This window comes from Cimex lectularius, unplaced genomic scaffold (genome assembly GCF_000648675.2).
Source record: "Cimex lectularius strain Harlan isolate CLEC.00 unplaced genomic scaffold, Clec_2.1 scaffold92, whole genome shotgun sequence".
NCBI classification, from domain to species: Eukaryota; Metazoa; Arthropoda; class Insecta; order Hemiptera; family Cimicidae; genus Cimex; species Cimex lectularius.
The window spans coordinates 965,745-1,109,923 of NW_019942502.1; the positions used below are offsets into that span (position 1 = coordinate 965,745).

At 34.3% G+C, this 144,179-nt stretch overlaps 2 protein-coding genes and 1 non-coding gene across 5 annotated transcripts; 1 reads left to right on the plus strand and 2 right to left on the minus strand.

Annotated features, from left to right (window-relative positions):
• Nucleotides 1-8,122: 8,122 nt before the first annotated feature.
• Nucleotides 8,123-66,466, plus strand: LOC106670111 (leucine-rich repeat-containing G-protein coupled receptor 4-like). 3 transcript variants are annotated; one of them, XM_014400182.2, is made up of 4 exons: nt 37,485-37,598; nt 45,660-45,793; nt 54,391-54,803; nt 64,428-66,466. In XM_014400182.2, the coding sequence occupies exons 3-4, from the start codon at nt 54,418-54,420 to the stop codon at nt 66,223-66,225; spliced, it is 2,184 nt and encodes a 727-aa protein (XP_014255668.1). In that variant the 5' UTR covers nt 37,485-37,598; nt 45,660-45,793; nt 54,391-54,417; the 3' UTR covers nt 66,226-66,466. The 3 variants fall into 3 exon arrangements, with proteins under 3 accessions (XP_014255652.1, XP_014255668.1, XP_014255660.1); XM_014400166.2 differs by lacking the exons at nt 37,485-37,598; nt 45,660-45,793 and adding an exon at nt 8,123-8,226; XM_014400174.2 differs by lacking the exon at nt 45,660-45,793.
• On the minus strand, nt 50,509-50,582 carry Trnai-aau. Its single transcript has one exon. It is a non-coding gene; the product is annotated as a tRNA-Ile (tRNA).
• Nucleotides 66,467-97,288: 30,822 nt separating the features above from the next.
• Nucleotides 97,289-134,198, minus strand: LOC106666835. Its single transcript, XM_014394316.2, has 5 exons — nt 134,132-134,198; nt 106,116-106,246; nt 97,829-98,002; nt 97,555-97,642; nt 97,289-97,500 (listed from the first exon to the last, which is right to left on the minus strand). Exons 2-5 carry the CDS (start codon nt 106,243-106,245, stop codon nt 97,413-97,415), a joined length of 480 nt encoding a protein of 159 aa, XP_014249802.1. The 5' UTR covers nt 106,246; nt 134,132-134,198; the 3' UTR covers nt 97,289-97,412.
• Between the last annotated feature and the right edge of the window lie 9,981 nt (nt 134,199-144,179).

Below are 144,179 nucleotides of genomic sequence, written 5' to 3' on the forward strand. Positions count from 1 at the left end.
ACGTGGTTTTTATACAGGTTAATTTATTTCACATTTTTAATTTCTACGTTTCGGGATATTTTTTCTTCTTCTGCCCATCATCAGGATACCCTAGCAGTCTCGCCTGTCATCCCGCTGAGTTTTTTCGGTAAGGAAGCTATCCAATTGTGTCTGTCAAAGGGCATTATGCAATGAAAATTAAAGTGAGAACTTAAAATAACTCTATCCCGGCCAACAGGCCAAAGTAGAGTTACTTTCTTTTATACCAAAAAATATGAAATAAATTCACCTGTATAAAAACCACCTGTCTCTTAGACTAACCCTATTTTCAAGAAAATCCTTTTTTTTTTAAAAAGAATTATATGTTGCCCATTCTACATAACAATTATAACCTCCATCTGGTTATCCTTTCACATAAAGCCAACATTTACAAAAAATATCATTATGTATATTTTTTTATCTTTTTTATTTTCCTAAAAAGGCTTTTCTTTAATATAGGGTTAGACCAAGAGACACATGGTTTTTATACAGTTTAATTTATTTCACATTTTTTCATCTACGCTTCGGGCGGTTTTTTCTTTTTCTGCCCATCAGTCTCGCCTGTCATCCCATTGCGTTTTTTCTGTAAGGAAGCTGTCCAATTCTCTCTTGTCAAAGGGCATTTACAATGAAAATTAAAGTGAAAACTTAAAAACACTCTATCCCGGTGAGTAGACCAGAGAAGAGTTATTTTCTTTTTTTTCACAAAAAAATGTGAAATAAATTAACCTCTATAAAAACTACCTGTCTCTTGGATTAACCCTATTTTCCAGAAAATCCTTTAAAAAAAAAGAATTATATGTTGCCCATTCTACATAACAATTATAACCTCCATGTAGATATCCTTTCACATAAAGCCAACATTTACAAAAAATATCATTATGTATTTTTTTTACCTTTTTTATTTTCCTAAAATTATTTTTCTTTAATGTAGGGTTAGACCAAGAGACACGTGGTTTTTATACAATTAATTTATTTCACATTTTTAATTTCTACGTTTCGAGATATTTTCCTTTTTCTGCCCTTCATCAAGATACCATAGCAGTCTCGCCTGTCATCCCATTGAGGTTTTTTTTTGTAAAGAAACTATTCAATTGTCTCTTACCAACGGGCATTATAAAAAGAAAGTATAAACTGTCTCTGCCCCGGCCAACAGGGCAAAGAAGAGTGAAAAAAGAAAGCCACTTTTTATAATGCCCTTTGAGAAGAGACAATTGGGTAGCTTCCTTACAGAAAAAATGCAATGGGATGACAGGCGAGACTGCTAGGGTCGCCTGATGATGGGCAGAAAAAGAAAAAACCGCCCGAAACGAGAAAGAAAAATATGTGGAATATATTAACCCAAAAACCACGTGTTCTTAACTTAAATTATTTCTATTAACGAATGAACTGGCTCTAAAACAGCTTTATATATCAATAGATTTATAATTTTACGAAGCATAAGAAAATAATATGCAAGATTGTATTCAATGAGGTTAAATATATTAAAAGTTTTGGGTTTGCTTGAAAATTTTCGTTCTGGCTATTATTTAGCATTTGTTTATCTTGATGTTTATCAGAGTCCATTATGTTTACTGGTGTAATTGACCAAATTATTCTTTCAATTAATTATTTCTTTTATGTAAGGCTTTGGTTGAGATGAAAAAGTTAATGTCACGAGCGGGATTCGAACCTACGACCATCGGCTCAATACGCCACTGCTCTAACTACTTGAGTTATCATGACACGATATTGAACCGTAGGTCGTGGGTTCGAATCCCGCTCGTGACACTAAATTTTTCATCTCATTACATAAAAAGAACTATTTTTTCAGAGTATTGAGAAATCGACTTTGACAAGTAAGTTAATAAGAATAATTTTTGTGATTGAAACTTTGACAATCAAAGATAAATAAATTGTTCAATTAATAAATAAAGCTCACACGTAGTAAAGAACTAGTTCAAAGTCCATTAAAGTTGTGCGACAGGCAAAAAAGTCCATTCCCGCCTCCCCTATAATCCGAAAAAGGGCCTTTAAATTGAGACGGCAAAGCGATTTGCGGAAATAAGTTGCCGGGGAGTGGCCGGGGAATTGAAACCGGGGAAGGGATGACAATTTCAGGTCAGAGGATCGTCTGTGTCCGTGTCCCGTGCTAGTGTGTGTTTGTGCTACATAAAAACAAAGTGTCCTCAACTTCCGTCCAGAGGGGCTCCTCCTTTGTCCGGCCGTGTCCATTTCCGGCGGGGAAGTAAATTGTCGAGGAAATGCGAGACCATTCCCACGCGAGAGAGTTCTTGACAGAAGAGTCTCGTATGTAATGAATCCTAGAAACTGTATTATGCAACTTTTCCCCACCCGACGGCAGATTCGATCTCGGAGTTTTCCGAAAGTTACAATGTTTCAAATATGTCTGACAACCAAAAACATCGAAAACATATCTGTCCATTTCAAACTCGGAAAATGTTATTTCCCTGAACTTTCAACAAAAAACCGTATGAAACACAGATTTAGTGTGATAAAAATTGATATGATTTTCATTAAAATATAGCAATTTTTATTAAAAAAATAAGTAAAGAAATAACAGATGAGTTAATAATTAGTGATTTGTGCGTGAGTGTGTGTCCGTTAAATAGCCCAAGTCGTACCATCCACGATTCCTCAACTGAAGATTTTTATTGCTCTACCACACTACGGAACCGTCTTTCTCGATACCTAGTGAACTTTTCTTGATCCTGTTAGGTAAGGGTAAGCTCTACTAAAATAGCCATCAGAATTCGTGAGAATAGACTCTAGATTATCAGCATCAGGTGATCACTGGAGAGGCATCGATTTGAAAGGCAGCATGAACTTCGTGGGCTGTTCCTTTCATAGATGAGTGCCAGTTTAATCATCATATGACTGGTACCGTGAATGGAGAAGGAATAAAAAAGTTGCCATCGTGTGCCAGTCACATCATTTTCGAAGATAGTTATGATATGGGGTGGAATCAACATCATTGAATCACAATAGAACTTTACCTGCCCTTATCGACGTTTCGACCTTTAGTCAGGTCATCTTCAGAGCCTCGGTGAATTACAAAATATATGGTGATTTGAAAAAAAAAAATATAACACAGATAGATATAAATATAAACGTGTTTTTTTAACTTTTAGGTTGTTTAATTTTATTTTTTATTATACAGTCAAGAATGAGGTAGTTTAGACAAACACCTTTTTCATTTTTTGTCGGCATTTCGACTTTCTGTCGGGTCATCTTCAGGGCCTGGGTGAATTAGAAAACATATATTGACTTGAAAAAAATGCAACACAGATGTAAATATTAACGTGTTTTTTATTATTTTTATTGACAGGTTAATTTAATTTTTTATTTTTGAGGAGCAGTCAAGAATGAGGTAGTTTAAACAAACACCTTTTTCATTTTTTGTCGACGTTTCGACCTTTATTCAGGTCATCTTCAGGGCCTGGGTGAATTAGAAAACATATGTTGATTTCAAAAAAATGCAACACAGATGTAAATGTAAACGTGTTTTTTTTCTAATTTTTTGTGACAGGTTGTTTAATTTTATTTTTTATTGTTGAGGAGCAGTCAAGAATGAGGTAGTTTAGACAAACACTTTTTTCATTTTTTGTCGACGTTTCGACCTTTATTCAGGTCATCTTCAGGGCCTGGGTGAATTAGAAAACATATGTTGATTTCAAAAAAATGCAACACAGATGTAAATGTAAACGTGTTTTTTTTCTAATTTTTTGTGACAGGTTGTTTAATTTTATTTTTTATTGTTGAGGAGCAGTCAAGAATGAGGTAGTTTAGACAAACACCTTTTTCATTTTTTGTCGGCATTTCGACCTTCTATCGGGTTATCTTCAGGGCCTGCCTGAATTACAAAATATATGTTGATTTGAAAAAATGCAACACAGATGTAAATATAAACGTGTTTTTTTTCTAATTTTTAGTGACAGGTTGTTAAATTTTATTTTTTATTCTTGAGGAGCGGTCAAGAATGAGGTAGTTTAGACAAACATCTTTTTCATTTTTTGTCGACGTTTCGACCTTTATTCAGGTCATCTTCAGGGCCTGGGTGAATTACAAAATATATGTTGATTTGAAAAAATGCAATACAGATGTAAAAATATACGTGTTTTTTTTTCTAATTTTTAGTGACAGGTTGTTTAATTTTATTTTTTATTGTTGAGGAGCACTGTGTGAATCTCTGTAAATTTTTTTATTATCTGTATAAATAAAATATACATCTCGTAATTTAAGGTTATTTACATATTTACATTACACGCTCTATAGTCTTGAGGGTAGTTGCCAACCATTGTTGGTCTCCCAGTTTTCATCGTTTAGTATTTGTGTTTTGTGGAAATCGAAGTTCTGTTGTTTTTCAAAATTGTGTGTGGACAATGCTGTGCGATCTATTTTTGGAGTCATAATGTTTTTTTTTCTGTTTTTCCAGTTATTGCTATGAAATTCCAATGTATATAGCTGGAAATTTCATACAATTAATTTTATAAATTACAACGGATTTGAGGGCCGTTGGTGTTGGGTCTTTGACTCTGGAAAAAAGTGTCTCTACTGTTTTGTGGTTTTTAAAAGCTAATTCAATGTGTTCTGAGGAGAGAAATTTAATTAATTTGTGTGACAATGTTTGGCTGGATTTGTATATTGGTTTGTCTTTGTGTGATTAGGTTAATAATGTGTAACTGTGGAGGATGTTGTTTTGATTAGTTTTGGGTTATAAAGGTTTATGATTGTGTAGATTGTTTTTAGGGTTATTCAGATATCGTGAGATGCGGTCGGGTGTGATGTAGGTTTCAGAAAAACATTTTCTTTATCGTGCCAACGTTTCGATCTTTTATTGAGATCATCTTCAGGGCTCAAAGTGTTTGTCTTCTGTGTAATTGTGCCATCCTTGCGTGTCGTGTTGAGAGAGCCAGTGAGATTTTTTTTTGACTTTTGGATTGCATAGTCTACATCAGTAATTAATTTACCTGTTGGTAAATCTGTTTTATTGTAAGGAATGGACCAAGTGATAGGAAGTTTTGGATTTCTGGAAGAATGCTAGTTCTTGTTAGGTTAGGTCGTGTCACTAATCTCTACACGTTTTTAGGGTAGTTATTTTTCTGTAAGATTTGTTAGTATGTTTGTATATTTTTTAGGTGAAAGGATACATGACTCCTCTCGAATCCAACAAGTTAGTAACAACAATCGTTTAAAATCTGAATATCCCTTTTTAGAGACAATAAAAACAATGTGTGGTGTTTAATGACCGTTAGTCAATGATTATTCGGAGATCGTGAGATTCGGTCTGGTGTGACGTAGGCTTTTGAAAAACGTTTTCTTTATCGTGCCAACGTTTCGATCTTTATTGAGATCATCTTCAGAGCCTGGGATTTATAAACATTGTTTAAATTTTACAAATGCATACAGGATATGGAAAAAAATGAATTTATACAATACTGGAATTTCAGATTCAATCAAAGTATTTGTACTTACTCAAAGTGTTTGTTTTCTGTGTAGTTGTTTCATTCTTGTGTGTCGTGTTGAGAGTGACAGTGAGATGTTGTGTTTTTTTTAATTTTTTTTTTGACTTGTGGATTGCATAGTCTACATCAGTAATTAATTTACCTGTTGATAAATCTGTTTTATTGTAAAGAATGGAATGTTTGGGACCAAGTGATAGGAAGTTTTGGATTTCTGGAAGAATGCTAGTTCTTGTTAGGTTTAGAAACCAATTGTTTGTGTTATCAGGTGTTAGTTTGTTGATTAATTTGTTAAGTTTTATGGCGTGTTTGTTTTTAATTTGGTCAAAGTGGAAACTGTATGCTTTTTGATGGTTGATGATCAAATCTTTTTGATGGTTGTAGAATTTTTTTAAAGTATCAATATCTCACTGGCACTCTCAACACGACAGACAAGAATGACACATCGACACAGAAAACAAACACTTTGAGTGAGTACAAATATTTGATTGAATCTAAAATTTCTACCATTGTATAATATTTTTTCTCCACTCCTACATGATTTGTAAAATTTAAACAATGTTTATAAATCCTAGGCCCTGATGATGACTTCAATGAAGATCGAAACGTTGGCACGATAAAAAAAAATATTTTACTAAAACCTACGTCACAGCAGACCGCATCTCACGATATCCAAATAATATAAAAAATCTTTAGGTTTCAATAATAAAATATATATATCAATAAAATATATAAGGATAAAAATAAGGATGAGATCAACAAACACCTCTCATGCATTTTATTTTATATTTCCGATTTTAAATATTTATGTACGCCAAGTTCATTACGGTGGCGTGGCGGATGCCTGACCGGCAATCCAAAAAAAAGTTTATTATGTATAGCGTATAGTCTACATTTGTGTAAAATTTCCTGTAAATCTGTGAAATACAATGGACGCAATCAGAGAAAAATTCTAAAGGAAAAACTTGTTTTGTTTTTTCAAAAAAATTTATTCAGGCGTTTTTAGACGCAAAAAACGAAATCAAATTTCATTTTTATTAAAAAGAAAAAATATATGTTTACCTACTTTGCTAATTCCCTCGATCACAACGTCAAAATCGTAGAAGTTTGGCCATTTTCCTGGTCTAAATTCTTTGCTCCCTTCAAGTGTCAATTCATAACCATAGAATAGTCTGTGTGTTATTTTTGGAATCAATTCCTTTTTACAAATTATTCAGCTGTGAATTAGTGAGTGTGTTCTTAATCATTTTTGATTTATTAATGGATCAAATGCCGAGTCAATATTTCAGTCATCGGTAAACATTGACCCTAATAACCGAATTTATCTTCGGAAAAGAAAAAAGAACCTTTCACATACAAAAAAAAGGGGGAAAGTATTTCGGAAGATTATGCTAAACAGCACGTGGCCTTGAACGCTGCCTTGACGAACTCCGGCAAGGTCAGACGGATGGAAAAGAACTTTTTCGATTATGCCAGTAAAGTCTATTGTTAAACTTGTTCAATTATTTAAAACTGAGCCTAGTTACTAAATACATATTAAATTTTTTGCATCTTCGAAATTTTATTGTATAATAAAGAACATTATTAAAGAAAAGCTAAATGATGAAGCAAATCTGAGAGAAAACATTCAGTTTCTTCGATCATTTAAGAAATATCTCTTCATCAGAACTTTAAAATTTGATTAATTAATTTAAAGGTTAAAGAAATATTCATCATTATCCACAGTTTCGGTAATTATAAATAACCTTTTTAAATGATTAATTAAGCTTTCAAAATACTGATTGAAGAGGAAATATTCCTTGAAAGCTCAATGAACGAACTGTGTAATTTGTTTCTAATTGGTTTTTGAATTAATAATTTATTGAAGGCTGATTTGTTATTATAAGGGAGGTAAAGTTTTAACCTTATGTACTTACATACAAATTGATTTATTTTTTAATTAAAAATTAATTAATTTTTTTAATACTAGCATTTACAACCAGAGAGGAAAATCTGAAAGCAAGATCCTACACTACTGAGCCTGTAGGAAGGCTAGGTTGATTAACAACCTGAAATTAGCTAGAGATTCGTAAAATTAGAGGAGAACAAAGGCTTTGTGGCCACTTCTTTTATCCCTATCACTTTAGTTATAAAACTAGCAACGTATAAACCGTGAGATTTTTTTAAAATTGTAATACGTTTTTCTTTTAAAATATGTTTTATTTATAACAAACATGAACAGAGTAAGAATGAATTTTTGTTTGTCATAGATTCAGAATTATGGAGCTGTCTCGCCAGAAAGAGAAACGCTTCTTGACGTCGTGTTATAAAATTTTAAGAAGACAGCCCGCCAAACGGTACACCGAAAGGGGAAAAAAGGAAAAGAAACCGATGGAGAAAGACATGAAATATTGATACCACCCCCGTCTACGTTTCGGCAGGGGGTTAAACGCCCCGGGAGCAAATGTATCTTCCGATAAGGCCATTTGTTAATAACGAGGTTCACGCGAAATGAACCGGAATCTACAAAGGGTATCCATATGGATCCTTACACGGCCAGTGAGGACGTATCCAACCTTGGGATGGACAGTAAATCACAGGTTGATTGTCTGGAATGATTGACCTAGATGTGTGGGAGTGGGGCTTCGCGCTCCTTCATCACTTTCGCTAGTTGATAATGTGCCTTCTTTCAAACACCAACAAATGACACTCGCTCTTCAAACCGGACCAAACGGATTTTTCTACAATCTCGTCTATTATTTTTACTGTGAGTTTAACTATTTTCTAATTTATCTGTATATAATGTGCCAAATCCACCATGAAAATCATTCTGGAAGCTCATGTACAATTATTATTAAAAGCAATTCATCCAAAAATAATTTTAAAATAATAATCTTCAATGAGATTCTTCAAAAATATTGTTGCCAACATTACCTTTTTTGAAGGAAAAAGAGTTTGGTACAGGCCTTTTCTTCTAAGAATAAAAACAAAATCTTTTCATTTACAAAAAATCTTTAACATCAAACAACTTTATTGACATTTTAGACTAAATAATGATCTAAAATATATTAAATAAAGTTCAAATTGAAGTAATTTAACCACCAAAACAGCAACAAATATAAAAAAAAAACTATCGAAAAATTACATCAATATTAAAATGTAATTACTTGACAATTAATTGATTAAAATTGAAATTTTTGCCAATATAATTTTGTCTACTGTTTAAAAACAGTTAATTAAACGAAAAATCAGAAAAAATATATCTAATAAAATGTTAAGTAGAAAGTTTTAAAATTTGAAGGTTATTGGATGATACAACAAAGGGACGACCAGGTTGGTATGTCACCAAAAAATTTTCGTGATTCTTGTGAATTTTACTACTGGTTTCGCGAAAAAAATTGAATGTTGAAATTTTACGTTTGTTCAAATATTTTTTTTAGCCGTTCTACTGTTTAAATCAACTATATTTAAAATAATAATTAAATAAACAAAACCCATCATTTCAAGATTTTAAATTTATTTTATTTATTGCTTTCAATGCAAATAAAATGAAAAATTGAGCAGATAGTGCAGTGTGTTTTTTAGTATTTTTATTTCGCAGTTTTACTTGTTTAAATCAACTAAACGAAAATATAATTTTACAGAATGTTTTATGTAGATTGCAATAAAAATATAATAAAAGCTGTCAAAGTTTATCAATAACCAAAACATTTCTAAAAACAAAATATTTTTCAAGTAAAAAAGCTCCTATTTTTTTTTTCATGAAATTAACATTAAATTTCGTTTTAGGACATGTATAGGTCCCTAAATATAAATTTTTGTTTGAATTTAAATTTACTGATATTTTGAAACAAAAGTTTCCGTCTTTTCATATTTTTATTTCGCCCTTCTATTGTTTAAATAAACTGTACGAATACGCCATTTTACATAATTTTTTATATTGCAATAAAAATATAGTAAAACTTGTCAAAGTTTATCAATAACCAAAACATTTCTAAAAATCAAATATTTTTCAAGTAAACTAACTCACAATTTTTTTCGTGAAACTAATATGAAATTTCGTGTTTGGACCTGTATAGGTCCCTAAATATAAATTTCTGTTTGAATTTAAATTTATTGATATTTTGAACCATAAAAGTTTTCCGTCTTTTCATTTTTTTTATTTCGCCTTTCTCCTTGTTTAAATAAACTATACTACATTTTACATAATTTTTTTGTGTAGATTGCAATAAAAATATAGTAAAAGCTTTCAAAGTTTATCACTAACCAAAAAATTTCCAAAAACCAAATACTTTTTAAGTAAAAAAGGTCATTTTTTTCTGTCAAACCAATCTGAAATTTCGTTTTAGCACTTTTAGAGACTCCTAAATAAACATTTTAGTTAAAATGTAAACCTATCAATTTTTTTTCAATTTCAAAGATTCTAACGTCAAACAGATTATTTGAAAGAAAAGGAATGTAGCTTTTAATAAACTATACTACATTTTACATAATTTTTTTGTGTAGATTGCAATAAAAATATAGTAAAAGCTGTCAAAGTTTATAAATAATCAAAACACTTCTAAAAACAAAATATTTTTCAAGTAAAAAAGCTCATAATTTTTTTTCGTGAAACTAACATTAAATTTCGTTTTAGGACCAGTATAGGTCCCTAATTATAAATTTTTGTTTGAATTTAAATTTATTGATATTTTGAACCATAAAAGTTTTCCGTTTTTTAAAAATATTTTTATTTAGCCGTTCTACTGTTTAAATCAATTAATAATTTAATTCAATAATCAAACCTATAATTTCGAGATTTTAAATTTATTTTATTTATTGCTTTCAGTTCAAATAAAAAGAAAAATTGAGCAGATAGTGTAGCGAATTTTTTAGTATTTTTATTTCGCCGTTTTACTTGTTTAAATCAACTATACAAAAATATCGTTTTACAGAATTTTTTTATGTAGATTGCAATAAAAATATAGTAAAACTTGTCAAAATTTATAAATAACCAAAACATTTCTAAAAATCAAATATTTTTCAAGTAAACTAACTCACAATTTTTCTCGTGAAACTAATATGAAATTTCGTGTTTGGACTTAAATATATCCCTAAATATAAATTTTTGTTTGAATTTAAATTTATTAATATTTTGAATCAAAAGTTTTCCGTTTTTTCTTATTTTTTATTTCGCATTTCTCCTTGTTTAAATATACTATACTACATTTTACATAATTTTTTATGTAGATTGCAATAAAAATATAGTAAAAGCTTTCAAAGTTTATCGTTAACCAAAAAATTTCCAAAAACCAAATACTTTTTAAGTAAAAAAGGTCATTTTTTTCTGTCAAACCAATCTGAAATTTCGTTTTCGCACTTTTAGAGACTTCTAAATAAAAATTTTAGTTAAAATGTAAACCTATCAATTTTTTTTCAATTTCAAAGATTCTAACGTCAAACAGATTATTTGAAAGAAGAGGAATGTAGCTTTTAATGATGTATGTACCATTAAAATAATTAAAACATTTCTACAAGAATTTACACAAAATAGGAAAATTATTTCTCCGTAATTAACCTCGTTTTTTTAAATAAATAATAGTCAGATTTTAATGTTTGATACAGTTATAAAATGCACTTGCCAATTTATTTAAAACGAATTATCAACTAAGAAAATTCGTGAAACTAATATGAAATTTTGTTTTAGCACCTTTAAAGACCTTTATATATAAATATATATTTGCATTTAAATTTATTGATATTTTGAACCATAAAAGTTTTTCCTTTTTTATTACATTTATTTCGCAGTTCTACTTGTTTAAATCAACTAAAGGAATATATCATGTTATAGAATTTTTACGTAGATTGCCATTAAAATATAGTAAAACTTATCAAAGTTTTTACCAACCAAAAAAATCTAAAAACCAAATATTGCATGTAAACTATGTCATAACATTTTTTCGTGAAACTAATACAAAATTTCGTTCCATTATCTCTAGAGATCCCTAAATATAAATTTTTGTTTGAATTTGGATTTATTCATTTTTTTGTCCCATAAAATTTTTCCTATTGTTGATAAATTGATAAAGTGATTGTTATCTAAATTTGAGATTTAAACAGCTTTAATTCAAAAACGGCTAATAGGATTTTAACCATTTGAAAGAAGAAGGACGTACCTTTTTACCTACATAGGTACCATTAAAATATATAAAATATTTATATAAGAAAATACACACAATAGAAAAATTATTTCTCAGAAATTAACCTACTTTTTTTTAATAAATGATAGACCGATTTTAATGTATGATACAGGTATAAAATTAACAATTCTTTTAAACGAATTATCAACCATGAAAATCGGTTCACTGTGTTTTGATAAAAATAAAGTTGGAACTTGCACTAGGAATGTCAGGCAGAAAGGTCGTCGTTGTCAGTCAAAAAATTAATTTACTCAAATTTCCCCGAAAGTCGGTATGTAAGGTTATTATAACGCTAGAATCACAATAATGAGGTCAATCCATTTTTCTGACCTATTTTGCTGACAGAATATTTGTTAAAATATGAAAAAAAACACAGTATTTCGGTCATTTATCTTTTTAAATCATAACAAATTAGATTATTCTGCGAATATTTTATTGGAATATGTTAACCAACAATGAAATTAATGTAAAAAAAAATAATTTTTTTAAATCTCTAAATAAAGATTCCATCCATCCAACTCTTCACTAATGTAAATTCCCGCATTCTAGCACCCTACATCAGAGTACTTGATATTACTCGGGGTAATTGGGAATAAGTCCCACATTCGTGCTAATTAATTACATTCACAAATTCATGCACACTACCCCAGAGTATTCGATATTCCTTGGGGCAAATAGGGGTAAGCCTCACATTCGCGCTAATAAATTACATTCACAAATTCATACACACTACCCTAAAGTACTCGACATTCTTTGGGGCAAAACGGGGTAAGCCCCACATTCGCGCTAATAAATTACATTCACAAATTCATACACACTACCCCAGAGTATTCGATATTCCTTGGGACAAGTAGGGGTAGGCCTCACATTCGAGTTAATAAATTCATTCACACACCAGACTTTGTCCACATTGCTCCAGAGTAATTTCAAAAAGTTAAATTTCAGTTTTACCACCAAAAATATTAAATTTTTTGTATCAATAATGCTCCTATTTTCAAAAGGCTTTGCATTTAAAAAATACAGATTATTGATTAAAATAAAAAATAAAATGTGCTAATTCATATTGATGTGTTGTGGTAGGAGAATTTATGATGATCATTACAAGGTGATCATTACAAGGTGATCATTACAAGGTTCATATTTAACCGATTGAAACGTAAAACTACCGTAAATTTCCACCATTAAAAGCTTTCCTTTCAGTTTGGAACGATACCCGTGAATAAAACCTGGCCGAGGCAGGGGTTTTGTTTTGTTTTAAAAGTTTCTTCCGCGTCCCGGCCCCGAAGATAATGCCGACAAGTTAAATAGCTCGGAGTTAAACAAATATTTTCCACCGTGTCCCTTTCCAGAGAATGCTAAGGATTAACAGCTGTTTGATTTGGCCTTTAGGGCGGGCGAGGACAAACTTTTCGTGTTCCAGTTATCATCAGTCTTATCTCAATCCGTTCTTTTTTTTCCTCCGTTCTCCGGTAGGCGTATTAACACCATTAGTCACACGTTTCATTTCGGACCGAAAATTTTTTAATAAATGAAAATTCACACTACTTTAAAGGTGTTAACGAAATAACCTTTTACTTTTTTCTATCTAATTTTAATAGAATAATCATTAATATAGAATAAAGAAAACATGTTTCTTGTTCTTTCCTTCTGCCAAACTTGTTCATTTTCTTTTTCTAAAAACACAACAAAAAAAGTAAAATTCTACTAGAACAGTTACAAATTATAAGTTAGCTAAAGAAACACACACTTTCTTTTTCAAGCCCAAGCCACGATCATCGTGTATTTACAAATTTAAAATAATATTTATTTAGAAATTGTGAGATGCGGTCTGGTGTGATATAGGTTTCAGAAAAACAATTTCTTTATCTTGCCAACGTTTCGATCTTTATTGAGATCATCTTCAGGGCCTTGTGTTGTCTGCATTTCAGCAAAAAAAGTTCTCTTTTTTTTTGCTGAAATGCAGACAACACAAGTACCTGAAGATGATCTCAATAAAGATCGAAACGTTGGCAAGATAAAGAAATTGTTTTTCTGAAACCTACATCACACCAGACCACATCTCACGATTTCTAAATAAAAATCGATTAACGGTCACTAATCACCACACATTTAAAATAATAATTAAATAATCAAAACCTATAATTTCAAGATTTTAAATTTATTTTATTTATTGCTTTCAGTTCAAATTAAAAAAAAAGCAGATAGTGTAGTGTGTTTTTAAGTATTTGATCGTTTTACAGACTTTTTATATTATATATATTGCAATAAATATATATAATAATAGTACAATAGTATATTGCAATAAAAGTATAGTAAAAGTCGTCAAAGCTTATCAATAACCAAATACTTTTCAACTAAACTAGCTCATAAATTTTTTCTCGTGAAACTAATATGAAATTTCGTGTTTGGACTTGTATAGATCCCTAAATATAAATTTTTGTTTGAATTTAAACTTTCCTCTTCCTCTACCCCTCCCTCTCATTCACCCTCTCTCTAACTCTCTCTCTCTCTCTCTCTCACACACTCTCACCATCTCTCACTCCCTCTCCTCTCCTTCGTCCTTTCTCAAACCCTCTCACTTTCTCCCTCACTCTTCTTCTTTCACACTCCCTCTCCTCTCCTCTTCATTGACCCCTCCCTTCCATTCACCCTCTCTCTCTGGCCCTTTTCTCTCTCTCTCTCTCNCTCTCTCTCTCTCTCTCTCTCTCTCTCTCTCTCTCTCTCTCTCAATCTCACCCTCTCTCACTCCCTCACTCTTCTTCTTTCACACTCCCTCTCTTCTCCTCTTCATCGACCCCTCCCTCTCCTTCGTCCTTTCTCAAACCCTCTCACACTCTCTCTCTCTCCCTCTCCCTCTCTCCTCGCCCCTCTCTCACTCCCCCTCTCCTTCTCTCTCACTCCCTCTCCTCTCCTCTTCCCCTACCCCTCCCTCTTATTCACCCTCTCTCTCTCTCTGGCTCTCTCTCTCTCTCTCTCTCTCTCTCTCTCACTCCCTCTCCTCTCCTCTTCCTCTACCCCTCCCTTCCATTCACCCTCTCTCTCTCTGGCCCTTTTCTCTCTCTCTCTCTCTCACTCTCTCTCTCTCTCACTCTCTCTCTCTCTCTCTCTTTCTCTTTGTCTTTCTCTCTCCTCTCTCTCTCATGTGTTAATTTATTCTGCATTCTTCAATTTACTTTTAGGAATGATCAAAAAGTTTTTTGTTTTAACGAACGAATCCAAGTTGAATATTAAAACTGTATTATTATAAAAGTCAACCGAAGAATAAAAACGTTGTTAGAAATAGTATCAACAGAAGGGTAATATTATAACAAGCGAAAGTAGGTGTATTATCGAAAACTTTCGAGAGAAAGGCTACCTGCGAATTAATTGTTACCAAGGGGGTAGCAATTTGTTTCACTTTTAAATTATATCCGAGGGTTGAATGCGACACGATCCCTATGAATTATTTCAGTTTGAAAGTTTACTGCACACACGTAATTTTTCCGATATGAGGGAATTAAATTTTCCCAAAAGGGGATTTAAGGTTAAACAAAAGAACCTATAAAACCGATTCAAGATTAAATTCCATTCACCGGCAGCCATAGGACATGCGCTTCTATTTATTCTCGATCGGAGCCGGATTAAGGAAAGACAATGCGAGGAGAGTTAAGCTCCAGGAAAGCCCCTTTTAATATTAACTGCATAAAAAAGATAAAATAACCAGAAAAAAGGGAGAGATGTTGACATTTTAAATAGATTTTTTTATAAATCAATCTCATTTCTTTTATAGATTAACTGTCGATGTCAATAATTGTATATATTATTTTGTAAAAACTTTCAAATCAATCGGATTTTTAAAATATCCTTTATTCCTCGCTATTGGCGCAATATCGGCCTTCGTTTATAAAATCGTTTGAGAAACAATAGAAACTTAGCCAATCAAGTATTACATCGTTTTTATAAGGATCGTTACCATGTAACGTTTTAATTATCGACATCCTTGAGTGAAAACGGCATCCTTGAGCGTGAGGATTTATCCTGTCATCACGGGCCGAGAGTGAACAAAGGACCTTGGTGTCTTCAACGGCCTTTACGGATCGGGAGGATCTTCCGATATTCCGGTGAAAACTAATTATTTGCCAGTAATAATATGCAATTAGCGCATATTTATTTTTTCGTTTCCTCCTATCAAGGTTTGCAAAATTTATAAATTACCCAAATTCGTAAAATTTTTGTATAAAAACTAAATATGATTATTTAAATTTAAGACTTATATTTCAATATATCTTGATCGCAATGGACATGTTAAATTCTAAATGACAAAACTTTTGCATGTTAAAGATACTTCATAGTATATTTTGTTTTATCGCCTGGGTAATGAATAGGGATTTGTAATTTATTCTTATTATTATTTACAAATCGTGAGATGCGGTCTGGTGTGATGTAGGTTTCAGAAAAACATTTTCTTTATCTGCCAACGTTTCGATCTTTATTGAGATCATCTTCAGGGCCTGGGGTTTACAAACATTGTTTACATTTAACAAATACATTTTGGATATGGAAAAGTGAATTTATACAATGTTGTTAAATGTAAACAATATTTGTAAATCCCAGGCCCTGGAGATGATCTCAATAAAGATCGAAACGTTGGCACGATAAAGAAAATGTTTTTCTGAAACCTACATCACACCANAATTTATACAATGCAAAATATATTTTATATTCAAACAAAGTATTTCTACTCACTCAAAGTGTTTGTCTTCTGTGTAATTGTGCCATTCTTGCGTGTCGTGTGAGAGTTGTCGTGTGTTAAAACAGCAAAATCTCACTGGCACTGTATTTTGCATTGTATAAATTTACTTTTCCACATCCTAAATGTATTTGTTAAATTGCTTGTAAATTCCAGGCCCTGTAGATGATCTCAATAAAAGATCGAAACGTTGGCACGATAAAGAAAATGTTTTTCTGAAACCTACGTCACACCCGACCGCATCTCACGATATCTGAGTAACTCGATTAACGGTCACTAATCTCAACACATTAATGATATTGGCGTAGCTGTGACTGAGTTTACATATATCTGTTCTGTAATTGATGCTGTGTTTATCTCTCTTGATATAAACCATTTCTAAGAAATTACGTTTATATTTGTTTTGTTCTGTATGTGATATTTTTGGATTTATGAAGTCAAAATTGTGTTGGTGTTCAAAGTGGTGGGCAGCGAGTGCTGTAGGATTTTGCTTGGGTTTTTTGCAATCATAGATATGTTCTCTCTTGTTCAGATATTGGGATATAAGACCGATGTAAGTAGCCGGACAATTTTAACAGTTGATCTTGTAGATTACGTCAGATTTATTTGTTATTGGTGTGGGATCTTTAATTTTGGAAAAAAGTGTTTGAATTGTTTTATAATTTTTGAAAGTTATTTTGAGGTTATCGGTCAAGAGAAACGTGATAGGCCTTGGATAGATGGTATGGATGTTTGTATTCGATAGATTATTAGTAATAGTGGATGGTGTTAGTGTTGAGTTGTAATTGTTGATTACTTTGTTAATTGTGTGTTTAGGGTAGAGGATCTGTTTGTATATCTTTATGTTTTTGTGGTGGAAGGATTCATGGCTTAAGGTAATCATTCTGTGAAGTAACCCTTTGGCCGTGTTTATTATTGTATGAAGAGGATGGTGAGACGTAAAGTTGAGGTTGCGATCTGTATTTCTTGGTTTTTGATACCAATCTGTGATTAATGTGCCATCTGGTTGTTTTATTACTAGTGTATCTAAAAATGGTATTTTTTTGTTGTTTTCGATTTCATGTGTAAATTGTTGGCGTGGGTGAAAGCTTTTAAATGTATCTAATGTAGTTTGAATTTGATCTGTGGGAACAGCTGTCAATATATCATCTACGTATTTAGTGAGGAAGGGTTATGTGAAATTAAGTTGTGGTATGATTGTATTTAGTAGATGTGTCATGATTATGACTGCCAGTATCGGGCCTAGTTTGCTCTTAATAATGCTTTAGAATCTAGAATCTGGTAGAAAGCGACGCTACCCGATGCTACCCGACGAAACCGAACCCCCGTGCACATCTGCCCGATGCTATGCAACGCTACCCTACTCTACGCTCTGCGATCCCCACCGTCCAGATTTTCGTCGGGTCGCATCGAGTACAGTCGAAGACAAAAGAACCGGACACTCATATTTTTATTCAAACTACATGTATTATTGTCGTTATATTAATTACAACAAACTTATTTTAATATAAACAATTAACCAAGAATAAAAATTAATTAGTTTTTTTTTAATTATTTTAATGGTTTGGTAGAAAATTGATCAAAATAACGGAATATCATTTTTTGATATAATGAATTGAACTAACAATTTATTACATGGTTTTGCTCAAAATAATGCATTAAGAACAAAAGATGCGTTGCGATTGCGATATTGATTTGTGATACACGCTGTGTGACTACGTGGCGTGCGCTTGACGTCGCATTGATGTGCACACTTTACCAAAACGAGACAAGGTGTCGGGTAGCATCGGATAGCGTCGCATAGCGTTGCATCGGGTGTGTTCTCAGCTTAAGGCTTTCTACCAAATTCTAAAGCATTATTAAGAGCTTCATACTTTAAACCTTTTTCATTCTATGATTATAGAGGCATCCCAATTTGCTGGTGACATCGATGACTCATCACACAAAAATATTGCGAACTTCTGGTTTTAGATGATGTCTTTCGATGATTAAATTGATGATTAACTTGTTGTTTTATTGTTTGGTATATGTAAGCTTGACCGTGAGCACTTACTTATGGAGACGTTTCATCTTTAATTTTTTATTCGTGAACCATTTTTTCGTCTTACAAAAGCTGAAGTTTTAAAAGTTCCAAAGTCCCGTTTCAATAAGAATAGGGAGACTTTTAGGGACTTCTTAGCATCCTCGTCACAAAATTCCGACATATTTTATCTAAATATGGAAACTATTCCAACTTTGTAATAATACTTGTCAAACTTAAAATTGCGCGATTTTCGGATCGTTTGAGAGAAAAAAAAGAAAACTTTTTTAAAAGGATTGTTGATCAATTGATCACAAGCGAACCGTGTGAATATCTCCTCCCCCAAATGGGGGAACAACAACAAACATCGCCCTTTGTAAATTTCATAATGCGTGTCGATCAATTCAAGTCTATGTGAAAACGAGTTCACAGTCACTGCGTTTAATTATTTCCTCCCAATATTTTGACGTTGTTTCCAATCCTTTTCCCCCTTCTATGTGCGATGAATGCCTTGTTTATTTTTTAAACGTTTATTAAATACACACACGTCGTCCTCGACGTTATATTGATATAGTTGTACTACAGAGCTGAAATTATTATAACATTTTTTTGGTAAATCTCTAAAAGAAATGTTTCTAAATGGCATTTAATTAATACTGAAGCATAAAGTAAAATTATATTAGGATAATCCATATAGTTACATTTTCTCGTGCAACGTAAGTCAGCAATAACAGAAAACACAAAGAAATAATTTATAGTCGCTAATTTCCATCTTTTCCTACTTATAAATGTTCCGTGAGTAGTAAAAACTAGATCGATCAGGATTATATAAAGTGCGCATGGGTGTAAGGCAGGACTATATGTCCGTTGCTGAAAAGGTCTGACTCGAAAGATACAGGTCAGCTGCGGAGAAAAGAAAGGCTACACACTGGCGGAACGGCTACTGTTCTCCCTATACATCAATTGTTTAAAAATGGCAAAAGGAGGGAAAACTCATAAGGTGGGGTTGAGATGGGGAGTTGATGTCCGAGTGGATCGAGGTCACGATAGCTCAGGTGGTAGAGCAGCGGCGTATCTAGCCGAAGGTCGTGGGTTCGAATCCCTCTCGTGCCATTAACTTTTTTTCATCTCAACTAAAAACCTTAATTAATTGTAAAGTATTAATTGGTCAAGCGGACCACGAAATTAGTGAATATAATACGATAGTTACATTTTCTCGTGCAACATAAGTCAGGAGTAAGAGAAAACACAAAAAAAAAGAATTTATAATCGATAATTTCCATCTTTTCCTACTTATAAATTTTCCGTGAGTTGTAAAAACTAGATCGATCAGGATTATATAAAGTGCGAACGGGTGTAAGGCAGGGCTATAAGTCCGTTGTTGAAAACTCGAAAGATACAGGTCAGGTGTGGAGTAAAGAAAGGCTACACACTGAGTCCCCTACTGTTCTCCCTATACATCAATGACTTAGATCAAGAGTTGCAACCTGGAGTCAAGATTGAAGACACTAGTAATAATTTATGCGTCAAAAATGTTAAAAATTAATTTTTCAAAGATCATTAAATCGTGGGTGCTTAATGTTACATGTGAAGCTGTTATAGCATAAAAATAAATTGCTTACTTAATTTTACCTATTTTCTTTTGCATTTCAGTTTTTTGAATTTGGTATTTTTATAAAGCATTTTCGACGGTTATTTAATGTTATAAACCAATTATCTATATTTTTTAATCTTCACTATTACAAAAAATTCCGCTAATATTATTTCAACAAAAATTCAAATTTTCATGAATATAGTCTTTACATAGAGTATCTCAAGGGTTCTTTTTTAGTGCGTGCAATCTTCTTGGTCTTCGCCAGCCCTTAATTATTTTCCTGTCCTCGCGTTTTATTCTTGCTAATTTCTTTTCATTTTCTCCAAGTTATTGATGTTTTACGATATAACGAAAATCTACTCCCGACTCTCTCGTTAGTTTATCCACACTGTACATCACGGCCTTGTTAATTATGGATAAACTATCACAAATAACAAACACACATTATAATAAATAAACATAATAGTTTCATTCACACTACCCCCAAAGTACTCGATATTCCTCGGGGTAGTCGAGGTAACCCACATAACCCCTCCATTCACGCAAATAAATACATTCGTTCCAGTAAATGACACATGTTGCACACACAAAGGTACGGATTTACATAAAATTAAAAATATTTCTGGCCCTGATATATTCGATCAGTCGGACCTACCTCCAGACCCCCAGGTCATTCGGGATGGCGTATTTCTTAGTGTTTTAGATTTAGTTCTTTGCAATATGATATTATGTGTTCAATCTTGATAAGTTCTTCATACCACGGGTAGCCACGTCATCTCATCCCATTTGCATGCACTGAGCCACTAGACCTGTGACGTTTTACTTCCTAGGCCCAGTCTCCTCATGCCAGGGACTAGCTCTTTTGTTTCGTCCGTTCCAGCGGATTATCCATTCATTTTTATAGGATTAAGAATCGTTCTATGTACATCCGCTAGACGTGGGCGGGGTCGTGTGGCTTGTGCTACTGGTAACCCGTCAGTCATATTGTGAATTTTGGAACTGATAGGTTAATCTCATAAAATCATATGTATTTTCGGAAGGGGATTTTATCCATTATATGCAATATACTAATTAACCTGTAAAAGGGTTGTTTTAGACATTGGAATCATAGAAATTTAACAATAAAAAATCATCTACACTTATAAATGAATAGTAAAATTTTAAAATATACCAAGTGGTTTTTTTTTTTTTTCAAGCTTCGCCTTGTATATAACGCGATAATAACCGAGAAATTTGAATTAAAAGGAATCTCCATGCCGTGGAAAAATACCAATTTCAATTTTCTCAAAGGAACCACTCGAAACGGGTATTATCCAAGCTGCAACTTCAATCAAAGAAGAAAAAACAAAACAATTTATTATATTCCATCAGGATGGGAGAGTGTATCAAGAAAAAATATGATTTTAACGAATAATTTAACGGTACTTATTTATATTGCGGTTATATAAAAACCTGTTCAAAAAATACATAAAAAATAAATTTTCATTTTTTTGGACATACCAAGTGAAGATGGCGAGTCGAAACACGTGTGACGAACAAAACAGTCAGAATGGGCAGACCAAAATAATCAGAACACGACTACACATGACTACGCACGACAATTTTAACTTTGCCCTTTATTCAATTAATTAATATTTTTATGTAAGGTAATGGTTGAAGTTAAAAAGTTAGTTTCTCGAGTGGGATTCGAACATTCGGCTGCTCTAACTTTTGAAGTCACTGATGAGGTCATGTTAACTCAAGTGGTTCGGCGTATTGAGCCGAAGGTCGTGGGTTCGAATCCCGCTCGTGACACTAACATTTTCATAGAAATGATCAATGATGGAGTGAGTGTGGGGTTCAATCCTTTTTAAAAAGATAGTTCCTACTCACAGTAAGTTGTTTTGTAACGATCCGGATTTCGAGCCTTTTAGCTCATCATCAGGTTGAAGGACTTCAACCACGTCTATTGACATGAATTGCCAAAGTGAACCCGCTGATACCTCCACCAACGCGACGTTCCAATTAGCAGCTGATTTTTTTTTATGGCGCTCAATTTGAACATGCGAAACGCGGAAATTATAACACATATAAATAATAGTAAATACTTATTATTATTAAATTACTGTAAAAATAATAACAATTAAAATAATTAGTTTAATTATTTGGATGTTTGATATTATTTATGTACATATTTAAAATGGGAGGTAGATCAAAATCTGTTATATTATTAATGCATTTATCACCATGTTCAATTTTACATTTTTTTAATTTCAAATTTCTCAAACCAATCTAGTTCTTTCCCTTTGTTGATACTATGTAACACTCTTGTATTTAAAATTAAATTATTAAATAAATCTTTAAAAAAATAAATAAATCTTTTTAAAAAGGATCTAACATTTTCATTTCAACCAAGACCTTACATAAAAAGATTAATTAATTGAAAGAAGTTATTTGGTCAATCAGACCACGAAATATAATGGATTTGCCCTTTATGTTCAAAAACTTTCAGACCATTTATCCTCTCATGAAACTTTAGCTTTTAATACGATTTGATCCCAAAACAGAATATATTTAAAATACATATGCAACCAGATCTCTCGTATTTTCAATTATTGATAAGACTATATGGAAACTAATTTCAGCCCCCTGGGGACTTTAGCTAAATTGCACTCGGTTAGATCCCTTATACAATATAATATTACGACAATGTTTACATGCACGGCACGTATCAAACGGAATACACGTAAGTGTGGAAATTGAACGTACCGCCTATAATCTTTTCTGATCACGCCCTCAAAGAAAATAATTGAATACAATTATTCATAGAAAATTAAAAAGCTTTTATTGAAACGAACCAATAGGGATTAATTAATCTGTTATGCAACTCTATGCACGATCGTGAACAAACAATGGAAATGTTCGTTCAATTTATGACTTTTTTTACTTGAATGTCTTGTATCAAATTGCACCTTTTACTTTTATGCAAATTATTTTTATTTCATACATGTCGGACTTGCAGATTTGTAATCGTACAATTAGTTGTTTAAATATTAGTAGTTATTTTTCAATTAATTAATATTTACGTAAGGTATTGGTTGAGATAAAAAGTCAGTGTCACGAGAGGATTCGAACCCACGACACTCGGCTTGCTACCACCTGAGATATCGTGACTTCTCCACTCGGACACTAATTTCCCCCCTCAACCCCACCTTTCGAATTTTCCCTCTTTTTTGCCATTTTTCAATTTTAATTAGTAATTATTCTACTACGATAAAAAAAAAATCCGCTGGATTAAATAGCTGTTTCTAAACTTCTAAATCCTGAATTTTTGAATATTTTAAATTTATATTTTATTTAGACGGCATAAATTAAGCTCAGCTAAGTTGAAGAGATACCTGCAGCGTATATTGAAGAAAGAAGTGGGCCAAGGGTGTTCCTCTGGGGAACACCCGCCCTGAGGCGTACATAAAGAGAAAAGTGTCAGCTTCTATTTAAATACTCAATTAATTATACACAATTTTTTCGAAATGAAAAATTTGTATCACAGGCGGGATTCGAACCCACGACTTTCGGCTCAATACACTGCTGATCTACCACTTGAGCTACCGTGACTTCGATCGCCCATGCCAATTAAAAATTTCGTATTAATCTAGAATCACACCTGTGAATCGTATACAGTCCCGCTAATCTAGTACAATCGTTAATAAAAAGTGTTTCTATATGAAGCCGCGATTTGCCTACAATTAGAATAAAATCGGGGAGTCGAGATGAGAAGTTTGTGACATGGGCGATCGATGTCACGGAGCTCAAGTGGTAGAGCAGCGGCGTATTGAGCCGAAAGTCGTGGGTTCGAATCCCGCCTGTGACACAAATTTTTCATTTCGAAAAAATTGTGTATAATTAATTGAGAAAAGTGTCAGTTCCGATTGGCCCAAATCTCTTCTGTGGAATAAACAAGAGCCATAATAAAGAACTGAAATCTCGGGTGCACAAAAATATTGAGGAACCTAGGATGAGGCAAGTAAAAATACTACTAGAAAACCAATAGGAAAAAGACGAAATCCTATTCATAGAAATGAATAAAAACATAACAGGTTTTTTTTTAATTAGACTATTAACCAGAGACGGCAAAACATATACAATGCGAAAGTAATATCAAGGAAAAGTCTATGATTTTTAAAAGAGCCTTGAGCAATGAAACCTTGAATAGCCTGAGAAGAAAGAACAAGAAAACCAGTAGTCCGTCAGTTCTGCTCAATTTGTATAATGTTGTGATTCGTTTATTTCTAAAGTTATTAAAGCTGGAGGAAATTTCTGAGATTTTGTAGTTTTCTTTCCGTGAGAAAGGGGAGAATTATGCTCACGAAGCGCATATTGAAAAAAGAAGTAGGTTAAAGATGCGTAAAGATAATTGGCAGTTCCTTGACAAATTGATTTAAGACAGGCATTTTTTTTCAATCTTAAAAAAACAACATTTTTTATTTCTATTTCTGATATTCTATTAAAAATAAGTGGATCAAAGATGTTTCTCTGAGGAACACCTGCCCTGAGATTACACCAGGTGAATATTGCCAGTTCCCTGTATTTAAAAATGAGATAATACAAAAGTGCCTCACGGGAAGATTCCAAATATTAGTGGAAGTTTATACCTTTGAAATTCAAATGGTTTAACATACTATATTTGTTGGCTTAATTAAGTTTAGACGGTATAAATTACGCTCAGAAATGTTGGAAGGATGTCTGAAGCGTATATCGAAAAAATAAATGAACCAGGGATATTTCTGTGAGTAACATCTGCCTTGAAGGGTACAAAAGGTGGAAAGTGTCAGTTCCAATTGGCCCAAATACCTTCTCTGGCAGAAAGGAGATCTACAATAAAAAAAACTGGTATCTTGGAATATTGGAGAACACAGAAAAACAAAAACAAAGAAAAATTACACTAGCAAAAATAAAGAGTAAATAAAATCCCTCTAACAGATTTTTTTTAGAGGATATGCTCCAGTAAAATAATATTCTTTAAAAATGACACTATCAGAAATCAAAGAAGCCTTCAACTGCTTTCCAATACCAAGAAAAAGACTATGGTATATAAGAAAGTCATCTTTGAGCAAGGGAGACCTTCACTACAGCTGAAAACAATTCTGTACTTTATTAAAGAAAACGAAAATCTTCCAAAAAAAAAAAAAACCAGTAGTCGAGAAGTGATCCTTCAACGATAAGTTCGGTTTAATATGTATAGTCGACACATTGTTTTAACAGGTTGCTACCTAGATTGATTGAGAATGTATCTTGAAACCTGAACTGCATTCCTGTTCGCAAATTTTGCTTCCTAAATAAAATTTCCCAAATTCAAATCTGTCGTTACCTCCTTCAAAAAAGCTTGAATGGCGCTCAGGAAGGTCATATGAATATGTGAAGTGTATATTGAAAAAAGAAGAAGGCCAAGGTTGCTCCCCTGAGGAACACTCGTCCTGAGACAAAACGTGAAAATGGTCAGTTTCAGACAATTTTGGCTGTATGTTTTGATATTTAAAAAGGGGAAAGTTTTTATTTATTTTTCCTTTTGAATTTTTTTGGTTTCTTTGCAGTTTTCTTTCTGTCCCAGGGTCGATTATAAAAAGGTTTGAAATTCGATTGCTTAAACATCCTATAGTTGTTAATATTGGCTAGAAGAGAGGTGATTAAATAGGAAATTGTGGTGATTTATCCAATGTAAATTTTGTGGAAATAGGAGCGTGAGCGGTTATTTCACAGTATCGGTGTCAGTGATTAACCGCACGATTTGAGACCGAGTAAATGGAATCTGCGTTTAATCACGATTTTATCGACTCCGCCTTTTATTAAAGCTAAGGAAGTAGACCTCCTAATAAGGTTATTAAGAGTCGGAAAAACCTAACGGTAGGGAAAAAAATGCCGGTACAAGGGAGAAAACACACGATCCGCGCGGCTTTACTGCCTTGCGTGCGTTGTGATGGGAGACCATTCATTATGAAATGTTTCCGCAATATCTCTACTGGCAGACGATACGCTCTCCCCCTTGCATTGTCCCTCATTAAGAATTCATCAGTCAATTACGATGTAAAAAGATCGGATCAGCAGGTTTTGTAACATGTCGGGCGAGCTTGACGCTTATTTATCCTCTTTCGGAACATGGGGGGTGCTAAACAATCCCATTTTTCTAAACGTTCCCATAAAACAGCATGAAAATGTACAAAATCAATCAATCAATTTTTTCTCGATAAATCGTGTTTATTTTGGCACATTTCGAGTATAAAATTGCTGTTTTCTTTTACCATTATTATACACTGACTTGATAAAGACCAGGACAGAAAGGTAGCCAACCCTAGTATTTTACCTATAATAATTGTAAGTTTTCTTAACATAAATAACTTTTTCAGGTAAATTTTAATTGGATCTTGTTACATAATTACCACTAAAATTATAATCCCTGCAAATAATCGTAAATATTGGCCTTCAGATAGGACCAAAAGATAGCACGCCTAGGTTGTAAACAAAAATTACAAATCTAATTTTGTATCGATTTATGAAAGCTCAGCTTGTTCAGTCGCAATAATATTAAGAATTCTTTCAATTAATTAAACGATATGTAAAGTATTAGTTGAAATGAAAAAGCTAGTGTCACTAGCGGGATTCGAACACACGACCTTCGGCTTAATACGCCGCTGCTCAAACCACTTGAGCTATCGTGACTTCATCATTGAATACATAAGCCACGATAGCTCACATGGTTGGAGCAGCGGCGTATTGAGCCGAAGGTCGTGGGTTCGAATCCCGCTCGTGACACTAAATTTTTAACTTCAACAAATACCTTACATAAAAAGATTAATTTATTGAATAAAGGGCAAAGTCAAATTGTAGTTCGTAGTCGTGTTCTGATTATTTTGGTCTGCTTATTCGGACTGTTTTGTTCTGTCACACGTGTTTCGACAATTAATTTTTTTGTGTCCGAGTAGTTCGAAGTCACGATAGCTCAATTAGTTAGAGCTGCGGCGTATTAATCCGAAGGTCGTGGGTTCGAATCCCGCTCGTGACACTTACTTTTTCATTTCAACCAATACCCTACATAAAGATTAATTTACTGAAAAAAGTTATTTGGTCAATCGAATCACGAAATATAATGGATATAATATTAAGAATGAAAATCGCAAATATCAAGAAACATAGGACAGGGTAGGAAATAATTTCTACCTTTGTCAATAATCCAGAAGACTAAGGAAGGAAGAAAATACCACGAAGGCCGTCTGTCTTAAACCAGCCTGGAAAAACGATCGATTTTGAGGATCGCGACATATTCTTACTTGACAGCTTGGCGAACCGGTTATTAAGCTTGAATATGAACCAACATAAAAAATGTACAGAGAGTCATAAGCAATGCCACTCACATCCATAGGAGGAAATTGAAACCACGGCTAAATAAAGTTCATAAGGAACGCCATAAACAGTCCGGCTGTGTGGCTGGACTTCTATGGAAGAAGGAATAGATAAAAATCGTATTTCCACATAGAAAAAATTAACCTAGACGGTCCTGGTTGGGCACATTATTTCCACGACCAACTGATAGAAGGACCTTTCGAAAAGGTTTGTAGGAGGAAGTGTGATCGTATGAGGTGTCATCAGTACAATAATAAAGCAGATTTTTTTCTCTTAGAATGAACAGTATCCAATATATAGAAGTAATAGAAAATTAAAGAACAACATTTATTTATTTAGAAATCGTGAGATGCGGTCTGGTGTGATGTAGGCTTCAAAAAAACATTTTCTTTATCGTGCCAACGTTTCGATCTTTATTGAGATCATCTTCAGGGCCTGGGATTTACAAACATTATTTACATATTACAATTACATTTTGGATGTAGAAAAGTAAATTTATACAATGCAAAATATATTTTTATATATTCAATTAAAGTATTTCTACTCACTCAAAGTGTTTGTCTTCTGTGTAATTGTGCCATTCTTGCGTGTCGTGTCGAGAGTGCCAGTGAGATTTTGCTATTTTGTGTTTATATACGTTGGATTTTGAAGGGGTGGGGAAGGATGTCGGTATAGAAAAGATTTTTGTATAAGGCGTCGGCTTCTTTGTGGTGAAAGGGCCGACGAAGGGAAAAATGTGTTGGTAATGGTTCGGCCAGATTATCCTTTCAGGATTATATAGAAAGGGATAATTTTTAGGTAAATAGGAAAAGGAAAGCTAAATTGTTGGGAAATTAGACTATGTGAAAAATATTTGATGTGCGGAATGTAATGTGATGATATTGGTATGTTATCTGTATTGAATTTGATTAATGATATTGGCGTAGCTGCGACTGAGTTTACATGTATCTGTTCTGTAATTGATGCTGTGTTTATCTCGGTTGATATAAACCATTTCTAAGAAATTACGTTTATGTTTGTTTTGTTCTGTGTGTAAAACTTTTGGATTTTTGAAGTCGAAATTGTGTTGGTGTTCAAGATGGTGGGTAGCGAGTGCTGTAGGATTTTGCTTAGGTTTTTTGCAATCGTAGATATGTTGCTTTACTCTCTTGTCCAGATATTGGGATGTAGGACCGATGTAAGTTGCCGGACAGTTTATACAGTTGATCTTGTAGATCACGTCAGATTTATTTGTTGTTGGTGTGGGATCTTTAATTTTGGAAAAAAGTGTTTGAATTGTTTTATAATTTTTGAAAGCTATTTTGAAGTTATCGGACAAGAGAAATGTGTTTAATTTGTGTGATAGGCCTTGGATAAATGGTATGGAAATGTATGTTGGTTTGTTTGTATTCGATAGATTTAATGTAGTATTATTAGTTATAGTGGATGGTGTTAGTGTTGAGTTGTAATTGTTGATTATTCTGTTAATTATGTGTTTAGGGTAGAGATTGTTATGGAGGACCTGTTTGTATATCTTTATGTTTTTGTGGAGGAAGGATTCATGGCTTAGGTAATCATTCTGTGCAGTAGCCCTTTGGCCGTGTTTATTAGGGTATGAAGGAGATGGTGAGATGTAAAGTTGAGGTAGCGATCTGTGTTTCTTGGTTTTTGATACCAATCTGTGATTAATGTGCCATCTGATTGTTTTATTACAAGTGTATCTAAAAAAAAATTTTTTCGATTTCATGTGTAAATTGTAGGCGTGGTTAAAGCTATTAAATGTATCTAATATAGTTTGAATTTGATTAATCAACAACGTACTTACAGACAATATCAAGTGAATAATTTGTATTCCAATGCTATCCATACAGCGAAATTGATGGCTTTTTACAAAAAGAAAAAAATCAAGTTTTGGAATGACCAGCTAGGTCTGCAGACTTTAATATGAAAATGCCTGAGGACATTGTCAGGACTGCGGACACTTCGAGAACTCAGAAGATATGATATTCATGATAAAAAAGAAATTATCTCAAGATGTTCATTGCCTTTACCATCTTCCAAATCGAAGCTAACTAGGTTTGACAAAGGTGGAACTTATACTAGAAATTAAAATTACTTTATCAGTACTTTTAAGTATTTATAAATTTTATTTATGATTTAATAAAAAACATTCTGAACATATTTTTTGTCTCATCACAAAATTATTATTTAGTGTTTTTCAAATGAGTAAAGCCAGGAACACACTACCCGGTGCTACGCCATGCGACGCTACCCGATGCTACCCGACGCCTTGCCACGTTTTGGTGGGGTGTGCACATCTATCCGACGCAAGCACACGTCGCGTACAGTCCACAGCGTGTATCACAATAATCACTATCACAATCGTAACGCATCTTTTGTTTTTAATGCATTATTTTGAGCAAAACCTTGTAATAAAATGTTAGTTAAATTTTATAAGCACAACCATCTAATCAATTGTTTGTTAAACTTAATTGTTTTAAATAAAGTTACTCCTAACCATCATAATTAAACAATGTTTATAAAAACTTATGCATTTTTTATCTCGTTTAATTTGATTTACATTAAAATAACATGTTGTAATTAATATAACGACAAAATTATATGTACTTAGTTTGAAATAAACTACAAAAAATATGAGTGTCTTGTTCTGATGCTACCCGACATTACAAAATGGTGTAATTTTACGAGCAAAACTATGAAATAAATTGTTAATTAAATTTTATGAGCAAAACCGTGCAATAAAGTGTTCCAATTTAAGTATATGTACCGCCGAAGCGAGTACAATAAATTGTTAGTTAAATTCATTATATCAAAAAATCGTATTCCGGTCGGTGTTTTGATTAATTTTCTAATTTTTTAAAATAAAAACTAATTAATTTTTAATTACAGTTAATTTGGTTTATATTAAAATAAGTATGTTGTAATTAATATAACGACAATAATACATGTAGTTTGAATAAAAATATGAGTGTCCGGTTCTTTTGTCTTCGACTGTACTCGATGCGACCCGACGAAAATCTGGACAGTGGGGATCGCAGAGCGTCGGGTAGGTTAGCGTGGCATAGCATCGGGTAGATGTGCACGGGGGTAATGCAACCTTATGGAAAATCGGAGTTTGGATTTGCGTCGGGTAGCATCGGGTAGCGTCGCATGGCGTAGCATCGGGTAAGTGTGTTTCTGCCTTAATGCTTTACTGGCAGGTAATCAACAAAATACAATCAAAATGAAACAATAAGTTATTTATGATTTTTTTTTAAACTAATGAAACCAATAAAATTTAACAAATACCCAAAATATTAAGGCGGGCTATATTTTTTGTCCCGGACCTTATTCGAAAAACACCTGATATTTGGCATATCAAGTTTAAAGTTTAAAAAAAAAGGAAAAGTTATTTCAAAACTGTACTGGTTAATTCAATTCCGTATTAAGAACTCTGCCTTTAATATTTATTTCTCCTGGCTGCAGCATCATTTTCCCCAGGGTCAGCAGTATTGCTTCGTTATCATGTTTATTGACGTTTGGTTTACGGGAAGAATCAGCATGTCTAGCTTATTTTCTAAAGAAGTTTGAAAGCAGACACTTCTATAGAAAAGTGAACAAATATTGTTCAACAATTGCGTTATAATTTATAATACTCAAAGCTTACTTTCAAAAATAAGAATAAAAATATTTCGTGTGTTTAATATTTTTAAAATATTTATCCAGACTTTTTTTTACAGAAATAAACTTATACACAGACAAGACATGTGTGCACAATGCTATAAATAAAACATAGAGATAATGTAACATGCAAAATACACTGTATGACGTAACTAACTGGTGAATAATAATAGTTTCAAAATCTCAGAGTCCAAAGCTTTTGCTGTCTTATTCGCAAAAAGAAAAGCCACATCGCTTCCCTTTCTAAATATAAATATAAAAACTCAGTTTTCAAATTACAGTTATTTAGGGCACATCTGCGAGAAAACAACTTCTTAAATTGGTTAACAAGCTTTCTTATTAATTAACTAAGGTTTTGGTTGAGATAAAAAAGTCAGTGTCACAAGCGGGATTCGAACCCACGACCTTCGGCTAAATACGCCGCTGCTCTACCACTTGAGCTATCGTGACTTCGATCCACTCGTACACCAACTTCCCATCTCAACCCCACCTTTTTGAATTTTCCCTCCTTTTTGTCAATCAACACAAATATCGTGTAACCTATTTGATTCTGGGCGACAAATGAAAAATGGCAAAAAGGAGGGAAAATTCAAAAAGGTGGAGTTGAGATGAGAAGTTAGTGTCCGAGTGGATCGAAGTCACGATAGCTCAAGTGGTAGAGCAACGGCGTATTTAGCCGAAGGTCGTGGGTTCGAATCCCGTTTATGACACTGACTTTTCTATCTCAACCAAAACCTTAAATAATTGCAAAGAATTTATTTTGTCAAGCGGACCACGAAACCTAATAAAATTTCTTATTAATATCCTCTTATTTTGAGCCTACCTGAGGAGTCTCGCAGGGGTCTTCTATTAGACCTCTTCTTTTATATATTAACGATATGATATCAGCTTTGAATGATGTCAAATTTCTACTTTAAGCAGACGATCTAAAAAATGTAGAATAATTGAAAGTTTTGATGATGCCTATCTGCTACAGTTAAACATTGATAAACTCGTTTCATTTTATGTTATCTTAAATTGAAAATTGCCATTTGTCGTGTATTGAGGTATTTCAATGGCAATAAAAAAGTTAGTTTTTTGTACAATTGATGGTACATTGGGTCAATAGTGATCTTCTATCCTTTTGACACTTCTCTTTTATTTTTAAATCATATTGCTGTCCTTAAATAAAATCATAAAAATATTAGGTTTTATTTGCAAAAGTACTTATGAATTTAGTAATATTTCATTAAGAAAGAAGAATTAAAATTAGCATATACAATTTGATAAGTTTATGACTGTTTCTACTGCATCGTAAATGTTGATCTAATTTTGTTTTTGTACTATTTTAGTTACCTACGTTTTATTTATCAATATTCTCATATCTGTTTTTTTGCTAATTTTTTTATATGTGATGCATATTTGTATTTAATAAGCATTATTTGTCTAGCTATGACAATAAAACTGTTGAAAATAAATTAAAATTTAAACTGGTCATCTCATTTAAAAGCGTTGAAAGACTGGTGCAATAAATCCGGAAATGTTCTTAGAACATCGTGGGGTGCTGACTGGGTATTTTAATCCTAAGCATGCTTAGGCCATATAAGGACACCGTTCAAAATTAGATTACGGCAGCAATGTTTCGGCTGAGCTTCTCAAAACTATCTTGTTATGCTAAACATGACGTCATGCAGGCATAAGATTAGCAAGCCGTCTTCAAGTCCGGTAAATGGCGTTTATGTTAATACAGGCGGATTACCACCGGCATATCGCAGAAAACAACTGGACGTTCTTAGTCACAATTCTATCTATGCTCTCGCATCCGGTAAATATGTTATTTCCAACAAATGGCTAATTTCCCTGCAATACTAAAATTACCCAAGAAAACATTTTCAAATAACTGTCTCCAACAACCTTAAATTTTAAGTGAAAAAAAGACTTAAAAAAATACTAGACAAAACTGTAATTTGCTCTCCTCTTAAGCTCTTCCATAACCCAATACACTAGGACTTACAAAACTTAAAAAACAAACAATATATATTTCCTATAAACCCCAGTCCAAATCTCAACTGTAAAGAAGTACATAAATTCAGGTTTTGGTTTTGTTTTTTTTCGACTTAGGTCCACTAAATTGCTTACAAACTTCAGAATTACTGACTGTAGAAAATTTTGGTATGTGCCACCTGAAGGAACATTAAATTTTCTGTAAGAAAACTTTTTTACATTGCAGAATATATTAAAAAAAATGAATTTTTACAATGCTAGACAATTTTAGAGTACAAATACTTTGATTGAATCTAAAATTTTCTAGCATTGTGTAAATTCATTTTTTCTTGAATCTATAATTTTCTAGTATTGTATAAATTCATTTTTTTAATCCAGCATTTTCTAGCGTTGTATAAATTCATTTTTTCTTGAATCTATAATTTTCTAGCATTGTATAAATTCATTTTTTTAATCTAAAATTTTCTAGCATTGTATAAATTCATTTTTTCTTGAATCGATAATTTTCTAGCATTGTATAAATTCATTTTTTTGTCTAAAATTTTCTAGCATTGCATAAATTCATTTTTTCTTGAATCTATAATTTTCTAGTATTGTATAAATTCATTTTTTTATCTAAAATTTTCTAGCATTGTATAAATTCATAATTTTTTTCCACATCCTACATGTATTTGTAAAATTCAAACAATATTTATAAATCCCAGGCCCTGAAGATGATCTCAATAAAGATCGAAACGTTGGCACAAGAAAGAAAATATTTTTAAAATTTTTTTTATAGCGTTACTGGTTCAAGAGAAATTCAGCCGGGCCATCTAAAACGGACACCCTGTTTCGATACCCAGACAAATGAATTGTAGCAAAGACAATCAATAACCACGTTTTACAAGAAGGACCGATTTGACTACATTGAACTAAGAAATGAGGAAAATCCTATAAACCAGAAGACTGCACTGCTAGGGGAACAAAAAAAACCTTGACTTCCTATTATCCATATTCATCATCATCTATTTAGTAGTTTATCATTCAACCCTCCCTTGCTCTAAGGCGTTCTGCTGAATATTAAATCATCCGTATAATCCTTGCCCCAACCCCTGATATTCAAGTTTTTAATATAATAAAATTCTAAATTACACTTTTTGAAGATTAATCAGTTAATAAATGGTTACCGATGATAATGAATTGAATATTATTTGCAAAGTACCCTAAAAAACTTGATTAAAACAAGTCGATCCGTCCAAATCTGTATTATTAAAATCGTAATAAATTCCCCTCGTTAATAAATCCCCCGGAAAAAAGTTCTATGAATCTCTAATTTAATAACACTATGAAAAATGTGTAGTTAAACGTCAATATTATTGTACAATATAGATTGCACAATAATTTGACGGTTGCCCCTTAACGTTCAATAATATTGTACAAAATTTTGTTTGTGCAATGAACTTTTAAAACTTGAAGGCGATATTGAAATTTGTGCAATATTTTGATACTTTACAAACTGATTGATATTGCACAATAATGCCAACAGACGGTGCAATATTTTCCAGGTTGTACAGTATATTTTGAACTTTTCGTCAATCATGCAATGTATTGCACAAACTTTCAATATCGTCTACACACGATCAATTAAATTGCACAACCCAAAATATTGTGCAATAATATTGATCGTTTATGGGCCGCTTTAGCCAATGATTATTTGGAGAGCGTGAGGTGCGATATGGTGTGACGTAGGTTTTAGAAAAATATTTTCTTTATAGTGGCAACGTTTCGATCTTTATTGAGCCCTGAAGATGATCTCAATAAAGATCGAAACGTTGACATGAAAAGAAAATGTTTTTCTAAAACCTACGTCACACCAGACCGCACCTCACGATCTCCAAATGATTATGAGAAATCACGCTTTCACGAGAAAAGTGACACAACTCAACAAAGATAATTTTATACGAAAGACAAATGGAAGTTTACTTTTTTTCACTTATATATTAAGTAGAGGCCGTCTACGGCTGTCTGCAATAAAAACTGTCAGGATTAATTCTATCAATTCCAAGTCTTTCGTTTTTCCAAGATTTAAACGAAAGCACAAAACTTTAAAAATCCGGCTGTACTACCCTTAAAAACAACCGCTTTTTGAGTTGTGACACTTTTCTTGCATATATTGGCTCTCAGTAATTTAAGTTTGTCTGCTCTGATGGTAATGGTGGTCAATGAATGACCGTAAGGATATTAATTTTTTTATGATTATAACAAACATACAAAGCTAACAAACGAGCTTAAATATCGAAGTAGTAAGTTTTGCTAAGACTATTTTTTATCCAAATGTGCTCTCCTCCTGGAATCAGGGCTAATTAGTTATGGCATCTCACGTTCTCCAAATAATCATTATTATAAACGTTACTACATGTGGAGCCCTGAGGAAGACCTCAATAAAGATTGAAAGATTGGCATAAGTTACAAAATTTACTTTTTTTTGATGACCGCATCCCTGATCTCTTTACTACTTACTAGTATTAAAGATAATGTAATTAAAACATAAAATAATGTAAAAGATAAAAAACATCATTGTTAAAAAAATTATGAAAAAACAATATTATAAATTAGAATAACGATGTTTATCTTATATTTCGACCTCAACAGTTAATATTATGATTTTTCCTTCTTGAAGGTGGGATAATAAGTCATCTCAAAAAACCACATTCAGTTTTTATCCACAACGTCTCGGATTTATGTCACTCCTTCCTCAGGTGAGTTAACGCCTGTACACAGTGTAAGTAGTGAAGAAACAATGATAACCATGTTGATATAAAAATGTAAAAAAAATATTTGTTCTGTGTACAGGCTTTAACTCACCTGAGGAAGGATTAAAATAAATCCGAAACGTTGGGGATAAAAACTGGTTGTGGTTTTTTGAGATGACCTATTATCCCACCTTCAAGAAGGAAAAATCATAAGATAAATTAGAATGTTATTAAAATAAAAGAAATGAAACTAAAATAATTCACGAACACTCTAGATCAAGCTATGGTGAAGAAAAAGCAAATAAATGTCTTATTACATGAATATTTTGCTTTTTTCTCAATTAATGGAAGAGAGATAAAATTCCAACAGATGTTTTTTAATATAGCTATAGATGCCATGGACATTTTTTTTCAACAAGTTACATAATTTCCTCCAAGATTTAGAATGAACGTAAAATAAAAATATTTTGACTAAAACTATTTTTCAGGAAGAAAATAAGTTTTCTCAAAACTGGAAAATTGGATTCTCAACCTTGTTACACTCACCGATTCATTTGTAGAATTTATTTAACAATTGTTTTTCATAATCCATTATATTTAGTGGTCTATTGACCAAATTACTTATTTCAATTAATTAATCTTTTTATGTAAGGTTTTGGTCGAAATGAAAAAGATAGTGTCACGAGCGGGATTCGAACCCAAGACCTTTGCCTCAATACGCCGCTACTCTACCACTTGAGCTATCGTGATTTCGATCCACACACCTTTAAAGATGGGAAGTTAGTGTCTGAGTGGGTCGAAATCTCGATAGTTCAAGTGGTAGAGTAGCGGCGGATCTAGCGGAGGGTCGTGAGTTCGAATCCCGCTCGTGACACTGACTTTTTTATCTCAACTAAAAACCTTAATTAATTGAAAGATATTAATTGGTCAAGCGGACCACGAAAACTAGTGAGTTTTTCATAATGTGAAAATTTGACTCCGGTACAGCATACTTTACAACAAGAAAAAACTGACGTAACTCGAAATTTTCCACTTTTCCTGATAAACACTTACACCGCTGCTTTAAAGCCCGACACAGAACTAAGATATGCCACTTTTCGTGAAAGACAGTACTTTCCCGCCAATTGAAGTGAAGCAAAGAATCCACCTAAAGTTGTGTCATTTTTTCTGCAGCATCACACTAACCAATACTTCAAAAAAACTAAATAATCCGATTTTTATGATTTTTTTTAAATTGTGTCACTCTTTTTGTAGGCGTGTGATACATTTTGGAACTCCTCTCCTCTAAAACAAAATTATCAAAATGTAAGAGAGTAGTTGAAATTAAATGAATCTTCCTACGAGAAGATAAATTTGTAGTAAGCGAGTGCATGAAATATTGGGAAGATTATAACAAAGTTCCGACGTGAGAATTATTTGAATATGGAAAATCTTCCGACAACACGGAAAAATGGGGAAATAAAAATAAAATCTATCACGAAAACATGAAATCTAAACTTTCCTCCTCCGAACTTTTCCAATTTCTAGAAATTGTGCGCTGAATAAAATATTTAAGTTTTTTACATTTTTATTTTTTAACAATGAAATATTTATCTTCTGGGAAAAATCGTATTGAAAAGTGTTTTTCTATATACGTGAAAAATATTCGATACTCCGATCAGAATCAAGAGAATTGTTATATAACTTACATTTCTGAAGGACCTTGAAATCCCCCTCTCATTTGAGAAGAGTCCTGACATGAGAATGGTCTTAAATGTATTTGTTGTCGTGTCGGATAAGCAGGACGTCTACGTTTTGTCGTACAAAAATCAAAATTCAACCTGGATCGACGAACCTACAATAAACCAAAAGCGAACAAATTAACTACGGTACGTGTAACGTCTACATAAACATTTGTTTGCAATTATGTACAACAAAAATTCATAATGACCCAAAAATGATGAGATGATCATGCAGTTTGTCTCGCCTGAAAATATTCAATATGCTTCAATATAATTTTTTTTGTCAAACAAACAATTTACTTTATTATCTTTTCATTTATATTTATTTTTTATATATTCTTACCTTGAATTGTGTACATCAAAATATATTTTTTATGTTTTATTATCAGTTAATTTAAATAAATTGTGAATTTTCCTGAGGTCTGCAGAGTGATCGACCTGTAGCATGGATAGTTTCTGTTCATTTGGATCTGCCTATCCTTGGTGAATCGTTCTGTGAGTTGAATTGACACTTCTCGCCATCTTCAATGAAGAGATTGTATCAATCCTATTCACATTTCGTACGTTAGGGAAGTTGAAATTTTTCCCCTTATGCATCAAGACGGGTGTTCCTCAGAGAAACATTCTTGGCACACTACTTTTGTCAATATAAGTTTCAGTTGCATTACACTAGAATAATCTTAATGTTCGATTAATTATATCAACGAAAAATGTAATTTATGTTGGCAAGATCAGATTTTAACTAAATCCTAACTTTTTATCTAAAGGCTAGTTTAAGATGGAAAAGTTAGTGTCACGAGCGGGATTCGAACCCACGGCGTTCGGCAAATACATAACTTTTTCTTTTACTAACTAACTTTTTCATCTCAACCAAGACTTTAGATAAAAAGAATAATTAATTTAAATAACTAGATAGGTCAATTATGACGGGTCAACGTATAAGGATTAAATCCAAACAATTTTTTATCAGAAGTCGACCTTTTGTTTTGCTCTATCAAATAAGTTTTTACTTATTGCCATCTTCAGTAATGGGATTGTATCAACTAAATTTACATTTCATTTCATACTCCAGAGAAATTACATTTTTCACCTTTTGCATATAGGTGATTGTTCCTCAGGGAAACTTCCTGGGCCCACATCTTTTTCCAATATAAGTTTCAGTCGTATTACACTTGAATAATCCTTCTTAATGTTCGTTTCCTGATATCAACACTAAAACAAAAAAATTAATTTATGTTGGCATGATCAGATTTTTACTAAATCCTACCTTTTTATCTAAAGGCTAGTTTAAGATGAAAAAGTTAGTGTCACGAGCGGGATTCGAACCCACGTCCTTCGGCAAATACATAACTTTTTCTTTTACTAACTTTTCCATCTCAACCAACACTTTAGATAAAAGTATCTTCAGTGATGGGATTGTATCAACCCTATTCACATTTCACGTTCGTACATTAGGGAACTGGCAATTTTTCATCTTATGCAACAAGATGGGTGTACCTCTGAGAAACAGCCTTGGCCCACTCCATTTTCCAATATAACCTTCAGTCGTATTTCACGTTTGACTTATATCCAACCATTTTTTATCAGACGTCGCCCTTCAAGTTTGCAGACATCGAATCCCCACACAAGACTTACGAGGCAACAACTTGAGTCAATTTGGACATACGAATTAAACTGTGGGGTTTTGCCTATCCAATATTCAGCGTCAAACCTTCCAGTTAAAAGTCCCCAAACCAATCGTCAAAACTCCTTACTACGTCACTACACTCAACGCCTTCATTTTGTGAACGAACTGATCCGTTCCAGATTTCAAAAGGCAGTCCAACCACTCGATCTATTCCACTGCTCGAGCTCTCTGCAGTCATTACAATCTCGATATCACGTCGCTTTAATCGACAATGACCTCTAGACCTCCTTGCCCCTTAAACCCTCACTCTGAGTGCCAACATTTCTAATGGCATATGTATTCTGGGAGCAGAACTGGCATAGTGTAGTGCTTTGACCGTGTAAAAAACTGTGATCACATTTTTAATATGTACTAATAAGTATGGGACCCAAATAATTCTTTTTTTTTAATTCTCGGCTATTAGAGCCTACTTGCACAAACGCTCTTAACACTTACCTAATATTTTTGAACCTAGTAGCACAAAAAAATGATTCGTTGAAATAGGTGAACAAGTGACTTCTTTTTTTTCTTTTCTTTGAAGAATATTCATTCTTCAAAATTGTGATAGAACTTATTTGCTCTTTTATAAATAAGACTATTATATAAAATCAATCCTACAAATTTAAGGTTTTTCGAAATATTCTGTTATATCATTAAATTAATTAATCATTTTATGTAAGGTCTTGGTCGAAACGAAAAGTTAGTGGCACGAGCAGGATTTGAGCCCACGACCTTCGGATGAATAAGCCGCTGCTCTAACCAGCTATCGGGACCTCGATCCACTCGGACATGAGGTTCCCGAGAACTCTTCGTCACAAGACAAGAGGATCTTTAACGTCCGGACCTGGCCTATTCGGCCTTATCGGACGTTTTGATTCTCGAGATGAGAGCTGACGCACCTCCGCATACGACGGAATGGTGTTACCGCCGCAGCATTGGTGTAGAGGCGCCCCAGCCCCTAAGGGCCAAGACAACCTCGCTCTCCGCTTGTCCATTCCGAATGGTTGGGCCCGCATTGCGCATCGGGTCGTATGCCGCGCGCAAAGGGCTAACAAGCCAAAATACATCAGCCTGTTCTCCCGCGCACTTCCTAGATAGAGAAGCGACTCTATCTCCCAGAGTATTGGGGCTTCCCCCCATAGCGCAGAAACTATCGGATCCGCCCCGGCAGCGGTTTTGTTTTAAGTGGAATTGCTAACCACACCCTAGATGAGCACCGCCTACTGTAAAAACCTCCTGTCGAGCTCAGCCTACACCTTCCATGAGCACTCGGGGGACGCCATAGGCTCAGCTTAGGTGGTCCGATCCTTCGCTTCCCCAAGGCTACCACGCCGGTTGTACGCACAACAATGCAAAGCATACTCGAGTCAGAGAAACCGATTCACTACCCGTTTCCGTTCGCTTACTCACGTATTCGAGGGACTATTCAGCATAATCATCGCGTCCTCAACTCCTATACGCTGTCGTCCGGTCCACCGCCTCCCGTTCGGCCGGGGGTAATAACGCTGGCCCTACGCAAGCTTCACGAAGATCACAAATAGAAGACAGCCTCTGTCTAAGTTCCCGCCAGGGGCGTCACCACGTACCACCACAAATCCATTCCCAGCGCAACTAGGGCTGAATTTGGAATTGTTTAGTTACCCCGTGGTACAGATAGCCATACCCCCTCCTCCGTCTATGCAGACAGGATCTGGTGTACTGGCCCTCGTGTGGCTCTGCTAAGGCACCCGCCGCCCATGCCGACCCTAGGCCGACACGAATACAGCTTGTGTTTTAGAGAGGTTGCCACGCCCTCTGGGCTACACCTTTATTTTGTGCCCGGATACCCCCCTTGCAACCAAGGGTTGGGAGGTTTCACAGGATAGAATGAAGGAACCCGGATTGAGAAAAGGGCGACCTCTTTTTTGCCACTATTCAAGCCAAAGGTCGTGGGTTCGAATCCCGCTCGTGACACTAATTCATTTTAACCGAGACCTTACATAAAAAGAATAATTAATTGAAAGAAATAATTTGGTCACTCAGACCACTAAATAAATGGATTCTGTTATATTTTATGTTCATTAATATTTCCACTTTTTTTTATAAAGGAAACATTAAACCCGTTTAAAAACGAAGTTCTATTCAAACTGTCCTTGTTGTTTCTATGGGCTTTCATCACGCCGAGTTGACTCAAGTGATAGGGCACGAAGAAACTGTCATGTAATAAAGTCGAGCGATTACAGGCGGCTTCTTCGTTTATGAAGACATAACAAACTATTTTAATTAATGAAGGAGGTATGCGCTATAGTTGGGGAACAGGGAAATGCAAGTATGCGAGGCATCTGCTTTACATAACAATATCAAGTCAGCCCTCGACGCGTGTAGAGTACACATAAATGAACGTCTGTCTTAATGTTTTCGCCGAAAGATACTTTTACTATGAGTCATTGGATTTATTAAAGGATCATTCGATTAAGGCGCTTATCTTCGGAGGTTTTATATATTTGCTGTCATCAGGGTCGTTTCTTAATCTTGTAAACAAACAGATTTTCTGTTTCAATTTGATAAATTGCCAAATCTGACTATGGGTGATATATCAAAATAAACGTTTTCACATTAAAACGTTGGATAAAATCAATTATATTTAGTGGTCTACTGACCAAATTACGTCTTTCAATCAATTAATCTTTTTACGTAAGGTTTTGGTCGAATGAAAAAGTTAGTGTCACGAGCGGGATTCGAACCCACGACCTTCGTCTCAATGCGCCGTTGCTCTAACTAATTGAGCTATCGTGGCTTCGTTCAACTCGGACACAATAGAAAAAGTCAAAAAGGAGAGAAAATTCGAAAGGTTGTAGGTTGAGATGGGGAGTTGGTGTCCAAGTGGATCGAAGTGACGATAGCTCAAGTAGTTAGAGCAGCTGATGAGCCGAAGGTCGTTGGTTCGAATCCCGCTCATGACACTAACTTTTTCATTTCGACCAAAGCCTTACATAAAAAGATTAGTGCTTGGATAAAATATTGATCGTTTTTCAAATGGCAAGTAACTACATAATGTTTCCTAAAATAAATAAACTATATAAAATATAAAAACTTGTATTAAGAACAAACAACAAATGTCGAAAACGATATCGCTAGTGAACTTCATAAAACCCTCAGCGAAACTCACTGAATTTGGACACTTCTGAATGACATTTTACACATAATGACAATTAAGCAGTACACTCCAACGAGTCCAAATTTTAGGAAAAAGCCACTAGGATCCAGGTTTAAAATACCTACCCAATCCTAACCAGCAGAATTTGAGCCATGACATAAAATTACAACAATATACCTGGACAGTATGCTTCCCGATTTACTCATCGTCAACAAGACAAGAGGATCTTTAACGTCCGCACCTNGTCGCCGTGGTTCCACATAGAGTGGGCCATGACTCCCAGGGTGGGTGAGGCGACGTGGCCGTTCAAAAGCCGGATTAGTCGGCCGTATCCCAGCCAGTCGCCTCGGGGGGTTGAATCCGCATCCGCATTGACAGTAATTTTTATATTAGCTTATCTGATTCCTCTCATTTCTGTATGGTTTCCTGACCTCATCCTAAAATTTAATACCTTTTCATTTGTAAATATTGTTTACATATTCTTATCTTGACTTGTGTTCATCAATAGTGTTTATGCTTTCTTGTCTGGTAATTTAAATAAATTGTGAAATTTCTTTCTGAGGTCTGAAGATGGGCCTTAGCTAGGGTCGTTTCTTGTCATTTTTATCTGCCTATCTCTCGGTCCATTGGTCTGTCACATGAGGTTCTACTACTCGCCGTCTTCAGTGATGAGTTTGTATCAACTCACTTGATGCTTCAGATGTAGTACACTTGATTAATCCTTCTTAATTTCCTTTCCATAAGATCGACTAATCGACCTTCAAGTCTGCAGAACGATGGACTTATAGCTAAGATCGTTCCTGCTAATTTTGGTCTGCCTATGCACGCAGGCATGCTGTCTACCAAATTAGTTTCGACTTATTGCCATCTACAGTGGATGAATTGTGTTTGTACTATCTACGTTTTACGTTTAAATTGAACTGAATGAAAAAAACACGATATCTCATAATAGAATTGATCACCTTTTGATTTCTAAGGATTATTTGTATTGGATCATCTTGAGGTCATTACAGGTGAATAAAGAACATCACTATTGGGTTTCACCAAGCTTTCGGCGAATGTTCCGCCATCATCAGGGCCTAATTTATTATTTAAAAAAATTTACATGAACAGAGTTACATAACACATTTTATATAAATACATTACAAAAATACAAATACGTACTTAACCCAGTTGTTAGGAAAATTCAATTTATTTCACATGTTTGTTGTTTTTTTGAAGTGAAGGTGAAAAATGAATCTATATACTAAAAAAAAAACCGTCTTGCTTAAAGGCTAGTGACCCTCATCGGTCATCCTTTGGTTTCACTTTTTCATAAGTTAACCCTAAATCTCAGGTACATGTATTTCTCTATCATAGATACGTTATTTATATACAACTTTTTTAACTGTTATTTAACTTAAAATTATAATTTAACTATATAAGACTATGTACAAGGATTTGAAGAAAATTGAGAACACACCTCGGACGGTTATAACATGGTAAGGGACCTATCCCTGTTATCAATCCCGGTATGATTGGACACAACAACGTCACTTTGCGCTTTATTTCGATTCATGAACAGTTGTAGGATTCCCGAATATGCCATGATGGAGCCCAGTCGATCCATTTGTAAATTACAAGTGTTTTTCGTAACATGAACAAAAGTAGTCGTTTTTCCAAGTTCATCTCTCTGCCCAGGATCTCAGGGGAGTCCAACTTGAAGAAATGACCACTTTCCGTCGCATGTGTTGCCAATCCCGTGGTTTTCTTACTATTTATACAATCCAGTCTATGTTAGTTCATTCTTATTTCTACTTTTTGTTTTGTTTGCCCAACATACTGGATATGGCAACCCGCACATGACACCTTGTAAATCACATTGGACTGTGATCTTATTGGTTCCTTCGCCTTTAGGTTTGAATGCAAACATCTAAGGTTATTGTTAAATTTATACGTGATACCAAGTTTCCCCATCTTATTTTTTTTTGCCTCATGATCTTGCATATTAGCCATGGTACAAATTCTTGTGTGTTCAAACTGGGTGTTATCGGGAAAAAAGGGCCAGAGGCGACGGTGGGAATCGAACCCACGACCGCGGCGTGAGAGTCTCTCATGCTAACCACTCGGCTACCGCGGTCCCTCCCCCATCTTATCTTTAAACAATTTGTTGATTTTCGGGGATACATTAGGAACATATGTGATTGATCTAAATGAAATTGGTTTATCGCTTTCCTCCATCATGACATTGGGGGTAATGTTATCCATTAGAGCAGTACTCTGACCATATTTTTCTTTAAATTCATTTATGAGCCTACTTGCCAGTGCCAACGGGTAGTGGTTTGTTTTTAGCATTTTTTGGACCTTGGCTACATTTTATTCCAGATATTTTGTGTCGCTCAAGCCCAAGGCTCGGTTTATCAAATTTCTGGCACAGTTCACCTTTAGAGAGAAAGAATGGGAAGAGTTGAAATCCAGGAACCTATCATTGCTAGTGGGCTTTCTGTACCAATTGGTCTCTAATCTGTAATCATTTCTTTCAATGACCAAATCCAAGTATGGAAGTTTACCATTGTTTTTCTCCTCCACTGTAAACTTTAGGGCGCCATGGTAGGAGTTTAACAGTCTAAGCATTTCTTGAACATAACCTCTTGGTATAATGCTTAAAAAGTAATCAACATATTTTAATAATAATTTAATTTCAAACGGCAATTGTAACAGAACCCACTCCAAAAGGTCGGCCATAACCAGGTCGGCCAGGACAGGAGACAACACTCCACCCATGGCTACCCCATCCTTTTGTTTGTAAATCTCATCCTCGAACTTAAAGTATCCATTCATTGCTGTAAATTCCAACGTTTCCATAAACAGTTCTATGGAAAGCTTGGTGAAACACAATAGTGATGTTCTTTATTCACCTGTAATGACCTCAAGAAGATCCAATACAACATCAGTTTAAACTACGTAGGTCGATCAACGTCAACTAGGATTATTTGTATGTTCTTTGAATTGTGTTCATTAGGACGTATTTTTATGTTTTATCGTTAGGTATTTAAAAAATTGGTAAATTTCTTTCTGGCACTTGCAGAGCCATAGGTCTGTTGCTTGGATCGTTTCTGGACATTTTGGTTTGCCTAGCCTCGATGTTTCGGTCTGTCACATAAGTTTCGACTTGTCGCCATCTTCAGTGTTGGGAGTGAATTAACCCTACTTTTCCTACATCAGTGTTTTTCAGAGAAGTATTATTTCAGTGCTAGAAATATCGACCATTTTTTCACTCATGAACACTCTGTAGAAGAGTCTTGAAGTCTTGAAGAAAAAAGCAAATTCAGTTGTTACTGCCAAGCTTTCGACCCATTTAAAGGTCATCATCAGGGCAAAACAATCTTAAATGTCTACAGATTGACATATTTAAATTTTTTTACAGGCGATCTCAAATCTCCCTGAAGACCCCGGCTCCAACAATTCCGAGGACTGTTACAATGATCACTGTGACCTTAACCTACCCAGAGTGTTCGAGAAGTATCCTTGGCCCACTTCTGTTTTCAATACACACTTCAGGCACTTGTTTAATATTTCTCAATGTTCTTTCCATAAAATCAACAGTGAAACGAAAAATATAATTTATATTGGCATGAATAGATGGGTTAAACAGATGCCCAGGTGGTCATCGTTTCTCGACAGCTAGGTTATTTCAGCCCCAACGCACCCTAGCTAGCTTAAAACTAACTAACTTCTACGATACAGTCGCACAAATAAATACATTCACACCTAAGCACATTGGTCCGTGAAGTACTCGATATTGCTCCATCGTCCTTGCTGTTAATTATTGTTAATCATAACGAAACGTGGCAAAATCATTATTTTTTATTTTAAAACAAACAAACCTTAAAATGCTAAGACCTACAAAAATTTAATTTATTATTTATAATTGTTAATTTTTGTTAAATTCTTGTCGAGGATGTTTTACTTTTTTATTTAAATTGGTTATATTTTGATATTTTTCACTCACCCAAATTGTGTTACTACAAATAACTTCATTCTTTCAGTGCGATTCTTTCATTTAGAATATTCGAATATAGGGCGTAACAAAAAAACTACAAGTCATATCTCAGACAAAACGGAAAAATTTTAACTTAAAAAAATATACACAATATTTTTATGGGTAATGTAAATGTAAAAAAGCTATGTCACTATAAAAACGAAACAATACCATTACACGTTTTGGAAATGGTTGAAATAAAATGTAGTTTGTCTTGAAGTCGTTAACCCAAAATATTTCCTCTTATCAGAAAATCTTTTAAATCTTGTAAACAAACCAGCATTATCAGCATGATGATAAATGCTGTATTTCAAACTGTAGTTTAAAAAAAAAGATAATAACAGCAGGCTATATAAAAAAAATTATAATAAATTTTGTTGTTTATTACAAAAAAAAATTGATTAAATATAAGTATAGGAAAAGCCTGAAAAACGTATATTTTCAAGCAGGTAGTCCACACTATTATAATCGAAAAACAATTCAACAAAAAATCCAAGCTGATCCAGAAATTTTCCAAGGAAAGGAATACTTACCTCATATTGGCCAAGAGGGATTTAAATTAGACGGAAAGATTGAATAATGGCGCGACGCGTCACTTCCTTCTCAGCTGGGGTACGCATGCACTGCCACGAAAATTAATTAAAATTTGAACGCATCACACATCAACCCTTTGGTCTCAAGGTGTTAACGGGTAATTAGAGATTCCTTCTGTCTTATCAAGTGTAATTAAAGCGGATGTCAAACGGTATTATCAAATCCAAGGGGGATTTATTTTTTATTTGTATACTTGACAAACAGTGAAGTAGGTTCTTTGTTAGGTATAAAGGAAAAAAGTAACAATATGTATACTTACAAAGCAAAGTTTCGTTTTCCAATTAAAATTAATCTTGCATAGCCACCTCAAATATAAATTCATATACGTATATGAATTTATAATTTCGGTCATTTTCATGGTAAGTAACAACGTGAGGCAATGAAGGTTTGGAACACACCGATTTAAAAGAAATATTTTGGTGGATTTTTTTTCGATGCTTAAAATGTATAATCAATATTTTTAATTTAAAACAAAAATTCTAGGAACCTTGAGTCCAATGGCAAGCACGTTCTGACAGATGTACATATTTTTCATTTTTATTTTATATCTATTATTTTTCAACACAATACCACAAAAATCACTGAAATAAATTACCCACGTCTGTACCATCTTCTTGAAAAAAAAAACAAAAAAACATTTTAAATTAGAAAAAATATCCATTTTCAATTAAATGATTACAAATGTAAAACTCTATTTTATAAAAAGTTTCTTGACTTCTAGAACCTAATAGCAAGAACGTTCGGACACGTTGTCTCAAATTTTTCGACATAGTACCTCCAAAAAATTATTATTGATGTAGCTGATCCTACATTCGTAGCATCCTTTGTAAAAGGAATTTTGAAATTCAGAAAAATGCATTTTTTTAGTTTTAATTGAAACAGGTGCACCATATATTCCTAAAAATTTCAATTTTTAAACATTCTATAAATATTACATTACTGGAAAACGGTTTTAAAGTTTTTTAAGCATATCAATATGAATAGATAGTTTAATAATCGCTGCTTATGAATATGAATCCTCGTTCAATTAAGAACCAACAGATACTTTATTTTGTCAGAGTAAAAAAACACTTTTGGTTATGTACAATCCATAGTCGATTTTTATTTAATTATTTGTTATACTTTTTCTTTTAATTTCCTGAAATTTGTCATCGGTTCTTTCTTAATTGTATATTAATAATTAACTTTTTAAAACTTTTTTTTTCAGTTTCAAAATTTTACTTAATATATAAAAATAAAATTATTACATCTTTGTAAAAGTTTTGTAGAAATTAAAAAAAATATTCCTCTGAAATATTCATAAATATATTAAATAATACATAGCCTTTTACTGTTAATTATATGAAATTTGTCATCGGTTCTTTCTTAATTGTATATTAATAATTTAATTTGTCTAAACTTTTTTTCAGTTTCAAACTTTTACTTATTGTTAAGTTGCAAAATGTATCGGTATTTTTTCATATCAACTATTTTAAATATCGCAAAAATGAAAATAAAATTATTATATCTGAGTAAAAGTATTGTCAAATTTAAAAAAGATTATGCCACCGACATATTAATAATTATATTAATTAGTATATTGTATTTTTAATTGTAATTTTCTGAAATTCGTCATAAGATTCTTATTTAATTGTATCTTAATAATTAATTTTTTCAACGTATTTTTCAGTTTCGAAATTTTACTTATTGTTTGTTTCAAAACGTATCGGTATTTTTCATATCAAACATCATATCATCATATTTATCATATCATCATATTCTTTCTTATCTGTTTAGTAGAAAATAATTTTTTGAATTTTTTTTTCAGTTTCAAAATTTTACTTATTGTTAGTTGCAAAATGTATCGGTATTTTTCAAATTAACTATTTTAATTATCGCAAATTTGAAAATAATTTTTTTAATCTGTCTACAACAAATAATATAAACATTTTGTAAAATTAAATAAAAATAAAAATTATTCCTCCGAAATATTAATTAATACATTGTCTTTTTCTTTTAATTACCTGCCATTTGTCCTCAGATGTTTTCTTAATTTTATATTAATGATTTTTTAACGTATTTTTCAGTTTCAAAATTTTATTTATTGTTAGTTGGAAATTGTATCGGGACTTTTTTCATATTAACTATTTTAATTATCGCAAATTTGAAAATAAAATTATTAGACCTGTGTAAAAGTCTCGTAAAATTGAAAAAAATATTACTCTGAAATATTAATAATTATATTGATTAATATATTGCATATTTTTCTTTTAATTATCTGACATTTTTCATCAGGTTCTTTCTTAATTGAATATTAATAATTAATTTTTTTAAAGTATTTTTCAATTTCAAAATTTTACTTATTGTTAGCTGCAAAATGTATCGGTATTTTTCATATAAACTATTTTAATTATCGCAAAATTTGAAAATAAAATTAGTATATCTATGTAAAAGTCTTTTAAAATTAAAAAAAAATATTCCTCTAAAATATTCTTAATTACATTAATCGATATATTGTATATTTTTTCTTTTATCTACCTGAAATTTGTCATCAGGTTCTTTCTTAACGATTAATTTTTAACGTATTTTTCAGTTTCAAATTTTAATTATTGTTAGTTGCAAAATGTATGGGAATGTTTTCATATTAACTATGTTAATTATCGCAAAATTGAAAATAAAATTATTAGAACTGTGTAAACATCTTGTTAAATTTAAAAAAATTATTACTCTGAAATATTAATAATTATATTCATTAATACATTGTATATTTTTTAATTTCCTGACATTTGTCATCAGGTTCTTTCTTAATTGAATATTAATGATTATTTTTTTAACGTATTTTTCAGTTTCAAAATTTTTCTTACTGTTGGTAGCAAAACGAATCGTTATTATTTCATATCAAATATTTTAATTATCGCAAAATTTGAAAATAAAATTATTGTATTATATGTAATTGTATATTAATAATTAACTTTTTTAAACTTTTTTTTCAGTTTCAAAATAAAATTATTACATCTTTGTAAAAGTTTTGTAGAAATTAAAAAAATATTCCTCTGAAATATTCATAAGTATATTAATTAATGCATTGCCTTCTTTTTTGATTATATGAAATTTGTCATCGGTTCTTTCTTAATTGTATATTAATAATTTACTTTTTAACTTTTTTCAGTTTCAAAATTTAACTTATTGTTAGTTGCAAAATTGGTATTTTTTCATATCAACTACTTTTAAAAATAAAATTATTACATCTTTGTAAAAGTTTTGTAGAAATTAAAAAATATTCCTCTGAAATAATAATAAACATATTAATTAATACGTTGTTTTTTTCTTTTAATTTTATGAAATTTGTCATCAGGTTTTTTCTTAATTGTATATTAACAATTAATTTTTCAAACTTTTTTTTTCAGTTTCCAAATTTTACTTATTGTTACATGCAAAATGAATCGGTATTTTAATGATCGCAAAATTGAAAATAAAATTATTATATCTGTGTAAAAGGATTGTAAATTTTTAAAAAAATTATTCCACAGAAATATTTATAAGTTTGTTAATTAATATATTCCCATGATCTTATCTCACACATTTTGGATCCTGATCTTTCTAGTTTATCAAATTATTAAAATTACATATAAAAACTTATATAATGAAAAAATAAAATATTTGGCCCATGAGGGGATCGAACCCGCGACCTTCGCGTTATTAGCACGACGCTCTAACCAACTCAGCTAATGGGCCAAGATGTCCAAGGGTTTGAAATAAGCCACAGACAGGTTAATTCCAAGGAAAGAAGATATTAATATTTTGTGTGTAAATATATAAAATTTGTATAATTTATTTAATTATAAATAATTTGTTTTATTTGTAGGCATAGAATATACCTGCAAGTTAATGGTTTTTAAGGGTTATCTTGCAGCTGAGATTCAATTTTAATCAAGATCAGAAATTTTGTGAAGATTTTTTTTGAACTTTTTTTATGATATGAAGTCCGACGTTAATATCGCGTACTAGTTAAGAATTCTGAAAATCCAATTACAGTTTTCCCGTTACCCCCTAGTGTGAACTCTTCGGTAGGAAGCTCTTGATAACCAAAGTTTCCAATCGGCTCTTCATTACACTTTTTAATTAACTCCATCGTAACAAGCCGCCTTCGGAAATTGAAAAGAAATTTATAAACAGATATTCTATGGCGGTGCTTTTTTTTGCTTTTTTTCCGAAAGCCCCTTACCTAATAAAGTAATCCCAACTTGGTATCCCGTCGGGACATTGCTACAATAACACGATAAGGAGAAAATAAGAAGGCCTTCCCTTAGGTCCTCTTTGGAGCACGACCTCCTGTCAACTACCTCCCTAATACTCAACAGGATCCACTTGGATAATAAAGTAATTTTCAGGGAATGAGGTTACCGTGCTTCCCGGAGTTTCGTCTCCTATCACCATGTTTTGTAAATCTAAATGGACCTGTCACTAAAGGAAACTCTCTTGCTTTTTATTCATGGATTTCTTTTTGAGACAGGGCAGGAACACAGAGAAAATTACATTGTATAAAGAAAGTCAAATTGTTCTGAACTGAGGAAGCGAATTACCATTTAAGTTTCTTAAAACTAACAAGAATAATCATTAAACCCTTTATTAACAAAATTGCTAGCCTGAGGAACCAAGTTAAAATTACTATTTTGCAATTATTTTTTTTTATTATTATGCTAATAAAACAAGTCTGCATTTCAACTGCAACTTTGATAGCTGAGAAGTAAAAATTCTTTATTTAACATGGGGTTCCTTCTTTCACGGACAGATTTTTCTTAAATGGGGTATACATGCTTAGCGTTAAATAATAATAACAATAAAAGGGGCCGACACATTAATAGCTTACGTTTTTCTGTGTGTTTTTCCTTTTTTCTGGTCTTTCACGCATATTTTTCAACGTGCAGCCGTTTGAGGTGATCTATTACTTAATTTCTTCTTGTACATGAAACCTAAGTTGATCCTAAAATACAAGCCTCTGATTTGTACCTTAGGTTATCAACTACAGAATAAAACATAGAGAACATATATATATATATATCAAACATAAAAGTTTGGTCACATTTTCTCCACTGGTACTCCATATTCCTCGGAGCGGGGGTTGAGCCTACTCCATTCTCGCTAACAAATGATTTTTAATATACAGATATTACACACTCACTTAAAAGTACTCGAGATTTCACGGAGCGGAGTTGAACCTACTCCATTCTCGCAAACAAATGACTTTTAATATACAGACGTCACACACTCACTTCAGAGTACTCGACATTCCTCGGAGCGGGGTTGAACCTATTCCATTTTCGCTAATAAATGACTTTATTATACAGACGCCACACATTCACCTAAGAGTACTCCAGATTACTCGGAGCGGGGTTGAACCCACTCCATTCTCGCTAATAAATGACTTTTAATATACAGACGCCACACATTCACCTAAGAGTACTCCAGATTTCTCGGAGCGGGGTTGAACCTCCTCCATACTCGCTAATACATGATTTTATATACAAACGTCACACACTCACCTAAGAGTACACGAGATTTCTCGGAGCGGCGTTAAACCCACTCCATTCTCGCTAATAAATTACATTTAATATACACACTTCACACACTCACCTCAGAGTTCTCGAGATTTTGTCGGAGCGGGGTTGAACCTACTCCGTTTTCGCTAATAAATGACTTTTAATATGCAGAATTCACACATTCACCTCAGAGTACTCGATATTCCTCGGAGCGGGGTTGAACCTCTTCCATTCTCGCTAATAAATGACTTTTATTATCTAGACATCACACACACTCACCTCAGAGTTTTCGATATTCCTAGGAGCGGGGTTGAACCTCCTCCATTCTCGCTAATAAATGACTTTTTATATACAGACGTCACTCACTCACTTCAGAGTACTCGGTATTCCTCGGAGCGGGGTTGACCCTACTCCATTCTCGATAATAAATGACTTTTAATGTACGAACGTCACCACTCACCTCAGATTACTCGTTATTCCTTGGAGCACGATTGAACCTACTACATTCTCGCTAATAAATGACTCTTAATATACAGACGTCACACACTTTTAATATACAGACGTCATACATTCACCTAAGAGAACTCGAGATTCCTCGGAGCGGGGTTGAACTTTCTCCATTCTCGCTAATAAATTACTTTTATTATCTAGACATCACACACTCACCTCAGAGTTTTCAATATTCCTAGGAGCGGGGTTGAACCTCCTCCATTCTCGCTAATAAATGACTTTTTATGTACAGACGTCACACTCACTTCAGAGTACTTGGTATTCCTCGGAGCGGGGTTGACCCTACTCCATTCCCGATAATAAATGACTTTTAATATACGAACGGCACCACTCACCTCAGATTACTCCTTATTCCTTGGAGCAGGGTTCAACCTACTACATTCTCGCTAATAAATGTCTTTTAATATACAGACGTCACACACTTTTAATATACAGACGTCATACATTCATCTAAGAGTACACGAAATTCCTCGGAGTGGGGTTGGACCTACTCCGTTTTCGCTAATAAATGATCTTTATTATCCAGACATGCCACACTTACCTCAGAGTACTCGACATATATATAAATTGGTAATATCTAGCATTTATTTCATAACCTATGTATTTTATACATATGAAGATATTTTCATTGTTTAACCTTTATCAATACACTTAATTTTTTAAAAATCTTTGTTGTTTTTGTCTTTATAATACAAAATATTGATTGACTTCCGGCAGGTGGTTTTTTTTTTTTCAATTCCGTTTGAGCATACAAATAAATATATATACTTAGTAAAAATGTTTATTGTTATTACTGTTATAAGCATTTAAAGCATAACTGTGTCATTCGTAAATAAATTAAAACCGGAGATATAAAACAAAACGAGGTGATTTTATTTATTTTTCTCACTTAGAATGACATACCGTCTAAACATAGTTGACATAGGCTGAATGTCCATGTTTCCAACGGTTTTTTGCATTTGGAAAACCCAGAAAACTTATAAATTTTTAAGTGGGACGGGACATCGAAGACAAAAAAAAATAAACCCTCAGTTAATCCAGCCGAAAAATGGCTTTATTTATCATGAAAATTCGTATTTATTGTTTTTTCAGGATGCTTAAAACGTATCTAAAATTTTTTAAACCTACCTTACTCAAATCGTCTTTTCATTATTGTAACTTTTTGTTTGTTTAATCTCATTTAATACAAATCGATTGAACTTCGATATACATGCAAAATATATGTGAAAAACCCTATTTTATGTGTATTATATTTTAAATAAATTCTCGGCTCATTTTAATGAAACTGAAAAAAAAATGTTTTATACGTTTATATGAATTTGTTTGCCCATTTAAGTATATTTCAGTTTTCTTGTACTTGCAAAGTTAATAAATTTTGAAGAAATCTGACCAATAAAAATGTTAAAACATTGCATATATTTAATTTGTCTTGGTTTGACCAATATTCGTCAATTTTGCTTACTGTAATCTGATGATCAAACGTTATGTTGCAGATATGAGATAATAAAGCGATATATCAGATGGGACATATCAGAAATGGGAGGTGGCTATTGTTCTTATTCTTCGGGACGTTCGTTTCTGGACTCCTGCCGGACCTGGAGTGTCCGGAAGACTGCGACTGTCATTACTTCAGAGTCAACTGGGTCACCGACTGCTCCGACTTGGGTCTGAATTCCGTGCCGACCCTCGAGGAAGGGCTCAGCCTTAAGGTCTACATATTGAACCTCAACGGAAACAACTTGACATCCGTTGGCAACTTTCCGGAAGGCGTAACTCTGAGGAGTGTCACCATCGCGGACAACAGTCTCACGACGGTCGGGAGGAATGATTTCGAACGTTTGGCCTACCTGCTGGACCTGGACCTCTCTGGAAACCAAATTACAACTATCGATCCAGACGCATTCATGTAAGTTATTGTACTGGTTTCCCCTGATAAGGGCAACATATTAAATGATGTCATCCCATAATGTGCAATCGTAACCTGCTTTACATTACCCCAGCCTGCAAAATATCTACGTTACTAACGAGATAATATTCAGCTTTATACATTGTAGGTAAAAATCTTTGAAAACGTAATATTATAATATTACGTATTACCCCAACCATATTTTTTGCCTTCCAACCTATGCCTATATGTCGTACATAGTTAAAGTTATAATAAAACCAAAAATTTGACGTTTCATTTATTAAAACTAAAATTTATTTATATAAGAACATGGCACATAGAAATCTATTGTTAATTAATCAAATAATTGTTCAATTCATGGCTTTGATTTTTTTTTTATTGAACTAAGTACTACACGATTTACGACTTATGTTCGCATGTTTTTCCTTGTGAAAGCCAACTGGTGGGATCTTCGAATTTTAATTTAAAAATATTCCACTCCTGGGGGTTTACGACTTAAAAAATTTTACATGTGGATATGCACCATAGGTCGAATTAGAGTTGGTTTAAAGGTGTGAAGTCAATACTAGAGGGTGCATGTTGTAAAAGGTCAAAAAATATTTTCATCCGAGCGATTCATTAGATTTTTACTGATAAAAGTAGTCCATTCCATGGTTTAACGACTTACAATGTAACGGAACAAAATTTATTTATGGAAGTGGCAGAAATAATTAAGGAAAATAAATTAATAGATCAGGCCATATGACGCTAAGCACGGAGTGCAAAACATGATAAAAGAAAGATGGCAGCGACCGGAGATGGCCCACAGAGAACCTGAGCAGGAGACGAGGGATCGTCCTCACCAGATTGAGGATTGGCCATACGCGGTTGACACACGGGCACCGGCTTTTGGGCCAGAGCCCGCGCAGGTGCCCCTTATGCAGAGAAAGGTTACTCTATGTGTCCCACTTAATTGAGGCGTGTTGTGCCTTGGCTCCATAAAGAGAGCGTGTAGCATGCCGCCGGATTTAAGAATAGTCCTCCGTCACGGTAGCGATTTTCAGGTTCCGCTTTTTAGTTGAATGGGTTTTTTTTTATTGGATATAGCTGGCAAAATATGTTTTTTGTATGAGTGAGTGTATTTATTAGAGTGAATGGGGAGGGGCTGGTAGTTAAATAGCATCCCCTTCTCCCGGCTTTACTCACTATCCAATGGGTAGATCGGAAGACAAAAGGTTAGAATTTCGAAGGAAATCTTGAGATTCGAACCCAGAAACTTCATGGCAGGTATTTGCGATCTTGTCGCTCTATGATCATAACCCCTTCTGTCTCCTTAATATAATTTTAAACTATAATTAAAAATCCCAAATGTTTTGTAGTCTGGATGTATGAGATAAGAAAGATACTTGACAAAACAAAAAGGTAATTTAATCCAGTAAGCATTTGGATTCTTACTTTTCAATTAATTTTCTTCCGTCACCTCAAAGAATCAGAAAGTTAAAACCTCCAATCGCTTAACTAATAATTAGAAAGTAAGATGAAATTGTGTTTAATGGCATTATATTGGTATGACCGACGGAGAGAGACCAAAGTCAATCCTGGGCTTCGAACTTTGATCATCATATCCGATTTTTACTACCTGTGGGGCACAAGACCAACTCGGACATCTACGTAGTGCCTCTTGGGAAACCGTCGATGTTGCCGGCACCCCTCAAGGGCCAGCGCATCGACGCAGGGTAAAAGGGGATATGGCCACCCTAATCCTACAACCGACAAGGGTATAAGCTGGGGTCTTTGGGATGAACCCCAAGATCGAACTGTTGGTAAACCTACGCTACTATGCTACAGTTTTCCAGTCTGAAATCATAACAATTGAACAATGTGCCAGAGAAATAAAAAGGCTAGAAATACATTCCAGGAAGATAGCCATTTTCTCTGAAAGCCAGGCAGCTCTCAGGGCCTTAGCCTCATGCGAGGCGAAGGCAAAGAGTGTTTGGAAATGCATGGAGGCCCTGACGGAAGTCAGCGACATTAATGACATGACAGTGGCATGGGTCCCTGGACATTGAGGGCATAGAGGCAACGAAAAGGTTGACATGTTGGCCAAAAAGAGAGCCAACATGGACTCTATGAGCCCAGAACCCTACTGCGGCCTAGCAGCCTGCCACAAAAGAGAATACATCATAAAATGGATCCTTAATGAGTTCAAAAACCGGTGGAAAAACACCACAGGTATGACGCACGCGAAGAGATTCATAGAAGGACCATCGCAAAACTTACAAAAGAATTACTGGAAGGCAACCGCAACCAGGATTCTGTTTGGGCTCCTGACGGGGCAGATGTTCCCATCTTCACTCATGCGCGTTGAGACCCATGAGGATCTTTAACGTCCGGACTTCTCAGACGCCTGTTCTCGAAAGAATACCAGGAAGAATTTACATGCATGGACTTGTCACATCCCTTGGCTAGCGAGGTAGTGCAATACTAACCGAGTTCAGAGGTGCCCTAAAGAGGGCACATCCGTACATGTGTTTTGTGGTTTCCAGCACAGCCTTTTAACCATGACTTTCACTACCCCCGGAGAGATAGAGAAGGCACTCTATCTCCAGCTCTGGTTGGCCACTACCCTCCAGCTAAGGTACGATTTGTTTACAAACTACGACCGCCACGAGTCCAACCTCAATTAGTGGATCCGCTTAGATACTCCACCCCCGTGGTTCAGTATTATTTTTAAGGTGGGACTGATCGCCCCCAGGACTCCCTACTGATGCATCCGTTGCCTGAGAGGTGCGGATTCAATAATCCAGGAAGCTTCTGCCAAAGCAGAGGGAGGAGGGGAAGAAAAGAGGAAAGAATAAGGAAGGATAGGGAATTTTGCCTCCATCACTGGTTACACCTAGGCACCGGGCTGATGGCAGGACTTGTCTAGGACCATAGGGAATGTTACCCTATGAGATGCGATGCACTCGGACATGATGTTCCCGAGAACTCTTCGTCACAAGACAAGAGGATCTTTAACGTCCGCACCTGGCCTATTCGGCCTTATCGGACGTTTTGATTGATTTTGATGATCGCCTACCCGGGAGGTTATACGAACTCCCTAGTGATGCACTCGTTGCCTGATGGGTACGGGTTCAGTAACCCAGGAATCCTCTGCCAAACCAGAGGGGGGAGAGGGAGGGAAAAGGAAAGGGGCAGGAAGAGTAAGGAAGGTAATAGGGATAATGCCTCCATCATTGGTTACCCCCAGGCAACAGGGTTGATGGTCGGACTTCGCCTGGGCTCACAGGGAAGGACAAATCCTGACGGGGCGCTGCCACATAAGAAAGCACATGCACCGGACAGGAGTACAGACAGAAGAAACACTGTGCAGACACTACCAGGAAAAGGAGGAGACGCAGAACACATTTTATTTTTCTGTGAAGGTCTATGTAGGTGCAGGTTCTTGCAACTAAGATAAGAAAAACTACAAGCAAGATCCTACACCAAGGAACCTCTGGCAAAGATGTGGCGGCTGGTTAATAGCCTTAAGCTGGCCAGTGAGTTATAATTTACTGAGGAGCACAATAGTTCTATGTAGGTCGAGGTGATGCCTTGTGGCCGCCTCTCTTATCCCTATCCCTACTATCTTCCGCCTGAATATTTTAAACTATAGACTCATACAAAATTAATGTATTTTCGTCTGTGTATAATAAGAACGAAAGTTACGGTTACTTCAAACAGACTGATGAGCTGGTTGAACTACAGTAATCAAGTGTGCGTTTTTGGTATTAATTATCATTCTCCGATTATTCTAATTTAATAAAATTGTTGTCAGAAGTAAGCTTGGGTTGTTATTATTCATGTGGTTCTTTGCATGCATGCTGTAGGTGCTATCAGTACGGTTTATGTTTTCTTGCTAGGAGTTTCGTTTTTGCTAGAATAAATTGTACGTTTACCGGATGTAATTTGTTTTTAGAAATCAAATCAAGATTATCTGTGCTGGAACGGGAGATAAAAGCTGCGATTGGGTTATTAAACCCCGCCGGGGAATGTTACCAAACCCATAGGGGGCACGTAGGACTGGATTTAATTTGGGTTTGGATATCGCAGAGTCGCCTTGTCGCCACAGCTGTGCCCCCAGCTTAGGTTAATTAAGGGAGGGCCAGGTTATATGCTGATGCACTCCAAGTGGCACAATTTACCACCACGGCTCACATTTTAATCAAAGCTGATTTTCGCCCCGGCCTCGCGGAAGTGCCGGCTGAGATTGTGACAACTCTACACACGCTCTGATTAGCACAGTGGGATTTTTCAGGCGGAAAATTCCCAACCGACTGCCACGAACAATACAAATTTTCCCAGGCTGGAGCCCCTTACAGATTAAATGCCCGAAAGTTAAAATCATAATTATACTTTGGAGCTTAAGTCAAGAAGCCCAAGATGATTATTTAAATCACTGTTTAGTGCAATCAATTGATCTTTTGTCATAATTTCCTTACCTTAAATTTATTCTGTATTAAACGATTAATTTTGTAACACTGGCTAACGATTATTATACATACCAAACAAGCAACATTTCAAATATTCTCCCTGGTAAGAAAGATTTTAAAAAACTCCATTGTGGTTGATATAAAAAGGAACCGGTCTATAAGAATATTACAAATGGATACGATAAAATAAACACAATAAATAAGAATATCAATTTAAAGAGAGGGGCCATTTAAAGCGTTGATCCGTTTAGCTGCAGGATATGGTCGACACTCTCTGCAAATCGCCGGCTATCATTGGATTTATGACTTTGAGAAAGTGATCCAGCGGCCGGGGGTTATTTGAGAGAAGAGGCCCTATCGGACAACACTTAAGAAGGGAATTTCTTGCCCAATATAAACACAATGTAATCTCAGTTGAAGCAAGAATTGGTTAGGGGAAAACCGCCTTCCGACTCGGCCCACTTATGTAAATGCAGTTACTGGAGTGTGGATCAAATTTTTTGAGAAATCGCCCTTTAGGGTCCCACCCTTAAAACGTTTCCGGTGTTAAAGGGTGGCTTTCAAAGTATTCCAGGATTTATTTGATGTACGTCATAACGTTCTTCTTACATATATACAGGCTGAGTGCAACTTTCTTCAATATTATTATTCTTCATAAAATAAATCATAAATTTACGCAAACAATTTTTAAAAAATTTAATCTAAAACTTTTGACTAAGAAGTATACTTTTAAAGCATTGGTTAAAATGAGAACCTGGCTTTTCTTTATACATCTTAAAATACTACCTGAACTCACAATAAATACAATAAATAGTCTCCGAACTAAAGTGTCCCTTAGTTTTTTTTGTGTTTTTATCTACGCTAAGGTTAACTATCTAAAGGTCTCTGTACTTCCATTTGAACTCTATTTTTCACCTTTTATAAAGAAAATTTCATGAACCATTTAGTGAGTGGGAGTTTAGGTGGCCCTGAAAAGGTGGTTTCGTAGCGCCGAGACGATGGATCGAGGCCGAGAGGTGTGCGTGGTGGTCTGTGACCTAGTAAACGGTTGGCTGAAGTCCGGGGGGCACGAGTAGGTTGACTCCGCAGTGGCTGAAGGGACTAGTTGCAACAATTAGCCGAGTACAGCAGTTGGCGTTTTTAGCCAAGTCGGATGTGTAGAGAAGGCGAGAATCAGGCTAATACTGCGGGTATCCTTGCTGTCGTCGTGGTCGATGTCGATGACGTTATTCCGTTAGTGATTTTTAAGAGCTCGTTGAGGAGACGAGTCTAATTTCAGTGGGGCAGTGGCGCTGCTTATATTCGGAAGGGCTCTACTCTCATTGGCTGCAGAGAGGAGGGCGAGAACATTCCATAAGCGGTAGTGGCATCTAGCGGTAACTATATGTGGCCACCAGAAACCATAAAAAATAATGCTTAGACAGTATCACTTAACTATGTATGTAATTCATTATAGTTCGTGGTCCGATTGACCGAATAACGTTTTTCAATTAATTAATCTTAATATGTGGCCACCAGAAACCACAAAAAAAATAAAGCTTAGACAATTAATCTTTATATAAGGCATTGGTTGAGATGAAAATGGCAAAAAGGAGGGAAGATTCGAAAGGTGGGGTTGAGATGAGAGGTTAGTGTCCAAGTGGATCGAAGTCACGATCAGTCAAGTGGTAGAGTAGCGGCGTATTTAGCCGAAGGTCGTGGGTTCGAATCCCGCTCGTGACTTTTTTATCTCAACCAATGCCTTATATAAAGATTATGTATGCAATGTATTTATAAAAATTATTAATTTGTTCTAATTTCGGTCTCAGACTATTGATTTTTATTCGCCTCGCTTCCTTACATTTCAGGTAAAAATTAAGAAACTGATTATCAAACTACCACATACAAGACAAAATTCTGGCAAAAAAGCCACGCCAGGTGAGTAAATCTACGAATTAAACCACGCCATTTGATTATACGTTGGAACTGAACTAAGCCCAGTGAATAAAGCCACAACTGACGAATAAAATCCACACCTGGGGCAAAACCTGTCAAATAAGCCGCGCGCAGCGAGAAAACTCTATGAGTTGAACCACACCCCATAGCAGAAGTCTTATAAATAAGCCCCCGCTGTAAGTAAATTAAACAATTTCATGCAAAGCAAATGAAGTACGCTAGCTTAACAACGCTCAATGTGTAAAGCTACGCCCGAAAAGTCAAATCAACTAACTAAACCACGCCTTTAACAAAATTCTGTCAAATAAGCCACGCCCACGGAAATAACTCTTAAACCACGCCCTTTGTCTAAGGTCTGTAAATGAAGTCACCCCAGTGAGTAAAGTCGACAATGTCATGCTAACAAATAAAGTCCACAACTAAACCACACACTCGAGTAAATTTAATAATTACACCGTGCGTGTGAAAAAAGATCAACCAACAAGCCATCCCCGTAAAATCTACGAATTAACCGGCTCCCGGGAGAAAGTTTGTAAAATGAAACACGATGAAACATAACTAAAACGTTTGGCGAGAAAAATGATCAACAAAATAAGCACGACGAGTAAAATAAAGCACTCTAATGGGAAAATAGTGGGAAAAGTCGATGAACTAAGCCACGCCCAGTGACGAAATGTTCTCTAATTTTAAGCCACGCCTATCGTATTAAGTACCACCATAGTGGCTAAAGTCAATACACCAAGCATTTTATATCAAAATTCAACAACTGAACCACGATTAAAGCAAACATTCAAAACACACCTTTTGACTATAGTCTACGAACTAAACCTTGCTAAGTGACTATAATTTGTTTATTTCTAAAAACTGTAACTAAATCAAGCTCAATGATTAAATTCTGTCTAATTCCGAATCACGCCCTGCATACAAAGTGTAAGGCAATGAAATGTTAAAATGATTAACTCTGTTTAATTTCAAATTACCTCTTGTTAACTATAACTGAACCCTTTTTTAGCTTTAAATTAACACTTTTTAATTTCAAATTAGCTCTTATTAGCTTCAAATTATTATTTTACTTCAGATTAACCCTTTTCAGCGTCAAATAACCTCTTTTAATTCCCAATTTACCCTCTTTAATTTCTCATTAACCCTTTTTTTAAAACATTAAAAAACTTTGGAGATGGTATGAAATACAATAATGTGAAGTTAAATTTCATTTTATATTTGTATATTTCCTACTTTTTTTTTAATCTAAAATAATTAGGCTTTTAGATAACCATTTGAAAATAATCACAATTAAAATTGAAAAGTTATAATATTAAAAACAAAAAAAATGATCGTTTGATTAATTCGATATTTTGTAAAATAGAAAATAATTATTTTATAGACAAATTTTTATATTTTAAAAATTCGCAAATTTATAGAGAAAAGAATATAGAATTATTTGCTTTTATATTTACTTTTATATAACTTTTAATTTTAATGTGTTAGTTTACATAAGAACTCATTTTATAATTTTTTTAATTCTCAAATCAAAAGCAATATCTTTTATTTATATATTTATTTTTATATAATTTTTAACTTTAATTGTAATTCATTTTTATGTGGTCTTCTAAACGACCAATTATTTTTATATTTACAAAAATCACAAATATTTTGAAATTTTACTTTACATTCTTATTAATTTCATACCATCTAAAAAATTTAATGCCTTTGTTATTTATTCTAATTTAAAAAGGATAATTTGAAATTAAAAAAAGTTAATTTGCTACTAAAACGGGTTTAATTATAGGTTTTTTTTTTTTTTTTTTTTTTTTTTTTTTTTTTTTNAATCGGACCATGGACAATATGAACTTTTTTGTTCATTTTAGGGTGAAGAATCTACTGGAGAAGTTTGTAGCACGAGTAGCAATTCACCCTGTATATGTGTGGTGTTTAGTGACCGTTAATCGATATTTATTTAGAAATCGTGAGATGCGGTCTGGTGTGATGTAGGTTTCAGAAAAACATTTTCTTCATCGTGCCAACGTTTCGATCTTCATTGAGATCATCTTCAGGGCTCAAAGTGTTTGTTTTTGTTATGCCATTCTTGTGTGTCGTATTGAGAGTGCAGACACCCAAGAATGGCACAATTACACAGAAGACAAACACTTTGAGCTCTGATGATGATCTCAATAAAGATCGAAACGTTGGCACGATAAAGAAAATGTTATGTAGTCGTATTTTAACCCAACACGACAAGCACAGTTGGCGTTCCACAAGGAAATATCCTAGGGCCAATCCTTTTCACCATATACAATGCTAACATACCTACACATCAAGTAGTAGAGTAGCAATTCACCCTGTATATCCTTTTTTTCCTTTCCTATTTTGTCTTTAGCGCTTTTTGATTAAAAATAATGAGTTCCGGTCAACATTTTTTTGCCTTTTTGAAAATTCGTTTTACATGATCCATCTGGAGAAAAAACCCGAAAATGAAGTTGCACTAGCTAAAACAAAAACTTCCATTGAAAAACCACATGTACGTAATTTCAGCGCAAATACTCCTTTTTCAGTTTGATACCTCACCTGAAAAATCACGTTTTTCACGCATAAACTCAAATTGATAGGAACCGATTTTGATAATTAATTTTTAGACTTAATGAACGATGAAGCTTTTGAAGAATTTGAAGAAATTTTTAAATAATGTACAGTTTAGAAGAAAAAAAAGACAATTTTTTAGAAACTTCAAATTCTTATGTAATTAAAATTTTATTAACTGTAACTATCTCAAACATCAACAACAAAATTTGAGTCAAATTGTTCCAACAATAGTGGATAAAGGGCGTCGGTAGCCGCAACGGTTTAGGCGTTGACCCGGCGCTCATCACTGTATGATAAAGGTCCCGGGTTCGAATCCAGCGGCCCTGCATTCGAACACGATATACTTACAAATGGGCTTTTTTTTCAAAAACACCGGCACCCGGAGGGTTTATATGACCATGACCTCTGACCTGAAAAAACCTGACCTCTGACCTCTCTGGAAAAAAAAAAGTGGATAAAAGCGTACCAATTTTGAGCGGTTTTTCCAATATGGATAAGATGGGCTTATCTCCATTTTTTGATCTACTGATCGATTTGTCCCAGTAAAACAACCAACGCCACCAGAAGAAAATATTTTAAAACTATCACTTTGTTCAAAACTTATATTTGCTGAAAATTTTCTTTCAATTATTACTATCAGATTTAATTTTTGTTTCAGGGATAATCCGGGACTGATTACATTGGAACTGCAAAACAACCCCCTTGATGAGGTCGAAGGTCCGTTCTTGAACTCCAAATCCATTTTGAATTTGGATCTGAGCCGATGCGGGATAAGCAAATTGAACAGTGTATTTTTCTCCGAACTGCCTTCACTGAGCAATCTCGATCTTTCTGAAAACCCTCTCATGAAATTGACCTCGGGCATGTTCTCGCAGTTGCCCAACCTCAGAGAGCTAAGGCTGAAAAACTGCAAACTGAAGAGCATAGAGGAGCAGAGTTTCGTCAAGCTCGAAGACTTGAAATGGCTCGACTTGGCAGGAAACGAGCTCGTCAGTCCTATAAATTGGCCGGCCGTGTTTGAACCGTTGTCACAGATCGAATATCTCGATTTGAGAAATTCCCGAATCTCGAATCTCCCCGACGACTCGTTTGACCGCAACTCATGGCTGAGAAGTTTAATTATGGCTGAGAACGAACTGAGAGATTTCGACGTGGCGACCACTCTAGGGCAGAACTTGAAACACTTGGATTTCCTGGATTTATCCGACTGCAGGATATCCGGACCTCTGTCCGCAAAGGCTTTCGCAAACGCGACAAAGCTGCGGACGCTGATATTAAACGGCAACCCAATCTCCGCCGGAGACCTGGCAGTCGCTTTGTCTCCACTGGGCAAATTGCAAAAACTATCCTTGAGGAATTGCTCTCTCACTAGACTCCCTCCGGACACGTTTCACAGATTTCCAAATCTCCAAGAGCTGGACATTTCTAGAAACCCGCTCAACGACGTGTTCACGGCGATTTTAAGCCCTTTGAAAAGCCTCGTCCATCTCGACATGGGCTACAGCAACCTCGCTTCCATATCCAAAACGACTTTTCATAAAATGACATCATTAAAAACCTTAATCTTATCTGGAAACCCTCTGAAAAAGATAGAGTCCGGTTTGTTTCAGAATCTTACAGATTTGGAAACTCTGGAACTGAACAACTGCGGATTGTCCAGCTTGAATGAGACTGTATTTCACGAGATGTCCTCATATCCGGATTTAAAAGAATTGAGACTGTCCGGAAATCCTATCGCTATACCTAAAAACGGTTCTTTTTTGCCGTCTCAATTAAACCGCTTACAGATACTAGATCTCAGCGACTGCAATATTTCCTATATACCTCCCAACGCTTTCGAAAATTTCAAAAAAATTACTTCTCTTTATTTGAAGAGAAACAGGCTGGAATTCACCTCCACGTCCTCTCTTGACTTTCTGCAAGCGCTCCCGGCGTTGGAAACGCTGGATTTGAGTTTCAACAACATGACGAGCGTGACGCCGTACACTTTCAGGTTCAACGAGGGACTGAAACGTCTCAAATTAGTCGGCAACCCGTGGGTGTGCGGCTGCAATATAGCTGACATGTGGGAATGGGCTCAGGTCACAAGGGGCGATTTGAACCTTCTCGTCGGTTCGGTCGTCTCCTCTGAAGATATCATAAGGCCGAGTAGTAAAAAGAAAACACCCTTATTCTGCTATATAGACTCGAAAGCTACCCCGGTCCGTCTGTCGATGCGGCGACGCGAGTTCGTCTTCAACGTGAACCGAACATGGTCGAGGTACGTCCGCGAATCCGCCTGCGATACGACCAGGAAAATAACACCCGCCAAACTGACCGACGTGAAACCCGAAGAATATGAATTTTTTCATTTATCGATGAGTACATGGGCCTGGTCGGCGACTATCGCCTCATCCTCTACGGTCACCATCATCATGATACTGGCCGCTTCATCGTTCAGAAACCGACGTGCCTGATCCCTAGTCTTCTAAATTTCAAAGCTTAAAAGTTCCTTTCTCTATTTGTAGCCTTGTTTAAGTGAAAAACTAGGAAATTTTATAAAATAGTCAAAAGAGTACCTCGAAAACAGCTGTGTTGATATTATTGTATCCTTGTTATAGTGTACCTCACGTCTTACCGATTTTATATAACATCTCCCTTGATATTAAATATTTAAATGTTTTATCATCCTTGTGTTCATTTTAAATTTAAAAAGAAATATTAAAAATTTATATGAACTAATTAAAATAAAATGAACTTCGTTACAGAGTTTATGTTTTGAAAATGTATATTTGTTATGATTACTAAAATTAAAATTTATTTATACAATAAATAATACTTTATTTAACCTTAGTTTTTTCCTTGATATTATCGCACTGCATCAGAGGCTGATGAGGCGAGGTCTGATCTAAAGTCCTGAGGTGATACCTAAGTCGGAAGTATTTCGACGCGCTTCCGTCGCATAAAACTCGCAAAACCCATACATAAAATGTATATCAGCGTATTCTTCATTAGAAAAAGTAGCCATTGTGTTAACAAGGTATCACATAGATAACTAAAAACGCTTTGAATCTTAAAACTCTTTTATTCCGGAAAATAATAATACAATAATTATTTAATCAAAATTACAGTCGTGTTGGTAAATAATTAAACACTTGCACTATTTCGGTTTCGTACCCAATTTAAAAAAAAACGTTTTATAAATTCATTCAATTTTTTTTAAATTTTCCATCTTACCAATCCATCAGCCACGGTTTTTTCCTTTGCTCCATCAATTTCTTCATTTTTGAAAAAAGTAATTTAAAAAACAATTGCACCACTAAAAAGGATATTAAATGGAGTATGTTTTCTGAAATTTGCTGGTCTCTAGGTTTGAAAATAGTGGTTTAGAATCAATAAAAAATTTTAATTACTTTTTTCAAAGATGAAGAAATTGATTGGAAAGATGGAAAATTTAAAAAAAATTGAATGAATTTATCAAAATTTTTTTTTAAATTGGGTACGAAACCGAAATAGTGCAACAAGTGTACTAAGTAAAGCACAAGGTAGCGGACATGGTTCGATGGTGGTATTATTTTGTTGTAAATGTGCACTGATGGACAGGTTTGACGTTTGAGTGTAAACGTAACTTGTCGGCGTTTTTTTTTCGTTTAACCTGATCCGCCACAGATTGCACCAGTTGGTAATAAGGTTCAGGTGTTGTTGGAGTGCTTCTGTTGCTAGAATAAGATCGGAGTGTGTTGAAAAAAATTGCGGTGTCTTCGGCGTAGGTTGTGATTTGTGTGTTTGGATGTGTGGGTATGTCAGCAGTGTAGATGGTATAGAGGATTGGGCCTAGGATACTTCCTTGTGGAACGCCAGCTTTGATCGATGTGATAGGTGCAAAATCTTTAAACCATCGCTCCGAGAGGAAGGATTTCACGATAAGAGGCATGATACAGAAAACGTTTTTCTAAAACCTACGTCACACTAGACCGCACCTCACAATCTCCAAATAATCTACCTTACCCCGCCTTTCGAATTGTACCTCCTTGGGGGGGTTTCATAATTTTTATCCAAATGTGTTCTCCTCCTGGAATCAGGACTAAAAAACACAATTAGTTATTGAAATAAAGTTTTTTCAATTAATCTTTATGTAAGGCATTGGTTGAGATAAAAAGTTAATGTCACGAGCGGGGTTCGAACCCACGACCTTCGGCTCACTACGCCGCTGCTCTACTACTTGAGCGATCGTGACTTCGATCCACTCGGACACTAACTTCCTATCTCAACCTCAACTCTTAAATTTTCCTTACTTTTTGCCATTTTTCAAGTCACGATAGCTCAAGTGGTATAGCAGCGGCGTATTTAGCCGAAGGTCGTGGGTTCGAATCCCGATCGTGATACTGACTTTTTTATCTCAACCAAGACCTTACATTGAAAGAATAATTAATGAAAGATTAAAGATAACACTTGATCCTCATTTTTATTCTTTAATGCAACCCAGTTTGTTTGGAGACTTATTAGAAAGAATTATTATTAAAAAAATAATACTCAAAAAAAGAAAGAAAAGAAAGAAATTATATAACTACAAAATTTACTTACAATGTTATAGATTACATGCATATAAAATTAAATTTACATCACCCCATTCAAAACTGTAATAAATCAATAAAGAAAGAAGTTATATAATTACAAAATTTACTTACAATCCACTAGTTTTCGTGGTCTGCTTGACCAATTAACATCTTTCAATTAATTAAGGTTTTTATTTGAGATAAAAAAGTCAATGTCTCGAGCGGGATTCGAACCCACGACCTTCGGCTAGATACGCTGCTACTCTACCTCTTCAGCTATCGTGACTTAAAGCTCAAAAGTCACGATAGCTCAACAGGTAGAGTAGCGGCGTATCTAGCCGAAGGTCGTAGGTTCGAATACCGCTCGTGACACTGACTTTTTTATCTCAACCAAAAAAAAACCTTAGTTAATTGAAAGATATTAATTGGTCAAGCGGGCCACGAAAGCTAGTGAATTTATGAAGATTTCAATTAATTATTTTTTTAATCTAAGGTCTTGGTTGAGATGAAAAAGTCAGTGTCACGAGCGGGATTCGAACCCACGACCTTCTAACTACTTGAGCTATCTGGCTGTGTTGTGTCTAATATAGATGTCAGGGTTGAAGGTCTGGGAGTCATGTTTAATTATTTGTAGGCTCCTATAGGTTTAATTATGGTTTTTGGAGGAACAGTGATTTTTGAAACGCCCTGATATAAAACTTGCGCATTTTCTTGAAACCTCATTTCATGGTCATAACAAACCGTGTCCGCGGGTTTGTTGAACAAATCGACCGAAGTTAATGGCCACTTATTGAATCATGTAATCCTACGCTTATTCATGAGAGTCTCGATGCTCACCAAATCCCTGAGAAATCGTTTATGAAAAATTGGGACAGTTTGATATTTTTCTAGTAAATTTACAAAAACAATCATCAATTAATAGAATATTTATGATCAGAATGATGGTAAGATACAAAGAGCTTACCGACCAAGCAAGCGATTCCATTAGTGGGTAGGCCGTGCCGCTTCAAACATGCTAAATATTTTAACACTCAGTGTTCCAACTTTACAACTTCAGTCTTGACCGACTAAGTCTGAATCGCCTTGATGGTTTATTCATAAAAATAATTCCGGTTGTCCAATAAACAGACGTTTAGAACTAAACACCAGATCAAATTTTCATGATTCAATTCGTAGAAATTATAAATGATGGGGTGAGTGTGGAGTTCAATCCTTTTTAAAAAAGATGGTTCCTACTCACATTAAGTTGTTTCGGAACAATCCGGATTTCGAGCTCTTTAGCTCATCATCAGATTGAAGGAGTTCTACAACCACGTCTCTCGACATGAATTGCAGAAGTCAACTCGCTGATACCCCCGCCAACGCGACGTTCCAATGAGGAGCTGGGTTTTTAATCGCGCTCAATTTGAACGTGCGAAAAGCGGGAATTATAACACAAATAACAATTGTAATAGTAAATACTGTAATAAATTAATTGTAAATTAGTGATTAAAGATAAAAAATAAAAAATAAAATAAATTTAAAAAATTAAATAATTAGAATAATACCTTAATATTATTAAATTATTATAAAACATAATAATAAATAGAATAATTAGTTGTACATTGGAAATTAACAAAGATGCTTGTTTGAACTTTTTAGACCTAAAATTGTCCATAATAAACAACCTAATAGAAATACATGTATACAGAAAACCCACAACTACAGACACTATGATACCAGCGGATTCTTCCCACCCATGGTCTCAAAAGGCTGCAGGTTTCATTTGGCTCATAGTATGTTAAAACTTCCATTAACTCCTGCTAACTATAAAAAAGAATTAGATATTATTAAAACCATAGCAAAAAACAACGGGTATCTAGAAATATTTATTGATAGGTTACTAGTTAAAAGAATAAAAAAATTAACTTTAAAAGAATTAACAATAGGACTCAGCCACCCCACCATAAATGAATCATTAGGTTTCCGTTGTTTGCCATACATTGGTGAATTATCGGAAAAAGTAAGTAAAATTTTTAAACAAGAAGGTTTTAGAATAGCTTATAGAAGTACGGGGTCACTAAAAAACATCCTTTCAAAACCTAAAGACAAGGTAGACAACTTGACAAAAAAGCGGGGTTTATCAACTCAATTGTAATGACTGTAATATTAAATATATAGGTCAAAGCGGTAGGAAAATAAAAACGAGAGTAAAAGAACATTTGTCCAAGTATTATTTATTTTATTTTTTATTTTTTATCTTTAATCTCTAATTTACAATTAATTTCTTACAGTATTTACTATTACAATTGTTATTTGTGTTATAATTCCCGCTTTTCGCACGTTCAAATTGAGCGCGATTAAAAACCCAGCTCCTCATTGGAACGTCGCGTTGGCGGGGGTATCAGCGGGTTGACTTCTGCAATTCATGTCGAGAGACGTGGTTGTAGAACTCCTTCAATCTGATGATGAGCTAAAGAGCTCGAAATCCGGATTGTTCCGAAACAACTTAATGTGAGTAGGAACCATCTTTTTTAAAAAGGATTGATTCAATTCTTTTTCATTTAAAAAAATATATAATAAACATTCACTGGACATGGTAAACAGAATTTTAGAAAACTGTGCTTTGTTAGATAATCATTTTTACTTACTACAAGAGTAGCAATCTGCGCATTCCTTGATATAGAAGGGGCACCTGGAGGTAAAAACTTTTAGAGCATACTAATCGATTAGAGAAAGGCTAAAAACCAGGAAATCTGAAACAACTCTAAGAGACAACACCAGGTAAATATATCCAAAGTATGCACACAGTGAACCCTCCTCAAATAACAAATAACAACTTATACTTATAACTCAAATAACAACGAGGAAAATAATGCAACTATGACTCTCCTAATGAAAGAACATAGATACTTATGACTTCTAGGGACGACATGAACTGGTTATTTAAATTTAGTCAAAACCGTCAGACAAAACTAATTTCCAAACTTAAATATCATGGTACGAATTGCAAAACCAAACTAAACAAGTTACTCTCAAAATATAGTCACTTCGTACTAAGTCAGGACACGCAGGATTTTCATCGCGTCTAGGTAAATAAACCAAAGAGTAGAATTCCTATAAACCGTGTGCAATATTCTACCAGCTTACAAGCAAATAGCCATCTGCTTAGACATGCAGGCTAACTATTGGCAACTACTTCGTCAGTAGTAAAGTCCAGAATCTTTTGAGATTGGATCAGGACACTCAGACATTGGGGATAAAAGCAAAATTACCTTAGTCTGTGTACCAGGGCATACATGCGGGAACCCACGAGGTCAATAAATTGGCCAAGGCAAGTTCTATGAACTTATGGGTCCAGTAACTTTTTGCGGCATACCAAACCATCCTAAACGTACATCGATCAATGAGCCATCGATTCAATAGGAATGTATTCCATGGCAGAGGAAAAATGTTCATGAAAGGACTATCGCAGGAGTATTAAATTTATTAGACTAGACCTGCTGACCGGATACTGCAGATTTCGATGGAATACATTGCAGAAAAGAAAAAGAGACATGTCTGTTTTTGCGAAGTTCAGATTCCAACTCCTGTAAAATGCCCATACCGAAGGAACACGGGTGCCTTTAACAAAGCTTTGGTATCTGGTAAAAAGCCTTAAACTTAAAAAGGAAGGATAATAATGGATATTGTGCTAGAACAAAACTGGTGGCGATGTCTAGGCGTAAAGAGGTTGGGCACTTTTTGACCTTTAACTGCTGATATGTCCTGAACCTTTTTGTGGTTTACGCATCCATATTATCAACTTAAGAAAGAAGGCATGGGAAATATGGAGAATCCATTGAAACTCGCTGGACACAACAGTACAAAAAACCTCCTTGGGTAACGTTTGAAAAGAAGGAAAATGCAGAACGCATAAAAGAAAACAGGAAGACTCCGAATTTCTGCAGATTCTTAAAGGGACGCTCTGGACTTAATTGGCACTTGACAAAGGTTGGCATGGGTAAGGTGTGCTTTAAATTCGGAACATGGGATGCATGTTGACTCAATGGACGCAGAATGCCAAATCCCTCTGGATTTCCTTGCAACTTTACAAGTCTGACCACACTAAATCCGGTTGAAATGAATTTTAAACTAATGTATAAATTCCAAGATCAACTCGTTTTCTAAGGGATTAAACGGATTTATGTGAAAATTTAAACCAGGAATTGATCAATTTTTAGGTTTTTCTTTATTCGGAAAATAATTTTTTTTTCAAAATAGTACGGATAAAAATTGGATTCTTTTACTCAACATTAAAAAATCTTTCAAGAAAATGAAAAACCGGGTCCTAATTTGTGAAAGTGGTGGCCACAAGTGTTTTTCACCCATTCCCAATTTCTAACCAGAAAAATTATATAATTGTCAAACCGCAATTATTGTGAACGTGGAACAACTTATTTTGAAATGTTATTTCTTTTGAAAACCCCATGGCTTTTTATTGATCTTTCGATATATTTAATCTTTTATTGTACTATGTACTGAGCAAGTATTGTAAAGAGTTCTGTCTCCTCGTCTATTGACAGGATAATAGGAAGTAAAGTTTTCCTGACTCACTTTTGCTTAATTTATTCATTACAAAAGGCTTACATAATTCTTAATTTGGCTAACTTTTTGGCGCAAGTCCTTATAATGTAAAACATAATGAGAAATGGAGAACTGCTAAAGCTGCAGAAATTATTCTTTTATTTCTAGGTTGAAAAATAGGTACTTGTAATTTGGTATATCATTTTTCATCTTGCTATCCTCGTTAGTTTGGTCTGACTAGGTTTCGGTTTCTCGCCATCATCAGACTAGAAATTTTATACTAAAACGGGAATACTTACCAGAATATCCTTGTCAAAATATAGACTCATTATTTTACACCACAACGTGTTATTACATAGAACAAAATGGGCAAAAGAAGATATAGAAAAATAAAAGGTAGATAGAGGGACGTCAGGGTTATATGCAGGGAGAGGCAAGAAGGTTCTTGTCAACATACAGGCCATAAATATAGATTTATTATTTTCCATCACAAGTGTTATTACATAATAAAATTGAAAATTTGAGTTAGAAAAATAGAAGGTTGATAGAAGGACGTCAGGGTTATAAGCAGGTAAAGGCAAGCAAGTTCTTGTCAAAATATAAGCTTTAAATATAAAATTATATTTTATCAAAACGTGTTTAACATAAAATACAATTTGAGAAATAATGGAAAAAAATATTAACTAGATAGAGGAATGTCAGGGTTATAAGCAGGGAGAGGCAAGAAAGTTCTTGTCAAAATATAGGGATTAAATGTAAACTTACCTATTACAAGTGTTATTACATAGTACAAAATTGGAAAAATAAGATATAGAAAAATAGTAGGTAGAGGGATGTCAGGGTTATAAGTACGGAGAGGCAAGATAGTTCTTGTCAAAATATAAGTTTTAAATATAAACTTACGTTTTATCAAAACGTGTTATTACATAGAACATTTGAAAAATAAGATACGGAAAAAGAATAGGTAGATGGAGGGATGTCAGGGTTATAAGCAGGGAGAGGCAAGAAAGTTCTTGTCAAATAATAGCCCTTATTATAAGCTTATATTTTTTATCCAAACGTGTTATTACATAAAATAAAATTTGAAAAATAAGGTATAGAAAAATAGTAGGGAATAGGGGGATGTCTGGGGTATAAGTACGGAGAGGCAAGGAAGTTCATGTCAAAATATAGGCTTTAAATATAAACTTATTTTCTATCACGAATATTATTACATAAAACAAAATTTGAAAAATCAGATATAAAAAAATAGTAGGTAGATAGAGGGATGTCAGGGTTACAAGTACGGGGTGTCAAGCAAGTTCTAGTCAAAATATAGGCCGTAGATATAAATATATTTTGTATCACAAGTGTTATTACATAAAAGAAGGTCGAAAAACATAAGAGAAAAATATTAGGTAGATGTAGGGACGTTAGGACAGAAATATAAACTTATTATTTTCCACCACAGGTTATTAGAAAAAACAAATCGGAAAAAAAGGTCATGTAGATAGACGGATGTCAAGGTTGTAAGGAGGGAGAGGCAAGAAAGTTCTTGTCAAAATATAAGTCTTAAATATAAACATAATTTCGAGGACAAGTATTATTATAAAACAAATTTGGGAAAATATGAAATAGAAAAAAAAATTTGTAGATAGAGGGGTGTTAAGGTTATAAGCAGGGAGAGGCCAGAAAATTTTTGTCAATATATAGGCTTTAAATGTAAACTTATCTATTACAAGTGTTATTACATAGAACAAAATTTGAAAAATAAGATATGGAAAAAGAATAGGTAGATGGAGGGATGTCAGGGTTATAAGCAGGGAGAGGCAAGACAGTTCTTGTCAAATAATAGCCCTTATTATAAGCTTATATTTTTTATCCAAACGTGTTATTACATAAAATAAAATTTGAACAACAAGGTATAGAAAAATAGAAGGTTGGTAGAAGGACGTCAGGGTTATAAGTATGGAGAGGAAAATAAGTTTATGTCAAAATATAGGCTCTAAATATAAATTTATTTTCGATCACAAGTGTTATTACATAGAACAAAATTTGAAAAATAAGATATGGAAAAATAGTGAGTAGATAGAGGGATGTCAGGGTTATAAGCAGGGAGAGGCAAGCAAGTTCTTGTCAAAATATAAGCTTAAAATATAAGCTTAGGTTTTATCAAAACGTGTTATTACGTAAAATAAAATTTGAAAAATACGCTATAGAAAAATAGTAGGTAAATCGGGAAACGTCAGGGTTATAAGTACGGAGAGGCAGGAAAGTTCATGTCAAAGTATAGGCCTTAAATATAAACTTATTTTCTATGACAAGTATTATTACATAGAACAAAATTTGAAAAATAAGATATTGAAAAAGTGTTGGTAGATGGAGGGATGTCAGGGGGGTTATAAGCAGGGAGAGGCAAGCAAGTTCTTGTCAAAATATAGGCCGTATATATAAATATATTTTGTATCACAAGTGTTATTACATAAATCAAAGTTCGAAAAATATAAGATAGAAAAATATTAGGTAGATGTAGGAACGTTAGAACAGAAATATAAACTTATTATTTTCCACCACAGGTTATTAGAACAAACAAATCGGAAAAAAAAGGTCATGTAGATAGACGGATGTCAAGGATGTAAGGAGGGAGAGGCAAGAAAATTCTTGTCAAAATATAAGTCTTAAATATAAACATAATTTCGAGGACAAGTATTATTATAAAACAAATTTGGGAAAATATGAAATAGAAAAAAAATTTTGTAGATAGAGGGGTGTTAAGGTTATAAGCAGGGAGAGGCCAGAAAATTTTTGTCAAAATATAGACTTTAAATGTAAACTTATCTATTACAAGTGTTATTACATAGAAGAAAATTTGCAAAATAAGATATAGAAAAATAGTAGGTAGATAGAGGGATGTCAGGGTTATAAGTACGGAGAGGCAAAAAGTTCATGTCAAAATATAGGCCTTAAATATAAACTAATTTTCTATCACGACGTGTTATTACAAAGAAAACATTTGACAAATAAGAGAAAGGAAAATAATAGTTGTCAATTGTTATCTATATAATAATGAGATGTGAATGAATAATAATCAGAAACTATTAAGTTATAGAACGTTTAATTACTGTAATCTCAAACCTCTCTGTGGTGGTTATTAACTTATTTTCTCTATACTATTTAATTTTCGTTTTTAAATATCTATACCTCCTGTTTGAAATGTATTTTGAGAAATTCCTGTAGACTATGTTTTATCCATATGCCAATTTTGATCTGTCCCCAGTATGCAAGGGTTCGTGATGACGCTTGATTTTTTGTTATCCGCTTTTATTCGTATCTCTATCAAAAAGAAATTGTATCAAAGGACCGTGTAGGGACGTAGCACCTATTTCCGGCTCCCATTTGTCGTATAGCCGTTCTAAACATTCGGGTATGGAAGTGCGGCCGATTTGAAAGCAGATCCTATTTGCCGGAGCGACTGTGAAAATGCTGATCCGTGGAAATGCAAATGGGACGATATGTCGCCTTCCCCCACACCCATGGCATAAACCCAGCTCACCTGATCTACACTTGGTTTTGACTTGCAAATACGCGTTGAACAAAAGGGGAGTCTATAAGACAATGCATGAGCCTCCGGTTATGAAGAGGAGTCGCTGGCTCACAAGGGCCAGGCAACCTTTTAATACGTAATAAGTATAGCTCGTTAGATTTGGTCCCCTCGACCGGGCTTCTCCTCGTACCGCTCCTTTTCATTTATCCCCGTAAATTATTTATGTTAATTTTGGTTCGAGAGACTTCCGGGATCATCCAGCCCCGGTGGAGCTCCTTGCGAATTATTCATCCTCTCGCTCTCAGATTCATAATAGATACTCCTTTTAATAACTATCGTCAAGGTTCAAACGGTAATAAACTACGTCGGATATCAAGTCTTAAACATTACTAGATGATAAAGGCATAAGAAAATTACGAGGGAGATGAATTTAAGACCTGAGGTTATTCCAACAAAGCTAAACAGCCTTATTATGTTTTCAAAGGAGTAGCAATTTTTTTAATAGAATACAATACAACCAATCACTCTATACAACAGAAAAGAATCCCCGAATATATAACACATTACATATAATAATAAATAATACTGACAAAAGGTAAAGAGAATGTGTGGTGTTTAGTGACCGTTAGCCAATGATTATTTGGAGATCGTGAGATATGGTCGGGTTTAAAAAACGTTTTCTTTATCGTGCCAACGTTTCGATCTTGATTGAGACCATCTTCAGGGCTCAAAGTGTTTGTTTTCCTTGTAGATGTGTCATTCTTGTCTGTTTGGGCACTACCAACGCGACACACAAAAAATGACACATCTACATGGAAAACAAACACTTTGAGCCCTGAAGATGATCTCAATAAAGATCGAAACGTTGGCACGATAAAAAAAAGTTTTTCTAAAACCTACGTCACACCAGACAGCACCTCACGATCTCCAAATAAGTAAACAGAATACTTGTTGCCATAATCTTGCCATAATCATTGTTTTACAATTATACATAAAATAAAATTACAAGGAAACTTAATATCAAAAGTTATTTTCTTTTTCACAAAATTTATACAAAACTAAATATAATTAAACGTTATAATAATTGAATGATTTGCATCTATATGAATCCGGAAAAATGAGACTTCTCTGGTAATGAGATTTCTTCAAATATATTTAGTGCCTGTCTTCTTTAAATATTCCTTTCGAAATTTTTGGTGCTAGCGTGGTGCTTTTATCTGCTAGAATGTATTATCAAAACATTGAATAATAATTTTCAATTAATTAAGGTTTTGGTTGAGATAAAAAAGTCAGTGTCACGAGCGGGATTCGAACCCACGACCTTCGGCTGAATACACCGCTGCTCTACCACTTGAGCTATCGTTACTTCGATCCACTCGGACACTAACTTCCCATCTCAACCCCACCTTTTGAATTTTCCCTCCTTTTTGCCATTTCTCAAATGTCGTGTAATCTATTTGATTCTCGGCAAAAAAATAAATAAATAAAATAAAACAAAAAAAAATAAACAAAACCGTTATCAAATTTGATGAAACATTATTACCTTGCAATAAAAAAACTTTACTAATCCGATTACACAACATTAGAAAAATGGCAAAAAGGAGGGAAAATTCAAAAGGTGTGGTTGAGATGGGAAGTTGGTGTCCGAGTGGATCGAGGTCACGTTAGCTCAAGTGGTAGAGCAGCAGCGTATCAAGCGGAAGATCGTGGGTTCGAATCACGCTCGTGCCTTTGACTTTTTTATCTCAACCAAAAACCTTAATTAATAGTAATATATTAATTGGTCAAGCGGACCACGAAATTAGTGAACTTATATATAAACTTGAAAAATATAGGGTTAGAGGTGAGGCCCTAAACTTTTCCATACCATTTTTGAAAAACCCAAGTAATCAACATACATGTAGGACTGTCGAAATTCTCTACAGTTAAAAAATATCGTGTTTCAGGGATCATTGCTGGGACCCATATGATTTATGCTCTATGTAAATGACCTATGTACAGCAATAACCGATTATATTTATGACGTCTGTCTTTATAATTATGCTGATGACTTTTATTGTTAAAGCCAGCCATCCTGAGTAAATAATGTCCTACATTAAAAGCCGAGTGATTCAGCAAAACATTTTATTAATAGGGAAAAATTTGATAATCTGCTTTTCACTTTAATTAACAGAGGGATTTAAAATTTGGAAGCAAATCAAAGATTTTTGGCCTTTACTTTGACATAGATATTTTCTTTCACGGAACCTTCATTGTTATCTTTTATTGATTATTTATTGTTCCGGTTAAAAAAATACTAATACTTAGATATTTGTAAATAAATGAGCGATTATAAGACTATGTAGAAAAACACTCATCCGTCCTAATTCACCCCTTGAAAATATCTTGTTATTTAAAGTTTATCCGTTTTAAAAGAATGTTTATCCATTTTTCTTATTTGTTAGGGTAGAAAAAAAAAGTCCCATATATACCGGGTGCGGCGAGAGAGAAAAGAAATCTTAATTTCCTCATCACGAGCCACTTTATCCGGACGCGGGGCAATAAATGTTGTTTGTGGGCGAGGCAAGGGTTGGAATATGGGCTATATGAAGTATCACTGCTTGTTCTGGTCGCAATAAAAGAAAACGTCAGAAGAGTTCCACCCTTCTCATAAAAAAAAAGCGGGGAAAATTCAGATTTTCTTCTCGCTTTTCTCCGCCCCACGGTGTATTCCCTGCACCGATCCAATAGCTTTAGAGACTTTATTCCAAACATTTCTGAAGTAATAAAAGGATTTGTTTGTATTGTAATATAAATATATTTCCAGTTCGACACACATTCAATAATGCTCCAATATTCAATATTCATTATATGTTTACTTTTTAAATATGTTTTTTAATTGTTATATTTTATTTATTGCTAACTGTACAAATAAAAATAAAAATTGAGCAAATAGTATAGTTTGTATAAATATGTCAGATCAGAGGCAGTAGGGAGAGAAACCAGCCATGTCTGGAACTCTTTTTCATAGACCTTATAGACAGGAGGTCACCAGGCAATCTGCGAAGATTGTAAGGACGTTGAGAATAGAGTTAGGGCCAGATGGGTTAGTGCAGAAGGATAGGTTTTACTGGAAATTGAGGAAGCTTGTGAAGATTTTCACGAATGGATTTTAAGGTCTTTATAGATCATTTGATATGGTAATTTAGAAGGAAGCATCGAGAATACGACGGAGGACTTAGGATTGAAAGAATTGAATTCATGTTGGAATATTTGGCCGAGCTACTCAGTTCGACTTTATAAGTATAAATACGTCTGATATTTGAGAGGTTTTGTAAGAGGTTAGTATGTTACACAGGCTGTTCGGCTAATCGTGTTACAAACTTTACCAGTAGATACTACTTTCAAAATGGAACCAAAAAATCCTATTTAACTATGGTTCGAATCTCAACAGTTTCGGCGTTATTCAACTTTTTCTGATTTTTTAAGATTTCAAGACGCTTCAAATAAACAATGATAACTTCAAAACTAAAAGGTTTTGAACAAATCCTTTCATACCATTGGAAACGACGTTAAATTTCCAATAAGATGGGATCAATAATAATTTTTATTAAAGGTTGGTGAAATAAGCGGCTTATTAGCCAGAACTTTTAAAAATATTTTTTTTTTCAAAGTTGAAAAACTTACTATGGCGATTCTAAACTACAATGGCAACTATGGCAAGAATAGCACAATTACGCAGAAAACAAACAAGTTGTGTGAGTAGAAATACTTTGATTGAATATAAAAAAATATTTTTTTGCGTTGTATAAATTCACTTTTTGCTACATCGTACATGTATTTGTTAAATTTAAACAATGTAAATCCCAGTCCCTGAAGATGATCTCAACAAAGATCGAAACGTTGGCATGATAAAGAAAATGTTTTTCTGAAACCTCCATCACACCAGACCGCATCTCACAATTTCTGACTAATCATTACTAACTACTAAACTACTATTTCCTAGATGTGGAGACCAGCAAATTTCAGAATACGTACTCCATTTAATATCCTTTTTAGTGGTGTAATTTATTTTTTAATTACTTTTTTGTAAGATGAAGAAATTGATGGAGGAAAGGAAAATTACCGAGGCTGACTGATTGTTAAGGTGGAAAATTAACATTAAAATTTTTACAAAACTTAAGAAATGATGAGATGAATTTATTAAATGTTTTTTAAGTTGTTTTTCCCCCCTCTTACCAATCCTGAGCCACGATTTTTTCCTTTCCTCCATCAATTTCTTCATCTTTGAAAAAAGTTTTTTAAATATTGAAATGTAATCCTTTTTAGAGGAGTAATTTATTTTTTAATTACTTACCAAACCTAGAGACCAGCAAATTTCAGAAAACATACTCCATTCAATATTCTTTTTAGTGGTGTAATTTCTTTTAAAATTACTTTTTCAAAGATGAAGAAATTGATGGAGGAAAAGAAAATTACCGAGTCTGACTGATTGTTAAGGTGGAAAATTAACATTAAAAATTTTTAAAAAACTTAAGAAATGATGAGATGAATTTGTTAAACGTTTTTTAAGTTGTTTTTCCCCCATCTTACCAAATCAAAGATGAAAAAATTGATGGAGGAAAGGAAAAAACCGTGGCTGACAGATTGGTAAGGTGGAAAATTTAAAAAAATAGTTTAACAAATTCATTAAAATTTCCTTAAGTTTTTTTTTAATTTTCCACCTTCCCAATCCGTCAGCCTCGGTTTTTCCTTTCCTCCATCAATTTCTTCATCTTCGAAAAAAGTCATTAAAACAGAAATTACACCACTAAACGGTTTTTTTATCTTTAAATTTAATCCTTTTTAGTGGTGTAATTATTATTTAGAAATCGTGAGATGCGGTCTGGTGTGATGTAGGTTTCAGAAAAACATTTTCTTTATCTTGCCAACGTTTCGATCATTATTGAGATCATCTTCAGGGCTCAAAGTGTTTGCCTTCTTTGAAATCGTGCCATTCTTGCGTGTCGTGTTGAGAGTTCCCATGGGGGTGTAATTATTTTTTTAATTACTTTATTCACACATGAAGAAATTGATGGAGAAAGGAAAAAACCGAGGATACTACTATTTCCAACCCTAGAGACATGCAAATTTCAGACAGCGTATTCCATTCAAAATCCTTTTTAGTTTTTAAGTAAACACTTGCAGTATTTCGGTTTCAAACCTAAATTGAAAAAACGTTTAATAAATTCATTCAAAATTTCCGTAAGTTTTTTTTCTAATTTTCCACCTTACCAATCCTTCAACCACGGTTTCTTCTTTTCCTTCATCATTTTCTTCATCTTTGAAAAAATTATTTTAGAAAATCAATTGCACCACTAAAGTTATTATTGATCTCATCTTATTGGAAATTTAACGTAGTTTTTAGTGATGTCAACGGATTTGTCCAAAAACTTAGTTTTTGAGTTATCATTTTGTTTAAGCAAGGTTGTGAAATCTTTAAAAAATCAGAAAAAAATGAGTAACTCCGAAACTGTTGAGATTCGGACCATAGTTAATTAGGAATTTTTGGTTCCAGTTTAAATGTAGAATCTACTGGCAAATTTGCAACACGAGTAGACGTACACCCTGTATATATACTTAACGTTGATTTTAGCTCCAGTAGGTATCTGACCATACCTTTTGTTATGTTCTTGTCTGTTTAATATCACAGTTTCAAGTAATTATCTAAGTAAAGCCTAAGGTAGTGGTGTTGGTTAAATGGTGGTATTACCTTGCTTATGTGCACTGGTGGGCTGGTCTGTTCTTGGCTGTCCTGCCAACGAGTGCACCGATCTATAATGAGATTCAGATGTTGGACTGCTTCTGTAGCTAAGATAGGATTGCAAGGTGAAGTCCATAATAAAATAAAACAAAATAAAAATTGTATGCAACTTACAAGATTACCTTGTGTACATCCTTTTAAAAAGACAAACTCGCATTAAAATTAACCCGAATCTATATTCATCCATCAACAAACAAACCCTAATAATCAAGTTGAACTGGTAGAAACCATTGGGACAATAAAGTCTTTAATCCTTTTTAATACGTGATCCTTTTTAGCCCGTGAAAATAGAAAAATTACCGGCAGTATACAAAGGGTGAAAAAACGTAAATAACTTGACAGAGCTGTGCGAGTCCCTTCGTTTAGGCCGGCCGCAAGCCAATTTTCTTGACACATTTTTTCCCCTTTTCGACCCGTTTTAGGGCCTGGCTGTCTCCCGCCTCCTCCCAGACAGTGACAAAATCTCTCCATTTCACTTTTCCCTCCTTTTAATTTTCTCCAGCTCCCTCTTAAAATCTTAGGAGATAAAATTGATATCGGTTGAACAGCTAATCAAAATGTGTTATCGCATAAGCCAGGCACATTCAGTTTAAACTTAACGTTTTTGTACATAATTATAAACAATTGAATTCAATTATTTTTGTGTATCATTATTTTGTAAAATATAAATTATATATAAATCATTTTCATCATCATTTTTTATGTGCATTTAGAAAAACAAGTATTACAGTTTTATTTGCAGATATTTCGGTCTAACACTTATAAACATCAAAAACATTTTTAGTATCATTGTTTTGACTTGCCTAATAAAAGTACAAAGATAATATCGACATAAAAAATCATGTAATATACTAATTCAATTATTTTATATAATGATATGTTGAAGACAAGTTTCTCATTTTATTGACATATATTATATTTGAAATATATTATTATTATTGCTTTGACTTGCCTAGTAAAACTATAAAGATAATAATGGCATAAAAAATCATATAATATACTACATAAATTAATTCCATTTTTTAATATAATGATATGTTGAAGACAAGTTTCTCATTTTATTGACATATATTATATTTGCAATATATTATTATTATTGCTTTGACTTGCCTAGTAAAAATATAAAGATAATATTGGCATAAAAAATCATATTATGTACCAATTAAATTAATTCCATTATTTTATATAATGATATGTTGAAGACAGGTTTCTGATTTTATTGACATATAATTATTATTATTATTATTAATTTTTAAGGGCGTTTTAACGGCTAAGGTCATTTCACGCCCTAACATCCAAACCTTCTATCTTAGGTTAGCTATATCTCTTCTGAGTGCTATAAAGCTCTGACTCCAAACATTCACTCGTAATCTTATTTATCCTATTGCCATCCAAGCTTTAATTTTTCTTTTTAAAATTCTTAATTCGGAAGGCCAAATGCATACAAAATTCCCATTTTAAATTGCATAAAATTTAATAAATTTATAAAATTTATTTCTGTTTCTTTTTTTAATTAGAATTGTGAATTTTGTTCCATAATTTAAAAATTCCCCGTAGGCTTGTATGGCTAATAATAATAATAATAATGGAGTCAGACTAGCAACAGTCTCAGCATGAGTATTGGCTCATCCTTATCCTTTTATTCTTCCATTCAAATATGATACATAAACTAATTCTACATAACAATAATAAGAAACAAAACACAATAACATTTCTTTATCTTTATCTTCTTTTTTTTTGTTTTGGAGGGAGCTATTTTTCTTATTTAAATTGCGATTTTGGGCATTGCAGTTTATTCCCCCGCAATTTGTATTTTCTTCCATTTCATTTTTCCGCTCCGGCAGCCTNCATATTATAAATTCACTTTTCCACATCCAAAATGTAATTGTTATATGTAAACAATGTTTGTAAATCCCAGGCCCTGAAGATGATCTCAATAAAGATCGAAACGTTGGCACGAAAAGAAAATGTTTTTCTGAAACCTACATAACACCAGACCGCATCTCACGATTTCTAAATAAATATCGATTAACGGTCACTAATCACCACACAATATAAGAAATCCTTACATTTATCATCATTGTAGTGGTCAAGAATCTCGTTTTATTGAAAATTATGTAAAAATAATATATAATAATATACCCTTCGAATTATTTCGAAATTTACACATCCACTTCATTATCCTACCATCTTCTATTTTCTAGCCATTTCAAAGAAAACCTTCCATTATAGTCATTATAGTGCTGAAGGGTCACATTTTGTTGAAAATTTTGTAAAAACTCAGTTCAAGCTTATCTGATCCAGTGAAGTATTTCCTAATTTACGTGCCCACTTCATGATCCTATATGTATTATGTTATTTTCACTGTAATACTACAAGAAAACCTTCTATTTATCTTCATTATCGTGTTAAAGTATCTCGTTTTTTAGAGCATTGTGTAAAAACTAGGCTCAAACTTATTTTTACTGGATATACCTCGAATTATTTCTAAATATATGTTTCCATTTCATTATCTTACCTTCTTGTATTGTCAAAATATTTCAAAACTATACGAAAAACTTTCATTTATCACCATTATTAGACTGAGATATTTCGATTGTTGAAAATTACGTAAAAACTGAATTTAGGCTAATTTGACTGGATATCCATTGAATTACTTCTAAATAACGTTGCCACTTCATTATTCTACCATCTAATATTTTCTATCTATTTCAAAACTATAAGAAAACAATAAGAAAACCTTACATTTATCATCATTATAATACTCAAGAATCTCGTTTTGATGAAAATTATCTAAAAACTAAATTTAAGCTAGTTCCGTCTGGATTTCCTTGATAATCTTCAAAATATTTCCAAATTTACGAATCTATTTCATTATTCTGGAAACTTTAAATTTATCATCATTATAGTGCTCAAGAGACTCGTTTTGTTTAAATTATGTTAAAATAAATTCAAGCTATTCTGTCAGGACATCCTTTGAATTATTTCGAAATTTACGCATCCAATTCATTATCCTGCCATCTAATATTTTCTAACCATTTCATAGAAGAATGACTTTCACAAGAAATCCTACCATTTATAGTCATTATAGAGCTGAAGGATCTCATTTTGTTGAAAATTATGGAAAAATTCAGTTCAAGGTTATCTGGTTACATATCCATTGAATTACTTCAAAATTTACGCATCCACTTCATTATCCTACCATCTAATATTTTCTAGCCATTTCAAAGAAGAATGGCTTTCATAAGAAAACCTTACATTTATAGTCATTATAGTGCAGAAGGATCTCATTTTTTTGAAAATTATGCTAATCTGGATCTCTATTGAATTATTTACTTGATTGAATTATACTACTCTATTGAATGTACGCTTCCAATTCATTAGCCTGTCATCTAATATTTTCTAGCCATTTCAAAACTAAAAGAAAACCTTCCATTTATAATCATTCATCTCATTCTATGATGATGATTGTTGATTGTCTATGATTGTTGATCGACCTGTAGATAATCTATGTGGAGTTTCAATCTTCATGGAGGTCATTAGACAGGTGAAGAAAGGAAAAGATTAATTGTTGGGTTCACCCAGCTTTCGGCAACTTATACTGCCATAATCAGTGCCTATTTATTAAAAATTAAAAAATATAAAAATAAATAATATACAATTAACAAAATAAAATAATGTACATATTTTTCCAAAAGTGCAGAAAACGATTAACATGGTAAAACTATTGTAAAAACGTCTTGGGTTTAAGGTTATGAAGCGAAATAATTATTAATATACACTCAAATTAACAAAAACAATAATTTATAATAAATATTTATTTAGAAATCGTGAGATGGGGTCTGGTGTGATGTAGGTTTCGGAAAAACATTTTCTTTATCGGGCCAACGTTTCGATCTTTATTGAGATCATCTTCAGGGCCTGGGATTTACAAACATTGTTTACATATTACAATTACATTTTGAATGTGGAAAAGTGAATTTATACAATGCAAAATATATTTGTTTATATATTCAATCAAAGTATTTGTACTCACTCAAAGTGTTTGTTGATTTTGAAGGGGTGGGGAAGGATGTCGGTATAGAAAAGACATTTTTGTATAAGGNGCACGATAAAGAAAATGTTTTTCTGAAACCTACATCACACCAGACCGCATCTCACGATTTCTAAATAAATATCGATTAACGGTCACTAATCACCACACATTTATAATAAAATTTAATAGAATAAAAATCCATATGACAGTGGTTCAACAATTTTGTTCTGGCTAGTAATTTCTTATAGGTAACATTTATGATCATAAAATTGAAACTCCACATGGATCTCATTCTGTTAAAAATTATGTAAAAGGTCAGTTCAAGCTATTCTCAGCGGATTTTTAATTATTTCCAAACCGACCATTTTATTATCCTACCATGTATTTTAAAATTAATGACCTTACAGTTACAAAAGTACTAACAACTATGACTAAAAAACTCATAATTTAAACTACTAGTGCAGATTGCTTGCACATTAGGACACATTTTAAATAAGAAATGGTAATGGTAATCGAAGAACTATTTTGGTGAAGTATAAGTTAAGTTTTTATGCATATGTAAATTTTTCGTAAGTTTTATGTTGGACCGTTTCAAAATTAGTCAATTTGTTTAGATTATTTATTTGTAAGTTTATTTCGTAATAAATGAAGTGTAACTTTTATTTGTGCTATGTTTGTCATCAAATGACTCCTTGGAACTCTAGTAGAAGTTACATTAGCTGGAACAAATCTCGATAGTGTTCATTGTTTTGTACTTCGATATTGGAGCGATAAATTGGATCCTAACTTTGAAACGGTGCCGTTTTCCAACGGTTAAAGTTGAGTTCATTCGTAACGGGTTAATTAAAAACTTTATTTTCTCTCGTCTTCAATCGCCGGCGAGAATAACTAATGCGACAGAGAGTAACGCACAATCCAATTGTACAAGTAAAGTATTCAATCAAGGAGCCCCTGAATAAATCACCTTCTAATTAGATTAGGTAGAAACAAGGGTTTAATTATACAACTGCGGAGAGTATAGAGGAGAGAAAAGCAAAAGAGAGAGGGTAAACATTGAGTTCTGATTATTAGACAATGAGGTATACCGCAAATATTAGCAGACGTAGCCGGGAGCAGACAGGTTTATTGCTCCCCCCTTTCATTAGTATTGCATGAAATATTAACACTGAGCTCTTCAATGGCAATGAGAATTTCGAACGAGGAAACGATCCGATCCGGGGATCTACTGTTGATTTTTCTTATCGCGTACAAGTTCAAACAGGGTCTCGGGGAAAAATGAGAGGGAGGAGATTTCAAAATTTTTGTTTGATGAAATCCAATCCACCCAGCTACTAACCCTTGCAGACTCTTATTCCTAAGGGTAATCTCGTTTTTTATTTATTTTTTTTAACCAGCGTATAAGTTAAAACAATGTTTGATATAAATTAGAAGGGAACAATTTTCGTTCTTCCATGAAAGGACCAAAATCACGACATTGTCTCAAAATCTTAAAATTGTCCGAAATAAGTTTAATATATAAAATACACATTTCAACCAGGGGTACTTATTTTATAATAGTGAATTCACTAATTTACTGGTCCGCTTGACCAATTAATATATTGCAATTAATTAAGGTTTTTAGTTGAGATAAAAGAGTCAACGGCACGAGCGGGATTCGAACCCACGATCTTCGGCTAGATACGCCGCTGCTCTACCACTTCTCTACCACTTGAGCTAGTGTGACCTCGATCCACTCGGACACCAACGTCCTATCTCAACCCCACCTTTTGAGTTTTTCCTTCTTTTTTGCCATTTTTCAAATGTCGTGTAATCGGATTGGATTCTCGGCGACAAATGAAATGGCCAAGGAGGGCTTTAGTGAAGTATACTTCATTTTAATTCATTAAATTCACTCATTTCGTGGTCCGCTTGTCCAATTAATCTATTACAATTAATTAAGGTTTTTAGTTGAGATAACAAATCAATGGCACGAGCGGAATTCGAACCCACGATCTTCAGCTAGATACCACTTGACCTATCGTGACCTCGATCCACTCGGACACCAACTTCCCATCTCAACCCCACCTTTTGAGTTTTCCCTCCTTTTGGCCATTTTTCATGTGGTAGAGCAGCGGCGTATCAAGCCGAAGATCGTGGGTTCGAATCCCGCTCGTGCCATTGACTTTTTTATCTCAACTGAAAACCTTAATTAATTNGAGTAATCCTGTAAACGTAAACAGAATATTTTATATAGATTTTTTTTAATGAAAACTTAAAATCCTGCATTATTTTCCGGACAACCCAATAATTTTATTATATTGAATGTTGGTTTCTTAATTCACGATGAACCTATAGGCATGTATTCTTTCATATTCAATACTGCTTGAGGTTTAACTGCTACCGAATGTACAAGCTGGCGTCCCACAAGGGAACATTTTTGGTCCAATCCTCTTTATAATTTATACTCTACCTATAATTACCTCACCATCACACCTCAATTCCGTTTTCTACTCTGGATTCTATACAAGAAACAAAGCCATTAATTTGTCGAAAACTCGTGCAAAAAAGTCAAGACTGAATGAGGAAAGTAGTCATTAAATGCCCTCCACTGTACATCAACAACGAGGAACTACCATCTTCCAGGCATGTCAAGTTCTGAGGACCAAGACAGCAGACTGACGTGTTAATTAAGGACAACTTTAAAAAAAGACTTTGAAGTCCATCGAAATTTAATTAACTTTGGAAAACGAGTAGAAATGAGAGCGTCCAAGAAATTATCCAATACCAAGGGTATCCTATCACTACCCACCGCGATCTCAACACTCCTCTTGTTGACGAACTGATCCAATTCTAAAACGGTCCACAGCAAGCTTTCAAACCATTCTAACCCTATCGATAGTTTTCCATCCTGAGGACCCAAAACTTCTTCTTAATCGATGATGGTCTCGAGACCTTCTTACCCCTTAATCCCGTATATAGAACGCCAGGGTTAGTTGATTTCATCACGTTTCATCCGGCTGCTTTGATGGCTGTAGTTTTTTCGTGAAAACAGGAGGACCCAATGATCGGAAAAGGCCCCGCAGGCAATCTGGCAAAATGATACAAAACCTTCAAGCTGCATGGTAAAAAGTTTTAAAAAGAAATTATTTTCTATACATTCATCTGTCGCCGAGAATCAAATAGATTACACGACATTTGAAAAATTGCAAAAAGGAGGGAAAATTCAAAAGGTGGGGTTGAGATGGGAAGCTAGTAGTTCAGGTGGTAGAACAGCGGCGTATTTAGCCCAAGGTCGTGGGTTCGAATCCCGCTTGTGACATTGACTTTTTTATCTCAACCAAAACTTTAATAAATTTTAAAAAAATTATTTGATCAAGCGGACCACGAAACCTAATAAAATTGTCTATTTACTTACCTTAGGATTACCTACTAAACCAAGTTCGAATATACAGATTTTTATATAATTTTTAAAAATAAATAGTCAACAGACAAAACCAGTTAGGATAGGCTAGCCGAGTTATCAAGGAAAATCGAGCTAAAAGGTTATCAAATTGTTGAACTCACAGCATTTCACAAGGCTTCAATATGTCGCTGTTTATGAATAAATTATTGGCCACTTAATCTATTGCATTCATAAATTGCAACGAGATTATTGATTGGTGCTCCAAATGCGTCATAAGTTATGTCTAACTTGGTGCCAGGACTATCTAATCTGATGATTGGTTAGTTTCAACCAAGCAAAAACAAGTTTCCAAGCAATTCCTACAAAATCTAAAATATACGTGAGAAAACTCAAGGAAATTGATTTAAAAAAATATTTTTTGACAAATCTATTTCTATCAGTCTAAATACAGGTCAGAAAATCTGTTTTTAAGTTTTTTTGCACGTTGAACTATTACATGTTTAAATGTAAAAATTTTTTTTTCATTGCTTGGTTTTTCACCAAATTGAAGCATTTTTTTTAAAACAACGAGCGCATTTGATATGGGCTTTATGTAGAGAGTTGCCTTTCCCTGCTTATAACCCTGACTTCCCGATAGCCAGGAGAAGGAAGAAAGTTCTTGTCAACATATAAACGTGAAATATAAGATTATGTTATTTTCCATTTCGTGTTATTACATAGAAAAAAATGGGAAAAGTAATGGAAATGAAAATAACAGGTAGGTAGGGGGATGTCCCTTCTTATAAACGTGACGTCCCGCTAACTATGTATTATTTTTAAATCACTTATTCTTCCTTTTTTTCTATGTAATAACACGTTGTGCTAGAAAATAATAGGTTTATATTTACAGCTAATATTTCGACAAGAACTTTCATGCCTCGCCCTGCTTAACCCCTTGACATCCAGCTGTCTACTTAATATTTTCACCTTCTTCTTTTCTCCATTATGTTCTATGTAATTAACATGTTGTGAAGGAAAATCGTAAGTTTTTATATTAGGCTTATGTATTGACAAGGACTTTCTTGCCTCTCCCTACTTATAACCCTCCCGTCTCTCTATCTCCTAATATTTTTCTATTCCTTATTTTTCCACTTTAGTTTTATTTAATAAGACGTTAATGATGGAAAATAATCAGTTTATATTTAACGTCTATATTTTGACAAGAACTTTCTTGCCTCTCCCTGCTTATAACCCTAACGTCTCGCTCTCCTAATATTTTTGTATCCCTTATTTTTCCACTTTAGTTTTATTTAATAAGACGTTATAATCGAAAATAATCAGTTTATATTTAACGTCTATATTTTGATAAGAACTTTCTTGCCTCTCCCTGCTTATAACCCTAACGTCTCGCTCTCCTAATATTTTTCTATTCCTTATTTTTCCACTTTAGTTTTACTTAATAAGACGTTGTGATGGAAAATAATCAGTTTATATTTAACGTCTATATTTTGACAAGAACTTTCTTGCCTCTCCTTGCTTATATCCTTGACACCCCACTATCTACCTAACCCTTTTTTTCTCCAATTTTTTTTTTTGTAATAACATGTGATGTGAAATATTAAGTTTATATTTCTGGCTTATATTTTGCCTCTCCCTCTTTATAACCATAACGTCCCTCTATCTACGTACAATTTTTCTATCTCATATTTTTCAAATTTTGTTTTATGTAATAACACTTGTCATAGAAAATAAGTTTATATAAAAAGCCTATATTATGACAAGAACTGTCTTGCCTCTCCCTGCTTATAACCCTAACGTCTCGCTATCTCCTAATATTTTTCTATCGCTTATTTTTCCACATTAGTTTTACTTAATAAGACGTTGTGATGGAAAATAATCAGTTTATGTTTAACGTCTATATTTTGACAAGAACTTCCTTGCCTCTCCCTGCTTTTATCCTTGATATCCCTCTATTTCCCCTCTTTTTTTCCATTTTTTAATACCATGTGATGGAAAATAATGTCTATATTTCTGGCTTATATTTTCTTATCCCTGCTTACTACCCCTCTCGTCTCGCTATCTCCTAATATTTTAACTCTTATTTTTCCCACGTAGTTTTATTGAATACGACGTTGTGTTGGAAATAGTAACTTTATATTTAATGTTTATATTTTGACAAGAACTTTCTTGCCTCTCCCTGCTTAAAACCCTAACGACCCTCTATCTACTTACAATTTTTCTATAATTTATTTTTCAAAATTTGTTTTATGTAATAATACTTGTCATGGAAAATAAGTTAATATTTAAGGCCTATATGTTGACACGAACTTTCTTGCCTCTCCCTGCTTATAACCTTGACATCCCTCTATCTACCTAACCCTTTTTGCCCAGTTTGTTTTTTCAAATAACACGTGATGGAAAATAATGTTTATATTTCTGGCTTCTATTTTGACAAAAAAATTTCTTGTCTTTCACTGATTGTCTTATTGTAAACCACGGGTGCTCTATTATCTACCTATTTTCCTAACCTTTTATACCTATTATCTACCTAATATTTTTTTGTATGTAATAGCATGTTGTGATGGAAAGTTAAGTACGTATTGAAGGCTTACATTTTTACGATGTATTTCTTTCCTCGCCCTACTTATACCCTGACGTCCCATTATCTACCTATTATTTCCTACACTTTGTTTTTCCTTTTATAGAAAATTAAGACAAGTCAGTAAGTAGCAAAAACTTCAATTTTTGTTATAGAATGTGAAAGATTTGTTGTGAGAAGAAGTCGACTGTAAATAAATTTTAACATTTTGGTTTGTATCATCAAAAATGAATCATAAAGCAAAATAATAAATACATAGATTAATAAAGATATAAAAATTCTATCAAATCGTAATAGATAAACTGAAATTAGAGTATGACAAAAAATTTAAAAATTTCTTGCCTTGCCTTGTTTAGCATACCTTAAATCCCGGGTCATACATACAAACATACATACAACCCGAATATATAACCCGGGATTTAAGATAAGCTAAACAAGGCAAGACAAGAAATTTTTAATTTTTTTTGTCAAAATGTCCATCACATTACAAATTTGGTAATATTTTTCTATTGTACATATATATATATATATATTGGGTTGTCCGGAAAATAATGCAGGATTTTAAGTTTTCATTAAAAAAAATCTATATAAAATATTCTGTTTACGTTTACAGGATTACTCATTTGTATGNATATATATATATATATATATATATATATATATATATATCCGATGACCATAAATAAATTTTGATATTTTGGCTTGTATCATGAGAAATTAATCATAAAGCAAAATAGTAAATATATAGAATAATAAAGATGTAAAATTCTATCAAATCGTAATAGATAAATTAAAATTGGAGTTTAAAAATAATGACTGAAGTTTTAAATTTGTAAAGTCTTAGACTCATCACTAATTTTTATAACAGCTGATGGAAAATAATAAGTTCATATTTCTGGCTCATATTTTGCCTCTACCTGCTTATAACCTTATCCCTCTATCTACGTAATATTTTTCTATCTTTTATTTTTCAAATTTTGTTTTACATTATCAACACGTGTCATAAAATAACTTTTTTAGTTAAAGCCTATATTTTGACATGAACTTAATTACCTCTCCCTGCTTATATCCTTGACGGCCCTCTATGTTACCTCTACTTAACCATTTTTCCCAATTTGTTTGTTGTAATAACATGTGATGGAAAATAATAAGTTTATATTTCTGGATTATATTCTGACAAAAACAAATTCTTGTCTTTCCCTGCTTATCTAATTTTAAACCTATTATTTTCCTAACCTTTATATACATATATATATATATATATATATATATATATATATATGTGTGTGTGTGTGTGTGTGTGTGTGTGTGTTTAAATATTTTTTGGTATGTAATGACATGTTGGGATTGAAAGTTATGTATGTATTGGAGGCTTACATTTTTTACAATGTTTTTCTTTCCTCGCCCTGCTTATAACCCTGACGTACCGTCCTAACCCTAAATAGTAAATACATAGATGAATAAAGATATAAAATTCTATCAAATCGCAATAGATAAACTGAAATTATAGTATAAAAATAATGCTTGATTATTATTATTATTATTATTAATTTTTAAGGGCGTTTTAACGGCTAAGGTCATTTCACGCCCTAACATCCAAACCTTCTATCTTAGGTTAGCTATATCTCTTCTGAGTGCTATAAAGCTCTGACTCCAAACATTCACTCGTAATCTTATTTATCCTATTCCCATCCAAGCTTTAATTTTTCTTTTTACAATTCTTAATTCGGAAGGCCAAATGCATACAAAATTCCCATTTTAAATTGCATAAAATTTAATAAATTTATAAAATTTATTTCTGTTTCTTTTTTTAATTAGAATTGTGAATTTTGTTCCATAATTTAAAAATTCCCCGTAGGCTTGTATGGCTAATAATAATAATAATAATGGAGTCAGACTAGCAACAGTCTCAGCATGAGTATTGGCTCATCCTTATCCTTTTATTCTTCCATTCAAATATGATACATAAACTAATTCTACATAACAATAATAAGAAACAAAACACAATAACATTTCTTTATCTTTATCTTCTTTTTTTTTGNTTTCTCAGTCTACAAAAGTGTACAAATACCGTTTTGGACAAAGAGAATTTGAAACCTACATCATCTGCTTTTCGTGACAATGTGTCAATGGCGTTTTGTAAAGTCCTTCCTACGTTTTGGAGATTTTTCCCAGACAAGTAAAAGCAAAGATCATCGACATATAAAGGCCTGACTATACGATCATCTATATTATCAGCAAGACCGTTTACCGCAATGGCAAATAAAGTGACACTCAGAACCGAACCCTGAGGAATCCCGTTTTCTTGAATGAACGTACTAGATAAGGCGGTACCTAATCTCACCCGGAATCTCCTCATTTCGAGTAAGCTTTTTAAAAATTTTGCTGTGTTCCCTCTTTAACCCCAATCATAGAGTTTCTTAAGAATACCAAATCTCCAGGTCGTATCGTATGCTTTTTCCAGGTCGAAGAAGACAGCTAAAATAATGCTTGATATTTTAAAGTTAAAGGTTTATATTTGTAAAGTTATAAAATCTAAAGTTTTAATTATTATAATATGTAAAAATTCTGGTTGGGTTGTGAATAAGAAAAAGGCAGTGGTTTTAAGATGGAAAATACTTAGAATAATTGGTTGAGTTAAATAAGCTTTACCTTGTAAAATGTAATAGGACCTTTGGTGAAATTTATTAAAAAATAGCTTTTAAATTTTTTTTTCCTTTTGTTGTTATGAGGAGATGCGTAGCCGGAAGGTAGGGCGAGGATGAATTTTAAATTTAAATCAATAAATTTTAGGGGGCACTAACTAGTCGCGGGGGACCTCGAGGCTAATGTATAAATAATGCAAATAAACCCTCTTTCCCTTAACGAGTTTGTATTTATGCCGGAGGTGTGTCAGCTCCGTGACTAACGCAACTTGTACAAATTACACGTTGAAAATAATATACGCAAAGGCATATCGGGAATCGGATAAAAGGGTTCCGAATTAACATAGGGGCCGAGTTCGATAAGGACCCTCCACATGTCGGCTCATTACACGATTCCCGGATTCACACGATCCTCGGATCGTTCTAAGGAGACGATCGCCCCTTGGAATCGGTCGAGACCGCAAATTGACTAATGTATATTCAGCTAAGGTCCGTGGGGGTTGCATATTCATGGGAGTCGGAGCAAATTGGACGTCGGCTATGATAATGAGAGGCACCTGGGGGCTTCGGTCGACCATTGATCCTCGTCTCCTTGCACCCCCTTTGCTCCACTAATTCGCCAATCTCCTTAAACTCTCGACAACCCGCCCTTGATTAACGAAATTGAACAGTTCGGAGGCCAAACACGGCCAATTTATACTCGCTACCGCAACAGTTTGTAATTCAATTCCGCTACAACTCGAGACGATACCGTTCCAGTCGATAACAGCCGATTAAACTTAAATATATCAGGAAAATACGGACAAAACTCATATAAATTTTAACAAACGATGAATATTTACTCCAACGAAAATACCACTTTTAAATATTAATTCAATCTAAAACCCTGAAAAGCGTAAAAACCCCAGGAGCCCAGGAAAACTTTTTTCTTTTGTTCGATCACCAATTACTTAAAGGACTAGCATATTTAAAATAACCCTTAATTTAAAAATTAAAATAAAAATAAAACAAATTTCGTTGTATCATTGTGAATAATGTTTCTTTTTTCGTAAGTTTTACGTTATACTATAGAGTTTGTTCTATATTTTATTGTATTTTTTATAAAGAGATTTTCTGTATTATTTTATTTTTTTTTTGTTAATTGAATATTATCACTTTATGTTGATCTGTTTCTCTCTCTCTCTCTCTCTCTCTCTCTCACTCTCTCTCTCACTCATTCTCTCTCTCTCTCTTTATTTGTTTATGTTAATCACTTTTTTCTAACTCCTTTTCCCTCTCTTTCTCTCTATATCCTCTTATCTCTTTTACTCTATCTCTTCTCTATTTCTTTCTTTAACCATCTCTCCGTCCTAATGTCTTTCCATCTCTCTCTCTCTCTCTTTATTTATGTTTATCACTTTTTTCTTTTTTCTAACTCCTTTTGTCTCTCTTTCTATATCTCCTCTTATCTCTTTGACTCTATCTCCTATCTCTTCTCTATTCATCTGTTTCTTTCTTTCACCATCTCTCTGTCCCAATCTCTTTCCATATCTCTCTCTCTCTATATATATATATATACAGGGTGAATTGCTAATCGTGCTACAAACATCTCCAGTACATTCTTCACCCTAAAATGAACAAAAAAGTTCATATTGTCCATGGTCCGATTCTCAACCATTTCAGAGTAATTTCGCTTTTTATCGATTTTGAAAGATATCACGTCCTGGCGTCGGAAAATCGTGATATCTTTTAATCTAAACATTTCTCTGANCTCTCTCTCTCTCTCTCTCTCTCTCTCTCTCTCTCTCTCTCTCTCTCTCTCTCTCTCTCTCTCTCTCTCTCTCTCTCTATTTATTTATCTTTACCACGTTTTTCTAACTTTATTTACTTCGTGGACTCATTTTCTTCTCTAATTCTCTGTTTCTTTCTTTAACTATCTATCTGTTCCATTCTATTCCCATCGCACTCTTTCTCTCTATCTATCAATCTAGCTTTTTATTTATTTATCTATCTAACTGTTTGTCTGTCACTGTCTCTGTAACTTTTCCCCTTTCTATGTTTTGTTACTCTCCTCTATTCTGCCTGTTTTTGTTTACCTCTATTAATTTTTTTTTAGCTCTTTTTCCATCACTCTTTCTCCTATGCCCTCCTTGACTCTATCTATACTCTACCTTCCGTTTCTATCTTTATCTGTGCATCTATTATATTCCCTTCCTTTCTCTCTCTCTCTCTCTCTCTCTCTCTCTCTCTCACTCTCTCTCTCTCTCTCTCTCTCTATTTCTCTCTCTCTCCCTCATTCGGCTTCTTCTTCTTCTCCTTAACTGCAAAAGATATCGTTCGTGATCAATTTATTTTTAATACAATTATATTCATTATTATCTTTTTCCCACTCTCTTTCTTTTTCTTTCTCTCTAGCTCAGAAGATTTATATTATTAGAATGGCAGTATTTTCTAGGTGAACAAAAGAAGTACACAGTTTGATTTTGTAGGAATTTGTTAATAATAAAACATCTCTTTTATAGTTTTTGTTTTCTTTATTCAGACAATTTGTTTTAGATATTTAAATAATATAAGCAATAAATCAGCCAAATTGAATTTTAGGAACTTCTGAATTAATAGTTTCTCTGTTTGAAATAATTTACGCCTTCTTGATTATAGCTGGTTTGCTGTATTTTTCGTAAGCGTTACCGAGAGCCTTGAGAATCGGGCCGATATACTCCAAAGACCTGTCGAAACAAAATATTAGACACGATAAAAAAAAATTATTTTGTCAGATTTACCTTTTTTGATAAACGGGGTTGTTGTAAGTGCCAGATTGAGCGTAGCCGGGGTAATCAGCGTAGACGCTGTTTGGGGCGGCTGAGTAAGCTGTGAAAATTGAATCACCCGGTTAAAACTAATCTCCGATCTGGGGGTTAACTTTTCAAGCAACCTCATTGAAAAGGATGAAAGAACGCCCTTGATTGCGCCTTAATATTCTTATAATCAATGGCTTTCGTAAAGGACTTTTTTCCTCCTCTTTCAACACCGAAACTTTTAAAGCTTTATCTTTACCTTGGTAAGTAGGGTTGTCGCAATTTCCGAATATGGAGCACATTCTCAGACCAAAGGCGGGCATTAACAACATGGCGATAGCAGCAACAGCGAGGATTCCAGCTGCGACAGCTCCTCCGTTCGCCAGCAGGGTAACTAGTCCATTCGGGAGCGTAATATCACCTACGTTCAGCCCTAACAATTAGCAATACCTCTTCAAAATGACAACTTAAAAAAAATAACAATAATATACAATCCAATATTTTTTCTTCATCACGTTAAAATTTTGCAATCGTTAAATAATTCAAACACACAAAAATTCGGAAATTATTTTTTCTTAAACATGTTTTTTTTTCTTATTCTAGTACCAGTTTTTTAATAAAATATGTGTATGATCACAACGGATATTTAAAAGTTTAGGACGTCAAGGAAACAATCAGTTAATCCTAAATTATTATCTTTTGTAAAATGAGATTTTGCGTTTTATTTTGTAAAATTTAACGATTTTCTCAAGTTCATATTTTAAATTTAAACAACAATCATACGAAACACATTTAAAAAGCTTGTCAACAGAGGATGGGAGCCTCTGGCGTAGTACTAAACGTATCCTGCGTCATAGGGTTGTCTCAACTCCTCTCAGGAATGATGATGGAACTTGGATCGTTTCCGATAAAGAAAAGTCCAAAACATTTGCAAAACCGAACACGATAAATTTATATCAGATTCACTTGTAACACCTATACCCCTAGATTTGCCACCTAAACCAATAACTCCAAAACAAGTATCCCAAGAAATACGACAGCTTCCTACTAAAAAATCACTGGTCATGATTTGATAACAGCTGAAGTTCTTCAAGAACTTCCCAAAAAAGCAGTCGTCTTTTTGTCTTCTTTATTTAACGCAATTTTGAGGACTACACACTTCCCCATACAATGGAAACTTTCTTACATTAAAATGATTCCAAAGCCCAATAAAAATTTAAGCTCCCCATCGTCTTATCGTCCTATTAGTTTGTTACCCGTTCCTTCTAAATTATTCGAAAAATTAATTTACAAAATAATTATCTCTATTGCTACTTCGAACAACATCTTACCAGACCATCAATTTGGCTTTCGAACCCATCTTTCCACCACTCATCAACTTCACAGAGTGACTGATTTCATTACTTCGTGTCTCGATACGAATTCTTGTGTGTTCAAATTGGGGGTTATCGGGAAAAAAGGGCCAGAGGCGACGGTGAGAATCGAACCCACGATCGCGAAGAATCGTCGAATCCTTCTTTTCATCGACAATTGTACGGCACATAACAACCCTCCGCATTTAAGTCATGTTGCAGTCGAATTTTTACCTCCCAACACTACATCGATATTACAGCCATTGGATCAAGGGGTCATAAAGGTGTTCAAATCATTTTATCGAACGGAAATCGTCCAACAACTCCTAGATAGCTTGGAAGAAAATGTCGATCACAAAATCTCGTTATTATCAGCCATGTACATAGCTGATAAATCTTGGAAAAAAGTGAGTGAAAAAACCATCAGAAATTGCTTCAGGACGAGCGGATTTATAAAAGACGACAGTGTCATAGCACCCTCTGAACCCGACAACGAAATTGCGACTCCCAACGAATGGAACCGCTTGACCCACGATGACAATCCTATCACTTTTCAAGAATTTGTTTCATTCGACGATGACGTAGCANACGTAAACGTCTGAAAAGAATATGGATAAGAGACCTCTTAAATGATTAATATCATTTCATTAATCCAGAGCGGCTGCCAATGGGTAGCTTTCTCTATAACGCCCATAATGCCAAACACATAATCTGAAATCCAATCTGCTGGTTGTATATAATAAATGTACAGTTGTAGATACAAATAAATGAAGTAAAAAAAAATTAAATTGACATTTATTTTTTTCTCATACAACTTTTGTTATCCGTTTTGTCGTGAGAAAAGGCAAACAGGGGTAAATCCGTTCCTCTTTTCTCCCCTTTATTTTTAGCGGATTTCTTATCATTATTTGGTCCTTCCACTAAAACCCCAAATCTATAGACAAAGCGCCTTTTTTTTCGCCGTTTTCTTCTATTAATTCCAGGTTTCTGCATTGAAAAAGTCAAATTTGTCAAAATTAAATTATTTAACGCTTTAATTTCTTCGATTTCAAAAAAATTGTACAGATTGTACAGTACTCCTTTTTTATCCTCTACAACACCTTCAGTTCAATAAATTATTCACAATACATTTGTTTTATATATTGATAAGAGACAAACAAATTTTATTTAGACAATGTTTAACAGAAATGAGCAATTTTATCTGGTCACTACTGATTATATAATCTTCCTTTTCAAAGGAATGGTGTCCTCTGTGTAATTCAGGTGTTAGGGAGGACATTATTTAGTTTTTTGTTCATTTTTTTCAAAGATCCGCCGTTTACACATGAATTATTCTGTAAATGCAAAAGACCAACTTAATTTTCTATTTAAGTATAAGTTTAGGTATTTAATTAGTGCTGGAATTATAGAAATAACCCTGCCAAACTGCGGCAGGTTAAGAAAGAAGTCGGTCCCTGGTCCACGGAGAACGGTTCGAAAAGGGAAAAGGGCCATACTGGCAAGACTACGCATAGGTCATACAAGAATAACGCACGGGCACCTTCTGGCAGGAAAGCGACCGCGTAGGAGCCCGTTTGTAAGGATAGAATAACGATCGAGCACCTCTTCAAGTGCAGAAGGTTTGATGTATATAGACAATATTTTGGCACATCATCGGACCTGTGCGTAGTCGGCAGCGGGCACAGATCGCTGTTCCGGTATCTCAGGGCTATAGGGATTTTTAAATGTTTTAGTTTTAAGTGTTTGTGTTGTGTCTGTGTTTGACTTTATGTTAATTTATTGGAATGAATGTAATTTATTAGCATGAAAGGAAGGGGTGATTTAGCCCCGACCCGAGGAATATCGAGTACTCTGGGGTGAGTGTGTGACGTCTGAAAAGTAAAAGTAATTTATTAGCGTGAAAGGAAGGTGTTGCTTATAACTCCGACCCGAGGAATATCGAGTACTCTGGGGAGTGAATGTGACCAGACCTCTATGTTTCTATCGAGTGTTGTGTTTGTGTTAATTTATTGTAATGAATGTAATTTATTAGCGTGAACGTAAGGGGTTGCTTTTAACCCCGCCCCGAGGAATATCGAGTACTGTGGGGGAGTGAATGTGACCAGACATCTATGTTTCTATCGAGTGTTGTGTTTGTGTTAATTTATTGTTATGAATGTAATTTATTAGCGTGAAAGTAAGGGGTTGCTTATAACCCCGCCCTGAGGAATATTGAGTATATATTCTGAAAAATGGCAAAATGGAGGGAAAACTCAAAAGGTGGGGTTGAGATAGGAAGTTGATGTCCCAGTGGATCGAGGTCACGATAGTTCAAGTGGTAGAGCAGCGGCGTATCTAGCCGAAGATCGTGGGTTCGAATCCCGCTCGTGCCATTGACATTTTTATCTCAACTAAAAACCTGTATTGTATGTTTTGTTTTTATTCTGTATTTGACAAGCTGAGGTCCAAACAAGAGACTATCATTCTAGAATATCAACGTTGTATATATCTGAAATCAGAGAGTCAGTAACCAGATCGAGACGCTCAAATGGCTGTAGTTTAAAACAAAATATGCGCGAAAGAAAAGAAAAAGAAGGAAAACACGAAGAGGGCCGGCATTGACCTCAGCTGTTTGTCGGCCCATAAACTTCCCACTTATATAGTGGTGGAATTCAATTTCTAATGAATCTTTGTTTTTCTTTTTTCTTCATTATTTACTTTATTTTTTTCTTATTAAGTAGTTCTTATTTTTCCCTTTAATTGTAAAATAAAAGGCACTATCACTTCTTTATTCCAGCGACCTCCGGCAAACGGATTTCCTTTTTCCAAGCTGTATAATACTTTGTTTTTCTTATTTAATTGTGTTTAATTGTTATGTACTATACAAATAATAAAGTATATTATTATTATTAATATTGTTATTATTACTCTTCCTCTCTCTTTTGTTGTTACAGGCAGAAGACTATGTTTCCGTTTATACCTTTTTTTAACAGCTGGTTAATTCTGTTCATTTATTTTGTAAAACTCAACTATACTCACATTATTTGCTATTGTTTTTAATTACTTCTACTTTTTAAATATAATCTAGTATTCCTTATTCTTATTCTAGGACGAATTGCATTTTCCCTCAAGGGACGCCTGGGGGATTTAAATACTTCGCCATAATTAATTTTATGATTTATGTACAAACGTTTTCTTTGTTTGGAGATAATTAAAAACAATTTTTAAAACTTAAATCATATTAAATGTTTTTAAAAATGTCTATTTTTATTACCGCGTTTGCAAATTGTAATAATACATAATTTTAAAGTGGTGCAAAATATATTTCCATAAAGGGAAAATGCAGTGTCAAATATACATTTGTACAGGTACGTGAAAAATATAATAGATTTTTGATTGAGTTGTTGGAAAATTTAAGAAGTAATTAGGTCAAAAACAGGAGATTTGCGCTTTTGTAAGCAAAATATTTATGAGTAAGTAAAACCCCTTCCCTATGAACGATACTAAACCAGCAATGCTTACATGAATTGCATATAGTTTACACATATTGCTTTCTTTTCCAACAATATTTTATAAATGTACGTATTTACGTTATTTAAAAGATTTTTCAGTTAAAAAAAATTTAATTGACATCATTAGTCTGTCCAAAGATGAAAATAAGAAGAAGAAAGAAGAAAATTATTTTGGAACAGGAGTGTCCTCGTAGAATAGGGTAGTTTAAGTTAAAAATTAATCGACGGCCGTTTAGATTTAAACCATGATCGTCGTTTGAACACGGTTCAAGACAAATGGAAAAACGACAATTTTTGACTTGAACTCGGTTCAGTATTGAATAGATTTTAAACCAAGTTCACGATAACACCAGGCCACATGGCGCGACGCCAACCCTGCGGAAACTTAAGGACTTAGGATATGAAAACCTTACCGCACCTTCCATATTCAACCAACCTTTAGCCTATAGAATTCCACTGTTTTTAGTCATTTTGATCACTTCTTGAGTGTGAAATGTTTTGGAGAAAGCGGTTCAAGACAAATCGAAAAACGACAATTTTTTACTTGAACTCGGTTCAGTATTGAATAGATTTTAAACCAAGGTGGTGCAACGGACCCTGAGGGGTCGATTCTTCTTCACTATAACACCAGGCCACATGTCGCATTCCAACCCTGCGGAAACTTAAGGACTTAGGATAAGAAAACCTTACCGCACCTTCCATATTCAACCAACCTTTAGCCTATAGAATTCCACTGTTTTTAGTCATTTGATCACTTCTTGAGTGAGAAATTTTTTGGAGAAAGCGGTGAACCCGAAAACGCCTTCCAAGACTATTGTGCGCCGAAATGAAGATTTTTACGTCAGCGGAATAAAATCGCTTACTACACGTACGCAAAGATGTATAGATCGTGAGAGAAAATATTTTTTTATTACATTTATTTGATTTTTACTGCTACAAATATAGTATTAAGTAAATACGCTCATATTGTTGAATTTGTCATTTGAATCTCTTGTAGGAGGGATTGGCCAGTGGCACACTCCTTCAAACTTAAATCTTTTCAATCTTTACTCAATGAGAAAGTTTCGGGTCCACTTTCGCTTCAATCGTCTTGCTGGATTTTCCGGTAGGGTTGGAAGTGATAAATGTCGTACTGTTAGATAATAATTTGTTGAAGCTTTAAGGAGCGGTCAAGAACGAAGTAGTTTAGAAAAAACCCTTTTTTTATATATTAGATGGCGTTTCGACCTTTATTCGGGTCATCTTCAGCGCATAAAGTGCGGTGCTATTCTTTTAGTATCATATTGGTTTTGTGTGAAAGTGTTGTCATAACAAATACCAATATGACATCACACGTTTCGACCTTTATTCGGGTCATCTTCAGGGCATAAAGTGTAGTGCTATTCTTGTGATGTCATATTGGTATTTGTTGTGACAACACTTTCACACAAAACCAATATGATACTAAACGAATAGCACCACACTTTATACACTGAAGATGACCCGAATAAAGGTCGAAACGTCAGCAAAAAATTTAAAAAAGTGTTTTTCTAAACTACCTCATCCTTGACAGCTCCTCACGACTTAAACAAATTATGAAACAACCGGTCATTAAGAAACACACACATTAATAGATTATTATGTTCAGTGATTGATGAAATTTTTTACGGCAGGTTTTGATGAGTTTTTGTACAAACGGAATGTGTAGATCGTTATGAATATGGTCATTTGAAACGAAAAAAGGAGCATTTATAATTTGACGGAGAATTTTAGATTAGATTGATTGGAGACGTGGGGAATTGGAAACCCCACACTTCACAACCGTACGCCCAGTTAGGTTTAATCATTGTCTTGTAAATTATAAGTTAGTTTTCAATGTCTAATTTTGTTCGTGGGTCACTCAGTCTTGTTAATACTTTATAAGGTCGGTTTGTTTGCTGTCTTTTCAGTCTTGTGTGGGGATTCCAAGTCAATCGTTTATCAATAAAATGTCCAAATGCAGGACAGATATTTTTACGTAAGGTAAAATCTATTTGTACGCTCCACTTTGTGAACAGTATTGTTAATTCATTCAGTTGTTGTAAGTGTTGAGTGTTAATTGAGGGGTCCGAATTGCAAGTAAGAATCGCTGTATCATCAGCGAATGAATGTGTTGAAACGTGAAGGAATATCTGCAGTGTACATTGAAAATAGAAATGGGCCTAGTATGCTTCCCTGAGGAACACCCGCCCTAATATGAGCTGAGAATTCAGTTCCTTAACGGACTCGGCAAAATCGGCCCGTCAGATAAGATCTCAGTATTAGATAGTATGAGGGAGGATGTTTTTCAGGTTCCAAATCAAGCCCGAGTGCCAGAATCGAAGACCTGTCCTAAATCAAGAAAGACACACAAGCAATACTGTTTATCTTCGAAAGAAGAAACGATATTGTCAGCAGCACAATTGCTGAGTTGTCCTGAAATGTGCGGAATCCAAACTGATGATCTGGAATAATATTGTAATTTTCAATTATTGGCATTAATCATCGGAGAAGTATTTTTTCTAGAATTTTGGCTAGAAAGGAGAGACGGGTCGATAGGAACTTCGAAGATCAGATTTATTTAGCTCTTATGAACCATTTTAATTACAGATAACTCCCATTCCAATGGAAAATAGGTGGTCCTGAGTACAGCAATATTTAATGTTTAATTATTCTTTTTTATGTAAGGACTTTGGTTGAGATAAAAAATCAATGTCATGAGCGGGATTCGAACCCACGACCTTCGGCTAAATATGCCGCTGCTCTACCACTTGAGCTATACTTCGATCTTCTCGGACACTAACTCTCCATCGCAACCTACATTTCGAATTTTTCCTCCTTTTTGCCATTTTTCAAATGGAATTAGGTTTGGATTCTCAGCGACTTATGAAGTGGCCACGGGGAGCTGTTAGAAAAGTACCTCTTTTACTTTTTAAATATTAATCCATTTATGTTTTAGTGGTAAATTGACCAAGTTACTTCTTTCAATTAATTATTATTTTTTATGTAAGGTTGAGATAAAAAAGTCAGTGTCACGAGGGGGATTCGAACCCACGACCCGGTTGTAGGTTGAGATAGCTCAAGAGGTTAGAACAGCGGCGTATTTAGCCGAAGGTCGTGGGTTCGAATCCCGCTCGTGACACTGACTTTTTTATCTCAACCAAAGACCTTACATAAAAAAGAATAATCAATTGAAAGAAGTAACTTGTTCAATTGACCACTAAAACATAAATGGATTCATGTTTAAATTAAAGACAGTTTTGACTGCGTTTAACCTGCATTATGTTTGCACCTGCCACATATTAAATAATCCAAACAATATTTTTTATAATAAAAAATCTAAAATACTAAAAAAAGTCGTTAACGCGTGAAAAGAGATTTCAAATGGAAAAGGCCATAAAAGTAGAAGGCCCTAATGAATGGAGACGTTTCATCAAGCCGGCATTGAGCGGGATAAAGATTAAAGGGCTAGCTGCACCTATGGCTCGGTTGTAATTGCTCAGCTAGAACTGCCCGAGGCTTAAAAGCCGCTACTGTCTGATGTTTGTTCGAATATAAAATATAGGACGGCTCATCCCTCAAGTGGATCGTATTACGCCAACTCTTTCATCAAAGTCCGGCTCAGAATTTACAAAATTAACTCACCTGTTTGATTAAGTTTTGTTAATAGTTAAAACTGTTTTTGGGCAAAAGGGGGAAAACTCACTGGAATGGGAAGTCGTTACGGTATTTCGGTCGACCGCGTCTGGCTCGTCATCCTCGACGATCTCATCCGCCGCGTGAGTCAGAACGACGACAAAGGCGAGAGCAGCAAACAAAATCCACTTGGAGAACATGCTGAAAAACAAATTAAATATTATTAATTAAAAAGTATCGTACATTTGCTTGATGAAAAACTTTCCATCCCAATTAGTTTAAAAACAACAAGAAAAATAGAAAACGCAGTTGATCTATTTACAAAAACAGTACAAAATGCAGCGTGGTAAGCTTCATGACCTCACACTCAAAAAGAAAATCTTCTAAATTATCCTTTCTACATAATAATAATAATAACAACTTATAAGGTTGGCCTAGATGGAATGTCTGTAGAGATAGTATGAAAAAAATTAATTCAGCTATACATAAACGTCCAACTGAGGAACTTGAGAGAAAAGAACTTGTGATTCTCTCTAGATTGCGAATAGGTCACATCAGGCTAATCTATAATAGGCTGCTTTTAATAGGCAACAACCTTTCAACTTGTCCTCGAAGCGAAGTGGAGAACGTATCATTCTGACAGTAAAACATATTTTGGTCGACTGTCCCACTTTGCAACCCTTTAGGCAAAGGCTCAACCTTTCGAGTGATTTACAGGAGTTACTGGGTCCCCGGTGTTTCTTTCGAAGAGCACTTTTCAGCTTTGTCAAATTTATTGGAATTTATAATGAGATTTAGGCCTTTTCCCAAATTGTTATACCATTGAATGCCTGCTAATGTTTGAATGAGAGTTGCAAGATTTTTTTTCAGAAGTTTTTGAGGCTGCCGTCGAGCGGACCCGATGCAACGCTATGCGACGCTACCCGATGCTACCCGACGATACCGAACCCCCGTGCACATCTGCTCGATGCCACGCAACGCTACCCTACACTACGCTCTGCGATCCTCCCACTATGCAGATTTTCGTTGGGCCGCATCAAGTACAGTCGAAGACAAAAGAACCGAACACTCATATTTTTATTCAAACTACATGCATTATTGTCGTTATATTAATTACAACAAACTTATTTTAATATAAACCAAATTAACCGAGATCAAAAATTCATTTTTTTTTTAATTAATTTTAATGGTTTGGTAGAAAATTGATCAAAACACCAGAATACCATTTTTTTATATAATGAATTTAACTAACCATTTATTACACGACAATTAATTAAGGTTTTTAGTTGAGATGAAAATAAGTTAATGGCACGAGCGGGATTCGAACCCACGATCTTCGGCTAGATACGCCGCTGCTCTACCACTTGAGCTATCGTGACCTCGATCCACTTGGACATCAACTTCCTATCTCAACCCCACCTTATGAATTGAAAAATGGCAAAAAGGAGGGAAAACTCATAAGGTGGGGTTGAGATAGGAAGTTGATGTCCGAGTGGATCTAGGTCACGATAGCTCAAGTGGTAGAGCAGCGGCGTATCTAGCCGAAGATCGTGGGTTCCAATCCCGCTCGTGCCATTAACTTTTTTTCATCTCAACTAAATATCTTAATTAATTGTAATGTATTAATTGGTCAAGAGGACTACGAAATTAGTGAATTTAATTTATTACACGGTTTTGCTCATAAAATTTAACTAACAATTTATTTCATGGTTTTGCTCATAAAATTTAACTAAGAATTTATTTCTTGGTTTTGCTCATAAAATTTAACTAACAATTTATTTCATGGTTTTGCTCATAAAATGGCAGTATTTTCGTCGACTAGCTTCAGAACAGGACACTCATATTTTTTTGTAGCTTCTTTCATATTAAGTATATGTAATTTTGTCTTTATATTAATTAGAACATTCCTATTTTAATGTAAACCGAATTTTAACGAGATCAAAAATTCATAATTTTTTATAAAAAATATTTTATTGTGATGGGTAGGAAGAAACTTTATCGAAACACCGGTATAACTTTATTTAAATCAATTAAGTTCAACAAACAATTTATTATATGGTAGTGCTCATAAAATTTAACTAACAATTTATTGCACGGTTTTGCTCATAAAATTTAACTAACAATTTATTGCACGGTTTTGCTCATAAAATTTAACTAATAATTTCTTACATGGTTGTGCTCATAAAATTTAACTAACAATTTATTGCACAGTTTTGCTCATAAAATTTAACTAACAATTTATTTCATGGTTTTGCTCATAAAATTACACCATTTTCGTCGACTAGCTTCAGAACAAGACACTCATATTTTTTGTAGCTTCTTTCATACTAAGTATATGTAATTTTGTCGATATATTAAATGGAACATTCCTATTTTAATGTAAACCAAATTTTAACGAGATCAAATATTCATAATTTTTTTAAAAAATATTTGATTATGATCGTTAGGAAGAAAATTTATCAAAATACCGATATAACTTTATTTAAAACAATTAAGTTTAACAACAGTTTTTTATGCCACAAACATAAATTGAATTCCAATCTGCTGGTTGTACATAATACAAGTCTGGTGTAGATAAAAATAAGTAATTTTTCTGATAAGTAAAAGATATTTATTAAAAATAAGTCAGAGTTATGTACTAAATTCTACACATTATTAATAGATCAAGTAATCCAGTCATTAAAAATAGAAACTTTTCTTTGTAAAAGGGAAAAATATATTTAAAATGAGACAAATTAAAATAACCAAAGCGTACTTTATCATGGAAATATAATTCTTGAATCATAGCAAATGGACCTGGGATGGCTGAAGCCATTAATCAACCCAGCGGAAACGATGTTAAACGACAAATGTCGATAGTTCTTTTTTTATTAGGTAATCGTTATTCCGAGGTTTATGGCTAATCCTATGCTCTACGTTCTCATCGATCTGAATTTATTTCGATTTATCAACGGATGATTGAATACTCTTCTGGAAGTACGAGAACCACTTAAACGTGATGAATTCGCAACTTTTCTTCGCGTCAGCATTTTTCTTTTTTTCTTTTAACGCAGATGTAAAACATGGATTTTTAGAGAAATATATTCAAAATGATCCTTTCTAGGCGGTTTACCGGATGAAAAAGAACCAAAAGAGAAAGTGGGTTTAAATATAACAATATGATCTCCGGTTTTGCAAATTCAACTTTACCAATTAACTTTTCTTTATTGAATAAATGTTAAACATCCCAACATAATACTGTAATATCGTGAAGAAAATAGAAAATTTAATATGCAATAAAGAAACTGCCTTATGTGATTTCATCGATAAAGAAGGAGGCCTATAAAAACACCTCAGATGAATCGATTAAACCTACTTTTTTCAATAATGAAATAAAACCATCGTACGGATATCATGCTAAATAGCCTAAATATAAATAAAGTAACTTGGATCCGAAAAAGTAAAATATAACGAAGAGAACATCACCAACTATGGCCACTAGTGGATGACCTGCCGCTGACCATAGTTATAATAATCAGAAGCAAAACATCATAAACATAACGGGGAAATGGTACCAGAGAAAGGTTTCAAATACAACCTCCATCAAGATAACAATGTTATTTAAAAGAAAAAACCAAATTAACTCTTACAGCCCAAATCACTGCGAAATCCAGAAAAAAAATCATCCCCAAAATATTATATGTTTAGGCGTAATTATTGGAACAGAAATCACTGATGAGTTGACCTTAAAATTCGAATGATACTAAAAAGTATAAAAAATCCCCCTGACCTAAGTCACACCCATTTTTACATATAATCAAAAAATAAAATTTAAAAAAAAATATAAATGTAATTGATCTTAAAACAATACCCACTGCAACGCATCCTGCATCCTCAGAATGGCACCCATATCTATATACAGGGTGAGTCATTTTTTGACGCACCATTGGAAAATCAATGTGGGTGCGTTTAAATCTGACTCAAGGCCTATTTCTTGTGATTTTAACAATCAAAAAAGGAAGTGAGTCAATTTTCGGTGCACCATAGGACAATCAACGTTGGCACATTTTATTTTGTTAGTCTCATACCAAAAAATAGGTGAGTCACTTTTCAACGCACCATTCGTTACAAATTAGTTTTAGCAGGATGGAAGGAAAATAAAAAACCAATATTATTAAAACATTATTCACACAACGTAAAAATTAACAAAAAAATTCTTCACAAATTAATTTGATTGAGGTTTAAGAATATTTTTTCTGGTAAAGTAAAAAAATTAAATAAATGTAACAATCTCCTTTTTTCTGGTAAAGTAAAAAAATTAAATAAATGTAACAATCTTCTTATTTCTGGTAAAGTAAAAAAATTAAATAAATGTAACAATCTCCTTTTTTCTGGTAAAGTAAAAAATTAAATAAATGTAACAATCTCTTTTTTTCTGGTGAAGTAAAAAAATTAAATAAACCTAACAATCTCTTTTTTTCTGGTGAAGTAAAAAAATTAAATAAGCGTAACAATCTCTTTTTTTCTGGTGAAGTAAAAAAATTAAATAAATGTAACAATCTCGTGTTTTCTGGTAAAGTAAAGTAAAAAAATTAAATAAATGTAAAAATCTCCTTTTTTCTGGTGAAGTAAAAAAATTAAATAAATGTAACAATCTCCTTTGTTTGCAAACCAAAAATGTTCAAAATCATTATAATAATTGTTCGAACAGACCTCCATTTGCTGCAACACAGTAGCCTAGTCTATGACGAAACGATGATCGGACGAAAAAAAATACTCTTAAACCTTAATCAAATTAATATGTGAAGAATTTTTTTTTTAATTTTTACATTGTGTTTGAATGTTTTATTATATTTGTTTTGTTTATTTTTTTTCCAATCTACTAAAACTAAATTGTAACGAATGGTGTGTCGAAAAGTGACTCGCTTATTTTTTGGTAGGAGACTAACAAAATAAAATGTGCCGAGTCATAATTAGACGCACCAACGTTGATTTTCCAATGGTGCACCGAAAATTGACTCACTTTCTTTTATTAACGTTTTAATCAAAGGAAATAAGCCTCGAGTCAGATTTAAACGCACCCACGTTGATTTTCCAATGGTGCGTCAAAAATGACTCACTCTGTATATCATATATAGTACCAGTGAATGAGAAACTGAGAAAGGATGTACCAAACCAATATTAGCGATACCAAAATTGATAAAAAATGAAACAAGATTGAGCATAACGGGGCCTAACTATGATCACTAAATGGCCCATGACTCCATCTTTCAAGCCTCAATACTAGCCAAAAAACATAGAATTAGATAAATCAGAAAAATCTAGAGGGTGCAATAATAATAATACTTCTTTCAATTAATTTATCTTTTTATGCAAGGTTTAGGTTGAAATGAAAAAGTTAGTACCACGAGCGGGATTCGAACCCACGACCTTCGATAGCTGCACTAACCACTTGGGCTATCGTGACTTTGATCCACTCAGACACTAAGTCACGATAGCTCAAGTGGTTAGAACAACGGCGTATTGAGCCGAAGGTCGTGGGTTCGAATCCCGCTCGTGACACTAACTTTTTCATTTCAACCAAAACCTTACATAAAAAGATTAATTATTTGAAATAAATAATTTGGTCAATAGACTACTAAATATAATGGAATTAATAATACTATTAGATCACCAAGCAGTTCAAAAGGCTCATCTAGCCATGACATTAACTCAAATCTGGAAATGACCAAATACCCTAAAAAACGCTATAGAGGAGTCCAGATCATGAGGGAATTTCAGGTAATGAAGCAACAAACACTCAAACTAAAAAGGGAGCTTTGGAAAAACACATAGGTTCAAATCCATTTTTTTTTTTTTTTTCTATAAACAAAAGAAAAACATAATTTTAAAAATCTGAAATCGTGGGTTGCTACAAAACAGCAAATGCTAGGAACCCTTTAAAAAATAATTAATAGTTACTATTTGCAAACTAACTACCATTTGGTGAATATTTTTTAATTTATTTTTGTTTAAAAATTTCTATTTATTAATTGTTAAAATGGTCATGGTAATTTCTCAAATTATTTTTGTGTATGGTTTGATACGAAGAGAGTGAGAAAAAACGGACCATAACTAATTAATTTATTTTCAATATGCACACAATAAATGTTATTTTCTAATGAATTATTTTTTTATTTCAGTAAGAAAATGAAGGTTTGTGGTGTGAAGGTACGGACGGTTGGACAAGTATATTTAAACAAGCAGTGGGCAAAAGTCAAGGGAGTGTCCCATGCAGGACTCTAGCCTGGAAAACAGGCTGAAGCCATGTTACGTACAGTTTAAAAACATAAAACTAAACCGAGTTCTTTCATTAAGAAACCTATTTTAACTGAGTACTTTTTAAACCAAGAAGAAATATAAAAAATTGAGACTTAGGAAATATTTGTAATATTTTTTTAAACCATAAGCGTTCACCTTCCGTCTTTAAGCACGTAGTAATTTTCAGCTAAAAAAGAGTTCTGGATTTGATTTGAAAAATTTCTAACCCTACTTTTTTTTATAAAACATCACCCTATACCAAGTACTTTGAACCAAAATTAGCAAAAGTTTTTTTATTAAAAAAATTACATATATCCCAATAACATAATGAGTCAGTTCAGTGATGGTTAACTCGTGAGGAAGGAGGCTTATCACTGGGTGAATTCTTCTCACATATTTACTCTATTTGTTTCGATCTTACTACTTTTTTCTTATAAAATTTATTTGACAGGTGTAGAAAATCACAAAAGAAGACAATGCAATTGGGAATAACTTTAAACTTTAGTGAACTTTTATCGAAAAATTTAACTAAAACTTTTCACATGATTCAAATTGAACGAAGAAACTGCCCATTGATTTAAATGTTTTAATTATTAACGCAGAAAAAAATGAGATAAAAACCTCATTTTGTTACTTACGCTTAATTAACTCTGATAACCAAAGTAGCAATTTCCTTTCATAAAAAATCATAATGAACTTTTTAACACCCTTCTAATTAAATATTGGCTGCAATGAGGGTAAAAGGTGTTGAAAGTTGAATTTGTAATTTTTAAGTTAATAAAATAAAACCTGTTTTAAATACTGACGTGTCGTTTTTATGCTTGTCTCATAATTATAACCGGATTTGTCCTAGGCCAGTGGGTCTTTTTTTCTTACCCAAAGTTTCCAAGCATTTTACGTATTCACTTGATCCATATATAAAACAAGAAAAGTATCTTTTAATGTGAAATGTGGGCGAAATAATTCTGCGTTACCGCGTGGTTGGAATTGCCATTTAGTTTATTCAGCATGAAACCCCCTTCTTCGGGTAGACGACTAAACCCGCAAAACTTATCTGAATTGTATATTGCCTACACTCAGTGCCTAAATTTTCTATCAAGAGCCTGGAATATTATTGTAAAATTTCAGGAAAAAAAATTTAAGAATGTAGGTTCAATTCAATAAACAAACACGTACTTCTAGCAAAAAAAATTGTATGTTTAAAACAAGAACTAAATTTAATTAACTATTTTAACTTTAAGCTTTCCATATTACGCAGCTACCAAGGAAATTGGAAATTGAAGTGAAATTCTCCACACGTTTTCCCAAGTGCAGATTCAGGCTGGGACAAATCTGATAAGAAAAAGGCCCAATTTCTGGCTCTGCATCTTTTGACAGTTGACTCTACACATTAACAAGACTTACAACGTTCAGAACAAATAAAAACAAAACCTCCCCCTGCAGCATCCAATCCAAGGGAAGTCAAGGGGATAGTTCACAATCTATCAAAAAAATAGTCCTGAATACAACCTCAACCTCATCCTAACTCGCTGACACTCTTGCCTAATGACAAATGACCCCCCCCCCAAAAAAAAAACTTTTTACCTCCATATCGCTCACCCTTTCCGTGAATAATATTTTTCTTCACATATTCGCCCTCAAGTTAGCTCGACCTCAACGTTACTCTCTAATACTCTCTTCTACTGTCTAGCTAATACTTGACCAATCATATCTGACTGTCTACCCATACGCACCACCCTTTCCTTGGGGGTTCTTCTTCCTCTGCTTCACCCACTCACAAATTCTTCAAAGAGCCTAATATCAACCTCATCCAACTCGCTAACATTCTCGCCTATATGAGCTCCCAATCTATGTACCTCCATATCTTTCATACCTTCCGTCAATATTATTTTTTCTCTCTTTTACATATTTACACCCTGAAATATTCGCCAGCTTTTCACGTTGACTCGGCCTCAACCTTACTCGATAACAATCTATTCTACTGTCTAGCGAATATATGATCTTTATTCTTTTTTCTTTCCTTCACACACTCTCACACTGAAACATTTTTCGAACAGCTAACATCGACCCCAACCTCCCTCGCTAACACAGTGGTCTATTGCCTAGCGGCTATATGACCCAACCAACTCTCTTTTCCTCCATAACTCTCATCTTCCTTGAATATTCTTCTAACCCTCCTTCGCCCATTCACACACTGAAACGTTCACCCAACAGCTAACATCGACCCCAACCTCCCTCGCTAATACACTGGTCTATTGCCTAGCGGCTATATGACCCAACCAACTCTCTTTTCCTCCATAACTCTCACCTTCCCTGAAAATTCTTCTATCTCTCCTTCACCCAGCCTGAAAAATCTTCGCTCAGCTAACATCAATCTTAGTCTTACTCTAGCCAAGTAACTACATACATGACCATCCATCTCTTCCTCCCTGAATATTTTTCTTTCTCTCCTTCAAACACTCACATTCTAGAACATTTCCACACCATTTAACATCGACTTCGAACTTATTCGCTAACACTTTCTCACTCTCTACTGTCTAGCAACTATATGACCCAGCCATGTCTCTTCCTCCATCCCTCTCACTTTTTCTGTGAAAATACTTTCTCTCCTTTACACACATCCTGAAACATTCTTCCCACAGCTAACATCGACCTCAATCTTACTAACACCTTGTGACTATATGACCCTCTTCCATATCTCTCTCCATTTACCTGTATATTGTTTTTTCTATCCTTCACACACCCTATGGCTATACACCTGGGCTATATACCTTTGTCGTAAGACCAATTTTGACATGGTCGGTGATATGGTGAACCAAAACTCTTAAGGCCAAAGCAATAAGGCTGCTAAGTGGCACCCAAAGACAAGCGTGTCTCAGTGTCACTGGTGCCGTGAGCACAACGCCAACTGCGGCACTGGAAGTTTTGTTAAACCACCACTTCACATTTTAATCCAAGAAGAAGCAAGAGCAGCAGCCCAAGGATCATAAATGGGCAACCATCTGCTAGGATAAGCCATGTGAATAAATAATGTAAACTGAGGGAGGCAGATGCCATTTTAGGTATGCCAATTGATGCCACTATTCCAAAGTATAATATCACTAAGAAGTACAAAGTACTGATATCAGAACGGGAAGAATGGGGCAAGGGAACACCACTAAAGGCAAATTCCTACGTGAACATATACTGAGGCTCCAAAACCGACAAGGGTACGGGAGCTGGGGTCTTGGGGATGAACCCCAAGATCGAACTGACGGTAAACCTAGGCAAGTATGCCACAGTTTTCCAGTATGATATCGTAGAGATCGAACAATGTGCTAGAGAAATAAAAAGGCTAGGAATACATTCCCGGAAGATAGATATTTTCTCGCACAGCCTTAGCTTCATGCGAGTCAAAGTCAAAGAGTGTTTGGAAATGCACGGAGGCCCTGACGGAAGTCAGCGACATTAATTACCTGACCCTGGCATGGGTCCCTGGACATTCAGGGCATGGAAGCGACGAAAAGTTGGCACTGTTGGCCAAAAATTTAGCCAACATGGACTCTATGAACCCAGAACTCTACTGAGGCCTAGCTGCCTGCCACAAAAGAGGATACATCTTAAAATGGATCCTTAATGAGTCCAAAACCTGTGGAACAATACGACAGGTATAAGGCACGCGAAGAGATTCATAGAAGGACCATCCGCAAAACTTACAAAACAATTACTGGAAGGCAACCGCAACCAGGATTCTGGTTGGACTCCTGACAGGGCATTGTCACTTAAGAAAACTTATGCACCGGATAGGAGTACAGAGAGAAGAAACACTGTGCAGATACTGCCAGGAAGAGGAGGAGACTGCAGAACACATTTTATGTTTCTCCGAAGGTTCTCCTAGGTGCAGGTTGCAACTAGGGCAAGAAAAACCACAAACAAGATCTACATCAAGGAACCGCTGGCAAAGCTGTGGAGGCTGGTTAATAGTCTGAAGCTGGCCAGTGAGTTATAATTAACAGAAGAGAGAGATATATTTATTTAGGTCGAGGTGCAGTAGGCCTTGTGGTTGCCTCTCTTATCCCTATCCCTATCCTTCACACACTCACACACTGAAATTTTTTGTCTCGACAGGTAACATCGAACTCAAATTTACTCGCCAACACTCTCGTCTAATGATGACCCGACCATCTTTCTACCCCCTCGATCCCTCACTCTCATCCTTTCCCTGATTATAAACCACGTACACCAACCACACAAACTCATCACCCTAACTCCCACAGACCAATCAAATCTACTTTTCATCCTAGTAAAGATTCTTTTAATCAAGGTCCAAAGTGAAATAACAACAAGGAACAAAAACCATTTCCCATTTTTAGATGAAGTTCGTGTTCAACAAGGCGTTTTGTATACCCATCTCTAACTTTCTACAGCTGAAGCAGCACCCTGATGTATTCCTGGATATTACTCAAAGATGACTGGGTAGGACTTCGGGGGCAGCTTTGTAAGTTCGTTATTTCCCTGTGAATCCCCCTTCTTGCCTTCCGACCAGGCGTCTCACAGAACACACTTCCTCCTCTATATATACTTTTTTCAAATTTCTAATTACTTTAACAATATTCCTATCCCAAATTCGAACCAAGTACAATACGTCGGACTTTACAAAGACAAACCACTGACGTGGCACCCTCACAGTCGACAAACTATCCAAATTGACATTAAACAAAATCATATTCATTAAATTCATTATAACGTTACAAAAATCTAGGTTTTCATAGGCGTTTTCGGTAATCCATTAATTGCGGGAATCAAACTCAGATCCATTGGGCCAAGGAGGAAGGAAACTATCCGCAAACAACTCCGCGAAAAGTTTTAGGCCTGTAATAAGGAGCCTTCCCGATGGAACAATCGGAAAGGGAAGGCTCTAATTGATTCCGAAGACAATGGACTCCACCCCATCCTTGTTTTATATCTGCGGTCATAAATCTCTAACTAGGCCCGACTTCCTCATTCCCTCACCATTATAGGCCTCCATTCTCCGTTTTATTCGACAAACAGTTAAAGGTTTTTTTCTCATTGTCCTGTCGAAAAGAATAGAATCAAATAAAAGTTGTTTATCGTTCATTTCAGTCTGTTCACAGCGTTTAACCTACAAAGCGGTCTATAAATTTTTATTGTCTCTCCCCTTATTGACTTTCTGGCATGGCCGTATTTTTCCATACCATTTATAAAGCTATAAATGCTCGTTGAAAAGCATTACTTGACGTTGTAAAACCTCTGAGTTGTATAAAGTGCAATTTACACCTCAGTGGGTTAACAATTACAATGACATAAACGTTAAATCAGGGGTAAACGTCCTATTAAGCGTGGGCTTTTCCACGTGAAAAGTTGTCCATTATTTAACTCAATTGTCAACAATTTTGTTTTGACAATTCTGTTTTTAAAATCATAAAAATAAGGAAAAAGAAGAAAATATCACCTGCCAATCTTTCACGTCAAAATATATTAAAGAATATTTTGTAGAGTAAAGTTAGCAATGTTGCCCAAGTCAGTATAGTATAAATAGTAATATCATTTTTTTAACTATTACTGCTCCTATCCTGACATCCTATTTTCTCCTAAAACAAACCTGTGTCATGGCAAAAATAAAAGCATAGGCAGAACAAAAGTTATAAAGTCCACCCTCTTTATACTTATACAACACACGATTACCACCCGTGATGATGGCGGTTATTTTGTCTAATTCTGGACGTTTTTGCAAGTTTGTGTTGTTTTTGTTGTTCTTGCACACGAAAAAAAAATCATTGGCGAATAAAGCTCATAAAGCGCACCCCCAATGAAGATGGCGGTTCTTTTTATCTAATTGTGACTTTCTGAATTTTGGTAAATTGGTAAAAAAGCAGTGAGGATCTTTGCTTTGGTAAAAAATAAAATTATTGGAAGAAAAAAGTTCATTAAGTTCACCACATTCACACTTAATAAAATACGATAAATAAGAAACTCTGGTCACTTTTCCACCCTGAAGATTATATTGCCAAAAACGTTTGTGATATAACAAAAAATTACTAGATTTTGAAGTACCAATCAATATAACATTTGAATAGAGAACACAAACTTTTCACCATCATCAATGACGGTTTTTTGACAAAAAAAAAACAGAGTAAACTGACAGCAAAAAACGGAAACTGTCAAACTACAGAATAAAATGGCTAGAGACTGAACTGCTATTGGCAGAACAAAATTTGGAGGGTAGGTAGACCAAAATGATCGGTAATGACCAAAATTATAACGTTACAGCCAAAACCACTTATGACATAATAAGAAAATACTAGAATTTGAAAAACCAACCAATATAAAAATGGAAGAGAGAGCACAATAAAAAGGGTTTTTTAAGAAAAAAAACGCGTTTGGCACATCAAAACTGTGAGGAATAGACAGACCAAAATAATCGGAAACGACCTAATAATAACTGACATGGCCAAAACTGTTTGTGATATAACAAAAAATTACTAGATTTTGAAATACCAATCAATATAACATTTGAATAGAGAACACAAACTTTTCACCATCATCAGTGACGGATTGTTCACAAAAACAAAATAAACTGACAGCTAAATGCAAGAAAATTATCAAACTACAGAATAAAGTTGACAAGAGACTAAATCGCTATTGACAGAAGATTGTGAGGGTAGGCAGACCAAAATGATCGGTAATGACCAAATTATAACGTTATTGCCAAAACCGCTTATGACATAATAAAAAAATACTAGAATTTGAAGAACGAAACAATATAAAAATGGAAGAGAGAGCACAATAAAATGGGTTTTTTACGAAAAAAAAAACGCGTTTGGCAGATCAAAACTGTGAGAATAGACAGATCAAAATAACCGGAAACGACCAAATTATAACATACATCGACAAAACTGTTTGTGATATAAAAAATACTAAATTCTGAAAAACCCATCAATACTGTTTTAAATACAGATGTGTCGTTTTTATGCTTGTTTCATAATTATAACCGGATTTGTCCTAGGCCAGAGGGTCTTTTTTTCTTACCCAAAGTTTCCAAGCATTTTACGTATTCACTTGATCCATATATAAAACAAGAAAAGTATCTTTTAATGTGAAATGTGGGCGAAATAATTCTGCGTTACCGCGTGGTTGGAATTGCCATTTAGTTTATTCAGCATGAAACCCCCTTCTTCGGGTAGACGACTAAACCCGCAAAACTTATCTGAATTGTACATTGCCTACACTCAGTGCCTAAATTTTCTATCAAGAGCCTGGAATATTATTGTAAAAATTCAGAAATAAAATTTAAAATGTAGGTTCAATTCAATAAACGAACACGTACTTCTAGCAAAAAAAATTGTGTATTTAAAACAAAAAATATTTTAACGACTAGCTTTCCATATTACGCAGCTACCAAGAAAATTAAAATTGAAGTGAAAATACTAGAATTTGAAGAACGAAACAATATAAAAATAGAAGAGAGAGCACAATAAAAAGAGTTTGTTACGAAAAAACGCGTTTGGCACATCAAAACTGCGAGGATAGACAGACCAAAATAATCGGAAAGACAAATTACAACTGACATGGCAAAAATTGTGTCTGAAATAAAAAGTACTAAATTCTAAAAAAAAACCATCAATATGAATATGGAAGAGACGGCAAGGTTTCTTGACAAAATAACAGAGAAAGCTAACAAAAAATGAATGGAAACTATCCAACTGTACAATAAGTAATTATTCAGAAATCGTGAGATGCGGTCTGGTGTTTTCAGAAAAACATTTTCTTTATCGTGCCAACGTTTCGATCCTTATTCAGATCATCTTCAGGGCCTGGGATTTACAAACATTGTTTACGTTTAATAAATGCATGCAGGATGTGGAAAAAAGTGAATTTATACAATGCAAAATATATTTTTTTTTATATTCAAAGTATTAAATAAACACACAACTATAAAATAAGGATGGGGGGGGAGGCTAAATCGCTATTGACAGACAAAAACTGCGTGGGTAGGCAAACCTAAATAATCGGTAACGACCCAAATTATAACTGGAATGGCCAAAACCGTCTCTGGCGAAATAAAAAATACTAGTTTTGAAAAACCAATCAACACAGTAGAAAGAGAGCATAAGCTTCTTGTGATTAATAGTGAGGTGTAGTTATCAAATAACGCGTTTGAAATACCAAAATAATCAGTAATGACTAAATTATAACTGACGTGGCCAAAACAGTCTCTGATATAAAAAAATTTCTAGACTTTGAAAAACAAATCAATATGAAAATGGAAGAGAGGGCACGACATTTTTGATACTATGAGTGAGAGTTTGTCTAAAATTAACAGAAAAAACTGTCAGAAAAATGAACGGAAACTACAAAGCTACGGAATAAAAATGTCGACAGGCTGAATCGTTATAAACAGACCAAAACTGCCTGGGTAGGGATACGAAAATAATTGGTAACGACAAAATTATAACTGGCACACGCATGACAAAATTGTTGGCATAAAGCTAAAATCCGTTTGACAGACCAAAACCGCGGATGGACGAAGACCAAAATGACCGGTTATGACCAATTATAACTGATACGGCCAAAATATCGCTGGCATATAAAAAAAATATAATTAACTTAAAAACGTCAATCAATATAAAAATATAAGAGAGACCACAATAAAAAGAGATCACGAGCTTTTCGCTATTATCAGTGAGTGTTTCTTTAAGAAAGAACAGAGTGAACTGGCAAAAAATTATGACATGGCAAAATTGCTGCCATAAAGCTGAGATGTGTTTGACAGACCAAAACCGCAAAGAGAAGAAGACCAAAATGATCGGTAATGACCAAATTATAACTGGCATAACCATAACCGTTTTTGACGTAATAAAAAATACTAGACTTTGAAAAACCAATTACCTGGAAAATTTAAGAGAGAGCGCAATAGACAGAGAGCACGAACTTCTCGCCATTAACAATGAAGAGCTTTTACTAAACAACGCGTTTGACAAACCAAAATGGCCGATATTACCAAATTATAACTGTCCGTGGCAAAATTGTCTCTGACATAATAAAAAATATACTAAACTTAGAAACGTCAATCAATATAAAAATAAAAGAGAGAACACCATAAAAACCGATCACGAGCTTGTCGCTATTATCAGTGACTGTTTCTTTAAGAATGAACTGACAAAATAAATTACATGTCATGGCAAAATTGCTGGCATAAAGCTAAAATCCGTTTGACAGCCCAAAACTGCAAAGATAGGAAGACTAAAATGATCTTGACACGGCCCAAACGTCGCTGAGTTAATAATAAATATACTACACTTAGAAACGTCAACCAGTATAAAAATATAAAAGAGAACACAGTAGAAAGAGATCACGAGCTTTTCGCTATTATCAATGAGTATTTCTTGAAGAAAGAACCGACAAAATAAATTACATGTCATGGCAAAATTGCTGGCATAAAGCTGAAATCCGTTTGACAGACCAAAACTGCAACGATAGAAAGATGAAAATAATCGGTAATACCTAAACCTTCTGACTGACCAAACTACAAAGATCAAAAACAAAATTTAACAAAATAATCGTGTTTCAGTGATTTTAACAGGATAAAAAACAGTTGAAACATTTGTTCTTTTGCTCTTGTAGATTTAAACGGTAAGAGCACATTTTTAGCTAATAATACTTGCCAATATTGGATCCAACCCTAAAATTGAGATGTTGCGAGTTTGCCGTTTGCGTTAAACTTAATTTTTGTCATTCTAGCATCTGACTTTAGTAACGAAGCAGTCCCATGTTAATCTGTGCTAAACGGACGGTCAATCAAAAGAAGATGGGGGCCGCATAAGCTTCGTGCGTTATGGGCTGCATGCAGACATTAGTCGCATGATTGAGAATTAAAGCCTGAAGGGCCTACTTGATTACACAGCTTGACCCTCGTCAAACAAAACACGACAACCGGGGTTTTTACGTGTAATCCCCCTGACAAATAAAAACAAAAAGGGGGGAAAAACAGTTTTGATTAGGCTTATCGGGCCAGAAGTAAAAACAGAACAAACGTTCCAATGTTTTTCGTAATAAATATTCTCTAATTGACCCTTTTGAAGAGATAATCGCGTGTAGCCGAGTGTTTGATCGAAATGAATACCTTTCTGCCTCTCAATCAAAAATCAATCTAAAAATATTATTTTTTTAAATGCTGTTTTATTCCTTTTAATTGATATCCTAAAATTTTAAAATATAAAAGCTTATAGTGTGTCTTCATCTAAGAAGCTGTCTTAATATACAAAATTTGTATCTCATTAGTTTGTAAGTTTAATCCATATTATTTAGTTAGTACACGTAGATAGGACGTGAGAATTAATGGCTCCTTATTATTCATATAAGTTTAGTTAATATATCATTAAAACTTTCCCTTATTATATCCCATCTTTAGTTCTTAATCCAATATTTCAATTTTTTCTTTTTTAATAACCAATGGAATAGCTTGTAAATTTGTAAGAGTAATGTTTAATAATTATTATAGTTTTCACACTAAAAAGTATTGTAAACTCACTTTTGTGTTTTGGTGGCCTGGGTCAGACCACCGTCGAAGTTAGGTTCAAGGGGCTATCGACAACAATGCTTCCTTCACAAATCGAAATAGGGGACCCAAAGTGCTCGAACACAATTACATCGGGCGGCCATCCTACTCGTTTTCTATAAAATGGCATCGTTAAATTATGTGAGACATGTTGAGCAACCTTTGGATGCAGGGCCCAATAAGTGTCCGAGTGTCAATGAATGACCAAGGATATTACTTCTTTTGCGGGGGCTAACTACTCATCGTCCACATGCCTAAGAGCTTTTCGGGCAGTCCACTGACGCTGCCACGTTTTCTTTACCATGGTCTTTAATGCTCGTTTAGCGATGGTTAGGGACCAGATGCGTTAAGGGAGTTGTTGGTTTGCGAGCTGACCTCGGACGGCGGGTGCTGCATCAGAGCCACACGGGGGGTTTAGGGTACCAAATCCTGTCTAAATATATTTTTATATGTACAGACGGAGGAGGGTGCATAACCATCTGTACTGCGGTGCAGCGTATTTTCGTTCCAAATTCAAGCCTAGCTGCGTGGTAAGGACTCGCAGTGTCTTAGTGGTGAGACCCCTGGCGGGTACCTAGAGAAGAGGCTGTGCCTCATTCGTGGCCGTGGACCGTACTACTTGCGTATGACCTCCGAATTACCTCCCGACCATGTGGAAATCGAATGATCGGATTGCCTAGAGCGTATAGCCGACAAGGTGCTATGACTACGCTGACGGCGTCCCTCGAAAGAGCGAGGAATGGTGGACGGAGGCGGATGCTAGTCGGTGGCGGTCGTCTGGGTGCCTTTATCGTAGGCATGGTCTCCTATAGGGGGTGGTTAGAGATTCAACTAAAATCGAAACTGATGCCAGAGAGCATCCGGAGGTTTCGACGCTAGCAGAGCCCCTACACCCTAAGAGTTGTAATCTCTATCTAGGGAGTGAGTGGGAGACTTGGTCGATGCATTTCGACTACTGTTTGGCTATCCCTTTACGCGCGGCACTGGTTAAGTGCCCAACGTTAACCCACCTCTCGGAAGGGGCAAGCAGGAAAAGTCAGCATGTCTGTCGATTAGTCTGTGGATTTGCGGGCTTCTACACCGACCTCACGGAAGAAAAATTTTTCCATGAGCGGAGGTGAGTAAATTGAGAATCTAAACGTGTGATAAGCCCTGACGGTTAGGTGCGCACGCTAAAGAACCTCATTGTTAAAACACATTGCGACCCCAATGAGAAACGAAATGCTCGTTTAGCGCAGGGGATTGGATCACGAAAGTAAGTCTGGAGTATGACGTGTCCAGGTACCCAGACAACTACTACAAATTTTCTGAGACTCATACTCAGCATATGTTTCGAATAAAAGTACGACAAGAAGATCCATATAGAATGTGTCCCTTAGGGCCCACAACGCTTGGAGAATCAGTGCACATGAAGTAGGATGAGTTCATTCAAATCGAGTTCATAGGATTGCAGAGTCCAGGGGCGGAGTAGGCACTCCTCCTTGTACAAGTTACCCGTCCGTGAAGACGAAGCGATAACTGGGATATCCCAACCTAAGTTCGAGGAACTTATCTAGGTGTTGATATGGCGGTGTAGTCGATTTGGCCAGGGTCACCAGATCGTCGTGTACGGAAAGGCCCAGACGGGGTCGGCTAGTTTCCGAGCTCGAGTACTCTTCTACCCATAGGGACGTCTTCCCTGTGGGCCCAGGCAAAGTCTGACCATCAACCCTGGTGCCTGGGGGTAACCAATGATGGAGGCAAAATTCCCATTACCTGCCTTATCCTTTTTATCCCTTTCCTTTTCCCTCCCCCTCCCCCCTCTGCTTTGGCAGAGGATTCCTGGGTTACTGAACCCGCACCCATCAGGCAACGGCTGTATGAGTAGAGTTCGTATGACCTCCCGGGTGGGCGATCAGTCCCACCTTAAAAATAATACTGAACCAGGGAGAAGAGTATCCAAGCGGCTCTACTACAACTAATTGTGCCTTAGCTGGAGGGTACCCACCAATCGGTTCACCCGCTATGCTGGAAACCACAAAACTGCCTTTTTCAAGGCACATGTTCGCAGCTGCCATTTTTAGGAGACTTCTGAACTTGGTTAGCATTGCACTACCTTGCTAGCCAAGGAATGTGACAAGTCCATGTCTGTAAACTCCTCCTGGTGTTCTCTCTGAGAAGTCCCCTCGGGCATATGTCCGGACGTTAAAGTTCCTCATGGGTCTACCCATGAGTAAAGATGGGAACATCTGTTCCTAGAGTTATTCCACCCCGGATTCCCAATAGGTCACCTCCGAGTCGTTCACAGATTTCCCTGTACCAAATTTGTTAAGGTATGCCGGCCACATAAGTAGGAGTACATTGCGCTCTCAGAGGTTCAGGTGGCAGCACTTCCACTCGCAGCAAAGGCTGACCAAGAGACTAGTCTTGAACGCACCTGACTATATGAATGCCCTGATAATCGAGCTTCACGAGGTGTATTTTCCTCGTCGAGGAATAAGTCATACATCCATAAAACAGTCTCGTGCATAGCTTTTAGTAAGGTCTCCGTATACGCACCCCGCCTGATAAAACCACCATATTTCAGCATACCAAGGTTTTCCTGTAACGATGTTCGCAGGTTTCAATTTGTGACTGCAATCTCAACTTTTAATGAAATATCAGTACGAGGAACCGCACCTTCTCCACGTATCGCACCGGTGCACTTCTGAAGAACACCCTCAGTATACAAAAATGGAGGGACACAGTTTTTGACAACGATAACTTTACCAATTATTGAATTATTTATTATAAAAAATAAGATTCTTTAACAAAATTGACGAAATCAACTTCGTTTATAAATATAAATTAAGTACATGTTAATTAATATTGGTTACTAATATCCCAAAGCAATTTTTAGTAATGAGGATGGATAATTGAGACAATGATGATGCCGGGAGGGCTAATAAAAAAAGGAGGGTAAAAAAGGAGTAACTCCCTTAAATACGGACCCTCGAGGCTCACTTTCGAAGAAGTTAATTCAAGAAACCTTTTAGCCACGTCGGTGTAAAAAGGGTTGCGGAGAGGGTCGCCCTTAAATGAGGATTTCTTGTTCCATAATCGGAGGTGTTTAAAAAGTTCCAGGGGGCGGACGGCCCTCCTTAGCCCTTATAAGAACAAATCTAAAACCGATAAGTTCTCCGGACGTCGAATAGTTATGAAAAAAGGGAGTCCGATACACTTCGCACATTACGAGAGAGAGAAAAAATAAAACTTCGCATCTGCTCTCTGCCCAACTTCTTTTGAAGAAGTGGCTAAACTCCCCCCTTAAAGCTCCGTAACTGATTCAGCTTTCGAACTCAATACTTGAATAACTTACATCAAAAAGTTATAATGGTGGTTTTCAAACACGATTTACTTATTTGACTTTTATTTTTATTATTATATGATATCTGTAAAATATATTAACTAACAATTGGTAAGATTGAGTTGAATGAAGATTTACTTCTATCTTACTAGGAGTTTAAGTATTCATGAATGTGTAAGAGTCTGTAAGCGTGAATGAAACTCAATAAATGAAAGCGTGAATGAGTGTAAGCAGAACACGATTAAGGAAGTGGATGTGTAAATAAGCTAATGAAAATATGAAAGAATAAGTAAACAAATGAGTGGTTGTATAACTGAATGCTGATGTGGTTGAGAGTGAACATGTTAAGGAAAAAAAGAAGTGAAGGAGTAAACTAGTTAAAAAAGAGTTAAAAGTGCACTAAAAGTAAAAATGAAAGAAGGCTTGAATGAGTGTAAGCTGAGTGAAAGAGCAAGTAGGTGATAATTAAGAAAATTAAAATGTGAAATTGTGACTGACGTTCATCTCTGTGAATGAATGTGTAAGCAAAAAATTAACTAAAGAAAGAAGTTAATGAGTAGACTAAAGGTTTAAAAGTACACTAGAAGTAAATGTAAATGAAGGCGTGCACTGTAAGGAATGTAAAAGAGAGAGTAAGTTTAGTGAGTGTAAATAAGTTAATGAAGACGTGAGTAAGAAAGTAAGCATCAGTGTGAGTGTGTAACGTTTCATGCAATGAATGAGCGTGTAAATGTGTAACTAAGTGAATGACCAAGATTTTTGTCAAGAGTGAATTTCTAAAAAAAAAGGCGAGTGAGTGTAAGTCAGTGAATGTGTCATGAATTAATAAGCTAGATAAATGGCGAGTGCTGTGTAATTAAGTGAGCGTCTATGTGACTGTTCGATGTTTTGTGTCGTGAATGAATGTGCAAGAGAAATGGCGAGTAGGTGTGTAAGTAATGGAATGTCAGTGTGACTTGTACCAGTGTGCAAGAGAAATGACGAGTGATTAGGTTAAGTGAATGTCCAATGATTTGTGCTACGCTACAAATGAATGTGATAGAGTTGCGTTTGATTGTGTAAGAATGTGAATGTCAATGTGAGTGTTCAAAGTTTTGTGTCGTGAATGACTGCGCAAGAAAAACTGCGAGTGAATTTGTAATTATATAAATAAAGTGAAATTGTCATTGTTTTCCATGATTGAGAAAAGGTGTAAAATTTACAAAACTAAAAATATGCACTAGAAGTAAAAATGAACGGATGGGTAAGTGTATGAATGTAAGTAAGCGAGTAAGTAAAAGTTATATTAAATATATTATTGAAAATGTTTGACATTAGCGAGTAAGTGAAATGCATATGTGAATGAAGATGAAAGTAAATGTGACCAAAGATGTGAATGATTTAGTGAGTGAAGGAAAGATGAAAAGTGATTAAACTATTGACTAAAAATATGCATTAGAAGTAAAAATGAACGGATGGGTAAGTGTATGAATGTAAGTAGGCGTGTAAGTAAAAGTTATATTAAATATATTATTGAAAATATTGTTCATTAGTGAGTAAGTGAAGGGAATACGTACGTAAATGAAGATGAAAGTAAGTGTGGTCAAGAATGTGAATGAATAAGTGAGTGAATGAAAATGTGCATGAGAAAGAATGAACAAATGTGTTTAGGAAAAGTGAATGATTGTTTAAGTAAGCGAATGAAGATGTGAATGAGGGTGTCTAAGCTAAGTGAACCACAGGAGAACTAAAAAAGTAGTGAGCAAGTGAATGAAAACCGTGAGATAGCGAATGAATGAAAGTCAGATTGTCAATGTGAACGAGCAAAGTTTTGTGTCTTATCTAAACAGTAAAAGGTTGCAAATATAGTTTTCATTTAAATCATTCATGAATTGTATGATAATTAGTAATCAAATCTGGATTAGCAGAACGGATATCGGTTTGTGATTTCAAAGGCAATCCTTGATTCAGATACCAGTATAATTTACAATCATGAGGAATGGCAAATGAACTTCCTGAGCTGTTTGATTTGACACGATCATTTATCACGAACTGCTTCCTGAATTGGGATGGTCAGTTCCATCAAATTCTGTTTCGAACACATCTATACTAATAGCAATAATCCATCTTGTTCATTAACATTATTATGTGATTATTTTTTTATGTACATTAGACTTACAATTAGTCTATTTTTTATGCATTTTTATTATCAAAATGATCGCTTAAAAATCAAAAATTATGTGTATTGGTTTGAATTATGATTTTTTCTTTTTTTATAAAAATGAGAATTAGACGTTTTCTGTTGGAGATTGCATATTTTGATTTGCAACCCCTTCCCTCCAGTGCAAGATAGAACGATGAGAACATTTGCATTTTCATCAAAATACTATCTAGCACGACTCCTTGTGCAATATCTCACCCAAGACAGGGATTAGATAATTCAAAATAGATTGGATTTATTTTGAGAATAAGATACACCGTTGTTGATCCAACTGTAGATTTATTACTTTGAAATCAATAAAATGTATTTTTCCCTGGAGAAAAATTGACAAAATTTGTCTACTTGAGCTGGTAAAGTCATTATGTAAAGAATAATGTGCAAACGAGAAAATCTAATAGAAATTCTGTGCAAAGGGCAAAAGTAAAGGAAGTCAAATGTCAAGATGTGACTTTTTGAAGAAAAACAACTCCAAAAATAAATTATTACTATACGAATAGGGATAAAAGAGGCGGTCACATTTCTGAATTCCGATCTGAGTAGATCTATTGTGTCTATTTTGTACAGCTAACTGTCCAGCTTCAGGTTGTCACCTACATAGCCTTGCCAGGAGCTTCTTGGTGCAGGACCTTGCTACAAAAAATTCATAAAAAGGTAAAATTTGTTCTAGGGTCTACTCTTCTTCCGATGCTTGTACCGTCCATTCAGAATCCTAGTTCTGTTGCGGTTGCCTCCAGTAATTCAGAATTCTACAATCTCTTCGCGGGCCTCATGCCTGGAGTACTGTTCCACCAGGTTTTGGAATCATTAAGGATGTCCTTTTTGTAGGATCCGGGGCTTAGAGTTTTCATTTTGGCTCCTTTTTTTGGCCATGTCCACTTGGACTCTATGTCCCTAATGCCCATTGACCCATGCCAGAATCAGGTCATTGGTGTCACTGACTTCAACCAGGGCTTCAATACAATTCCATACGCAAAGAATCAAATTTAAAAGATTATTTCAAAGGTTTTCTTTAAATAAGTGCTTGGTTAATTTTAATAAACATTAACTCAAGTGTATTAATGCAGCAAATGTATATTTTTTTTAATAGGGCATTAACAATAAACACGCAAAAACACTCTTGTCACAATTACACCTCCATTAAATTTCCGCCGGCAAATCGATAAAGGGCATATTTCACCCCCGGGAGATCGTGTTTTGCGCGTATTGCCCCTGTGAACTTGAATATCTGCTTTTCAAGTACGCGCATAACACCCTGCAGAAAAACTTGATACGATGGAACCATTAGAGGGATGAACCCCCGGAGCCAGCGGGAAGAATTCCCACGAAGTCGAGGGTGGAAATATTCCGTTTAAACAGGGCTGCGGTTTTTTTTGGGGGGGAGGGGCGATTCAATGAGCTCAAAAAGCTTATGACTCCTGTAAAAACCGATGTCGAGGCTTTCAGGGGAAGTAAATTAATTAGGATCAGAGACCTCCCTCGGTGGAAAATTAATTATCTTAACACAAGAAATGAAGACAAAACATTTAACCTTCTTGACGGTTTTTTTTGCTTAAAATTTGTAAAACAATGAAAACTTATAAAAGATTATTTCCTCCATTTATGTCTGGTCTTAATAAGACTTAAATTAAATATGCCTCGATCAAATCAGGTTTTATCCTAAATTAAAGTAAAACTATTTGGAAAAGTTTGTCAAAGCCAAAGGGAATGCAGGATGATAAGTAATTTATACAAATATAGAGCGTGAAAAGTTTCCTTGTTCTTAAGGAAAAAGGTGACATTTCATTGTAACCTCTAAGATACAGTGGGAGAACACATGATAAAATTATCTTAAAAGGCAGGAAAACTGAAAGATATATGTACAGCATTGTCCAGCTTCTAAATAAATATTAAAATAATATTTTTCAACGCAAAAAACATTTTTATATATTTCAATGCAGTGAGGGAAACAAAATCCAAAAATTTGATCTTTTTAGGTTGATTGAGAAATTAAGGTATTTCTAGTAGGGAAAATGCAACATTTCCTGGTTCTTAAGGAAACACACGACGCTTTATATGTTAGTTCCATCCTCCCGACAGTTTTGGAAAGATAAAATATTGAAATTATTTTAAATATTTAACTAAAGCATCAATAAAACTGATCATTTTTTCTGATTTACATTTTTAAGGATAATATCACGAGGGTAAACAAATTATGTCAAAAATGTCGCGCTTTGCATTTCTTCTTCCCAATTTCAATCATTTTTCACATTTCAGCATTTTATAATGACCAAAAGCTTAATTAGAAAATTTATTTACAATATTATATTTAACACGTCACGCAAGAATGGCACAATTACACAGAAGACAAATACTTTGAGTCCTGAAGATGATCTCAATAAAGATCGAAACGTTGGCACGATAAAGAAAATGTTTTTCTGAAACCTGCATCAAACTAGACCTCATCTCACGATTTCTGAATAATTATTATATTTAAATTAATTAATCTTTATGTAAGGTATTGATTGAGATAAAAAGTCAGTGTCACGAGCGGGATTCGAACCCACGACCTCTTGCTATATGATTGCTATATCAGCTATATGGTGCTACAAGTGGTACGATTGACCAAATAATATATTTCAATAAATTAATCTTTTTGTAAGGTATGGCCAAAAGGAAGGAAAATTCACAAAGGTGGAGTTGAGATGGGAAGTTAGTGTCCGAGTGGATCGAAGTCTCGAAAGCTCAAATGGTAGAGCAACGGCGTATTTAGCCGGAGGTCGTGGGTTCGAATCCCGCTCGTGACACTAACTTTTTTATCTTAATCAATACCTTACATAAAGACTAATTGATTGAAAGATGTTATTTGATCAATCGGACCAGGAAATTTAATGGATTATATTTAAACCAAATTCTTAATAATGTCAGATAAAAAAGGACGTATTAATATTTGTTAGTTATGGTAGCCAGAAGCAGTAAGTAGAAGCACCAATTTCAATTGAAAGCTTAAAAATTATTTTTTTAAATTATTTACATAACCTGAAAACTGCTCATGCGCGAACATACGCACGTGTAAAGAGTTGAGCCTATCATTTCCCACACAGACAATTTCAGTGTAATTTACAATAAATTACCGAGAGGCTTTGAGGATCACCTAATCCAGGGTCATGGCAGTCCGAGGAAATCGGTCCCATCCGTCCAGCCATCGAGGTTGGGCTTCATGGGTTACCAACACCTAGGTCGTTTCAGCACCCAACGTATTCCCCTGATTCACACTGTCACATATAAATACATTCTTTCCTATTTACGGTTCGTGGTGTACTCGATATGCCATCATCACCCTTTACATTTATTATATAAGTAAACTAATTAAGGGTCAATGTTCATTAATCTGGTGGACCAATGTACAAAAAAAAATCAGCTACTCAAACATTAGACAGCATACAAAGACTAGTAAACCTATGTATCATAGGGTCAATGAGAACAACCCCTACAAATTAGAAATTATGCTTAACCTACCTCCACTGGAAATATTTATATAGAGAGGATAGGAAAAGCTCATTTAGGCTCCAAAAACATTAAAATTGGATAGGAACCAAACAATTCGGGCATACAACTATAATTAACAAAATCAGATACTCATTATTAGAAATGGGGACTATATGATCCCGAAAACGGTTTTTACAAGATCCTATAAAGTCTCAATTGACTGTAAAGGAGAGGAAGAACACAGGAGAGCATTAGCCATGGAATACAGATGGCTCCAAAACAAACGAAGGAACCGGATCGGTCGTTTTCTGTACAGGCTCAAAAAATGAACAATCAACCTCAGTACCCTTCGGTCATTCGAGCAGAAATACATGCCACCAATGCTTGTGCCCTGGAAAATATTAAAAGAGGTTGCACTGATAAAACAATCCTCATAAGATCGGTTACCCAAGCAGCCATTAAAGCTAAAGTAAAAGAATAACATCAAGTCAGTGAATGCATCCAAAATTTCCAAGACCTGGGGAACACAACAACCTGATGATATCGTCGGTGCCAGGGCACAGGGGAATTTTGGGTAACGAGAAAGCAGATAGTCTGGCCAGATGAGGATCTGCAAGACCATACATAGGCCTCGAACCTTTACTTGGGATAACAAAAATAAATATAGAATCCTCCATCGCAGAATGGATCCAAAACACAAAAGGAGAAGTGGACGACCTCTAGCAGTGCTAGACACAGTAAACTTATGATGAAACAACCCTCACCTAGACTGGCAAAATCACTGTGAGAGGGCTAAACTCAGAGGAGTAGTCACTGGTAGGACTACTAACTGGTCATTGGCATCTGAGTAAACATCTATACAACATGGACATATACAACGATGATCCAATCAGCAGATTATGTAATGATGAGGAGGAAACAGCTACCCATATCATTATCGAATGCGAAACAACAACTCGATGGAGATTCAACCTAACATGCGACAAACTTAGGGAATGAAATTGTAGCAGCGACAGTCAATGACCTGATACTTCTAAGGAGAAGGATAGACTCTATTGCACTTAACTAAGGAACTAGGAAGGTGCCTGGGGAGTACACACCCCGCTTCCTAGTACCCTTACCACCATACCGTACACCAAAGGTAAGTGTAGCACCTTCTCACACTGCACCTTGTAAATTTGTTGAGAAAATTTAAGACGTAAGAATCACAAAGTTTATGGACCTCAGCTCTTCGGTAAATTTTCTTTTTTCTTACACAAGGTAAATTTGAGAAAAGATCTAATCTATGATCCATAATGCCCAATGGTTTAGTATGTTAGCCCGATGTGCGACTGTGGAGAAGAAGAAACGGCGGAACACGTCTTGCTCAGTTGTGAAATCCACATCGTTCCCCGTGTACGCTGGCTCTTCGAGATAAATGAGCAGACGGCGACCATGGACGCCTTAAGAGCAGCGATCGCCACTCGGGTGGGACTTAACGCAACACAAAAGATGTGGAAAAGCGTTATGAGACAGAAAGTATGGCCGACATAATACAGCAATAGATAAGATATCAGACAAGCCTATACCTCCTCCACCTGAACATCCCGAGCGAGCCGCCTCCGCGAGGCCCATCCCGGACGCAGTAAACTAAACTGTGACAAAGAGCTCGTCAGGTGGAGTAGAGATGCGACCGTCTAACACACAAAAGAAAGATCATAGCTTCCGTCTATAATACAAAAAGCTATATAGCAGCGCAAGCCAAGAAGCTGCAAAGAGCCAGATAGGGCTCAGGAGCGGCAAAAACAAAAAGGCACAGACGGTTTATTATGTTTTAAGGTCAAATATTCAAACACAACTCTTATCCTACTCCTTCAATTGAATAAGAAAATCAGCGGTGGACGTGATCCTTACCACTTATAAGTTGGTCTCTTATAAATTGAGAAATTTATTAAAACCCAAGCTTTTCTAACAAATATTTTTTTAAACCGTTTAACTTTTATTTATTAGTTCATATTCTTTGACCAATATGAAGATATGAGAATAATAAATGAGCGCATAGCCCTTGTCCTACATGGATAAGTTTTAAACCATTAATACAATTTATTAGACACTAAGTCGCCATAGCACATCAAATTAGTGTAAGACAAATATTTTATTACATGAAAAATGTAATTGTATTTTTTCAATTTTTTTCCAGAGTAGAAATGTTTTTAAAATGAGAAAAAAAAGGCAAAAACAACGATTTTAGGATTAAAGGTTGAACTGACTTTAACTTACGTTCGGTAATCGACTTTCTTCTTGTGGTTTCGGACGGACGATTCGCAACTGGACGTTCCGTTGATCATCCAGGCCCTTTTTATACGGTGCGAGAGTGTACCTGGCTTAGGGCAAAAACAAGGGGTTGGAATTGGGGGTTGATACTCGGCTAATAGCCGGGAAACCCGCATTCCTCGAAGCCCAACCCTTAAGATAAGCCTTTTTTAACACCACGACCGATATATTATAAAAATAAATCCGAGTTGAAAAAATTCTCTCAGATAGTGCAATATAAAATAACTGAAATTATATGCCAACGAGTTTTAAAAGTACTACTCCAAACACTACTCAATTAGCATGAAAACTTTAGATTTAGGGCTCATTTTTAAAATTAAATCATGCTTTGAGTTTTATTTCTTTAGAACTTGGTTGGTCTTAGATAAATAAAGACATCTCTGATTTGAAATATTTCCGTTTTGAAATCTCCACACACGTCAAGAAAGATTTTAGGAATTCCGGTAGGCAGTCAACAAATAAAAAAGAAAGAAAAGTCCCTAGCCTACAAAGAGGAGATTCAATTAACCAGATAAACGCCTTTTGTATTGCTTTCGAACATCATCGGACCTGATTTTCCGATTTTCCTTTATCCTTCCAACTCTTCTGAGTCGGTTTTAATAACTATATTTCAACGAGATCCTCAGGTCTGATTTAAACTGTGTTCGTTCAAAAGATTGTAAAACTAAGGTCTAACATAGCCAAATTTTGCGGAAATGTACTTCAGACAAGATCATGTAGGAGTAGGATCATAGAGTATGAAAAATGTGTTAGTATTTCTGTACAATTTTTGTATAAAAATATAGAAAAAAGTGTTTCTATTTTCTAGACAGACTTCTACAGAAGGCAACGTTAATGATGAATTTTACTATAAAAAAGAAAATTAAAACTGTTGATTATACCAAACCAGACAACTTTGATCACTAGTCTAAAGTGCATAAATATGATTTTCTGATTATGTTGACATTAGCTTCCTGAAGTGGTTTTGGGTTATCGTGCTTTTGTTTAAGGTATTTAACTCGATTTTCCCAATTTTTTACTTCTACTAATTATTGATTGACGTTATTCTCTCTCTCTCTCTCTCTCTCTTTCTCTCTCTCTCTCTCTCTCTCTCTCTCTCTCTCTCTCTCTCTGTCTTTCTCTCTCTTTCATCTTACCTCTTAGACTACCTCATTTTTACCTCCTGTTTCTTTCTTTATCTAACCATCTGTTTCATTCCCTCCCTGTCAGTCTCTCTTTCTCTCTCTCTCTCTCTCTCCCTCTCTCTCTCTCTCTGACTCTCTCTTTCTTTCTTTCATTTTACCTCTTAGACTATCTCATTTTTACCTCCTGTTTCTTTCTTTATCTAACCATCTGTTTCATTCTCTCTCTCTCTCTCTCTCTCTCTCTCTCTCTCTCTCTCTCTCTCTCTCTCTCTCCCTCTCTCCGTCATATTAAAACATTACATAATACTAAAGTACTATTGTAATATATACGATAAATTAAGAGATAATATGTTACGATAAAATGATAAATGGAACGATAAACTTTATTAAAAAAAAAAAAAAAAAAAAGACCATCATATCAACAATTTTTAAAACTTATACACACTAAGCAACCGAACGAACTGTTGTTAAATATAAAAGAAAAATTAAAACAATAAACTTAAGGCAAAACTATATATTTGAAATTACAATTCATAGAACTAAAACATACTCAAATTCTTTCTTAATTACCAGTATAAAGTTTAATAATCTTCCAAATAATATTTCTTCTGAGAGCAGTTTTCTTAATTTCAAAAGAAAATATCTAAAACATATCATGAATATTAAAAAACATTATAAAACCATAGAAGCATAAATTTAATTATTATTATATACAAATGATAAATTATATATTATTATAAACTAATAATAATGAAAATCAAAAACTTTTTAAAACTTTTAAAAACTTTTTAAAAAAATCAAAAAATGTTTATTTTTTCTGTTTGTTTTGATTGTTATTCATTGGTGTTTTTTTTTTTTCAAATAATTAAATACATATAATCTTATAAATTTATGAATCAAAACATTTTTGTAACGTAAAATAGTTATTCATATATCGTGAGATGCGGTCTGGTGTGATGTAGGTTTCAGAAAAACATTTTCTTTGTCGTGAAACTTTTCGATCTTTATTGAGATGATCTTCAGGGCTCAAAGTGTTTGTCTTCTGTGTAATTGCCATTCTTGCGTGTCGTGTTGAGAGTGCCACTGGCAAGACAAACACCTTGAGCCCTGAAGATGATCTCAATAAAGATCGAAACGTTGGCACGATAAAGAAAATGTTTTTCTGAAACCTACATCACACCCGACCGCATCTCACGATATCTGAATAACTATCGATTAACGGTCACTAATCTCTACACACGTAACGTAAAATATTTAATAAAGAATACGTAAAACCTTTCTCTTACGTTATATTTGTAAAATAAATTGAAAAGAGCAAAAGAGTCCGGATAAATTGTATATATGCATAATGTATAATGTACAACAGAAATCTCGGTAGGGGCGTCGGTGGCCGCAACGGTTTAGGCGTTGACACGGCGCTCATCAATGTAAGGTAAAGGTCCCGGGTTCGAATCCAGCGGCCCTGCATTCAAACCCGACATACTTACAAATGGGCTTTTTTTCAAAAACATCGGCACCCCGAGAGTTGATATAACCTCTGCTAACCTCGTCAAAAAAAAAAAAAAAAACTCGTTCAGTGGAAGTGAGGTCTTTGCGACTTAACTTAGCTTGGTTGAATAATATGTTTAATCAATCAATCTCTCTTTCTCTCTCATCTTATCTTTTTAACTGTTTTCTATCTTCTGTTTTCTTTCTTTACCCACTATTTCATTCACTCCCTTTCTTTCTCTATCTCTCTTTCTTTCTTTCACTCTCTTCCTGTTTCATTATCTCTTTCTCTCTCTTGCCCTCCTTTTTCTCTCCCTCTTTATTTAACAATCTATCGGCCTTTCTATTTATTTCTCCCCCTCTCTATCTATCAATCTACATCTACTTTTAATTTATACTTGATTTATAATTGATAATTTATTATGATTTTTTTAAAGTTAAATAATGAACTTTTTTAATTGTAACCTACATTTTCATTCGGAGGTTAATCAGGTTTATTCAATTTATATAATGCTAAAAATTGGTTTAAAAAGAATGTTAAATATTGTAAAAATGACACGTTAAATCAGATACAGCATGAACGTAAAAATTTGTTGTTTTTTTTTGTCAAAAATAAATGCGCGTTTCGATTTGCTCTTGAAATAGAACTAAAAGAAGTTATAGTCGTTTTTAATTGTGCTTTATTGATAAATATAAATGATTATCCTTTACAGATCTTGAAATCGTAATATTTTTCTATTTCAAAATTTATAAAATTTCGAAAAATTTTCTATCAAGGTTTAAACAGGACGAAATTCAGTGTCGCCTTCGCCCTCGTACGATGGCCTGATTATCTTATGAAAATCTTATGAAAAAAATCAATTTTACCCAATAATATCCTTATAATTTTTAATGACAATTCAATGAACTGAAGATTTTTTATTTTATTAATAACAAAATTTAAACACTACAACTCACTACATAAGTTTAAATGACGGATTTCCCCAGTGAAAAATTACTGTTCTTGATGGTAGTTGAAAAATTTTAAAAAATAAAAAATAAAGAAAAATTTATTTTAAAAAAATAATCAATTATATTAAAAAAATGCTTTTAAAATTTATAAACCTTGGTAAAAACTATTTGATGCTAAAACTTAAAACTTTTTTTACAGCTCAGTGTTTCATAAGAAAGTTGGTGTTGCAATATCACACCTGAGACAAAGAAGTCTAGAATTTATGTGTTTAAGGAAAAGCACATGATATGCGAAACTTTGTTGTCTCCCTACTCGTGTGTTTTTCTGAGTAAACATTTTTTTTAAATAACTAAAAATCTACAATTGTGTGGATAAATTATTCCAAATTTCTAATAAACAAGCGGATTGTTTTAATTTGACAAGTCATATCCAATAAGTTCATGAATAAAATGTTTAAAAAATAAACAAGGTAAAGTTTTGTGTGCGAATTCTCTATACTTGTTGTAAATAATACTAAAGATAAGAGAGTGACTTAAAAGCTTTTTTTATGGCCATTACTTTCTGGTTTTCCTTTAAGGTTCTTTTTCCTCCATTTTCTGTGTGGATGTTTTTGTGCTTGTGAATCAGGACGCAATGAAACCCGCGGAAGGGTGATGTCACGGCCAAAGAGAAACATATAAGGGTGTCCAATTAGGTGGAGAGTTTTCTTGATGTGTTCGCCTCTTAAAGGAATAAGGGTCGCCCTTGAGACCAAAGGAAGCAAAGGACCTCTTTCTGTCCGGTATCCTTTTGTAGGACGCCACTAAACTTTGCCTATCAATAGACGTTCGTTTCCTTCGCCTCCTTCGTCCCTTTGCATTTAATTAGTGTCGAGCAATTAACTGCAAGAACGGTAGACGCGCAAGAGGCTGATATGCCCTCTGGTAATAATCAGCAACTGCTTCCCCGGTTTCAACTCCGCCGCCCCCGACCTTTCCCTGTTATTGACAACACACCTCCCGCCCTTCAACAACCCTTCAACATGGGGATGAATCTCAATAAATTTCATACATTTTATTTATAAACTTTCTGTTAGCTATGAGCGAATTGATTTTCATGATTCAAACGTATTTTAATATAGGTGTGAGGTTTCATACACTTTTAAGACATCCTGTGTATGTGATAATTGTATATGTAGAAAACAAGAAAGTAATATACAGGGTGTTCGGCAACTCGTATTACAACCTTTTCCGGTAGAACCTACTTTCAAAAAGGAATCAAAAAGTCCTAATTAACTATGGTCCTAATCTCAACATTTTCGGATCTTCACTTTTTCTGATTTTTTAAGATTTCACGACCTAGCTTCAAATAAACAATGATAACTCAAAAACTAAATACTTTTAGACAAATCTGTTGATACCATCGAAAACTAAGTTAAATTTCCAATTAGATGTGATCAATTCTAAACTTGTAAATCGTCGTGTAATAAGCGTTTTAGTAGCCAAAACATTGAAGAATAAAAGTTGGAAAAGTTCAAAGTAGAAAAATTTACTATGGTGGTTCTAATCCTAGAGACAAGCAAATCTCAGAAAACGTACTCCATTTAATATCCTTTTTAGTGGTGTAATTTATTTTTTAATTACTTTTTCAAAAATGAAGAAATTGATGGAGGAAAGGAACTGATTGGTAAAATGGAAAATTAACATTAAAAAAAACTTAAGAAATCTTGATTTGAATCTTGATATGAATTTAGTAAACGTTTTTAAGTTTTTTTTTCCCACCTTACTAATCCTCGGCCACGGTTTTTTCCTTTCCTCCATCTATTTCTTCATCTTTGAAAAAAGTTTTTTTAAATATTTAAATGTAATCCTTTATAGAGGTGTAATTTATTTTTTAATTACTTTTTTCAAAGATGAAGAAATCGATGGAGGAAAGAAAAAACCGTGGCTGGCGGATTGCTAAAGTGGAAAATTGAAAAAAAAAATAATTTTCCACCTTACCAATCCGTCAGCAACGGTTTTACCTTTCCTCCGTCAATTTCTTCCTCTTTGAGAAAAGTAATTAAAAAAGAAAATAAACCACCACAAGTTTTTTTTAAATCTTTAAATTTAATCCTTTTTAGTGGTGTAATTTCTTTTTTAATTACTTGTTTCAAAGTTGAAAAATTGATGGAGAAAAGGAAAAACCGAGGCTGACTGATTGGTAAGGTGGAAAATTAAAATTTAAAAAAATATTTTAAAAACTTAAGGAAATTTTGAATGAATTTATTAAATTTTTTTTTAATTTTCCACCTTATCAATCCATCAACCACAGTTTTTTCCTTTCCTCCATCAATTTCTTCGTCTTTGAAAAAAGTTTTTAGAAATCTTTAAATTTAATCCTTTTTAGTGGTGTAATTTATTACTTAATTACTTTTTTCAAAGATGAAAAAATTGATGGAGGAAAGAAAAAACCGTGGCTGACGGATTGCTAAGGTGGAAAATTTAAAAATTTAAGAAATGATGAAATGAATTTATTAAACGTTTATTAAGTTGTTTTTTTTCCCCACCTTACAAATCCTCAGCCACGGTTTTTTCCTTTCATCCATCAATTTCTCCATTTTTGTAAAAGTTTTTTAATTATTCAAATGTAATCCTTTTTAGAGGTGTAATTTATTTTTTAATTACTTTTTTCCAAGATGAAGAAATTGATGGAGGATAGGAAAACACCGAGGCTGACTGATTGGTAAGGTGGATATTTAACATTAAAAAAATTTAAAAAACTTAAATGATTAGATAAACTTTTTTAAGTTGTTTTTCCCCCACCTTACCAATCCTCAGAAACGGGTTTTTTCCTTTCCTCCATCAATTTTTTCATCTTTAAAAGAATATATTAAAAAAACTTAAGGAAATTTTGAATGAATATATTAAACTTTTTTTTAATTTTCCACCTTATCAATCCGCCAACCATGGTTTTTTCCTTTCCTCCATCTACTTTCTTCGTCTTTGAAAAAAGTTTTTAGAAATCTTATAATTTTTTTTGAAAGTTGAAAAACATACTGTGGTGATTGTAAATCGCTATTTCCAAACCTCGAGACCAGCAAAGTTTAGAAAACGTACTATAATTAATATCCTTTTTAGTGGTGTAATTTATTTCTAATTACTTTTTTCAAAGATGAAGAAATTGATGGAGGAAAGGAAAAAACCTAGCTAACGGATTGGTAAGGTGGAAAATTTAACAAAATTAAGGAAATTTTGAATGGATTTATTAAACTTTTTTAAATTATTAAATCATTACAGTTCGTGGTCCGATTGACAAATTAACATTTTTTAATTAATTACTATATATGAAAGGTATTCGTTGAGATAAAAAAGTCAGTGTCACGGGCGGGATTCGAACCCACGATCTTCGGCTAAATACGCCGCTGCTATACCACTTGAGCTATCGTGACTTCCACTTTTTTTTTTAATTTCCACCTTACCGTCAGTCACGGTTTTTCCTTTCCCCATCAATTTCTTCATCTTTGCAAAAAGTAATTAAAAAAGAAATTACCCCACTGAAAAGGATATTAAATGGAGTACGCTTTCTGAAATTTTCTGGTCTCTAGGTTTGGAAATAGTTTAGAATCACCATAGTAGGTTTTTCAACTCTGAAAAAAACAATTATTTTTCAAAGTTCTTGCAACTAAAACGCTTATTTCACGAACGTTTACAAGTTTAGTATTGATCACATCTTATATATTGTTTATTTGAAGCAAGGTCGTGACATCTTATAAAACCAGAAACAATGAAATAACTCCAAAACTGTTGAGATTCGGATCATAGTTAATTAGGACTTTTTGGATCCTTTTTGAATGTAGATTCTACTGGCAAAGTTTGTAACACGAGTAGACGAACACCCCGTATAAGTTAAAAAAGACAAGTATCAAATATTTAATGTTTGTCCATGGGCGTTGTAAGTCCATAAATGTGCTTTAATCCCATCGAAAATGTTTCAAAGTAGCAGTTTTGAGTTTTAATTGAGTTCCCGGTCTCGGTTTAGCGCTTAGTCAATAAGGCTGACCATGTAAATTAGGGTAGTTGGTGATCAATGCCCGTACAGTTTCACCCCTTTCGGAAACGAGGAGCGATTCTTTAGAGCGGCTTATCAGGACTAACGGACTCATTACAGAAAGGGGCCAGAGTTTGCTTTTATCATTTATTATTGGAAAAGCCGGTTTCCGTTGCCACTCAGTCTCGCCGCCCTATCTCTTTTACCTGCTCAACTGCCCGGCCCTGATTACCGATCCTGTGCCGTATCTATTCCGTCCCCCTTTTTTCCGGTGGGGGTTTAAGATTGAGACCTTTTCCCCCAATGACTATACAGCCACTGGATGAGGATAAAAAAGGTTTACTGTTATAGCACCTTTCATTCCTTCCTAAGTGGAATAGTCATTTCGCCACCATAACTCAACCTTCAAACTCCATTTTTAAAAATAATAAAAACAAAATATATAAAGAATATGTAACATTTTGCACTTGGGCACGTATCAAAACGAAATATTTAGGCCAAGCGACATTATAGATCATGTGCTATGCCGCCCACGACGATTCCAAAGCTTTGACAAAGTAAAAATCCAAATTTTTCTTTTTTAAGCTTTTAGATTTCACATAATGACTCTATGTGAAATCTAGAGCTTCCAAAACAATATATCTATTTGTTTGCTCCTATTTTTTAACATTAAACTTTACTTAAAATAAACGTTTAATAAATATAAACAATCAAGGCTCACTAAAAGATTGTCAGAAAGGAGGATATTTTTCTTTCGTTTTTGATAATTACCATACGTAAAAGATTCAAAACTACATGCAGTTTTAAATCAAAAATATCACGTTTAGATCTACCGGATCAAACTCATTGTAGCAACAAGGCAGTGTCTTGCCTCGACCTGCTTATAACCCTGACGATCTAACGAGAGACGACAAAGAACTTCATATTTTTCAAAGATAGTGCATGTTTCCCTGAGATCATTAGTATCGTCTCCTTTTCTTCCATTGACATACGTCTTGCCCCACCCTGCTTATATCCCTTACGACCCGACAAGGCACCAGTCGACGAACTTCCCTTCTCATTTTTTTACCTTAGATCACTAGTATATCTATTTTATAAAATACCAAAACAATATGTTATACACATTATTCAATAATTGTTTTCCCTGGTTTTTTCTACTGTAGCCTTCGTTTACTTCTTAACCGTTGTGGATTTAGGCAGTTAGATAAAGTGGAACCTTTGTATAAAATCACACGTGACTCAAATGTTCAATCAGAGCTTATTTCCACCCTCCGACGGTACACTCTGAAGTCAACAGGTAGGTCTCAACGGACTATAATCGGCATCAGATACAATGATATGGTATGATGGTATTCAGATGGCCCCAAAACAAAGCGTTTTCTGTACAAGCTCAAAACATGAGCAATCAAAATCATTAGGGAAGTATACTTCGGTATTTCAAGCAGAATTACACGCCTTCAAAGCTTGTGCCCTGGAAAATCTTAAAAGATGTTACACTGGCAAAAAAATCCTCATACGATCTGATAGCCGAGCTGCCAGTAAAGCATGTGCATGTAAAAGAATCATATCAAAATTAATCAGTGAATGCATCGAAAATCTCCAAAACCTGGGGAAACACAACAACCTGATGATATCGTCAGTGCCGGGCATAGAGAAATTTTGGGTAACGTGAAAACAGAGTCTGACCAGAGCAGGATCTGCAAGACCGTGCATAGGCTCCGAACCAATACTTGGGATAACAAAAACCAATATAGAATCCTCCATCGCAGAATGGATCCAAACAAAACAAAAGGAGAAGTTGATGACCTCTAGCAGTTCTAGACATAGTAAACTTATGATGAAACAACCCTCACCTAGACTGGCAAAATCACTGTGAGAGGGCTAAACTCAGAGGAGTAGTCACTGGTAGAACTACTAACTGGTCACTGGCATCTGAGTAAACATCTATACAACATGGACATATGGATCATAAGGAGAGGAAGAACACAGGAGAGCATTAGCCATGGAATACAGATGGCTCCAAAACAAACGAAGGAACCGGATCGGTCGTTTTCTGTACAGGCTCAAAAAATGAGCAATCAACCTCAGTACCCTTCGGTCATTCGAGCAGAAATACATGCAACCAATGCTTGTGCCCTGGAAAATATTAAAAGAGGTTGCACTGACAAAACAATCCTCATAAGATATGTTACCCAAGCAGCCATTAAAGCTAAAGTAAAAGAATAACATCAAGTCAGTGAATGCATCCAAAATTTCCAAAACCTGGGGAACACAACAACCTGATGATATCGTTGGTGCCAGGGCACAGGGGAATTTTGGGTAACGAGAAAGCAGATAGTCTGACCAGATGAGGATCTGCAAGACCATACATAGGCCCCGAACCTTTACTTAGGATAACAAAAATAAATATAGAATCCTCCAT

Excerpts from the sequence above, each read along its gene's own strand:
- LOC106666835 (XM_014394316.2), bottom strand. The coding sequence starts at position 106,245 with ATGTTCTCCAAGTGGATTTTGTTTGCTGCTCTCGCCTTTGTCGTCGTT. Across the intron at positions 98,003-106,115 it reads CGTAACGACTTCCCATTCCA|GGCTGAACGTAGGTGATATT; the intron begins GTGAGTTTTCCC and ends GCTAATTGTTAG. Across the intron at positions 97,643-97,828 it reads CGACAACCCTACTTACCAAG|CTTACTCAGCCGCCCCAAAC; the intron begins GTAAAGATAAAG and ends CAATTTTCACAG.
- LOC106670111 (XM_014400166.2), top strand. The coding sequence starts at position 54,418 with ATGGGACATATCAGAAATGGGAGGTGGCTATTGTTCTTATTCTTCGGG. Across the intron at positions 54,804-64,427 it reads ATCGATCCAGACGCATTCAT|GGATAATCCGGGACTGATTA; the intron begins GTAAGTTATTGT and ends TTTTTGTTTCAG.